We start from the raw sequence: 144,179 nt of genomic DNA, 5'->3' as shown, positions 1-144,179 counted from the left end.
GTGACATTAAGCTGCCCAAACCCCAGAAATTAAGTGTGAGGAGCTGTTGAGGAACATCACAGGATACAGAGAAAGGGCAAAAATTAGGCTCTCCAAATTCCTCTCCAAGGAAATAATTGAAAGACCAAGGGTGGGAGGAAGGAACAAGTCAGAAGGCAAAAGAACGCGGCATAGTTTCCAAGGTATACTCCAAAGGAAATGGTACCTTACAAATAAACGATGCTAGAAAATGAAGGAGAAAGGAAGAGGAAAACTACAGGTTAGTGAGGGTGAGTCAGGAGTAGGCAAGAGGTTATCCGAGAGTCCTACCCAGACAGGCTGTGGACATCAAGGCTGCCACCTGAACTTGCATGGATGGATTAGAAGAGGCCTGAGAAAAACTCAAACTATACATGTGACACAGGAAAGCATTTTTGACAACAAGAAAAAAAATAACCCAATTTTAACATTTCTTGTTATATTCCTTCTTTCTACTTATAAAAAAAATTGTTACAGAATCACACACAACCAGGCAGAAAGTTCAGGGATGATACTAGCTTCTTTCTGGAAAAAGAAAAACTATTGGCAACTGCCGGGAAACTGATTGGATCACCTGCAATGGTCAATCTCATTTTTTGCTAAGGATGAAATATTCAGGCAATGTAATTTCCAAAGCTGGATAAAAAAGAAACCTGGCAAACAAACAAACAGCTACAAAAAACACAGACGGTATCATATCCTGGAAAAGACTCACTAACAGATCTCTTAAACTGATTTGTGTCATCATTCAGCTAGTATTTTAATCATCAGGGACAGCTTCCTCCCAGTGTCCTGGAATTCCATAAAACAAAACCAGTTTTAATTAGAAGAGTTTCCCAGCAATCCTTTGTACATATAGCTGTGACTTCAACTTAAATATAGTCAGAATAAAAGAATACATCTAGCCCAGCAGCAGCACAAATAAAAGACATATTTTGTGAAAAACTTCATTTTCCTCATTTCTGTTGTTACTGATTCTGTTATTTTTTTCATTAGACTCTACCACAACTCATCTCCCTAAGGCAAAACTTGTGTGAATATGATCCTGAGCTTGCAGCATCTGATGCAATCAGAAAAGTGCTTTCCAAAATAACTCCAGCAGACTACAAGAAGCAGCAGCAACCAGAAGGAGGCTGAGAGAAGACCTTATGACTCTCTACAACTTCCTGAGAGAAGGTTGTGTAGCAAGGTGGATGTCGGTCTCTTTTCCCAAGTAACAGGTAATGGGACGAGAGGAAACGGTCACAAATTGTGCCAGGGGAGGTTTAGATTGGAGATTAGGAAAAATTTCTTCGCCAGAAGGGTCATCAAGCACTGGAACAGGCTGCCAAGGGAAGTGGTTGAGTGACCATCCCTGGAGGTATTTAAAAGACATATAGATATGGCACTTAGGGACATGGTTTAGTGGTGGACTTGGTAGTGTTAGGTTTATGTTTGGACTCAATGATCTTAAGAGTCTTTTCCAACCTATGATTCTATGATTCTATGTATTAGCAATAGCCAACTGCTAGGAACCTCACTAAATACCAGTCTCCTTCAAAAGAACTAACCAGGAAACTTCTGAGTCTTGTTTCTCTGTTTTGAACAATCATATCATGAACTTTTTCTAAAGGGGAGGGTTACCAGGCCAGCTCTGCCAGACCAAGTTGATCATTAGGTTTTCAGAGCTCCTGCAGAGGCACCACTACTCCCACTACCTCTGCCAGCCCTCATCTTGCCAGCGCTTCATTCCACTTTGGGCTTCTTTACTCCAATCTTTTCGGTGTGCTTCAGCCAACGAGGTGACTCCGCTGCCACCTCCTATTCCCTGCAGAATGGCAGGATGGTTCTTCCAGTATTTGCAATTCCTGCAATATCAGTATGTATTAAAAAAAAAAACAGGATCCAATTGCTTTCTGTGAAACTTCCTATTTCTCTGGGACTTGAAAGTGTTAACACTTGGTATGAAGCTGTACACCCACTGCTACGTTTTTGGTTCTTCTCAATGCCGAAGTCCTTGTTACTAAGGTAAACAAAATTGAAGAGCTCAGTGGTACAAATATTGATCTTCTATACTATAAATATTTTGATACCAACAAAAATGCTTTCAGATTCCTAAAGCAGCTTAGAATACATAACCAAATCCTTAATTCCTCTCCTTGTTCTTCCTGATCCCGTGCAGTTTTCACTATGCCATTCATGCTGAACTCCATCCTAACACTTAGAGGTCCCTACAAATGCATTAGGTTTCCAGTTACATGACTGGCTGTACTTGCCCTCTTAACCCCAGGGGAAATGGTAGTGGAACACATAATAAAAAAACTGTGTGAGGTTTTTTTCTTTTCCCTTAGGTAAAGCACACTTATTCACAGCACATTTGCTCGCTCCTCTAAGCTTGGCCTCATACTGACTGTGAAATCACCAGTCTGCAAGGAATGCATGTAACAGGTAAACAGGTCCAGCAAGGTCACAAAACCCAAAATGGATTAGAAATAATAACCTCAGGTCAGTGCCTCAGGGGGCTGTTGAAATGAGGAGTGCTTCATCTACTTATATCAACAGAAGATTTGTTGCAGAAGTACTTAAGCTTTTACAAAAAAATACTTCTGTTGAGTCTCTAATCTGCATCTGCATTTCAGTCACCCCATACCAAATAAATGTGTCATTTTAAAATACAACGTATCATATAACTCAATCTCTGCTCTATTTCTCCTCTTGCCAGCATAATAATTGCCAGCATAATACTATTTGCGTGAAGAAGGTTACTCCCAATATGTACCAGTGTAAGAAAGAGGAAAATTCCCCCAAATTATTTAGTTAGAAATGAAAAATAGGGGATCTGGAGCTTTTAAATCTGGGGTTTGCATCTAGTATACAGAAAAAAATGAATGTATGGATGCATTTAATCTAGGCCATTTTTAGAAATCTGATGTGACTCGCGTTCCTATCAGTGTAAGCCAGCAGGTCCTCCTGCAGATGGGGGGAAAGCTGGGAAAGCTATGAATGTGAGCTGAAGTATTATGAAATGGGTACAATTGGTTTTTTCCTCTCCTAGCATTCAAAAGTGTTTGGGGTTTTTTCTGAAGGGATCAATTGTGTAATAAGACTGAATTATGCACATCCCATTTACTGGAAGAAAACATGAGAAGAGTAGTTTACAGGAAGGGAAACATATAAGAAAGGCTAAATTGGATCTCGAATAGCTGTTGTAACTGAGTATTCTTTATTTGGTTTTGACATTTTTTCACTTGTCTCTTAAAAAGTACATTATGCAGGAGGAACTGTGGATGAATTTTTGACAGCATGCCTGGTTTCTGTTTTTTTCTAAAAGGCACCTTGTAACATAGTCTCCAAACGTTATATTCTAATTGCATGATAGCTAAAATATTCCAGGAATCATGTGCAAAATTAGCCTTCTTTCATGTAAAATCTGAAACATTCTCTGGTTGTCAATAGATAACTACTCAACAAAGGGGTTTTTTTCAGCAGAGTTGTTGAGAATAAAACAGTAGGAGGTCTCACTCTGGTCATCCAGTCATGAAGGGCTAACCCAAGTCTGACATGGGCCCACTTCAAGAATTTTTTGTGTGATTTTGTAGCATCCATTTACAGGGCTGTAAGAGCGTGAAGACTATATTGGAGGTGATCAAAATGGGGGAAAAAAATGTCAAATGTTTTACAAAAAAATCTCTTTTGGGAATAAAGACCCAAAGTAATGCAAAGATCGCTCAGTTCTGCTCCACACGGACTGGAATGTAAATGAGAGGTACTGTCACTGGCCAGGGAACAACCAAACACCATGTTAACAGGGATCGGCATCCACAGATCCTACTTCCCACGGGTTGTAACAAAGCAGGTTTTGGCCTTAGGTTCCAACTGCCAACGATTTCTTCCCTGAGAGGGCCTGTGTGTTTCTCCTCAAGGAAGAATGGAGGGGCTATCCATTATGAATGTGCTGGTCAGTGCTGGAAGGGGTAAAATCAAGTGAGATACAGGGAATCATTTGGAGAAAACAATGAACTCAAACTCAAGCTTGTAGCCAGTTGTTTCATATTGTACATTCACAGAATTTTTATTACGGAATATGGCTCATGGAGATGCTGCAGAATAAGTTGTGGCATGAACAGATGAGAGCACCTACACACCATCTCCAGGTGCATGCTTTTACCCCAATCCACCTTGGGGTAAACATGACATAGGTGACAAATCTTTCCTAGAGCAATCATTTTAGTGCTCTTCATTCACTTTGTACTCACAATGAGGCAAAAGTCTGCACACAAACAACTGCTATGAGTTCTCACAAATTCACACCCTAACTTCTCCTGCAGTAATGTAATCCTTTGCCCATGTTCCTGAAAGTAACAAAGATGTATGTGGAATTTTACTAAGAGGATCATGGCAGGTGCCGCTTTAATTTGGAATTATGGTAGTGAGTTCTTCATCAGCATTTTGCTAATCATGTTTGCAAAGTGTTAGCATTTGCAAGGCTTCAAGGCAAGTATTGGCATACCTCCCCTAGGGAATTTCTGCACGGCTGTGTGCTGGGCAGCATGTGTGTGCCACTGTTGTGCCTTTTCCTACACAACTTACCAAAACAGACTAAAGCATTTAAAGTGCAAAGTTAAGGTGGTTTCCACCACACAAACATGGCTATGCAGAGGCTAGGAGCTTGCATAGAAAATATTTTGAAAAATCTGTTGGGTTTTTTTTTCCCTTCCTAAACCTGAAAGCCTATGTTGTTGGTAATTTTCTGAAAGTTTTTTTTCCTTGCAATAGCATGGCCCTTTAAAATGGCTGGTAAGACGTTTCAATGCAGAATGCGTGAAGGACATACATTAACATACATTGATTACTTGTATTTCTAAATGTAAATGTGGTCTGCTCAACATCTGATAGAATTATGCCAGTAGCAGTTAGTAAACATCATTGACATTCAATTCTCTGTTCTGAAGCTTTACAGTACCTCTGATTCTGCAGTTTTTATTGGGATAATATTCATCATGCGAACAGGAAACTACTCCAAAACACAGTAGATTCTGTTTTGCAAACTTGGGGATTTCAGACATAATTTCCCAAGGGGCTAAAATCTTGGACAGATGGGGTCCCCTGGCAGCACTAATAGTCTGCACACATGTGTGCATGTCTCCAGCTCCATCTTCTCCTGAAAGTGGCAGTTCAGATTCAGCTCAGCAGCACTCCCACCCCATCAACCAGTCCTCATCTCCTCTGAGAACAAGTAGCAGGGCACAGTATGTCTGCTGAAAATATCTGAAGTGAACTGCTGGTAGTAGACCTACCACGGGCTGGAAATCCCGCTCTTCGCATGCGTCTATCCAGTGCTCCTACTCTCAGCAGGTTTCATTCCAGCCAGGAAATGGATAGTTTCATGCTACCTGGCTTCTGGACTCCTCTTGTGCTAGCTTCTGTCCTGTGACAAGAACACAGTGCCTGGTTGCTGTGGCTGCCACACAGCTCGTCCTCACTGCCTGAGCCCTTATCACAGTCCCCAGAACAGAGACCCCCTGTCTGAAGTCCAAAGCAGAAAGACTTCATATATATGGTTTAGCTCTAACTTAATTCATGCAATGGTACCTAACTCTGAAAATACCAAAAATCCAGAGAGAAACAGGAGCTACTCCTACCTAACTCTAATTTCTCCCATTTTAAGAACAAATGGGTTACTGGCAGAAGTTTGAACCACGCTAACCAATAGTGACACCTTGCCTCACACTAGCTGGTGCAGTATTCATTTCTAGCCTGTGCTCTTGATGACCCAGAGGCACTAACAGAGTCAATTCATTATCTCTTAATGTTCAACAGCTTCAATCAGAGTGTCCCAGGACTCGTCAGTAGCGATCAAGCAGTTAACAGCCCCGCAGCTAACATGGCAATGTCCAGATTCTCATGCACCATAAATCTGTAAATTTTCCCTTGGTCTCGTAGGACACTGCCCTTTTCATCCCCAGGTAATGCACAAACACCACTCTCTATCAGTCAATAACCCAGTGCTCTTCTGACATTCTTTTGAATCCATATAGTTAATTAAGATATGTATGTATATCCAAAATCTATACCTATTAAGCCTGGATTACAGAGCCCTATCTTTGCTCAGTCTGAATAACCATGTAAAATATGAATAACCAGACAAAGAAAGCTGCTCTAGTTCCTGTGTGTTTATTTGGCTTGAGATCTGCCATCAAAGAAAACAGTGTCATTATTTGAGCACCAGGCTTTAAGTGATAGATTCCAAGTGCATCATTTTTAGAGCCATTAAAGGTTATCAGGCCTATATGGTTGCTAAGATACCATGAATCATGAAAGAAAATAAAAGATAATGGTAGGCAGACACTGTGATGTTTATCAGAGTGTGTTCTCTGCATCTTTCTTAATAGCATCATGATTAGGATCATTTTCAAGAGTTCCTGTCTATTTTCCAGCTAGGTGCAAGAATGCAACTGCATTAAGTTGGCAAACGTTGTTTATAATTCATATTTTGCCAAGAGTAAATGAAGTTGTGGAAGTCAAGATTTGTAATCGCTACAGCAAAATTTATTAATAAGTAAGAGTGTGTATCTGTGTGCAGGTTTCTTTCCTGGCTATTAAATAGCATCTTCAGACTTGGAATGAAATCATCCTTCATTGATTTCAAGTATATTCTGTGATAACACAGACTGTGCTTTCAAAGAGTTTTTAAATTAAATTTGTAGATGAGGTAATTGCTGTTGCAAAATTATGCAACTAAAGTAAAGCTTTATGCTGCAGCTTGCTTTATATTATAATTTAACTGCCTCTTTTCTAAATCATAAAAGTGTGAGATGCCAGATTAGGGCAAAGCATTAGGTTATTACTGAATTACTTCATGTTTTATCTCTGGAGGTAGCCTGTGAGCAGCAAAGGGATGAATCCGTAGCGCAGTGAGCAGTGCTCACGCCATATCCCACAAAGTCCTCTCTGGGTTCACTCTCCCACTACTCTAAAATGGTGGAGATGAGAAAAGGAGTGCAAATTAGACACTCTGTCTGACTCACTGCCCCCACGAATGAGAACACTTATAAGGTTATAATTCCTGCACCAACAGACAGGAATAGTCAAACAAACTTTTATTAGAAAACTTAACAGGTGCCTCTTATCTGCCATGCTGGAAACCTACAAACACGCGGACATCTCCTGTGACCCACAATATTGAGCCACACGTGGCAGCCCTAACAGAAGTCTTGGAGTCAGCCTCACTGGATTACAAGGTACTGAAAAGAAGTTTTCTGGCTAGAAAGCAGTATTTCTCCAAAAGAAATTATTTTCAACTGAATTGATTTTACACCACAGCTGTTAAAAAATCATTTTGAATTATATAGGGTCTCCTTTGTAAAAAAAAAGAAAAAAAGAAAGGATGTGAAAATTTTAGATATTCTCACTTTAGAAAGGGGGAAACTAGGCTGACTTCTTGGCAAAGCAAAAGCACTTTGGTTGGTGTGATATCCATCAGCTAAACGTCATAGCTCATGTGTAGACACGATATTCTCACCTATGGTCAGAAGAGGTCTTACTTTGGAAAGGAGCAGTAGAAGTTATGCATTTGTAACATTATACTATTACAACATTATATCTGCATGGTATTCAAAGAAAGGCATATGACAGCAACAAGACAAAAGCTAGATAGGCAGATTGCCCTTATCCAAGCTCTCAAATAAAGCACCTTCTCATTCTGCACTAGAGAGACGTTTTAATATGATTTGCCAACTACCTTTCCCAAGAAAAAACAAAATACAGTTAAGGTGAGAATAGAGGCTGGAGAGACACAGCAGATGACACCAAGCAGCCCAGGAGATCAGAGTGACATTATGCTAGAACAATTAACCTGCATCTTCTACGAGATTTAAACTGTATCTCCCACAAAACAAGACTAGTGACACCTTCCTGGAACTATCCCCTCTGTGTTAGTACATATTTGCTGTATGAGCTTGCAGTTCTGACTCGAAGCAAGGTTTCCCTGTCCTTGACAAGAACCACAAACATCTGCCTTGAAATCGCACTCTTTCAAGAACACTGGGCATTTAGACATTCATTTAAAAATCAGAAGATCAGTAGAAGAGCCTGAGAGAGACCCACTCACAACAGGAAAAGGGGCAGTAATATTTCTAATTTTCGTGGCACTGGCAAAGATGAATACACATTGACATCAGAGTACTGTAACTTTTTAAAAGTAAATGAGCCTTGAAGATTATCTGTCAGCTAAAATGTACCCAAGGGCTTGCTTTGCAATGTTTCTTTTTTAAAGAACGCTTGTTTTAACATTATTGTTGCAAACAGCCAAAGAAAAATGTAGCGCCATCATAAAAAATATGAGTAGATACCCAGTTGTTAGAGCTGGTTTAGGAACAATCATAGGAGTGATGGACTGTGCGACCCAGGAGAGGTTCCTTCCAACCCTAATGATTCTCAAAATTGATTTTCTTTTGCAACTCACTTTCAGTTAGTGCTTCAGAAAAAAATAAAAAGGGTTAGATCAATGCTAGCTTCAATGACACAGCCATTCCAGCTCCTGCAGCATTTTCTCACCGTGGCAATCTCTTTATTTTCTGACTTGTGTGAAGACCATTCTCTGCTTCTCTGTTCCTCGTTGTACATAAAAATAAGGGGTTGGGTGCCTAGTTTGCCTACTCTGGGGTTGAATGAAACATTAATACCAATTAATTAGCAGAAAAAAACTCTGAGTAAACCTCTCGGGGAGTGAGTGTTTAGTCATTCTGCCCACAGTTCGAGAAGTGATCTTTGCATTCATTATCACACTTGCTAAATAGAGGCTCTTCTAGCCAGAAGCTAGAACAGAATTGCATGTATAAGAAACGTGCCTGTCTCCAGAAAGAGGCATTCTGCAAATTCCATATTGCATGATATCAACCCAGCTCCGTACAAACTGGCATTTCCACTGCCAAAATCTGACTCTTACAGACAAATTTCCAGCACTTCCTCACTTTCAGTCAGCAGTCTAAAAGGAGGACAGCATTATACCCCTGCTTCCTTCCCTTTTCAGTTCACTGACATAATAGTCTGGGCCTAAACAAGAAAAGAAAATGAACCTCAAACTATCCCCTCTATGCCTCTCTAATGAACTGTTATTTCTACCTTGTTTTCTATGGCTTCTCTCTTTGCTTTTGGTATCTCATGATACAGCTGACAAAAGGGAGTCAGAAATCATTGGGCTGCATCTATGCTGTGACATTGTTTCCTGCTGTAAATCAAATCCATGGCCTCAGCTTGCTACTGCTGAAACATTCATAATTCATGGAAATGTTCATAATTCCTATTCACCACACTCTGAAATACCATCTACTGTGTATTGTCCAAATCCCTGCGGCAGGTAGACTCACTGGTCTGACTGCTACCCTGCAAGTCTTCACATCCACACTGCGGTGTGCACCTACCACAAACCACACTCTGTCATCTGCCTCGAACGAGCACCTTACCACCCCAACTTATTGTGTAAGCGTTGTACTCTACAAGCTTTCCTAACCTGCTGCTTCACTTACCTTCTGAAACCATCTATTGCTACATCTGTGGCAACTGCTTTTTTTTTTTAATTCCCTCCACATAGCCTAAGTATAGCTGTCTATATGGACTGCTGTACCATGGCTGGAGAACAGTAAAGAGTAACTGGAGATATCTCAGTGTCCTGAGTCAAGAAGGTCTGCAATGAAATATAGAGACTAGCACTAAGTCATCAGGACTGGCATCTGGGATGACCACAGTGAATACAGAATAGTTTATGGGCATCCCAAGATGTCCCTTTCAAGGCAGCTGCCCATAAATTAATTGCAGAGATATTTCTCAAGGAGCCAAGCTGGCTGGAGGTATAAAGAAAAACAATAATTTAAAAATTCTTAAAAACAATAATTAAAAAATCAGAACATGAATGTTTTTAGTGTGCCACGTAGTGGCCTCCTCCAAATTGCCTCTCAGAGCCACTGAGGTTAAGCACAGAACAGCCTTCTTTTTGTCTCTTTTTTGAAAAGGAATGGCAAGATGGAAAAGAAAAAATAGGAAGGTGTAACACCAAAATGCTCAACAAGGCTGAATGCCCAATATTGAAATGAATAATTTGCAAGATATGTGACTTTGTACCATGCTACGTGTTTCTCCTGAGGTATGAGAGCTTCAGACATACAGGATGCCTGGAAGCAGTGGACATTGAAGAGAACAGGGGGACATGAGCTACCCCAAGCATTCTCATGGCCTGCCATGAATGTCTTTGAGCTGTAGCACGGTCTCATCCGGAGAGCAGGCAGTTTGCTGCTAGAACTGCATGCTATGCAGCAAAGCAGCACATTAAAGGTATAGACAGGACCTCATGTGGAAGCAGGAACCATTACCAAATGAGAGCACAGATGCACCCGTTTTGATGTATTTATCCCTGGGAATGCTGTCCCGCTGCTTCATTTGCCATAGATACTTTGTACCTCATTGCAGACAAGAGGTAAATTTGAAAATCCAAGCAGCTGGAGGCAGACCTCTCCCTGGCGAGCTCTGTGGAAGTCTCCCTCAGGCAGAGTCAGCAGTGGTCAGTCTCCTCTAGTACTTGACATCTATATTGTTTTTGCATTTCTCACTTTAACAGTTCTCCATACCAATGAGAATGCGAAAGCCATACAGACAAAAACTGGCATGTCTGTACAGTAGCAAGGCTGACTATGCTTTTTTAACTGGTTTATATAGCTTTTTATGTTAAACGTTAGTACTAACTTTTGCTTTGGCGTTTAACATGTTAAGACATCTCTTCAGCTCCAGACAGAAAACCTTAGCTATGATCTAACCTCTGGCAGGCGATGGCAGTGCTGACTCCCTTTCTGTGTTGCTCGAACAGCCTGTGAGCAGTTGCAGCCCAGCAGCTCTGGCTCCTTTGTATTACTGCTTTTTTGTGTTGCCCACATTTAAGTGCTGATGCTGAGAATTAGCACAAGTTTTAGACCAGACTTGCCTGGTCTAACTCGCCTCTCTCCGTAGGGTGGCTCATGAATTCCCACAGTCAGTGTATACTATTTTGTATCTGTCTGACACGATTTCATTCACCTTGTGCCAATATAATCCAATCAGTTTATATTGCAGAACTAAGACTTCCAGTATTTTGCTTTTGGCACACCATCTTTCCATTCTGCCATACAGATTTGTCATCACCAAACATTTTAATGGGTCCAAAGTTACCTGCTCATTGTAGGGCATTTACATAATTCATGGCTGCCTTTCTTATCACACATATCTCCTGTATCTTCTTGCTTTTGTTTTTTTTTCTTCTGTTTGTCTTTGTTAATCCCCAGGAAGTTTCTCTCTCTTACTCTCCCTTTGTTCTTCTCTCACTCTCCTATAACTCCTGCCAATTCTTGGATTTCCATCAACTCGTCATGAGGAAATTAATGTAATACAATTTAAAGAGGTAGCCTACCTGTTCTTGATTTATTTTATCCCAGTCATACTGTTTCTATTGCATTTGTTGTTTTCCAGACAGGCAATTGCTAGATGATATATGCGTAGAAGCAGAACATATCCAAAAAGTATTGCTACTTCACAAATTTGTGAGAGTACCAATAACATAATACATAACACAATATTTCGCATGGTCTCGTCAATGCGTTGGTGGCCCTGCATGAGAATTGAGGATTAATACCAGCTGGTCCCAGAGATTGTTGTTTTGAGTCTCCTTAGTTTACAGAAACCCATTGCCTCACTAACTTTGAAGTCATGTATGATGATGTGTAAGTGGCAGGTGACAGCCTGTACGTTGTTAGTATATTTTTTTGTAAACACATTAGGAAATTCATTTAATACTTCAAGGATTCCACTATCCCCTTTGATCCCACTTTTCATTTTATTGTTGTAGTCTAATCTTCTCCTTGACTGATCCCTTCCTTTTTATTCTTCTGAGGAAAGTATATTTATTCCAATACTGGATCTCAAGCAATTTAGCTAACAATATCTATAACATTCCTTCAAATATCAGTTACCTGCTTTAGCAGATTTTCTTCTATTTCTTCAGGTAGTGTGAGAGAGTTTCATTTTCCCTTGAAGAAATGCAAGATGTTTAGGACAAATTTCTGGGTTAAATCTGAAGGTGTGGTAGGTCGGCATGTTCTTCCTAAGCAGCTGGTACCATGTAAATACTTGAGAAACATTGCAGAGAAAGTCCCTTCTTTAGCTGTAGATCAGGTGTAGAGTGAATCTCCAATAGCAGTTTTGCCACTAAAGATATCTGTGACTAAAACTGCTTAAATATTTTGACAACAATAGAAAGTTTGTCAAAAGAGTTAAACATTTAATTTCAACCTTTTAAAAATGAAATTTTCTGGCACTGGCTTTAAAAATAGTATTCCTCCCTTGGGGGGAAAAAAAAAAAAAAACAAAAAAACACTTGCTATAGAATTAAAGGTAAAAAAATAAGAAAAGGGTTATGTCACATAAAAAAAGAAAAGTGGAATATTCATTTTTTGACCAGATGTAGTCCTGAGTAAGAGGAAAAGAGACAAATATTCTGTAAGGAAGTAAGAAAAATAAGTATTTCTTCTGCTTTCCCGTTACTGAGAATCTCTCCTCCAAGAATGTTAACAGATTTTTAGAATAGTGATTCTCATAGTGCCCTGAAAAACAGCTTATATTGTGGGCAAAAGATCTAACATGGAAAGTAGATCTGGTCAAAACTTCGAATTTCAATTCGCCTGAAATACTGACATTGTAGAATTTAACTCATATTCAGGGTAAATTGGCCTTTTTCTTCCTGCAAGGAACATTGACTAGAAATTCTCTTGCTCCAGAAAACAGTATGTTGCCAGAATTCCTCCCAATACCAGAGGCTACTGACTGAAATTTGTGTTGTTTTGTCAGTCTCACAGTTCCTACAAACCACTTTTCCTGTGTACTGGACACAGAAACATGAAGAGAGTCCCAGCTTTTTCAGTTGAGCTGTTCTGGCTTTCACATCCCCAGTTTTTAGAAGTTATGAAACTATCTTGGCCCCGAGACAACTCACGGCTTCTAGATTTCCTGCGATGTGCTCATTTTGAAAAACAGACATTTGCAGTCATTGAACCACAAAATACCAACTGTCTGCAGTGCAAAATCCAAGGGGTTTGCAGCGGACCACAGAAAGCCAGACATCTCTTTTGACTTCTGCTCTGCGTTTTACTTCTGAATCATCCTACCTGTAGCCCGCAGGTTCCCATCCTCCTCACCCCTGTCCAAATAAACCTTTCTTCCTTCAAATACCCTGTTAAAAGATAATCTCAATAACAGTACACTATCTGGTGATCATAATGAAGATTTTAAAATTACTTGCACACCCATCAAATTTTATATTTTCAAAATGCTGTAAAAAACATCAGGTCATGTCCCCAGGAAGTAAAGTCAGGAAAGCGCCATGGAAATCAGTGTAGCTAGTCCACTGTACACAGTCCCCTAAATTAATCCATACAAAACTCCAGTGATGGAGAAGGGAGAGTTTCTTGTGACTTGCCTAGATCCATTCAGTATGCTTGTCCAAATATGAACAGCAAAACAGAACTCCGAAATTCACCATTCTAGTTTTGGGTTCAAAACTCACTCAGTCTCTATAGCAGCTTACCTCCCAAAGGGGACAATTTTGTCCTTGTAAGATTTTTCACTGTTCTTGACACAAGTTGATTGATGTACTGTTTGCATCTCACACTCAAAATCAATGTTACAAGACAGAAGAGCTATATTCTGATGTTTCACATGCACCAGCTCTCAAATTATAGAGGAGGAGGAGCTGCAATTTGACCCTTTCACTTTCAGTATGAGATGGTCATTTTACAAAATTATGTTCCCATTTTCCTGGTTTACAAGATCACTAACCCGTAAGAAATAGTTTTCAAATGACGAGCTACTGAATGCACAGACAAGCCTCCTCATCACATTCACAAAATGTTTTATCCACAGAGGTTTTCATGTTCTGTTCCATTTAGTATTTTTTTACTGCAGTCTTTAAATATTAAAACAAAATACTAAACAGGTCTTTCAAAACAAAATACTAAATAGGTCTTTCCTTATGTGATAGGATATAAGAAACAGTACAATCGCAGTCACTTTCAGTCCACAGCTGGAATATCACACACATCGTCAGTTTAATTATGTTCATTACTCAGGTACAATTTCACTAGCAAAAACTTACCAAGAAAGTCAACGATACTAAACACTTTGCACTGATTTCTCTACATCATAAGAGTACACAAGAGTAGAAACTGATACGTGCATTTTAGTTACTTTTTTTTATACACCTGAGAGTTCCAGTGAAACTGCACAAAGCTTAGTTTCAAATAAGCACCTTTACTAACGATACGCAAACCAGCAGTGCCTCGCTGCCTCCACGCATTGGGGCTCTTTCTAGAGAGGGGGTCTACAAGGTTCACCGATTGCCCAACAGGAAGTTACAAATTTGTGTGCTGCACCTGGGAGCAAGGATGCAAAGCTCGCTCCTACGCCCAAGGAAGTTTTATGGCACGTTTCCCATTAGCTTCGGTGACATTGGATTGGACGCACGCTAATAGCAACATTGTCCACGTTCCAAAAAGCCTTTTCAAATTATGGCATCACAAATTCTGTAGACTCAAAGAAGAGTTTCTGTTCTCGTGCCAAGCCTTTAGGAGTAAAGCATTCCTGAGATAGGCTTTAAAAACAGGAAAGTACACAGGTTGGAGCAGAGCAGAGGTAGAAGCACTGAGAGCATGAATTTTGAAAAATATTTTGATTTCAAGGTTTTCATGTCAGCAGAGGCTAAGAAGTAACATGAAAGTTGGCAACCTGGGGAGAAAATACCACCTCTAAATTCCTATTAAATTGAAAACAGAAGTACAAATCTATCTTTGAACTAATAAATTAATCAGTCATCTTAAGAGCACAGTGTTTTTATCATTTATGCCAAGTGCAATTAACATTAAAGAGGGACGAACCAGTAACACGGCTTAAAAAATAAGACACCATTCTCTTTAACAGAAAGTCCCATAACACACACACACACACATATACAAACAACAAATTAAAAAGCCCTAATCACAGTCTTTCTTTTGGCTTTTACACATTATCATTACTCATTGATTGCCATCATGCATGTTTAATTATGAGGACAATGATCTGACCAAAGCATTTTAACATTTATAATTGTGCAGGCTTTTAACAATGCACTCTGTCAGTCCTTATCACCTGGCCTCAAAAATTATCAAATAACTAAAAGCTACCTTTAGAAAATACTGTCATGCCCGTTGACAGAAACACTCAGCGCCTGTTGAAGTTCTTTCACAACAAGTCTCTCCAGCTCAGTTACACACTCCTCCGAAATGTCTGCTTGCTGTAATAGTGAGAAATGTGGCTTTCATTCCCACTACTTCTTTCTGCTGTCATTTTCATTGGTTGAAATTCAGATTAATATAGCTAGTATTGGACTCTAGCTATAAGATCTTTTTTTGGTTGGTTTGTTTAAAAAGACTCTTAATTGGTTCAGTCAATTATGAATTATGGGCTCAACACAAAACCCCTTGAATTTAAGTGGTCAGACTTTCCTTGCCTTACATAGATTAAGTCTTCTACTAGCAAGGGAATAAAATCAAGCCTTTTCTCATCAACTTCAATTGAAATTTCTACCCAGCTGCATATCACAGTAGCCTTACCTAGAAACTCAGAGCATTTTACAATCTTTGCTGAGGAACAGTAAAAACTGGCTTGACTGATTTTTCTCCTTTTTTCCTTCAGACATTTCAGGAGAGCTCTAGAAGGAGATTAAGTGAAGGAGCAAAAGAAATAATCCATATGCTTGTCACCAGTCACATAACTGGTCCATTATCATTGCAAAACTTGTGAGGTCTCATGCTCACTTCTACTTCACTTCTCTGCTTAAATATAATGTAGAAACTTTATACCTTGCACACGATGAAAACCCATATTTCTGGGAATGTTGTAAGCATGGCAGAGGAGAATCGATTTGATTTTACAGAAAACTTAGGAAAACCAAACAAACGAAACAGAAAACACCAAGCCGTTTGTGCTCCTGCAAACACCTCTGCATGTTGGAGCCATGACTACAAGCAAATTAGTAACGCCGTACACATCAAAGGACTGCTTGGTATAATGAACATAACAAGAGTTCCATCTCACCTTTGCCTATTTTCCTTGTAAAACTTCGACTCTCCGAAACAGAAAGTCGTGGGGAAAGATAAGAGAACATGGAGAATCCTTGGCCTGGGCCTGTATAGTGCTATATGGAGTGGAAGAAGCAATGAAATGTCAAAGTCCAGAAAGCAGAGAGCAGTGCTATGGAAATGGAGGAAGAAGAGCAAAAGGAGACTGTACTCCTCTGCTCCTATGACAGAGGACATGATGGGAAATTGCAAAAACTGCCCAAAATAAGAAGGGAGGATAAGGCTGCAAGGCTGTGTGGTCCTTGCAGACAGTTCAGCCCAATGAATTAAAATGGAGTTTAATTTTTTTTTAGACTTAAGTACTTCGGAGCAAGGATTCATCTTTCTTCTTTATACTTTCCTCAGCACAACGAAGGCAAATGCCTTTGTGGCCCTGTGTGATGTAAAGAACAGTACCTAGGGCAAACAAGGTGGCTGAATACATTGGGGGAAAAAAATATCCTATTGTCAATATATTTTTCCTTCTCAGTGCTTAAAGTTTACTGTCCAGGGTATTTAAGGCTCAAGTTTTGCATTGACTTCTTAAGGACTGATGACAGGCTCGAAGCTAAACACACGTTTAGATGCTTTGGCACAGCAGAGACAATGAGCCCAGCACAGCAGAGGATTAAATCTCAACTATAGTCGCTACAGCCTTCGCATTGCTTTACTGATAATTTTTGCACATATGTCTGTGATCAGTTACAGGTCTCTGACATATGGTGAGTGCACCTGCTAAGTCAGCCAGGGCTATAGCCTTGAACAACAATGGACACTTACAGCAAGATCTGCCAGGGTATAAATAAGGGATTATGATGTCCCTCGTGCTGTAGTGCTTTGCATTCCCCAAACAAACACAGCTCCATGGCACTGTAATAATCTCAGATAAACAGTCTAAAATGTTTTGTAAGCATGCTACAGAATAGATTCATCACTCTCCCACAGTTAACCAAATTTATTATTAATTATCCAAGATTTAAATTGATAAAGTATGTTATCAGGTTTTTGGCACCCATTTGCGTCATTTGGGGTGGAACACTAACAGACCACTTATCCACCCACACTCACATTTTTGTCTATAAAGTTATATATATCGCACAAGAAACTGGCAACTGCATCTGCAAGAGGGAACCGTAAAGTTCAACTAGTCTTTATTACAGAGCTCGGAAATAGTATTCACGCTGTTCCTCTAGCAACAAAATTCCTAACCCATATTCTCTGCAGTTCCCGTTTACGTTCACCCACTATACAATTAATGTCCCATTAAGCTGCTCACCTGCAGAGCCTTTTAGTCCCAGGCTTCTGCAGCACAGTTTTAATCCCTCTGCTACGCACACCTTATTGCAGGACCTACATTGTTGTAGTTCTTGATGCTTTTTCAAGTCCAAACAAATTGCACTCCAGCATGTTTTCAGCATCTTTAAAAAGGTTATTCTTTGCCAGATCCTTTGGGCCCTACCCATACACTAGACTCTCTAGATCACAACTGTAATCGGGCTTTTAAAGCAACTCTTTATATACATCAGATAGAGCTATTCACCATGTTTATTCTTCTGTGTTTCAACAGACTTCTTTTGGCATCGGCCTCTTCTGCCAGATTGGAAATAGTGTGACAGCAGCACTGCAACGGCCCATACGACAACTTTCTCTGTAAGGGAGCTTTTTAGGACAAAGAATCTCATGCTCAAGTCTCAGAGACTTCATGACATTTAATATTCCATCTCTAAATCTCCTCCCCAAAAGCTGGATTATATCCACAACAACAAAACAGAGATTTTTGTAGGAATTTCTGTTCTTCTTATATTTCAATTAGCAGAAAAATCGCAAATAAACTATTTCAGTCGTAAGCATCAGGAAGACAGCTTCTAAGATTTGAATACAATTAAAACCAAACCTCAAATCTCATCTTCAGTTTCAACTTGAATACTATTTTTTTTTGTGTTCTGGGTATCAATATAATTTTGTATTGTGACATACCATATCCTAAGTCACAAGAAAAATAATTTAATATTTTCATTTTATCCAGTTCTCTTGGGTTTTGTAAGGGTATTGAATATGTGGCTAACACCACTGAAGTGATTAGTACAGTATCGTTTTTTCTTTTGTGTTATTTCCATAACGTTCTGTACACTCTTGGGGGTCTTTTTACAAGTTTGTTGGTTTTTTTTTTTTACTCCTCAATTAAATGACTCCCCATGCTTACACCTGAGTACCCAGGATATATAATTCTGGTGACATATTTCAAACTCAGGCTTTTGAAGCTCCCCTGTCCTAGTGCTGATAGCAATTTTTGTCTATGGAATATTGGAAGACTCTACAAGAGCGTATTACCATCAACATCTGCCAGAGACACTGAGCAATATTAGTCAAAGCATCTTTAATAATGCAAGAAAGGTCAACAGACCACAGAATATCAAGTTGAATATCAAAGAATTATGAATCTTTTTCTCTGTGCAGATTGCATAGGTATTCTTTGGGGGTTTTTTCTGATTCATTTTATGACAGTAGGGTTGTTTTATTTTCAGGGTATGCCAGAAAAAAAGAAAAGAAAAAAAAAAAAAATCATTCTCATCAAATGAGAATAAGCATGTATGTATATATGCTACTGCTTATATGTCAGTGCATTAAAAATAGTGTAGGGATCAGGTATGTAACACACTCTTTACCTGAAATGTAGCTGGTTTCTAATAATTCAGTTAGAAATTGCATTGTAATTACAAATGGGAAAGGTGGAAGCCAGGGGTAACAACCACACAAGCAGCCTCCTCTCCAGGCCATTGAACACAAGGAGATAAATTCCATATTTTGTTCTTTTCATGCCACCAGAGTTAATGTTGCTTTACAACTAACAGGTTTTTCCTGGAACAACTCAGGATGTGATCACATAAACAAGGCCTTGACCTTTTATCTACATAATGCTTTTGTGATCAATAGCACAGAAATTAATGTGTTTATCATACCAGAGCATTTTAAAAATTTCATACATACAGTCACTAATTACCTCAAATGCCCATGATACTGCATTTCGAAGTGCTGGCCCAGTGCTTTCAAAATTCTGCACAGGAATAACTTGAATTAGACAGTCTGAAAAATCAAACCCAACTAATTTCTTCTGTTCTCCCCAGGTCATTAATCTTCATGGGACAAATTACCACCGGCAGCTCAGTAGTGTGGCACTGATGGACTGGAGAGACAACAAAGTCACTCTGCCCTAACTGAGTGGAGTATTTGCCTTGCATACTTTGCACCTTCTTTCCTGAAATTTCCCCTCATTTCCTTTGGCTTTTTGGTGTAAATTATTAAAAATTACAATTTTTCATTGGTCTTTTCTTAGAATTATCCATTCTAGCTCACATTGAACCATGCTCTGCTGACAACTATACAATCACTTTGATTGCAATTTGACAAAGAAATTTTGCAAATTTTAAACTGTATTTATTTGTGTTCTTCTGTTCTATAACATTCCATTCTATATAAGAATAGCAGAACTATTCTAATAACATTTACAACCTTAGAAATTGCATAGGATCCTGATATGGTGTTAGAGGCAATATACTAGTATTAAACTAAAAGGCTGTTATCTGAATTCAGAGGGTTTTGTCATGATGATAATGTGAGCTCTCATCACAAATGTAACAGCGATGCAGAAAGATGAGTTCCAACTTGATAAAAATAAAAATTTAAAATCTAATTAGCAACACCATACTAAAAAGTCTATTTAATTTTCCTAGACAAAAATTACACTCTTTGCAGTGTGGTATGCTGTATGCACAAATTACCTTCAGGTCACATTTGCTTTTGTCTGAAAGCTTAGGGGGAAAAATACACATGCCTTCTTTAACCTATAGCAGTATAGCCAAAGGCACTGATGAGGTCACAACAGCACACAATAAACGATCGGTAAAGAAAATGGTACCATATGTTGCTTTTCCCTTGTTGTACTTCGTTCTCTGGAAAACAGTCAACAGTAGCTGCAGCAAAATCGCATCATATTTTTCTGTCATCAAATGGGGTTAAAAAGTCATGTAAATATACACACATGAACTAAACAAGAAACAGCTGGAAAGTTCCCAGAAGGGACCTCTAACAACCTCCAAGTTGGACGGACCATGGTAGATCAAGGGATCATTATTAAGATTAAAGGCTTACACCAAACCTGCTGCGAAATTCAGTCTGCTGAATTTTAAATGTCGATGGCACAAAATGGAAAGTACTGAATGGTGGTATTTATTAATTCTTAAAAAGAAAGGTGACAAAGGAGAGGCTACATTTTCTACATTCCAAGGTGCATGGTGTTATTTGCTGAGATAAAGAATTCTGTAGGTACCTCCTATGAAAATCAAACATTTCAAGCAAACTCTTTCTTGTATTGATTTTCTGGGGAAAAAAATTATGAGCATTGTTAGTGCTTTTGGTTTTTTTCACAGGCTTTAGACCAATTCCATTTTAGAGAAACACACTACAGCGGTGACTGGAGCTAAAACTAAACTCCTAAAAGCAGGCACTTTTTTACCTTGGCAGTTTCACCTATGCTATTCCAATTGCATTTGATGCGATTATGCTGCTGTGCCTAACAAATAACTAAGATGACAGCTGTCTGCGTCTGCAAGTGTTACTCAGTGTCTCACCATCCTCATGGGATACCTTCTCCCTGAATTGTGTTTCTAAACTAAGTTGGAGAAATGTTCTACAAGTCCCCTGCAAAAGAGAGGCTCTGCATCTGTCCCACGGGGATATGTTAACAGTGTGTTTACACTGCAGCCGATTTCCCCGCACAGATTGCCACCCTCTGTAACTCATTCAGCACTTCGAATCGAAGATCTGTTACCAGCCAAAAAGTTCAAATGTTTAAAATCTCAAAAATCTCTCTTGAACATTCTGCAGTTCCCTTCTTTTGAAAGTCAGTCTCTTATTCCCAAAGACGACAGCGTGACAGTAATTAGTTATACTTGAGAGATTTCCACAGGAAGAGTTCCTTCCACAGACAGGCAGTGTGGAATTTATGTATATTTTGAAAAATATTTAGACTTCTGTCATGGCTTTGCCATCTGTATTCATCGGCAATCATACTTCTCAGGCAAAGACCTATGCTGACAATGTAAATTAGGTCACAGTGACATTGGTACTCTGGGAATGCCAGAAAAGCTTCAAAACTGCTGAAGAATAAGTAATCCTGTAACCTGGAAGGAATAGCTAGTCATGTGGGGTTGTATTTTCAAATTATGACTGTATACTTATCACTTGAGCCAGCATGGAGCCACATCACTTGGTCCTGTATCTATCACCTGGATTGGCTTAGTCAGACCTTCGTCCACTGGGAAACTGAAGGACTTGGATTTAAGCATTAAAAAATAGAAATAGTTTACATGGCAAAACTCAACTGTTGAAACACTACAAACAGTTTTGTCTCCAAGAAGATGATTACAGACTGTGACAAGACCTCTTCTGCGACAAGACACTTGCTTTGTGCTTCAGCCAGTTCGCACATTGAGGCCCATTGACAATATTTTGGAAGCCAATCCAAACAGACTTACGTTTCTAAAAGCTTGGGCCAAAAATGTTACATCCTCATCTGGCATACAGTACCATATTTCAATTGGCTTTAAAGCTGCCAGATCAACAGGTCCCTCTGAATGGCCTGATACCTGTGTGCCAAAAACCTGTGAGCTTTAGGAAAATTTGTTATGGGCCTGAAACAGGTACAGCTGAGGGAGGCATCTATTTATAAGTCAGGTCATGGGAGTTCAAGCTTTTAGCAAAGGCAGAAGTTTACTAAAAGACAGTACGAAGAAAGTGGAACCTTAGTCAGCTATGAAGAACAAGATTTTCTTTAGTTCTGCAGCTTTTAAAAATGCATCCATTTCTGCTCTTGTGTTGTGCAAAGTCCAGAGCTTTTCTATCTTGCTTTAATCTCACAACATTTATAAGCATGGCACATGCTTAGGAAACTTGGAAGATGCCTGTTCACCAGGTGGGTTTTTCCCCGCAGAGGTCCCTCCATTCTACCTATCTGTGACACATTCTTGGAAGCTAAACTGTTATAAAGGGACAGCAAAGCATCTTTATGAATTGATTTGTGAGAATTTTTTCAGTGAGTACACAGATGTATTTCTGTACTCTTGATAGACAACCTCATTAAGTTTTCATAAAATGTCTGCATTATTAAAATCCCTGTTGTCTCCTGAGGAATGGAGGCATAGGCATCTCAGGTGATGCTATGGTACCCATTCAATAAAACTTAAAATATAGATGCTATTTTTAAAAAGAACACTTAGCAATGGAGCAGGTCACCTGTTTTTGCAGGATGAAGCCCACTCTTAACCAGCAGGAGAGATAAAACCAACCATTTGCCTATATGTGGAAAGGAGTCTTAGTTACATTAGGAGTTACATTAAGTTAGACTAGTTTCTGGCATGCCTCGCTTACAAAGAAATTTTCAGAAAACAATAATAAAATCCAGTAAGGGTGTTTCAATGCATGTCTTAGGGCTGGCAACTTCTTTTGTAATCATCAAAGTGTAGCATGTGGAAATAAAAAGATAAGAAACAAAATGTACAAAAATATTAATTACCGGTTGTTGGGACTGTGCTCTTCACCCTGGCTCCTTCCTATAAGACATCAATCTGCTATTATCCTTCTGCCAGATAAATAAGCAAGGTAGTTAAAAGTGACCTGCCAAGGAAACTTTTAACTCCTGAGTACATCATCACAGCAGATACAAGATTTTCCCTGATGAATGCAAATTACTCTAGGACTGGTGGGTCTCCGTGGCACACAAAGAGCAATACACTCTCCTCTGCATACAAGAGTGATTTTCACTTTGCATGATAACGAGTCTTTTGTATTTTGGAAGTATCTAACAAAGTAGCTCTGTAGGAGGCCCACTGTGTTAGTCTTCATTAAAGGAGCCAGATCTATAGATTAAGTCAAACAAAATGGTACCGTTTCTGCCTTAGCCTGAAGCTCTCTCTTTGCACTCCTGAGCTTTATGGGAAGCACTGGAATTAAAAGAAAGTTGCCACTATATCAAGTAATGAGATTTAGAAAAAAAGGAACTTAACTTTAAAAGTCAGTGCTCAGGTGGAAATAAGGCAGAGAGTCTAGAAATGGGTTTGCTATTAAGTAACACAGAACAAAATTTGGGAACCTCTGGAAGCCATTTAAGAGATGTGACATTGCAAGTGATACTGAGCTGGAAGTCATTGCAGATGCGGTGGCAGCGGGTACCCGGGTGCACCTCTCCTTGGCAGTCTCTGCTCCCTTAGCAGCTCCCTTGAGTGTTAGGCAGACAATCACTAGTGGCTTCCTCCCTTACCTGCAGAAAAATGCCCCATTCTGTTCAACCAACTTCAACAGACACAAACTTATCAGGCTTATGGCTCACCTCTTAGCTGAAAAGAAACTTCTGTTGAAACTCAGAGCTGGGTGTACCTCACCAACCCTACACTACTTTAAATTAGCTGGTGTGGGTAAGAGACTATGCAAAATACTAAGGAAACATCGGGGATCCCAATTCATATAAGCAGGTCTTTGTTACCCTTCCTTTTTGGAAGCAGCTTTATTGACAGTTTATAGCGATTTAATAAAACTTCAGTTCTATTTAAGGATGTAAGGAAGATCCCCACAACAACAGAGTCCTACTGCAGAGTGCAGGGAAAGGAGGAGGCCTGAGGAAAAAGGAACATACTTCTATAAATGAAGAATTGGAACTGCCTGTAAGAACTGTAAAGCACAGAAGCTTGGCACAGTAAAATCAGAGAATATTTCTGCTTTCAAAATGGGAAGTTATTACAGTCTGCAATCAGAAAGAAGATGAAAGCTGCACCAATGAAGTGAAGTGCCAAACTCACACTTGAGAAACTGTAGAACTAAGTGCCTATTAAAAAGCCAGAAATCAGACAGAGAAACATGCAAGGGACAAGGTTAAGTATCATCAAAGAGAAGGATTGAAAGAAGGTCAATAACTGCTCGGACAGGAAAGGAAGATGAATAGAAAATTGTTCTGGACCACCTCAAACCCCCACTTGGCAGAAAGGTATTGATGGGATTTGAAGTGACCAAGAAAAATGTGAAAGATGTGTTCTCCTTTCTCTCACAAAGTGAAAAAAAAAAAAAAAAAAAGACGGAAAAGACAGAAAGGAAAGAAAAGCCAAAGTCAGGGAAACCTCCTTGCAAGTTCCTGGGATTGTCTTAGGACAAAGGACAGGCTTTAGATTGGACGCTGTGAAACAGTACCTTTTTAAACCATCATTTCAGAAAAGTGCTCTGCATATTTACACAGTGGAAGTTATTGTATAATGACTGGATAAGGAACAGACCCTTCTGTGTATTTTAACCATATAGAATCAGCTTTTACTTTTGACAGAGACACCACTCATTTGAAACCCTTTGAAAAATCCCCAGCAGCTTATCCTGCTTGCCCAGACAAGATCCAGAACAGCAGGTATCCTGAACACTACAATAATCTCATCAAGAAAACCCAAGCAAAGACTACACTTTAAAAACTGCTTATGAAAAGCAAGGGGAAGAAAGCTGCTGTGGTAAGATAGGAAATAAATCTGGAGGATCTCAAAAAAGCCTTGCTTCTGGCACAGGATACTCATGGAGACTTTGGTAAGTCCCTTTATCCCCTCGTGCTTCAAATTCCTCACCCATGTAACTGAGGCAACAAGGTCACTGAGGCTTTGGGTTTTTTGCTTAGGTACAAACAATTTGTAGCTGTGATCATCTGGTAACATGGGTGAGCATGGTGTTTACTGCAATGAGTCTGTGATGCAGCTTCTCAGCACTGCTGTAACACAAATAAATTTTAATCCTTTGTGGTTTCAGCTCATTTTTTCCAGTGGAAGCAAATGCCTTGCCAACAAGTGATGGCAATTTGTTCATGTGGGGGATGTCTACACCTGTATTATATTTTTTTCCGGACATAGGAAATGGATGAGAGAAATATTTGGGAGGGAAGGTAAAACTGCTTCCTGCCTCCAGGAGCCTGAGTGGGACTGGGGGTGTGGGCCCAGGGTGCAGAGCCACCAGTGCAGAAGCCACAATCAGAGCCACCAGCCAGCTATGCGAGACAGAGCATTCCCAGGCCAGGGAGGAGTGGGCCAACCACACAGAGCTCAGCAGATCTTTCAGATCTGCCAGGAGGCGATGGATGGAGAGGACAGAGCTATAAACCCTTCCCTATCCATTCTTTCAGGTCTCATCACTTCTTGCTTCTACACCCCAACATTGATTTGCTCACTGAGAAATGTCTTCATCAAATGCAAGCAGTGACCAGAATAGAGATGTCCAAACGGTGACAACCACCACAAAGGCTCAGCCCTGCTCTGTATCCCCTTGGGAGATCCACATGACTAATTACTAATTACATTACTAAGCGTAAAAAAAAAAAAACAACAGATACATTTCTTGCACATCAGTGTACCAAACCAGGACAGAGCTGGTGGGCAAAGATGGGCTGGTGCAAGAGGCAGCTCATTCAGCCCCTGCCCCATCGCAGACAAAAGGGAGTTACATCCTCTAGCTTTTCCTTACAACATCTCGAATTCTATATATTGAAAGAAGAGGGTTAGACAAGATCAAGGACAGTGGTATTCAGCTGGCATGGTGATAAAAGCTTGAGAGATGAACTAGATGAGCACTTGATTCATGCAAGCATGAATAAAGCAGGAGCCAGCAGGTGACAGCATGGCCCCAACTCTGAGCAAACAGCTCCTTCCAGGGTAACAAGTATTAAAGAGTGTTTTGACAAAGTTTTTGGGAAGGACTGAACCGTAAGATCTGTGACAAAGTCCCATTTTCTCTGGGTTTCCTTTCCTTTCTGACAGGGATGATACTTTTCAGATAAGCTACAGCACATGAGAGACTTTTTTTAAAACTTGTTCTCCATTGCAGGAGTAATTGTGATGAATTCTCAATCAGGATAAATACAACCCATGTGACGAATTTAAGGAGGTGAAATTAGAGGCTGGTAGGAAGACAACAACTGTTGGAAAGCACTGTGAGCAAATGATGGATGAGACCAAGGAAACAAATGGATAGATTGTCAAACACATAAACTGACGGCACAATGGGAAATTGATGGCAGCTGTTTCAGCCAGAGCCCAGACCTACCACGCTGCCTTAAAGCATCATTAACTTTAGGATAAAAGCTATGTGCTACAGAGACTTTATTAGGCAGAATCACAGGTGTTTAAGAACTTGATGAAGTATTTTCTTGACACAAGCATTCTTGTTGCACACGCAGATGCTATGAGGACCTCACATGTACACCAGTGACCCAATGTGTTTGACATACTGGTAAATGGCCTGCCTGGCCAAAAATGAAAATTGTGTCTAGTCAGGCAAAAATAAAGTGAAAAGTGTGAAAAGGCAAATGAAGTGCCCATAACAGAAACAGTGCCTTCTGGGAGGTATAGTAAGGGAGGCAGAAGAAGCAGTACTGTGGCTCATGCTTGTAGCATAACATTAGAGTCGGTGATTCAGTTTGCCACTGACATCTCTATCACGCCTGGTCCTCCCCAGCCATACCTGATGGGCCTCTGTCTGCAGTACAAGGTGTGCAGTGTGCAGGTGTGAAACACTGTGCCACAGGGGTTTACACTCAGGTTGCGCTGATGTATAGGCACTCTAATGTACAAGACAGCAGAAAGGCTGCTTCCTTACACCGTCAGGAATTCTTCCTTTAGCATTCATTCAACTTGATTTTAGTTAAAAATAAACAAGCAGTTGATTAATCTAGAGAAAGCAAAAACAAACTGAGTCAGTGAAGAAGACAAAACTTTCCACAGCAAAGATGTGAGCTGTAAAGCAAAGCTTGAGAAGAAATGGAGTCCTGCTTGCTTTGTCAGTAATTTCTTTGGCTATTTTTTATAATAACCTAGAAGCTTTTAAAGGACATTCAACATAAAGGTCACTTGGAAGTGTTTGCAAAGATTAGGGGAGATCAGGATGCGTTTACTGTGCACTATCTGCCACATGCTCAATTCACTGTCATGGAGGACGAAAACAGCAGAATTAATCCTCACAGAGGAAATTAGGATGATATTGTGCTGGGTCACGTTCCTGGATTATAAGATTTCCACCAGTCAATCCTGAGTTATTGCTCTGCAAATACTCAACAATCTAACTTGATAGATACTCTGAAAAAAAAATTACAATAGAAAATTACTTTCCTTGTGTTTCAGAATAAACATTCCATAAAAAACAAGTCATTTAGCTTGACACCAATGAATGCCCATGCCTTTATTAATGCAGGCTGTATTTCAAAGTAGGTGTCTCTCGTTCTGTTGCTATTAACCCTCCTAACAAGCATGTTTTTTTGCACAGTTAGCATGAATTATTCTTGTCGGGAAAGCACCCAGGTTGGCTTAGATAGATGGTTGCTCACACATCCATCTGTAACTTAAAGGTGAAGCAAGATGGATTAAGTTGCACAAAGATAGAAAAACTTTTCCCTAGACTCCCTGTTATCTCATAGAACAATAAGCCTTATTCAAGTGTTTTTCTACAACTTTCACCCTGAAATACATGGTTTTCCTTAACTACTTTGCACAAATTCTTGAGAGAACACATGCACAAGTGACATAGCTGTAATAATTACACAGCTCAAACAAAGTATAAAAACACACAGAGATTAAAGACAGAATTTGACTTTCTGCTTTCAAGGTGACCTCAGCACCTAATACAGAGGTTTCTAAGTCACCCACACAGTCAACACACACTTAGAGTTTTCTAAGTCACCACATATCTGCACTTGCATGCTTTTCATTGGAATGTAACCCCACTAGGCATTTTCAAATTCCTTCACATAACTCTTTAAAATGATACTTCGGTAAGGTCAGCAGGAAAGAAGCATTTCCAAAAGCACCTCTCTGGAGCATGGGAAACAGGCAAATCCTCTGAGTCCTATTACCATGTCAGATACTGCAGATTAATGGAAACCCTCCCTTTCCTCTGGCAGAAGTGTAGGGAACCTGGCACACTTGATGGGATGCTTCAAACCAAAAGACAGAGATTAAGCTCATGGGAATCACGCATGTGCAAAAGGTGTGCAGCAAAGCAGGGAGATCGTCTCCTCCTCCTGGACAGAAACCAGAACATATCACTCTTATGTAACTTTTTCACATCCTTTCTAGCCCGTTCCTTCATATTGGGTGATTCAGCCCTTCCTGGCATATCAGAATTACAGTGAATAACATTTTTTCATGTCCCAGAGGTCCAGGATACTCAACAACCAGGTCATGCTGGGAGGGAGGATGACCCGCAGAGCCTGAGAGAGGCTGAGAAGAACTAACAGTGTCAGGGCCAACTGTTAACACTTCTTACCCTGGCTATTCTGAAATGCTCAGACATATCTTATTAATAAATAAAACCAACTTAATAGACTGCTTTGCTTATGTACCATGTGAGGTGGCTCCTCAAGCAACGCAAAATCGGGAAAGACCATTTGGCCTGCTACAAACAAAAGGGACAAGTAAACAAGGCAAGGCAAAAAAAATCCTCCCAAGCTGACACACTCCAGGTGCACCACTCACAGTCAGTCTGTAAACCACCCTAGGCTGGAGGCAAGAAATAATGTGAAGAATAAAATGGTCCAGTCTCTAATAAGCTCTGAACAGTCTTTCACAAAACAGTGACTAAATGGCAGAGCTGTCATGGATGTAAGAACTAAAAGGTATGTTTTCTATAGCCAGGCAGTATTCTGGTTTATTTTATGGGGCTCACTTTTTCCTGTAGAAAATACTGCTTGTCTCTATAAATCTTTTTCTCTCCCTTTTCAATAAAGTTCGACAGACAATGTTAAGAGTTGTGGGAGCTGCTGGGCAATTTTCTAGCAAGCGATGAGTAACCACAAGTTTAAAATTGGGGAAAAAAAAGCATTTCTTAATGATTCCCCTAAGAAATGGAAGTGATGCAAAAATACAACACAATTAAAACAACATCAACAGAGAAGAACAAATAATTTAAGAAGTACTTAGCCCAAGTAAGGTTTGTGACTTCTGCAAAGCAAGTGCCTTTGTCATATCCAACTTAGGCCTCTTTTCAAAAATTTTTTATGCTACTAATATAGCTAGGATTGCGGTCTCATTGTGCAAAACACTGTGCAAACAGAAGAGAAAAATGGCATTTGCCCCAGGGATGTTAGGCTGTATTTAGAGAAGACAGATGGCAAATGCAGGAACAGAGGCTCAAAGGCAGACGATGGCTCATGTAGCAGCTATGCAGCTCAGAAGTCAAACCTCTCAAATATTTGCCTGGTGACAAGTGCTTCAGATTTCATTGCTTCTTCAAGTCCTAGTCCTGCCTGCAAAGTGACATGCAAATGCTTGTAGGACTACACTGGGATATGTTTTCCCTTGCATAAATCTATAGAATTTCATCCATTCTGAAAATTTATCTAATTCAACCAAACATTCCTGCTCTAAGTAGAACACACGTGTGTGCCTAAATTCTTTTAAACAGTTAAAACCAGTACCAAACACAAGAAAAAGTCCAGGGAAAACATATCATACTTCAAAATACTTGAATTAGTCACACTTCTTTAACTCTACATGCTCCTGCAATACAAAGCGGTACAGCTATTCATGGTTCAGACTGCAAACCCCTCACTTTTCAAGACACAAAAGAAATCTGATTGCTTTTGATGGGGTTGTTTACATCAGTAGGAGCCCAACAGCATAAGGGGTTCATTCTTTCCCTTTGGTAGGGCTTTGTTGTGTCACTCGTGTTCCTCTTGGTCACTTGTGAAATAACATTGCATGTGTCATGTCTAGGCACAATGCTATCAGTTCCAGTGCAACCAATTCACTGCTGAAACATGGCCAGTTCAGTTCATAGCTCCAACCCAGCGGAGGACACATACACTGGTTTAAGTGGGGCTCCTCAGTGCTTAAATGTCCAGCTTTGAATTTTTGAGGTTTGTGAAAGAGTTAAATGTTCATTTTAGAATCTCAGTGTCCTTCCCGCCAGAGAATTATATTTCAGCATACCATTATGGCAAATTTTACTAATGCTTGCCTATAGGGATATCTGGGTAATGGCACCATCTGACTCTTATCATAATTTGATTCAAATTCATATTGCTTTTACATTTTATTTCTCTTTGCCGTTTGGGCTTGTAACAGCCAACAGCAGGCTGAAATTTTACCTAAATGAGGGCATTTTTGCTCAACGAAAGAACATTACTCTGTGCCATTTGCTTAATAGTTCACATTACTGTGTAGGGAGTGTTGCATCCTTAGGCCAAGTTCCTGGCACCCAGTTTGTTAAAACTTTCAAGGGCAACATAACAGTAGCTTCTGCATGGTAAAAACCTTATTGTCTGGGCAAAATTATGGTTCCTTAGCTAGACTAGAAGTCAAGAAAAATCTCAGCTGTATTTATGCATAGGCAGAAGTAAATGAATAAAGGCAAGCTATTGCTGTTGCCACAAAGTACCCATGTTTCCTAATGAAAACAGCCTTTATTAATACTGTGTTTGTACTGTTAGCATTACAGAAATTTAAGAGTTGGACTTTGCCATCCTTGTGTTGTGTTTTCTGCAAAAGCTTTTAGTTGCCCAAAATAAAAAAAAGAATGTGTTGAATTGCAAGGAACAGAAGAACGCTACTGAACAGAGGAGCTGAGTCTAAAGAGTCTAAAGCTGAGTCTAAAGTCTAAACTGTAGTGGTGACAAGTGAGACAAACTATCGGCTTACTGCAGTGCAATCCAAACCGAAGAGGGGCTGACTGCAGCAGGAGGTGGGCCTGACCCTTCGTGCTTCCTAGATAGAAAGATAGCTGCAGTGAGAATGGAGGCTGCACTGAGGACCAAGGCACAGCCCTGAGTATCTTTGCTGTGACAGGAGGAAAGGCAAGGAAAGCCCAGGTGACAGGCAGATGCTTGTGCTCTCTGTGTAGCAAAATGTTTATTTAAGCATGGTATGCTGAAATGCTGCAGAATTTCCCATGTTTCCAGGACTCCACTGCAGTGCATAGAGCCACCAGTATGTCAACAACTGAGCTGTGGTCAATGGATGTTTATGCTTCCTTTGTGCATGGTAACACGTTTGGAGATTGCTTAGAGTGCTTAAATCACACTGAAGCTGGTAGCACATAGTCTGTGAAAATAACTCAATTTGCTGTGTCCATACAACATTGTAGGGCACCAGAAAACACTCTATATAGTATGAAAGGTATCATGACACAGTACAAATACATTACAGTGTAATTTCAAATTGGAAGGAAAGGAGTACCCTATCTACCTTACCTCAGGCTCCTAAATCCTTCCCCACAGCCCAGGAGTCATATGCCACTGTTTCAAAGGCAAAAATCAGGTCTATTTTCAGGGTAGGGAAAGTGGCTTTGATCAGGCTGGAAAAAAAGGTCTTATTCAGATGAAAAGACACAATATAAAAAGCAACAACCATAAAAAGCAGTATGAGCTGCAGCACCAAGAACAGAAAGGTATTTATCTCAGACAGATCAGATTTTATGTCCCATGTTCCATACCCTACACCTGTTTCCAGAAGTAAAAGAGACACTAAGTCTGCAACAAATAACTATGGAACCATTTGCCCCAGTTCATAGTAGTCTGAAAGCTTAAACTGTTTGCTAATATGGTTCAGTATTGTGAACAAAACAAATTGTGGGCAAAACAGATTCTACTCTGTGAAATTAATTTAATTGCCAATTAGAATTCAAAGTAGGGTAATGAGAAAATAAAACCAAATCTTAAAACAACTTCCTCCCAACCCTCCCTTCTTCCCAGGCTCAACTTCACTCCTGATCTTCTCTACCTCCTTGCCCTGAGCAGCACAGAGGGAAGGGACAGGGAATGGGGGTTGCAGTCAGTTCATCACACCTTGTCTCTGACGTTCCTTCCTCCTCAGGGGAAGGAGGACTCACACTCTTCCCCTGCTTCAGCCTGGGGTCCCTCCCATGGGAGACAGTCCTCCACAAACTTCTCCAACGCGAGTCCTTCCCACAGGCTGCAGTTCTTCACCATCCGCTCCAGCCTGCGTCCCTTCCACAGGGTGCAGTCCTTCAGGAACAGACTGCTCCAGCATGGGACCCCATGGGGTCACAAATCCTGCCAGCAAACCTGCTCCAGCCTGGGCTCCTCTTTCTGCGGGGCCACAGGTTCTGCCAGGAGCCTGCTCCAAGAGTGGGCTTCCCACAGGGTCACAGCCTCCTTTGGGCATCCCCCTGCTCCAGCATGGGGACCTCTTCTGGGCTGTAGGTGGAGATCTGCTCCAGCGTGGAGCTCCACGGGCTGCAGGGGAACCTCTGCCCCGGCGCCTGGAGCACCTCCTGCCCCTGCTTCTCCACCAACCTGGGTATCTGCAGAGTTGTTGCTCTCACATGTTCTTACTCCTTTCTCCCAGCTGCTGCTGGCGTTGCGCAGGTTTGTTTCCTCCTTCTTAAATATGTTATCACAGGGGGGCTACCACCATCGCTGATGGGCTCGGCCTTGGCCAGCAGCAGGTCCATCTTGGAGCCAGCTGGCACTGGCTCTATTGGACATGGGGGAAGCTTCTGGCAGCTTCTCACAGAAGCCACCTTTTTAGCCCCTCCGCTATCAAAACCTTGCCATGCAAACCAACTACAGTAACAGAATGTATCTTAAGTAACAAGTGTTCTACCTCACAAGTAGATTTCAAAATTAGTTATTTATGGCGAAAACTGTATACATCAAATTTATCTCCCTCTTCCATTTGTAAATGTCGCGACTTCCAGTCATTTGGCATTATTTCATTATTGTTTCCTGTGAGTTTTTTGAGCCTACCTATTGTTTGCTACTTCTCATTTGAGAATACTGCAACTGGTAATTCAAACTGCTAGAATAAAGTGTCAAGTGCAAGCGTCCGCCTTTATTAACACATAACTCAACTCATGAAAATGTTAACCACTACTAAGTTTATATTTGCCATCTTGAAATCAGAGTTTGCCGGTAAGCTGCTACACTCACTTGTGTGAATTAGGGCATGTTCTGCAAAGCACTTCATGCACCAAGGAAAATATCACTGGTCCATGCCCAGGAATGAGCAACAGCTTGGAAGTACCTGCACTGCGCTGAGCTCATGCCTGCAAGGGGACGTGTGACATGAATGCCCGCGTGTTCAGACTGCCGTAATTACAGGAGTAGTGGTTGTAGACCATCTTCTCCTTCTGAAGAGGGGTCTGCATTTAACCAGTGAAACACACGGGTTGGGAAGCTACTACACACAGCTGTATGTGTTAATATTGCAAAGTATTTTAGTAAAAAAAGCCAAACCATGAGAAAGGACTAAAAACAAACTGGAGTTTAAAGTAACACAACCAGATGTATACAAAAAAATGAAAACAGGATTCTTTCTAAAGTTCCAACTTCCTTTCTCCCAGTAGTTAATCTTATTTTTCCCCTGAAAAGGCTCAAAGGACATACTTAACAGAATTTTATAAATGTCTTGAATAACATGAGAAAGATGTTAGTTATTGCCAGCCTGTGATTAGGGTTGATATTGATCTAGAAAGCTAGATATTATTATTTTAGACTACTATAAAGTACTTCAGTGGCTTATGTTGAAATTATTTCAGAAACTGTTTTTATTAATACACATCTGTCTGTACTTCTAAGCAGGTGACAGAAGTTTGATCTTCAGCTTTAAAATCCTGAGACCCTTAGTTGCTAGGAAACCAACAAATCTAATTCCTGTGTCTCTTATAACACAAAAAAATAACTATATACTGATTTTCTCAGAGAAACTCATGCTATCTATTTTTCAACTCCCCCTTTTTTCAGTGATTTGAAGCTTTCTTTTGATTCATTTAGGCTAAAGAAAAGGCACATCAATTATAAAGATATTGGTAAATGTTAACAGAAAAAAGTTGGAACATCTGTTATCAGAATTTTTCATTTATCTCATTGCTGGAATAAGAAATGACTGAGCAGCAAGTTATAAGGTCTTGAAATTTGCTTCTAATATGGAATCACAAATTTACCTTTAATATTTCATTACCATGATTGTTGGTCATTCCTGGTTCAGAAGATGTCTTTGTAGACAATCAATCTAGTGTCTTTACGAGAAACATTATTCATAAACATATGTAAAAGGTCTGTGCTTTCATTATAGCATAAGTAGTTAACTATCTATCTATGTATGCCCATCTGACCTTGCAATTACTGGCTTATCTATATGATACATTGCAATGGAGTTATTAATTCTACTTCCTTAGACTTTTATTCTTTGGCTTGGCAGGTCTACCAGGAAGAATAACACATATTCCATTAATAACAATTATCAGTGACACAATAGGAGCCTGAATAACATTTTGTTCAAAATTAGTGTTTTGTCTGTGGACATAAGCAAATATAAATACCTTGAATTCTGGGAAACTCTTTTCTTAATTATATCAAAGAAATGTTGCTATATGAAAGAAACAGTGATAGTGTACACTTTTATAAGAGAAAAATTAAACAATATCTAAATATCAAATCAATATCCTCTCCACTAATTATCTCATATATTCTTAATGTATGTCAATAAAAACCAGATACACTGGTGAGAAAGAAGTTAGGACAGTCAGCTTCTTCCCTTCTTCTAGAGGTCTCAAAACTCCGAAAGTCACCATTTTCTGTTTGCTGTTCTTGGGACAGCACAGCCAACGTGCCAGCAGACACCAGCTGAACAGCCTTGGCAATGGCAGCCGAGCCAAGTGCAAACACCCAGATGCACTGCACGTCCTCACTGCTTCTTCCCCTCTCTCCAGCAGCACCTCAGAGGGAGGAAATGTCCCTCCTTACAAAAAATGGGAAACCTCAACTTGCACAGACTATTTTTCTTCCAGAGTCTGCTAGCAGCCAGCCATGTTAATGCTGCCAGCTGCAGCCACAGCTGATGTGGCAGTGCTGAAGGGAAGGCCTTCAGACCCTGATAGGCCATGTAAGAGCTTCTGCAATTACTTATAGCAGAATTGTTTTCCTCTTTGCCTTTCACAAAATAAATAGGAAATAGCATACAATAAATTGCAGTAAAATGTTTAGATTGCAAATCACATATGCTTAGGAAATGGCAGACTTTTGTGCCGCCATGCAATCTTTATTCTGCCCTTTCAGGATTATGACATATTTCTCAAATTCCATGATCTGAACTACTTTTCCAAATGTTGGGCTTTGAGCAAGATAAGAGCTCAGTGTTAGAAGATAAGTGTTGGAAAAAGTCCAGTATGCATAGAATTAAGATTGCACAAAAAACTATAAATTTAGGTTTTCTCAGTTCTCCAATTCTTGACCTTGCAATTGAGAGTCATATTTTTAATGTATAACTTTAGTGAATATATCTGTATATACACAAATATATCTCAAATACACAGACAAATCCATTTCCTCTATTGAAAATGTTTCTATTGGGGAATAATTTTCAAAATCCTTTGCCCATATAAGTAATCCTAACGGAAGGATCCCACTGCAAAGATGTAACTATGCCCTAAACGCTCACCATGTACTTTTAAACAGAAAACCTCCATCACTAATAAAGCATCAGCTACTCACCAGAATAACATCTTTCCTTCACATCCTTCCGTTGCCCACCATGGTTCTTATATACACCCCCAAGAAAGCTCTACAGAGAGTAGCAGAGCGCTCTCATAAATGGAGATGGATAAGACTAAGGTTGTTTACCTAAAGAAAAAGATGGCTAAGGGAGGACATGATGAAAGAATGCAAAATAGATATGGAACTGAGGGCTTGGAATCTACCTAAGACAAGAACAAAAAACTGAGTGCTTTCTTCTCCCTTCAAAAACAAAAAAAAAAGTCTAATTGTCAGAAAGACCCTCAGCATCACAAGCAGCGCATTGTCCAGCACATGCCTTGTGTCCTGGTTTCAGCTAGGATAGAGTTAATTTTCTTCACAGAAGCTAGTGTGAGGTTGTGGTTTGGATTTGGGATGAGAAAATGTTGATAACATGCTGATGTTTTGAGTTGTTGCTAAGTAGTCAAGGACAGTCCAGCTTCTCGTGCTGGCCTGCTAGCAAGAAGGCTGGCTGTGCACGGGAAGCTGGGAGGGGACACAGCTGGGACAGCTGACCCAGGCTGGCCAAAGAGATACAACGAGATATTCCATACCATATGATGTCATGCTCAATATATAAAGTTAGGACAAAGAAGAAGGAAGGGGTGGAGGGACGTTCGGAGTGATGGTGTCTGTCTTCCCAAGAAACCATTACACGTGACAGAGCCCTGCTTCCCTGGAGATGGCAGAACACCCGCCTGCTCATGGGGAGTGGTGAATGGATTCCTTGTTTTGCTTTGCTTGCGTGGCTTTTGCTTTACCTATTAAATTGTCTTTATCTCAAATCATGAGTTTCCTCACTTTTACTCTTCCGATTCTCTCCCCTGTCCCACTGTGGGGGAGTGAGCGAGCGGCTGCGTGGGGCTTAGTTGCTGGCTGGGGCTAAACCACAACACCCTGCTACAGCTGTCAGGTGCATAGGGAACTGTATCAGTATTGTGATTTTCTATTCCAGCACTTAGTATCTATCTGAGATGATAATAAGATAAACAGTTTCCTCCCCAAAATGCAACAGAATATTACAGCATGTGTTCACCTTCCTTTCCCTTATTCCATCAGCTCTAGGACTCCGTCACTCTCATCTGAATGTGCAGTACAAAGAAAGTCACATTTGAACCGAAAATGGGATGAGCAAAAATGTCTGGAGGACAAAAGGTTCAGCCTGGTCCACTGCAGCTGAAGATAACCTGCCTGAAGTGAGAACATGGCCAGGGCTCAGCAGAAGTGCACCAGATCTCGAATCACTGCTCTCTGTGCTATACCCCTGTAAGAGCGAATCAAGCCTGTGTTAGCATGGCTTTGATTATCTAGGCTTATCATTTGAGCTAGCTTTTCAAAATCACTTGATGCACAGCTGAAGCAAGAAGCTTGCGACAAAACCATAGAAGTAGGGCTGGCCAGTTAAAATCAAAAAGGAGAACTCAGATTATGCAATCAAGCATTGATTTGCAAATTTATTACTATAATTGAAACACAGTGAGGAATAAAACAGAGAATTAAACTTCAGTCACTTTTCTTCAAGCTACCTGCATTCTCTACTCTGATCATTGTATTTTGCTATTTACCAAATAATTTAATTAAAAATAAGTTGAAGAATATGGTTTGGAAGGATACGCATTTCTAAAGTAGCTGGAATGATCTAAATTAAAAATGCAACAAAGCACATGTGGAGGGTGGCAAAAAACAGATGCAGCAAGAAAGAGAGGAAAAGAGAAAGACAAGAAGCCACTGTTCTTATAGTCAGCAGGAATGTAGAGAGCACAGCCTGCAAGAAAATTACTGACAAGTCACTGGAGCAAATGCAGCTTATTAGACTCCACTGTGAATATAAGGCAGGTAAATCATCTGTGGGTAGACTTCAAAAAAGAAATAAAATCTAGGAAGAGAATTGGGCTCATACACGGTTTCTTTGTATTTTCTCATCATTATTAAATCCCATGCTCTAAAGAAAAGGTGTAAAAAATTGCTTATTTAATTGCCATATTAGTGTAGGTTTCCTATCAATATTAAAAAGGAGAGTATGAGGCTCCAAAATCATCAATTTCTACTCTTTACTCTGCCAAATTCACAGGGCAAACAAAAATTGTAACTACAATATCACTGCTCCTATCTTTACTTCCTTAGGTCCTGGCCTTTAAGAATAAGCATCTCTGTGGAGCATGAGTAGCAATTATCCTGACTTCAAACTACCTAAACAGTTTGTCTTACAATAAGCCTAGCTGTAACTATACACTTAATTCAGGGTCTGAACCCAAATTTGAGCTCTGAACATAAAGTAAGACTACTACAGTTGCCTCCACAGCTGTTTTTTCCCCTCTATCCATAGACAACACTTGGAGGCCAAAACATAAATGTACATCAAATGAGGTTTAAGAACCTGTACTTCTATATAAAGATATTGTAACAACACCGTTCAGGGTATCTGTGACATGCCAACACTGTAACTCACACATCAGTTGTCCTGTTTCCAGAAGGCTAAAATTCTTACCAAAAAAAAGTCCAGTCACTGTCCAGGAGGAACTAGTAGTAGCCAGATCTGCAGATCACACTGATGCAACAGAGGATCTCTTGGTCCAAGCTAACTACCCTCACAGCAAATCAATTTGGCAGATTTATTCCAGCTAAGGACCTCTCCCAAATGCAAAAGAAAATTAATACTGTGCTATAAGCTTAAAGAATATACATTGATATCAGTGCTTTTGCACCACATCCTTATTGAGGAGAATGCCTTTGCAGCTCCTCGCCGTCCCTCAGTATTCTCACAGAAATTAATCCATCTTGTTCAGTTGAGATAATAAGTACTTGCAACATCACCTCTTTTGAGAGGGGACAGAGGAAGGGAAGAGAAAAATAAGCAGAAGAGTAAAGTAAGAAGATCTTGAATCTCAGGCTCTGAGTTTAAAAGGTAGCTTAATCTCCTCCTAAAATAATAGCTCCTTTGGCACTGTTTGAGGACACAGAGGACAAGAGAATTAATCTGTAAGCTCTCTTGTATATATGATACATGAACAAAAAGGCTTGTAAGTACCTTACAGAGGAATATTGGAGTTTATCCACTTTGAGTAGAAATAATCCTTTTTTCCTCCCAATATTTTATTTTCTGCCAGTACTTACTTTATTCACAAACCAGTGCGTTAGCTAAATTATGCAATAAAGAAAAGCAGCCTAAGCTCATAGGTTTATTATAACAGAAACCATATATAGTTCACCTCACAAGGAATAACTGTTAGAAGTTCAAGATTAAATACACATTATCTTTTTCATATTGTATAAAGTAGAATATTTTATATTTTATACCTGTAGCTGTAACGAAAGCGGTAGCTCTAACCAATGGCTTTAGAAAACATGTTTCATACCCCTAGCACTGTCAATAATCATGAACAACTAATCTTCACTCAATAAACATTACTTTTATAAGAGCACTTCCTTTTACAATTTCTAGCATAGAAACTGCAAGAAAGGAACACACAAGATTAGATGAGAACAACTTGACCTAATATTGAAAAACAGATTACTGCTCTCCTATATTATAGAGGTTATAAAATCAGTGATTTCTATGTGGAACAGCTCACAAATATTAGTAACGATTTCTTGCAGTAGAAATTGGGAAGACAATAAGACATCCCCTTTAATCTGAAATAATGGAAGAATGTTAGATTCTTTTGTCTCTCAAAATGCAAAGGTGACTTGCAGTCTACTGTGCCTCAGCAATAAATTGAGAAAAAAATAAAAAAGGTAACTTACTACCTGGACACACATATACTTTTTGATTATAATTAATAACGATAGTTTTATTATGTCCCATGTAGCAGCTAATCAATAGGCTTTGATACTTGCGCAGTCAGCAATAGCTCCTGTGTGCTTGCATAATGTCCACTATTAAATCTTGTAGCTGCTCAGGCTAATCATTTACTACCTATGGCCCAAAGTCAGCAGACAAACGTGTATTTACACTCCTACACTCTTAACATTGTTCAGATTCAGGCTGAACACTCCAGAGCACAGGAGAGAAGAGAAGAAGAGGAGAAGAGGAGGGAGAAAAATAAAAGGAAGGGCCAATAGGAGGTGAGATTACTGGAGATCTAGAGGTGAGAATTGCAGTTCTACTACTTGTGGACCATTTTTGTTCTGAGTTAGCTCAGAAGAGCTATTCCATACTTTCTTGGAAGAAACAAACCGTAAAATAATCCTGCTTCTCTCATAATGAACAAGGTCACATGCAGGACTCAGTGATGTGACCCAAAGCCATTAGAAGACAGAAGCAAGATCCTCATGAACCTTGAACACATCTCTGTGTTAGATCTTGAAGACTCATAAGACCTAATTTCTCCCACTCTAGTTTTCTTGACATACTCACCATTCCCCATTCATCTCAGTAATAAGTCACTAAGAGGAATAGGTTGTTATCTGTTAAGTCCAGAAACTAGTGTCAAAAGAGAGGAAGGAAGGAAAGAGAGAAAGGAAGAAAAGAGAGGAAGGAAAGAAAGAGAGGGAGGAAAGAGAGAGAGGGAGGAAAGAGAGAGAGGGAGGAAAGAGAGAGGGGAAGGAAAGAGAGAGAGGGAGGAAAGAGAGAGAGGGAGGAAAGAGAGAGGGGAAGGAAAGAGAGAGAGGGAGGAAAGAGAGAGAGGGAGGAAAGAGAGAGAGGGAGGAAAGAGAGGAAAGGGAGGAAAGGGAGGAAAGGGAGGAAAGGGAGGAAAGGGAGGAAAGGGAGGAAAGGGAGGAAAGGGAGGAAAGGGAGGAAAGGGAGGAAAGGGAGGAAAGGGAGGAAAGGGAGGAAAGGGAGGGAGGAAAGGGAGGGAGGAAAGGGAGGGAGGAAAGGGAGGGAGGAAAGGGAGGGAGGAAAGGGAGGGAGGAAAGGGAGGGAGGAAAGGGAGGGAGGAAAGGGAGGGAGGAAAGGGAGGGAGGAAAGGGAGGGAGGAAGGAAGTAAGTGGGGTTGAGGTTCTTCAGAAGACATTGTGGCTGGACTTCTTGGTTAAATTATCTACAAATGCTTGGCTTCTTTTTCTAGCTTCTTCAAATTTGGGGTACTGCACCTAGGACATTTAGGGTCTACTTCACAAAGGTACTGAGGAACCGTAGGTGACCATGACCTTCATTTGGAAGGGCTAGTTTGGTTTCGAAATCTTCAGAGAACAGACCCTATAAACCATATAGGGCATTCCAAAAATCAAAGCTTTCCAAATAAGTGCCTACACTGAAGCCAGTAGCTTCAGCATCTTTAGTCTTCATGTTCCTTGGCTTTCATCTCCTTTCTCCAGGAGACATGATGATGCTGAACTTATTCTTATCAGAAATGTAGTTAGATACAACAGGATAAAATGCACTGTACAATGTAATATATGTATTTATACGCAGAGTTCCTATTGTTTTGTGGCTTGCTATCTTGTGACTTACAATTTTCTAGTACAATGGAGGCCACAAAAATGACAGTAGCTGTGATATGCTCAAGGTTGGAAAACATAGATGCTTAAGAAATGATGCTCTGGCTGTTCTTGAAAAACGTCTTTTGTCTTTTGCCTTACAGTTTGCATCTTAGGAACAGTGACTTTCATAAAGCTCTTTCAAACTGTTTAAGATCTGTGAAAGAAGGTTTGTTATCCTTCCTGCTTGATGGACCCTTCAGCCCCTGCAAAACACTTTCCTTTAGTTTCTACAGGAGGGTACTAAATTTTCTCACATTTTATTTTGCTTTTTTCACTCATTCACAAGTATCTTCCACTTTAATTTTCTCCCCTATTCTTCCTTAAATATGACAGTAGATATTAATTCTCAACTTCAGATATTGTGTTTTCAATTTCTTTCCTTTTTGATCTCTCTTGCCTACTCAGTCTAATCTTTTCTTCTTAACTCTTCTACCATGTATGCTATTTTATCTACTTTTATATTCTTTCTTGCGAGATGGTCTTCTCTGTACCCACAATTTAATCACTACTCTATGCTTTTGTGACCTTTTTACCTAAAAAAAATCCACCATATTTCTTGCCTTCTCATTTCCTCCACTGCTTGTTTTACCTGACCATCTTACTACCTGACCTCTCCATTTTCCATTTCTATTTTATGGCCTTGCCTCACCCACTCCTTTGCAATTAGCCTTTGACTATTTTTTGCACAGTCCCTGAAAGCACTTAGCTCTAAATCTTGTTTATTCTTCCAGCCTGTTAATTCATAACCCTTTTGCATTATCCAAACTGATTACTCACATGAGAACCTCTTGCAATTCCAGCATGTTTTGCATCTCTGGGTAGATACTTCTACAACATTGGTGTTGCTGAAGGAAACATATTATGTCAGACAACTCCAAGCAACTCATGAAGGCCATGAGTACTTCAGAAGCGCCACCTGAGGAGAAGCCAGCGCAGCAGAAACACCTGCTACACCAGGTCACCTACTACTCCATCAGCTAAGGCAAAAATCAAACCCTTCTTTATCCACCTGGCAAGGCACTTTTCTGACCAGCTATTTGTCCGCAGCCACTGTCCCCCCTTTTTTTTTTTTGTTTTCTTGCTTTTTTTCCCCCCTGCACTAAAGACATCAAGTTTTCCAGGCTGCAAATATCCCAAGCTTCTTTCTTACTTAGCAAGACATCTCTGGTGTTCGGTAGGGTGGGTATGGGCATTAAATCAATTGAGATATATTTTTCTTTAGTTTTACCACTCGATTAAGCAGAAACTATCCTTCGTTTAAGTAATGAATGACACAGCATGCTTTTTACACACCAAGGAGGTTTCCTGTGCTCTAAAGACTTTTTCTCCTCTGCAGAAAATCAGAATCTTTCTGGCTGACAAGAAGGAAAGGGCTGCTGTGAAAGAACTCACACTCCTCCTCTTCCAGCAGCAGGGATGCAGGGTTATCTGTGCCTGCCAATGCTGTGGGAAATTTCACATGCGATGCACCGGAACCGGCACAGACAGACACACAGAACCTTCACATTTCTGATTGAACCCTCCCATGACTCCACCACTGGGGATAGGTGAATACATGCTTTTAGTCTTTGTTTGAATACACAGAGTAATAACATCAGGAATCTTATTTCTCCAAGTTCGTTTCAGAAAGATACGCAAAACCCAGTATGTCCGATTCCTGAAGAATCTCCTTGCCGAATTACACTCAATCTTACACACACACGCTGTTCCAACTGTGAATCACCTATGTTAAGTTGGGAGGAACAAGAAACACACAATCAGTTGCAGGAAAAGCAAATGCTACATTTTAAGTTGCCTTGGTATTGACTTCACCTTTACTGGAATTCAGATTATGTCAGTCTGAGAGTTACTTTTACCTCTTCAGTGTGACTATTGCAATGCAAGATTGGTGCCATTTTCTTTAAAGCAACCAGCTTAACAGCTGCACAGGAGGTGCTGTGCATAACCTATTGCACTGCTAAAAACAGAAAGATAAAGGTAATGTAAAAAGTGGTATCACAGTAAGCAGTATTTAAAAAGAACCAGAGCGCTCAAAAAATGTGATCCACTACAGCATGTGACAAGGTGCCTCCAGGACTGCTTTTGTTTCTGGTAACACACAGGATGCACAAGGGGTCCTGGCTCTCCAGTGGGGGATTCTGGAGTGTGTTCAGTTTTACACAAGCTGGAAGATAAAACGTAGAAACCAGATGTGCTCCTGAGGACATCATACATGTTCTCTCCATCATCTTTGCTAAGTGATGTGTTACATATATATGAGGTCTCAGGCTATAAGTAGGGCCATGACAGGAATGATATACCAGAGCTGTTACAGATGCATGGATAACCTAACATCCACCATCAAGATTACATTTCTGTATTAAAGTAGAAGCATTCAAGGAAAAAAAAAAAGCCAGCTCTTGCTAAATGGTAAGAAAGAAGGTTTCTTTTCTGCCACAGAGCATAAGGAGAAAACATGGAAATCAGGTCCTTTTGTGCTGCCCTTCCTCACTACCTGAAGTCCTGGACCGGTACCAAGAGGAAATATTAAATTTTATTATCTTTTTAATTTTACACTTACTGTTTAATCCATTTGATGGGATTTCACCCAGTGATTCCTATATCTTTGGAGGACGTCAGAGTAGATGATCACAGTGATGCCTTCTGGCCTGCAAATCTAGGAAATCACTGGGCCATTATAGCCTCTCCGAAATATGCAATTAAGAAGTACTTCTAACACCAGCAGCTATCCGAGATTTGAAAAGCCTCACAGGCTTATCTGGCTCAGACAACCAGAGAAGCAGGAAAAAAAAAATTGTCAAAACTTCTACAGTTCACAAAATTTCTGACAATACAGGTACAAGCTTCATATTTGAGATAAGATGATACCCAGACCACCATCTCCTGTATTCCTAGCCTCATAATCTTTAAAAAAAAAAAAAAAAATCACTGAATCATTTGAGTAACTTCTAAGCTTGCTAACTTGCCTAAAAGCTGTTTTTGAAGAGGAATGTTTATGCATGCTAGAAGCAGAAATAGGGTTGGATTAATTGTTGGCTGTGTGAGGTATAAAATTATATTTTTCAGGGCCTGCTGCAGTTGCTATATGGCTGAGAGGCTCAGCTGTTGCCTATCGCATGCCTGGTAGTGTACAGGAGGATGGCTGGAGCACCATTAGTAGTGTGCTATATCCAGCCCTGGATTCAAAGAAGCAGAGGGCTGCGTGTTCTGAGGAAAGAGGATGATGAACAAGAATGGGAATGAGTTCACTCTTCTCAAAGAAGTTAAGAAAAATGCACAGTCCATGTATTTTGGCCCATTACGTGGTTGAAGCAGTTTTTACCAGTTTCAGAAGAGGGGAATGTAGACATGCTGAATTAGAGACACAGGCTGGGTGGCATTTCTCAGTTTAGAGCCATAAGAAAACGTAGCAGACACTTGGATCCAACAAAGTTATCACCACCTTATCACAAACACATAAAGCAGATTCAACTTTGAGCTACTCTCTGACTTCCACTCTTCCCTGTTCCTCCTGAAGAACACCTTATGTTTCACCACTTCAACTATTTTCTAATGAACTGAGGAAACAGCTTTCTAAAAGACCAGTAAGTCTAGTAGCCAAGATGATTATAAAAATTCAGTCATTTAAATTTGCAAAGGAGGAGCTTAAAGGAGGAAACATTATTGAAGAATACTCAGTCACTCGAGCCTGAGCCATCAGTGAGCTTGCCAGCAGAGCAGTTTTCCACCTCAGAAACCCCACGCAGCGATTCAGCAGCCTCCCAGAATTCAGTAATCACGTCAAAACAAGTTCTTTAAAAGCTGGGTAACACTTTAACTGTGGTGCTGCACTTTTCTCCGGTATACGAATACTTCCCTGTTTTAAAAGGGAAACACTGCTGTTGCCCGAAGTGTTTATTTTCCCACTATTTTGTGGTGGTAACTGAGAGCACTCCAGTATCACCCTCGCTCACTGACAGTAACAGCTGCTTCTTGCTGACCCTGCAAAGCACCAGGGTTAGATAATAATGACTCCACTCACTTTGCAGGTGAGATTTTGTTATATGCTATATGCAACTTTTAACACTAGTTAGAAGGTCAAAGAAGAGGCTGCTTAGAGCAGGGAAGTCTGCAGCACAGCTCAGAGCCCTTTAAAGGGGAGAGCGCTATGTCCCAGGCAGCTGGGCAGGGTCAGCCTGGCTCTGAGAGGCGTTACTGGGAGTTGTGCTACTGGATTCAGTGAGAAGGAAAAGACAAAAGCAAAAGGAATAGGAACACAGCTCTCTAAAAGGGAAAGGAGCAGCAGAAGTGCAGGGCAGAAAAAAAAAATGACTGGTAGAGAAGTCTGGAGATGCAAAGTACTTTGGAGGAAGGCTGTCAACACAGGTTTTCAGGGGAAGTAGAATGAAATGGAAGAACTGTGTGGAGAAACAGAATGAACTTTTCAGCGACTACTTTCCATCCCCAATAGAAAAAAATAGAAAAAAAAAAAAAGCTGTCTATACAAAAGCAAATACCAGGTGAGAGGGAGTTATGCTTTAATAAAAATGTACTGGGTAATTTCTGGTTTTGCAAAAGGAAACTGGGACTGAATACATACAGCTCCTTTTCATTAGGATCTTACACTTTAAAGGTGACCAAATAAAAGGCCATCTCACTTATCAGTGCCACCGTTTACCAGCAATGCATTACTATATTCCAGGCACCGGCACCTTCAATTATTCTTGGTGGTGTCCATTGTTTTTAAAATAAAGTTTTTATACATTTTATTTTTACAAACAACAGTTTTACAAAGTTCTTTGTGCTCTAGAGGAGCCTGTACAGTAATTAGCATTACCACACATACCACACATTAAATAGCTCTCTTTATACCTCTCTGTTATAGATGTTCAGTAGGTGTAGGTTTAAGAACACACACTGTTTAAAGATAGGGTAAAAATGCCTTACCAGAGGCAGCACTACTAAAAGGAGGAACCTGCACTATGTTAAGATCAGTAATACATTAAAAGCCATCAAGAAGAAATTACATGCAGCCCACATTGTTTTCAATGTGTTTTTTTATTTTCTCTTTTTTAGCATCTTGATCCACATAAATGATGGACCAACTATAGAGTGAAAATGGTTTCTTGGAAGACATGGGTATAATGCTCATTATATGCTGTTGATTCCCAGTGTGTAAGAATGGTGTTATGCAGGGAATTGCTGCAATGTCAAATTTCACTGCAACCCATTTGTTGTGAATTGATGCAGCCAAATAAAATGAAAAAGTTTTTTACAAGTCCTTTCATAAGAAGAACGAATCAGGAACCACCATTCACTCAATTACACATGCTAGTTTAGGTTTAGTTTTAGACACTGGCACCTGAGCTAACTCACCAACTAGGGGCAGAAATTGTGCTTCCCATCTCCCCACTTAGGAGTAGTTTTTATATACCATTTGATTGATATCTGTAAAATATAAACGAAACCCATCTCTTGAAAAACTTAAATCTAGACACACACCCCCTATAAACAGGGACTACTTGTGTCTCATAGACTACTGCTCTTGCATTTGATATGAACTGAGAAGGAAGAAATATCTTCTCTGGAACTGCATTTTTCCAGACATCTCCTCCATTTGTGGGGGGGGTCACTTAACACTTTTAATGGGGACAGCCTCAACTGAGCAGGCACTCAATACCAGTAAAAAAGCCAAATGAGCAATCTAACTGTAGCAACACAAATCATAACTCAAAAAAGGCACTGCAACACACATTTGTGTTCAAGTGTTTCAATTTCAACCCAAAGCTTACTGTGGGCAATGACTGGATTTCTACCAGATGTCTTCCTGGATGCTTTAGTAATGTCTCTCACTGGATAGGGTCTTAGGAATGTGTTCAAAAGCCTTAATGATTTGGTCTTTTATTCAAATCAAAAAGGGCATTTAGCTTTCTGGTTAGAGAAAACAGCCAAGAGGATATTTGGAAGTACCCACTTACATAGAGAAGGCAAGATTTTCCTGCAAGTCAGCAAGGTTGTGGCCCTTCATTAACACTGTCTGCACTGTATAAAACATCCCTGCTCCCGTAACAGGGAAACACCACTGTGGTACAGCAATGTGCCTGACCCCCACTGTCAGAAACATGTAGATTTGGGATCTCTCTTCATCTGTCACACGTTAATGAACCAACAATATGTTTTGAAAGCACTGAGGCAACCTGTCCTTCTTCAAGAGCACCTTAGATTTTTTTGGCCTAATTCCTTGAGTCCTGGTGCTTAACAGATGAAGGACAGCTCTATATTTATGTTACGCCAAGAAAAAGTATTTTTATGTACACAGCTCTACATTTGAAGAGAGCAGTCAGCTGCTGTCCTGTGAGACCACCCTCAACCTTGCATAACACCACCACCATGCCAAGAACCATCTGTGACACCTAGTACTGTCTTTTCTAAAAAATTGTGAGATTTTTGAAACTTCCAAAATAAACTGGCTTCATGGACATTGTATTCCACCTAGGAACTGACTGAAAACAAGCTGCAGGGAGTTACCCAGGCTCACAGTCTGAGGAGCAGGTCCATGGAAGGTGTCCTTTACAACTGTATGAAGTCAGACACAGGAGTCATAGGGCTACTTTTATTCTTAAGTCAAGTCTCAAGTCCATGTACTTGAGATCAGGACCTGCCTCTTTAGACCCAAATGCTTTGAAAAAGCCACACTGCCAGGCAATTAATCAAGTTACTGCTTTTGAAAATTATTCACTCAACACATTTACTTCCCTCAATCATGGAGGAATATTACTGAGGAAATTGTACATATTATGCATTTCATGTTTTTAAAATAACTTTAGTCTTCATTTTAACAGGCTGGACCCAATTCTTAACTTGCTGTTTGTAGACTTCCTCCTTTAATACACCACTAAAAATGCTTGTATAGCCAGGCCACTTACTTATAATATGACCATTTGTTTACATGGCATGTTTTAATGAATCATTAATATATTTTGTGGTGGGTACTTTAAGTAATCTGTCCTTTACCTTGGTACTTCACAATACACCCCAGCTTAATGGCCCATTAAAACATGCCCTGTTGGGTCTTGTGGCTTAATTGATGCACTTTTGCTGTTTTGATATTATTTTCAGGAAATTTGTTTTTGTTTTCAGCAAGGAAGGACAGCACTGAATTGAAAATGAGCTCAAAAGGCCATCTATTAAATGTAAATGTGGGTGTTTTCCTTATGATTTTTTCTAATCCTCCCGGTGTTCAAGATTATGGCACATTTAGATTTAAATTACCAGATTGGTTGATCACAGCAGGAAATAGAGTAAGCACATTATTTCTATTTTGACAGAACAATAGACGATTTTTATACATTTCATTAAGCAGAACTACTTAAAGGAAAAAAAAAAGTCTCACTGTGTAGCACCATCTTTTACTCATGAACATCCTGTTGAAAATGCAATTAACATTTTCGGAAGGAAGTCCTGCAGTTAGACTCCATTGCCACAGCAGACATCATAAGTATGAAATGAAGCTCAAATATTTCATTTTTTCTGTGATCAACCTTTGCAGTGCCAAAAAATTTATCATAAATTATACTTTGAATTAGGATTTTTTCTCATCTGTTTTTTTTTTAATTCATGCAGAGAAAATGGAAGTACATAAATAAGCTTCATAACAATTCTGAAAGCATTAGCCTATTTGCAAAGAAAGAGGAACCAGTCAGAAAAAATTCTGATGAGTGGACTTTTCCCTACACAGCAATGTTTGATTCTGACTGATTGCAACACATTGTGAGACTGTATTTGTTTTTTTCATAGGAGCAGATAACTGGGATCCTATCAATTTCTGTTAATATTAGCATTATTGCTGATCAGTGTATAAGTATAAATCCCAAATGGATCACTCGCTCCTCAGCACTAGAAGCTGCAAATGTCGCTGCGTTAGGGACTTGCTTTTTCACATATTTTAAATCTGAAAGTCATGCATAACAAGAGCAAACACACTGGCTGGTCACATAAGACATATCTTATTCCACGAATGATAAAAACATCAGAGCAAGTAGCAAGTAATTTGGAGGTGGTCAGCTTTATGCATAGTGTATCCAGACTCAATAAAAGTTCCAGCAGCTCTAATATGGAAGGTTTCTTTCCAAAATTCTGCTTCTGTTGTTTGGCTATACATTAAGGTAATGCTGTTTGTTACCACTCAGATTTAAGAAACAGCAGGAAGTGGGTGTCAGAAAATGTTTACTGCAACAGAGAATTTTTCTCCTAGGGAAAACTGTCTCATAAGGAGGTACAGCAAGCAGACAGTTTGGGTGCCACGGCATTTTAATTTAGTCTAATATGGGGTAAAGTTCCTTAAAAATACATAATAAAATACTATGCAAATTGCTAAGGCAGAGTCAAAGACAGACAACACAGGCAATTGCAGATACCTTAAACGCAGCGACATAAGGGCACAGCCCATGATTTGTGTTTGTTTTCCTCACCATTTTTCTCCTCATTCATTCTCCTTGAGCAAACAAGAAAAATGAAACTATAATCTAATGATGAAGTCACTATCTTACGCTCAGACTTAATTCCCTGTGTGGAGACAGACTGCCTCTGTGATCCTGGACAAGTCATATGGTCCCACTGTACCTTGTTCTCCATGCCATAAAATTGTTTATTCTAGTTTCTTCCTCTCAGATGTCAGATGTTCGAATACTACAGTTATATGGACCATAACTGTAGTACGCAGCGGGAGTTAATGTGACGGGCAGTCTTTGTTCATTACCTGCTTTCACCTTCTAATGCTTTCAAAGGTGGTACCTTCTTCTGGTTGAAATCTACTGTGGAGTCTAAGCATAAACGAGGAGATCATTTACAAAACACAGCCAAATTACGTTTGCAGATGACTGTGTAGAGATGGTACAAACTACTGCCAGTAATACAATACAAAACTAATAAAGGCAACTTGTCCCTAAGTAACACTGTGCAGTTAAGATAATATTGTATGAAGTATGCATTCACTGAAAAAAAAAAAAACCCACTACAAGAGCAATTATTTTGTCAATGACAGCCACCAAACCACACAAGTGTCACAGAATCATGGTCACCTTGGGCTATTTGTGCATTAACAAGGAATGCAGCATAGCAGAGGGCATTGCTAAAGAAAACAGCTAGTTTTGATGGATAATGTTATGCTATGTGCATCTGGGGATGAGAGGGAACCATCTCTAATCTGATCCAGTGGAGGAGGTACATGCAGCAGCTGGGGTACACCTTGCTCCAGCAACACATCTCCCAGTCCAGTTGTATCACAAAATAATGCAGCCTCTTTGCTCTCCAAGACTGTTCTGTGAAGAAAACCAAAGCGTGCAGTAACTGGGGATTATTGGGGTACTCACTTCAGAAGCCAGCTCCTGATCTGAACTACAACTTTAATGTAGATGCATTTTTGTAACATATGAAAATACTTTTGCTGTGGCAAAAGCCAGCCTGGGAACTTCAGTGGGCCTAGTGGCACCTTAGAATTATCCCAACATACTGCAAGGCAATATGAAGAGCTTCCACGTAGTGTAATAATATGTTATAGTTTGAATGCCAGGAGCAGGATTGCAGGTGAGCTCTAAAATGAAAAGTTAAAAAGCCCTGGATTCCAGTAACCCAGCTGGCACATAACAGAGAAATGAATTAACAGCATGGCATCCTCCTGCAACAGCACCGGTCATATCCTTCCAATATCCTCCCGAACAACAAATATGGGTTTTGTGAGGCAACTAAAATGGTAATCAAAAGATAGCTCATGATCACCGGTGACTCCAACCTTAGCTAGCTTAATAGCAGGCTTTATACCACTGCTAGCAAAAAGGAGAGCACAGGATAAAGTGGGCCCAGAGTGCAGCAGCGATCAGTGACCAGAGTTTGGTTTTGTAACACTTGTGGTTCTGGAAGCTCAGAAAGCCTAGGCTCAGTGCCATTCAGGCAGTCCATCAAGCCAGAAAATGCAATGAAATTATAAATTTGTATCAAAACAAAGTCAATTAATGTCCCTTCAGCCTTGCCCTTCCCCTTGTTTCCCCCATGTCACTGCCAGCAGCCACCGCTGGGTTGCTACAGCCAACACCTGCTGCACAGCAGCCCCTTCCCTTGCGCTCACCAATGGCCTCGGGGAGCACTGTACCTGCTACACGCCATCCCGGTACCTGCTTCACGCCATCCCGGTACCTGCTTCGCAAATTGAACCCACAGTCCCTGCTGAATGCCACAGCTGTGATCAGCTACTGCACCAATGTGGGCTTGTATCCGTCTTGTACAACCTAGGAGCGTTACTCCAGCGGAGTCAATAGGTATTTTTCAGTGCAGAAGCTGGCACCGCAGAAGAACAGCACATATTTTACCTAGTGGGTGTAATAGCATGCACTTTCCAGAATTCAGACTGTATTAAAAAACAAAAAAACCCCACACTGTTGAACAGCTTCAGCTAAGGAATTGCACACAGAATACTGAATTGAAGGCACTAGACCTAAAATATTCTGGCTTCCTATACCCTCCTGTTTCTCATTAATATGCTGAAAAACAAAGAAAAGATAACAGTCTAAGTCTATGACACAAATTAAAATTATATATACAAAGCCAAAGAGGAAATAACATACACATTGGGCTCAGCAATTATATTCAACAGGCAGATGAAACATTGATACAGTGAGAAAAATACAATGCCACATGAGCCTTCTCCTCCCCCCAAGGATAAAACAGGACTTTGAATTGCTTCTACAACCAGCATCTATATTTACTAAGGCAGAAACAGACCAACTAACTACCCTTTACAACAGAAAAAGCATGGAGGTATCCACAGCTGCTCCATAGTCATCATTCTTTATATTATGTGAGCCCCAGCAAACCACCCTATACCTGGTGACCTGCCATGAATGACATGGACTGTGGCATGTTTTCCAGCTCAATTTTTCCACTAATGCATCCCAAATGCTTTCTCCTCCTTCTCCTATGAGAGAGGAACTGTCAACTTTAGCTGCCCAGAGCTGATCTGAAAACATAAATTCAATTTATGTTTTTATCCTATCAACTCACAAAAGTATCTCTCTGCTCCAACATACCCTGCCTGAATTAAAATCTCCTCAGAGATATCTAGTCATTAGTTTAAGCTTAACATAGCAAGACTTTTCAAATCTTTTTCCCTTTCTTTCCTCATTCACCATTGACAGTACAGTGCCACTTGCTGCAATCCATAACCTAGGGTAACCTTCAACTCGGATCCTTTTCTCTGTCCCCAAATCCAGCATATGTGTAAATCCTGCATATGCTCTCCACATAACAGATTCAGATATGGCTTTTCTTATTAGATCACACTGGAAAAGCTCTCTCCAGGCTCCCAACACCTTTTGTCTTTATTAAAACAACATCTCTTTTTTCCAGGTTTGATAAATGCAATTCTTGCCCTGCTCACATCCATTTGCAATGCTTCTGAAAAGATTTTTTTCTTACCCTGTCACTTTGACAACATCAGCCATCCTATCTGTCCTCTTTTGGCTCCTACTTCTACGTTACATCAAACAAAAAGCATGTTCATTTTCTGAGCTCTTCCTTGCCTGTCCCTGCCTTGTCATCTCTCATTCTGCACTGTGAAACAGGCTGTTGCTTCGCTTTAACCAGTGACTTCTGCCTTCAGCATCCACTTGCTACAAAAATATAAAAGCAGCTTCATCCTCTCTGCCACTGTGTCCTTCACGCTAGGAAGCAGCTCACTTTGAACATCTCCAAAGTTACTTATTACAGTATTATTTATTACTCTCTCCACAAAGATTTCCTTGCTGATACAGCTAGGGAATGACCAACCATGGACAGTTGTATGCTGAGACCTAGCATGCCATCTACTGTCATCATGCTGCTTCTTTGCATTCCTCTGTCTTTAGTAACCACTCTTGTCTCATCTTACAACAACACGTCTGTTCAATGTTAGTGCAGTGCACTGCTGTCTTTCATAGCCCAAGGCTGGGCTTCTGGGCATTGGGGGGATGCAAAAAATGAGAAAAACTGCTGTCTCTTCTCTGACTTGGCTGTGGTGCTGCTCGCTGAACAGCCTCATTTGGAAGCTGGGCTCCAGCTCGCTGGTTGCACAGATCACGGTGTATACATCTGAGAGTGCCGTGTGTTTACTAGTGCAGTCCAGGTTCCTGTAATTTCCTTGGTGAGTGCTAAAGGCTCAAAGGATTTTCAGATCATCAAGTATTGACAAGTAAAAGCTTTCATATTGGAAATATATGAAACAGCACAGGTCTTTGGCTTTTTTTAAGAAACACATAAGCCACAAGCTTTCATTTCATGTCATGAGAGTTTTGCCTTTAAAGATCAGAAATCTGTGCCAAAAGGCACTTCTTTGCCCTAGCAACCATTTCCAGGGCAACAGACTTTCTTCTAGAGTTGAAGGTCTTTATGTCTTGTGGAATCAATTCTTCAGAGGTCTGAATTTCCCATCCTTTGCAAGTAATAGATGCCAGGTATTTTGTTATATGTACACCATAACATTCAGATGGAATTTTATCATTAGAAAACTAGATGTATCTATAGTAATGCTGATCTTGGTTATCAGTTAGGACTGAATATGGGACATCAAGAACCAAAAAGCAGGTTTTGAATCTTGAAATAAAGACTAATACCCATGCCTGGGGAGTGGTGAAGACATCATTAAGATATATAGTTTATAGTATTCTGGCACCCCAAGAGTAGATGCAAAAAGAAAAGAGGGGGTTGGATAGACTAGACGAGCAGAGAGAAAGGGAAATGCCATTAGAAAAGTGCAAGAAAGATCCATGGATCTTTCCATGGAAAGGAAAATCCTTGGAGTACTTCAATTTTTCTTTCCCAAGGAACACAAAATGAACCAGAATCCTGGTTCATAAATCTATGTTAAAAATGCTTGACCTAATATACTGAGCTTTGATCTACTCACATCAACTTTCATCTTCAACTAATCATTGTGCTCTGGGCTGGGTGGCAGCAGGACAGGTATATCTTTCCTAAACCTATTGGACAGTAACTAATTTTAAAGATTGGTTTGCAGTTTGTAATGACATGGCTCTTGTATATGCTCTGTATAAATCAGTACAGTCTCACATGCTACACTGAACAAATCAATACATCACTTACAAGTAACACTTGCAGACCCTTTATTATCAAGTGCCCTTTGAAACACTTCCTGCCCCTTTCACATAATATTTCCTATCTTCAGTAGTTACTAGAAAGGTATTTTATCATTTAACTGTCTGTCACATTGGAGACATCTCATGTTTAACTGCCTAGTTGCTAAAAGATTCAGCAGACTTCTGTGAACCTTTTTTCTTTGGCCTCGATACCCTCGAAAATTCTGGTAAAATCAGGACAAACACTGGCATATGGAAGTGTGACCCCATAACTCGATCCAGTCTAAGAGTTGCAACAAAATATTATGGGATCTGTCCATTAATTCAAAACAAATAATTCTTCTAGTTTTCAGTGAAAGTGGTTTGTAGCAAACTGTTTACAACCAAGGAACACATGGACAATTATTCATCTTACTCAATTAGTGAATAATTTTGTAAAGCAAAGCATTGGTTTAGGGTGAATTGGTGAATGAAAAAGTGGGTTTGATCAAGTAAGTTATTGATTATGAACTCAGTTTTAATTAGAAAATCACCTCCAGGGGAATTTATATAAGTTAGAATGATTTCTAAATGCAAAAAGATTCACAGATATTCATTGCAATATCTTGTCTTCATAAACATAAAAAAGCCTCTGCTTTGCTTCCTATTTCCCATTTCTGAAGAAATTCTTCTACCCTTCACTTTTGGGTTTTTTTCCTTTTAATCTTTCTCCCAACAGTGTTAATGGAAAGCAACCGGTTCTGCCCCAAAAGAGTTATGTGGAATAAGAAAGAAATTTCCTCCTTTTTTTAAAAAAAAATTTTTTTAGCATTGTAATTGTTATCAGTGTTAACAGGATGTAAACCATCATTCTTTTCAAAAGACCAACAGATGCAAACTCAGGTTAGCTGTATGTAAAAAGTGCCATGCATCTTTTTGGTAAGCACATCAGAATTTTCAGACGTGTCTATCTGAACCCCATGTACCCAAATCTCATCGGAAGACAGTGGGCCGCAACTGCTAATTCACTCAGAATTATCAGAAATAATTTTTCCTAAACTCTCATGTAAGCTCTAAGGATTTGTGCTCGTAGTGTTCAAGAACTCACATTCTAGTCTTTCAGATTAGCCAACATAGCTCCAGTTATAGACCTTTGCTCAAGAAAAAGGGTAAACGTGTTTAGACACCTAAATAGGATAGAAATGAGTGATTTTATTTAAATATCCTGGCCATACTAGAAACTTTTCTTCTTCAGAGAGCCTCTTTATACTACAACAACCAACTCCTACTGATGTCTGCTGGGGAACAAGCAGAGGGAAACTGGGAAATATGCATCAGAGAAAATGTATCTGTTTTGGACATTATCCGTTGTCAGTTTTTCCACACACATTTTCACATTGTGCTTCTGCTCAGCCCAAACTTGGGTTCACAAAGGTCAAGCGTAGCTCAGCATGCCTGGGACATCAGAACCAGAGCTGCCCAGGTCATTCACCTGGGCCTGCCTGGCAAAAGTAATGGAAGGTATTTTTTCTGAAAATATGAGAAGCAGAGATATCAAAACACAATAAGCAATATAATAAATCCATACGCTTCAGATCTGCACAAAATTCTAGTCAAGTACCTAAACTTCCAACCACCAATCTGAAAGGACAATGTGTTTGAAGAGCAACGTTAGTGGATCTTTCCAGTCTGCTCTCTCTGTGCAGCCAGTAAGGAGCATCACATGCATCTGTGCATTCCAAATTACAGAGATCATTACAGAAGGGAAGGGATTTCCATCACACTCAGCAGCAAGGAGCAGATGACAGATTTTGTTACAAACGTTAAACTTTTAGCAGAACCTAGAGCAACAAATCTGAGCTAAGACTTCTTTCAAGAGAAAGCTTGCTGTATTCCCTGTTGTAGGCATGAGACACTGGATTTCCATAGCTAATGTAAGACCTGCTTTGGTCCATACACTAATTGTGTCTTTGGCACAAAGCCATATGAAATTTAAAATATTTATATATTTGATCTATTGTTTCAGAATGAGCAATAGCCATAAGTTCCAAACCAAAACAGATTATCAACCTTAAAATCTAGAATTTTCTAATACATTTTTACTAATATAGTTAGAGGTTTCATCCTTTCTGGACTGCATAAATTAAAATACTTGGATAAACACTCAAAGCTTTGGTAGGAATCGTCTCTTCCCCAACACTTTTGTAAGCTGGCACACCAAACTTCTTTTCTGCAAGGTAATCAGTAACCTTTCATAATAAGAGAGCTTTACAGAACCTATAGATATCTTCTTAAGTTATGTAAGACTGTATGTATTTCTAATGTGGCAGTTGATGAACCAGAGTATGCTGGGATGTGAAAAAAGCATTAATGAGAATGAAGATGTAAGAAATAATGTTAACTAGGCATTTTCATTACAACTGCAGAGGGGTGCACATGTGTAAAATGGGTACATAAAGTTTTATAACATATTGCCTGCTCAGAACCTCTAACATTTATAATACATTTCCATTGCTATTTGCTGTAAATTGCCTATGTCTTTTACATTAAAAATAAATGGTTCCAGCTAGACAGCTAAAAGGTTTGATTGCAAGCAATTGTAGTTGACAGAAACAGAAAAAGTCTATAACTTTGAACTTAAAGCAGAAAAGAAAGATGCAACTTTGCAGAGCTGATCACTAGAGAATGAAGACTGAGCTGTTTTCCATTCCATTAATGCTTTGTCCTGATTTGGGGATTATTCCTCCACATTACTTTTGGAAAGGAAGAGAAGCACCAGCCTTTGTCCTCTTCAGTCACCAAAGCAGTTTTTAATTTGATTCAGTTTGTCAATAGCAACAACTGTAATCCACCATAATCAATGCCCAGCACAAAAGGCTGTTAGGAGTTTTACTGGCTTTTATTTTATTAGTAGGCAGGGGGGCAGGAACCTGACAATACTTCCTGCAGCTCTTGTTACTGTGTGAGCAAGAAGTCTAGGAGCCAGCTTATCCCTGCTTTGCTGATGAACCCGTTTCAAATAGTGTAAAGAGAGAAGATGGACCTAGTGGACACATCAGCTCTTGTTTGGTTAATCTTCTCCACATCACATACAGCCCTCATAGGGTAGACAAGAAGTGGACTAACCAGCTCTGTGGGTCAGACCCTTTATGAACAAGGAAGGAAAGTAAGTGATCCCACCTATGTTGTTGAAAAAAATGTGTATGTAAAAGCTAGAGCATACATTGTTCACTCATGCCCCGCTAGTTAAGCTGAGGAGTACTGGTGCGTGGTGTGCCACCTCTCATTACTTCACCACATCAGTCACTTGAAAGCAGGTGAAAGAGTGGCATGCTGCCAAGGGAAGATAAATAATTGATGCTAACATAAAGGACATATAGCAGCAGCAATCACGACAACAGGGAACAACTAAAGCGAGGGTTCAACAGCAAATATGCTCTTGTAATCCCCTTTTATGTTTTGTTCTTCCTCATGGGTGTGACCCAGTTCATCACAACTCCATGGACTGACAGTGACTTGAGAAATCTGCAGCAGAGCTGCCTGGGAAGACAGCACAAATCTGATGAAATTTTAGGTGATTTTATGTACTACAAAGTAAGAAAAAGTCTTTCAGGCGAGGATGCTGAATAAATCTTGCCAAAATGCACCAAACCCAGGTTTATGGGACAGTTAAACACTGGCTCCCTAGCCCTACCTCCAGACTCCCAGTGCCATGACATGCCATTGCTGGCCTCAATTCAGAAAGGACCTAAAGATCTCATGAGTAGTGGAAATAGATAATACAAAGACGTGCAAGGAGTGTTATACTCTCAGAACAGCTTCCTGGTATCTGCAGACTAGTGAAAATGTCCGACTGCTGGAGACCAGGCAGAAAAAAAACATATTTTCCCTGTAACTCTTGATATTTGGTCACTGCCATAAACAGGACAGAGAAGTAGATCCCCCCGTATGATTCCACCTACCTGTTCTTAAAACACTATTCCTCTTTAAATGTACAGTTAAGCAGTATTCCCAAACCTCTTCCCCCGGCTACCGCGTGGGCTAGAAGCTAGTGAAAGAGTTTATTCACAGCCACATGACCCAAGAGCTCCTGCTCCAAGCAGGAGCTTAGAATCTTTATCCTGCAGCAGCCTTGCTGTTCAGTCATGAAATACTGTATGAAATGTGTGAAGGAAAAAAGAATCATCTTTCCAGGTTATGCAGAAATCATATGGAGCTTGTGGGGGGAAGGTTTCATTATTTGGCTGTTAGCTGGTTAAATGCTTACCATGTGACCCCAGTTCTGCAAGCATCACCCTGGTGAAGTCTCCATGGAAATTGAAGTCATCTCATGTCACATCATGCCTTTTACCTTGGTGCTGGCACACTTCCTTATTGAATAAAGGTAAGTGTTTCATGACTGTTACCATCTTCACTGTTTGACTGACAATTAAAAGAGGGGTCTGTAATTGACTTACATTGGATTACACTCTGCTGTGCAAAGACAAACAAAGCCTCAATAACTAACAGGTGAAAGAAATTAGTTTATTCAGCTGTCTGCAAGTTTCAAGAACAAAAGTCCTTCACACTGCATGCAGGAGAATGGTGGAACTACATTGCATGTCTGCAGCAATTCAGTGCTCAGTGTCTGGAAAACTTCTAAGATGCATATACAAGATAAAATGGGAGCTACATAAATTTAGAGCCTAGGAGATGAAAGCAATTTATTGTCAAATAATCTATTTTTGCCCAGAAGAAGTTTTAGGTGGGGCAGTGAGGGGAGCCTTTTGTTCATATACCCTACAACAGCTCAGCCTAAGCTGAGCATTATGCAAGAAGCACAATCAAGGGTGTCCCATGGGCTCCCAGGTATTCCCTGTGCTCAGCTGCAAGGACAGGCTCCTCTACTTTGTCCCCTCCTAATTGCCATAGCTCTTGGTCCTAATTTCAGTGACCTGAACCACATGCTGAACCCCCTCGCTCCCTGCTGAGTGGCACAGAGCAGCACTGGTGTCCATTGGACCATGCTGTTAATCTGAGGTGCAACCCTGCATCCTGACGCTTTACAGGTAAATACATTCTTTTACTTAACAAGAAACTGCCTTTCATATACCTTTACCCACTGTAGGCACTGTCTATCTCTAGCAGGTGCCCTGTCATAAATATATATTAATTTGGCAGCAGCAATTCTATTTCTAATGGTGTCTGAATTATTCTCCATGCAACATTCAAAACAGGAAACTGCAACTGGGTAAGCAAATACTAATACCACAGCAAAATCTCTTAGCTCATCAGCTGCATGTGCACATGCTGTTCGACACTGGGTTTGAATGTCAGGTGTGTGGTGACAGCAGATGCATACGCAGTCCTGAAATAATGTTAAAAATACACAAGTTCTTGCAGTGAGGCAGAAAAAGCATGTGCACATATGTACAATGGCCACTTTTGTGAATTTTATTCCTAGATGAGTAATGCAAACAATGCAATCATAAAATAGTCTTTTGGTACCTCTTTTAGTATTCATAGTGCGCTCGTGCGGTCTAAAAACAATTTAGACTGAACAAAAACTAGTGCTGCCTTTACTGATTCTGATATTGAATTCTTTTTCTCTCTGCTATCCTCTCCATGAATACACAGTGAGTCAATCTGGTATGTCTTGACGGTTGAATAAGCTCTTTGATTTTTGAATTATTTTGAGATTAACTGAATTTGAAATGTGTGCTGCATGCAATGTCTTGCTGGCACAAAAAGATGAGCTTTGTTATTGACAGAGAAAAGTTGCAAAGCCACATTTTTCATTATTACTCTGTATTGTGGAACTTGTGTTCCTGTCAGACTGCTGCCTGCCATGACAGCAGGGGCCACCAGGTTGAAAAGTTCAATTTCCAGTATTCTCTCCTGACCTACCTCAACTACAGAGAGTAACAAAGCGGTCTTTTCCAGAATGATAAAAAAAAAATCTCTTCTATAAATAATAAAAGATAGTGGGCATCACATTAAGCTGCTTGAAAGCTGTATAATGCCAAGAATGCATCACACCACCTGAAAAACATGGTTTTATTAGTATAATCTGTTATAGCATCACAAAAAGTTACTAGAGCTTCTACAGTTCTCCCTGCTCTGAGGTGCTGTTAATCAAGAGCTCTGAAGAGCTGGCTGGCCACCTGAAAATGTCCAAGATTGTATAATGACTTTAGAGCATGGACAGAAGCACATATTCCTAACATTACTGTCCATGTAAATTACTATAACTACTATAATTGCCATTGAAAAACTACATGTCAGGACTAAGAAGGAGAGTTGCCAAGCTGAATGCAGGAAAAAACAGAAGGAAGAGTCTCAGATATTCCACCAAAACCCGGACACAGAGTCCAAGAGGCTTTGCCCTGCAGAAGGGAGGGAGGAGAGGGCAGTGCTGGAGCAGCTAGTTCTCTGCAACATCCCCTAACCACGTTAGAAACACCTCTTTCCTGCCTTGACATGACCGCGATTTGCCTCTACTTTTTGTCCAAGAGTAGCCCCTAAAGAAGTCTCCTGCAAACTCTGGATGCTCGATATTTGACCTCTTTCCACAGTCACTGCTAATGAACCTTGGATCCGTAACTGCCACTTTTGATCCTGCCACAAGACCAAGTCAAAGGAAACTACTTTACTCTGTGTCCCAGCAAAATCCAGGTATAGAATCCAGAGGACCCCAAAATAGATCTGAAAGGCACAAGCAAGTTTGTTATTATTCAGCCTGAGCTTCATGAGCTCTGAGGCCTGATGAAAAGGAGAGTATGACTCAGAGACTATGGGATGTGATATGAGAGCGTGAAGAAAAGCTACATAAAGCTTGAGTGTTGCATTTCTTGAGAAGTGTAAGTTACAGGAAATTTTCAGTGAGCCCACAAATGTAGGAATTCGAGGAAAAACAGATTTTTCTTCTCTGTTCATTATTGCCTACCAGTCCTTTTGTCCAGCCAGAAGTGTTTTGTGCATAGAAAATGCATTTGTAGTTCTCCTGCTTCTGTAGAACTTCACACTGTCTCTCAGCTTTTGTTCTCTTCATCACCCGTGAGACTCCTCTCACCTTTCCTCTTCTCTCCTGCCTACTCTCTTTCAGTTCCCCACTTCTCTCCCCCTGCTTCATCCTTCCCTTCCTCCTTTTAGCTCAAATTCCTGGTACTCAGGTTGAAAGTGTCCATATAGATTAATTTTCCTTTACTATTTAGACCTGATCAGCACATATGCTAGGTGTTTTTTAAAGACAGGAAAAGAGCTCTGTCCCACAGAAGATGGGCCTGTCTGTTTCCAGAAAATCTATGGTGGTACAGTAAAAGCAGCGTTGCTAATATCACATTTCACTAGTTCCTCTGATGACTGGTGTAATTGAAATAAATTATGAATCCCACATGTGCCACACTAACAGAAAGCAATAAAACACAGTATTTATGAATAAAGATAGCAATTATGTTATTAAATCAGACAGTGATGTTATTCTACCAGAGGACTCTTCATCTCACATTATAATCAATACTGATTATGAGTGTAAAGGAAAGGCTCTTGCCATTATTATAACAAGGTCCCATATATTTTAAAAGGTAATGAAAGATTTTCTGTAGAAAGTAGAATCCAGCAGTTATAACTGAGATTTTGAAATGATCTATTTGGCTTTTGAGGCAGAAAGTCTTGGACATTAAGCCAGATTTTGACATCATGGACACCAGTGTCAAGCTGATGTAATTGTATTGACATCAGTATTGTTATCCAAGACTGATACCAGCACGACTGGGAGCAAAATCTCAGACTTTTAAAAGTTTGTTTTTTTTTTTTAAAGCTGAAATAACTTAATAAGACACTTAAGATATTTCTGTAGCTCTGTTTCAGTAGGTGGTAATTTTCTAGAGGTATAACATACAAGCTTGATTAAAAGATAATGAACCAAAATGTATGACTATTTCTGAAACAGCTATTTTAGTCATTAAAGGCAAAAATTATCCCCAAGAAACTCTTTGTGCCTCAGCTCCATGTCTATATTTGGGGACAGGTTTGACCAAGGTTTTCAGAAATGGTAAGCAATTCTGACACCTTCAGCTTTGTGCCTGTTTCCTTAAGATTTATCTTGGTTTTCCAACAGATGTACCCCTTTTAAAGGTGTTTTACACAGACTACTTAAAGCCACAATAGTGCTAGGTAAGAGGTAAATATATTTATTAAAATCGAGTAAGCTATATAAATGACTTCCACCTTGACACAGAATATTAAATCTGTATTTAACACTGTTGTTCTTGTTTTAAAGAAAAAAAAATCATTCTAAGATGAAAATAATTATTTTCAAAATTATTTTCTCCTCATTTTTCTGTGGAGGAGGGTGGAAAATGCATTCATTGACCAAAGCAAGCACTTCCCCACATGGTTCCAGTACACCCCTCAGTGAGGAAATAATACCATCATCATAATACACAATCAGTAAGGAAATATCTATTTCAACTTTGAAATACTCCAGAACCATAAATGAGCAAGTAGTTAATAGAAACTACATTGAGTCCTGTGGCATGGAAGCAGGGAATGACCCTGTCCACACTTGCTTGGGCTGATGCTCTGAACATTTCTCAAGGAAGGGATGAGATATATGGAACAGCAGGTTCCCAAGCCAAACAGCACAATTCAGGGCTTTCTGCTGATTTGAGGACTGAGAAGGGTTAGGAACGAGGGAAAGAGAAGGGGAGTGTGTTAGATGGAAATGCATTGAACTCCAAGAGGGTTTTAACTTAATCAGAATATGAGCTAATCATGAGCACCGCATTGCAGCCATTTAAAAACATTTCACAGATAGCATGATATAAACTGGGAAAGAAGCAGCTGCCACTATATGGGCAGTCATAGCAGAAAAAGAGCGCTCAAGGAAATGTATCAAAGTAGCGACATTACATCCTCAGCCAGAAACCAAGGATACTGACTCTTGATAAACTCTTACTCCACTACTTTGTGTGCAAATGCTCACTCCACTCCCCTCACGCTCTCCTCCTTTTTTCAGTTTACAACCACCATTATAAGAACAAATCTATGCTTAGCATTTTTGCCTTGTTTTTATTCTTCTCTTTAAAATCAAGGGCACTTTCAGATAACGAGATTCATGAATGTCCCCTACTATAAATTCAGCAGTAGTATTTTGACCCCATGCAGGGATCTATGATGCAGCTGGACACAGTCTTAATAGAAGCAGAGCTATGAAAAATTTTCCCAGCAACTTTGAAAATCCTGGAAAAGTCCCCTGACCTCCTGTTCCGTTGCTTGCAAGTAACAAGCTCAGCCAAAGTTCTCTGACATCTTTTGGACTTTGCAATTCTTTCAAATAACCTTTTACTAAGTTCTGTGTGAACCTACCCAGATTTACGGCTTTAGGATTAAATCACTCAAATCTCAATGGGCTCTGTGTAAAAATGAGGTGAAACCACAATGGCTTTGAGTTCTGCTTGCAATTTCAGGCTTGCTTTGAACAAAATGCACAAAGAAAAATGCACTTTAAGCCCAAGCAAGCAGTCTTTTGAAATTCTGCTCTCCTGGAGGTACAGTAGACAAGCCACCTCTGCACATTACTGGAAGCTTTCTTCTGTGATACAGGGTCGCAAGGAGGTAAAACACATTCTTGCCCTTCTGACTAATAATTTCCATGTCCCAGTTTTAAATATGTGTCCATTTCCTTTGATCAGTTCTCTCAGCCAAGCTCAAAGTTTTACCTTTCAGAAAATTTCACTTTCTGCAGCCTGATGCCAAAAATAACTTATTGTGAAGCCTTGAAAGTAGCATTCATTTCCTCCACTCTCGAGATCTGTCTCCTCCTCCTTTTTTAACAGCCTACAATATATCATATATCTAAGGAACACACTGGTCATGTCATTCATATTCTACATGCCTCCTTCCCTGCTCTTCAACACCTCTGTGTTGTAACACGCGCTACCCTATTCTAATATCTTCAGATTAGGTTTCCCATTAAATACTCCAGCATACAAAAATTCAGTACTTCTCTCAGCAGATGCCTACAAGCAGGGTTTATGCTACAGGTTCCGACACTTCTTTTCTTTTACAGACACAGACAAAATAGAAATGTTTCTGCTGGTTCTTTTCCACTTCCACTAAAACTCTAAATTTAGCATGTATCGATCTAACCTGTCATTGGTGACTTATTGACCATGATACTTTAGCCTAATCATATCCTTTTTTCCTCCCTCTCTCTCAAAAAACTGAACACAGACCAAAGTAAAGGGGAAAGGTGGAATTCTTTCTCATACACATGAGAAAAGTAATGAACTTTGTTATTATTCTAAGATTTTCATATGCTGAGGTATTCTCCACATCAGTTCACAGTCCAGAATACACGGAGCCAGATGTAAAAATAACAACAAGAAATTTTTAATGTATGTAGCTCATGATTGCAAATGATATGATAAACTTAGTCAAGTACTCCAGTAAGCTATTTAAGACATCTTTGTTTTTTACACACAGAGAAAATAACAGGTGCCAATGTGCAAGAGAATCTTTAAAAGCCTGTGTTGATGTACATGAAAGAATTAGGCATTTGAGGTTTCATTTCAGAAACAAGTATGATAACAAGATCACATTCATGTACCAAATCTGGATTCTCCAAACTAACTAAAACTAAATAAATCCCTTTCTTAAAATACCACTACTTTTCATGGGCTAGTATTGGAAGAATCCTTTCTTTGACTTCTACGTAAAAGGTGTTCAGTTTGCAAGTCTGTTTTGTTGTGCTTGTTTTACTTTTGCTTTAGCTATCAACTGTAAGTGCAACCTGGGAGATGAAAATGAAGTGGTATTTCTACCCTATTTCATAAAAATCACTACCAACTAGTATTGAGTAATCAATAATAAAGAATTAGTACTTAACTCATGGTTTCATTTCTACATGAGGCAGAACAGAATACACCTCCCTCTCCCACAGCTATTTTGAGTTTGCAGTGTTAAGACTACCCAAGCGCAAAGTAATTTATTAACAAAGTCTACAGATATGTCTTGAAGAGAAATATAGAAGACCTGATCTAATCCCCTTAAATCAGTTACACGATTTCCACTGATGTTGATAGCTTAAGATGGGGATCATAGAGCAAACATGTTTTAAAAAAGTCACACTTTAGACATAAAAAATTAAACTGCACAAAACAGACTCTATGCAAAATTAAACTCTATCCAATAACTTTTTAGACTTTATAGATTGTTTAGAAGCAAATTAACTAAGAAGATTCAATAATTCAACATCACATTAGGCCAAAAGCGAGATTCTGCATTTGCTCATAAATAGAAGTGCGAAGAATACGATCATGTGTCTGCCAAGAATATTTCCTTGTTCCAACATAGCCATGATTTCTCTAGTTACTCTAATTGTTTCATTTTGGCAAAGATAAGTTTTCCAAATTAACTTTCACTGACCCTCACTCCCTCCACCAGCTCCATAATTCTCATCATTGCCTTCCGAATGAATAATGTTTGTTTATTTCAGCTTCTTTCCAGCAAACACTTTCCATCAAACATCTGTCCCAAAAAATGTACTAGCTGGAGGGTATAAGCAATGTGTTCACCCTGTTTGCAATTTCTCACTGCCAGTCTTTTCAACAGCAAGACTGTCTTGCAGCCATGCAGGCTGTGTACTCTGGGTGCTTTCCACAAACACAATTGCATTTTCCAACCCCTCTTTGATGTTCAAGGCACAGCCTGATCTTTTTTCATCCCTCCCAGGCCAAAGCTAAGCCTTGTCAGGCTGGAGGTGTGCACTTACCAGTCTGAAGTTTGCTCAGCTATCAGTCAACTCCCGTCCAACCAACCATATTTATTTCATGGAACAGACACACTGTTACAGGCTACACGAGCACTAACACTTTTGATGTGGAAGGCTTAGAGCAGTAAAATAGTAAGAAGTCAGAGCACAACAGTGTAAGAGATGTTATTAATTACTATCAAATGCTAAAAATATAGTGTGTCCACTTAATACTGCATCTGCAGTTCTGGCAGTGAAATACATTCTTCTATTAGTACAGTCTCCTCTTCTGATTCTTCAGTGCCAGATAAGAAAAGAGGTGTTTACATGCAGAGACAAGCACTTGATATCAATTTCCAGGACACGTTATAGACCATACTAGCATTGGTCACAAGACCTTATCAGGATCCAAGAGCGTTTTGCTTACCGAGACTCTTATTTAACATAGTACCAGTGCTTCATCTGGGGACAAAAAAGAAACTTTGGCTCCACTTCTCCTGCAGTGGAGCTCTAATGTGTCAGGGAAGACAAGAGGCTGCTATAGTACCTGGTGAGTCTGATAATATACCTGATCCTGGGGCCACTGCATGGCAAATGCAGATTTCATGTACTTTTGGCATCTGAAAGTTGAAAGTTTATGAACTTAAGCAGGCCAAGAAAGTCTGTATCATTTCTCTTTGGGAGCTTGTGGCTCTCAGTGAAATCTGTCCTAGGACAGTCCAAAATATAAAGCTTAGTCAGGTAGACATATTTTAGTCAGCCAAGCGTAACAAAAATATGTAGGAAGACCACCAGGCATTAATGAAGATAAGTACTCCAACATGTTTCTTACAGAATCACAGCTGTAACTGAATGAAAAAAAAAAAAGTGCTATGCAAAAAGCAGGGGGGAAAGTCAGGGAAAGGATGCAAGAAGGTCTCTCTACAATCCCACCACAGGTGTACAATAGCAGCGGCTAATAGGAACTGTCAAGGTAAAGAATCTGTAACTGGACAGCATCAAAGCTGAGAAGGAAGGAAAATAGTGAATAACAGCAGGCACAGGTAAATAGTGGTACAAAAGTGCCACCTACACTTATAACCAAGGACAGCACTTAATGTTAACGAATGCATTAACATTCTCAGGCAATAAGCTCATACACTCGTAGCATTAGAGCATTTTAACTTGTCTTGAGTAGCCTGTTAAAGGAGGAGGACAGGTAGTGCTTCATAAATTAAATCAAATACACCTACACCTCTTGAATTTTTTATCACCTTAAAAAAAATATAGATATGCCCTGCAAACCCATCAATTTGTCAACTTTAGATTTTGAAATGCATATAAAATTTACACCCACTGAGCATATTTTTATACCCACATAAAAATTTATTCTGGCAGTGTTTTGCCAATATGTCATCTATAAAGACTTGTTTAGACTTTTTTATATATATATATTCTAAGGGGGGCTAAGGTTGTTTTTCTGTTGAAGAGTTTTTCATCTTAGTCATATGAGGCATGCTTTCAGCATCACTCTGCTCATATTTGAGATATAACGCCTTCCGGGTGAAGAGAAACAGTGACCATATGATCACTAAATTGAATTTCAATTCTGACTACAAACTCAGTAAAGACTATAATTATGCCCTGCATGGTCCTCTCTGGGAAGGCAAAATTCATGGTCTACATGCCTTAAAATGGACATGGCCTCTCTGTCTGCTCCATTTTGCAATATAGGCACCCAGAGACCGGGTAATGATTAAGAACTAGATGAGTCCAGACCCCATGCTGTGCCTTCACTGCAGAAGTCATCACTAGGGAAAGATGCAATCTGCCTCGTGGCTGCTCAGCGCTACAGCTACATCTTACCCCATCACACCACCTTTCTGCAAATCTCTCTGAAGATTCTCCAATGCTGTGAGAAACCAGAAAAGTACCAGGCACATTGGTCGAATGCTGCGTCTGCACCCAGAGAAATTTCACAAAAGCTACTCACACCTTTGCAGGCATCCCTGTACATTTCTGGTCCAGAGCCACAATGCAGCCTTATATCTCTCAGTGTGCATAAAGCAAAGTATCATCTCCACAAAACAAAAATCCACAAACATATACCACAATGTAATAGCCAGTGGGTAAAAGAGAAGGAGGCAGCGGCACCCAATGTCAATTGGGGGTGGGGGCGGAGTGTGTGGAATGTCTGAAAACAGTAAAATATGGACTTCCCACTTGAATGTAGAATACAGAAAAATCACTTGTAAGGGTATTCTAATTATTACTGTAGTAGAAAACAATAACACACATATGCCCATTTTCTTCTTAAGCTAAATACCTGTCACATCCTGCTTGGTTCTTTTTATTCCCTCGCAGGTTCTGTTTGATTAGTGGGAGATAACTTATGAAAAGCAATTTCAAAGGCTGTACAGTACCATGCTCATTTCTCCAAATGTTGCTTTTAATGGGTTCTGCACACTCTATGGTGTCCTGGGTTTTGTATTAAATAACCATAGAAAGTCACTGTGATACAGCTTCAATGATCAACTGACACAGATCTGATTATATGATCCAGGAAAAAAAGCTTTTATGCTTCCTCTGGGCCACAGCTGTGTGGTCTGCTTTCCTTTGCTGCTGTGTACTTTGTACTCCTGTCTGCTTACCACCACCAAGATAGCAATTTCAGAGAATCTACATGGTAGGTCACTTGGCAATGCTACAAGCCAGTGGAAACATGGTACAATGTTTCATGGTACAATTTGCCTTAAGCTGGACAGGTGCATATGAATTTAAGGTTAGAGTTAGAACTGCGTCTATGTGTCTCCATTGCCTATACACATGGAGAGTCATTTATCAGCTCCCACAGAGGCCGCCTAATTCCCATTGCACTCCAGGAACTTATTAGCATCCTTAAGCACTCAGACCCCTGTTTTATTTCCTTCCCTTATACTTACGCTGACACTTGGCACATCAGAAAGGAAAACCTGTCTTTGTCCACAGAATAAGTACATGAGCTGATATATGGAAAAAGTCACAAAGAGCGAGAATATAAAATATTTTTCTCTTCATTTCATTGTGACTGGTCATGTTGTCATACTCAACTTTGGCACAAGTAAAAGCAGGATTTTTCATTTTTGGTTTTCATATTTTGACGTGTATGGTGACTACTGCATGGCATCATCTCACACTTCCCTGTTACCAGGTTCATGCACAGAAATACCAGAGAGCTCAGCTCCCCAGGCCCTGCAGACCCCCGGACACTTGCTCAGTTCTCTTTCCTGCTGACAAGAGCCGAGGCACTGACCCAGGCAACACACCCCATGGCAGGCACTGTGCTGTTGGCTTTCATCCTGCATTTATGCATAGCACAGAGACAGCATAAATGAGCAAAGGTAGGACTGGAAACAATGCCTTTCTTTAAAGGGGGAGACCATGCCCTGGTCAGACAAGACATTGGTAGCTCAGCAGAGTTTGAGCCAAGCCTGAGCCCAGCCAGATCTGCGAACAGTCTACCGCAAGGCAGTCCCTTCAAACTCTGGATTTGTGAGGAGACTGAACATTATCTCATTAATCTATTAGTATTTGAAATTGGCACAGGCATCTTAAGAGGATGTGCCCTCATTAATTTAAGCACAGAGATAACTTGCTGCCCTCCCCGTTCCTGTAGATTTTCTACATTAAACAGTGCCCTTCCCTTCCGTGTCTCATCCCTAAATGTCTTCAGATATGATTTTTACAACTGCAGTATGATTTCACTTGGGCAGTTCTTGTGCTCCTTCATATGTGGGTACTGCAGAAGGATATTTATGTACTAGGTAATTAAATATCCAATCACAATCAGATTTGTATGCATAAAGTGACAAAAGAGTTTGAAGCCTAATTCTAACTAGCCTCTAGGAAATTACTATAAATCCAAACTGTAATTCTTGAAAAGTGAACTTCAAGCCTAAAATTAGACAGATTTAATAGCCAGCTGCAAGAAGATTTAATTCTGCCCCCCATTCCTGCTCTTGCCCAGCTGTTAGCCAGGTATCTCTGCTGCCTCCACTGTGCACTCTGATCCTGCAGAGGCTGGGTGTGTATAGGAAGCTGAACTAACAGGAGACAACTCCCTTTTTTTTTTCCTCTACTCCAAGATTCATTTTTTCCCACAATTTAGTTCAAGGTATCAGACAAGCACTAGTGCTAGAGCAAGGAAGTAGCAGGCATAGAAGGCAGGGGACGAGCAAGAAAAGCGATCATTATAGTTATTTAGCTGCATTGCCAAACTGAATGACTAAAAATCAAAGGCAAAACTACTTTAAATTAGAACAAAATCAGGCCAAACATAGACCTTTCAAGCATAGATTTAGTGTACTAATAGAAACCTGAGAGACATGAATGTTTGTGGCTCATTTCCACCAACATTGCTTCGACTGCATGTTTATATGGTCTCTTACCAGGATGAAGTTCACTCACTTTCCTTGCTATAACTTTTGAGGCTGTTACAGAGGCTCCAGTGTATAAATAATAATTAACTTCTGCAAGCAGAGGCTTACAAATGGCATTGTTTGATTTGCAATATATTTCACTCAATTTTTCTTCCGCATAGAGAATTCTTAAGGAGAATGCTGACAAACAAGCAGCATAAGGTCTGTGTATTATTAAAATTTAAAACACATGCTGCATATACAGAATGTCAAAAGAATATGTTAATCAAGTACAAGTAAGAGTAAGCCATCTTTATTAGCTCTTAGCTGTGATGGTACAAAGCTGAGGGAGTTGCAGAGTTACCCTGGTTCCTTGTAACCACAGACGATTTATCCAAACACACTAAAGAAAGTATAGACATTTACTCTTCACACTCATGCACTTCTCACATTCTAGTGGATTCATGCTGAAAATTCAGAAAGCAACATAAACCTTTGAATTTTGTATTACTGTATGATGTTGCCAGAACTAGGACATTCAAACAGTAGCCCCAGGCTATGAAAGAGCAAGGAGGAAATGAACTTGCTGACCATGAGCTACAACTCCACACAGAGCTTACCAAAAGATGTAGAGAGCAGCCTTCAAAGCACCCAGGCTTTGCACACTCACTTCCCTCAGAAACCAAACCATACATAGTATGCAGTTTTTTGCAGACAGCAAAACCTCGTTGCAGGTACATCACCTGGCTTTCACTTTGTCAAAATGGTTCTTTCAATCCCTCTCAGAGAATAAACCAAAAATGAGAAGACAAAAACATCAAAAGTTAGAGGATCGTCCCACTTACATAACTGAATGGGCCCACCGTTTATGACAGTTCCTATCTTATCCCTCTGTTGCTTTGCCAGAAAACAACAGGAATTAAAATACATATTGATTTCTAAGGACTGGATTCTTACTTGCAATAATTTAGGATAGCTCCTCTCACCTATAGCACTTAAGACTGTGGATTTTTGTTTCCAACTTGAATTCAGCTTCTCTCACCCAAGAAAGAAACAAGTTCTAGGTTTACATTTCCTTTGCCATATTTCTAATACTCAGGTCATCACTTACCTGTGGTTAAAAGCAGCTGATCACTAAAGAACACTTTTGCTTTATAAAATGAAAACACAAGAGAGATTTTCTTAGCTGCAAAATGCTTTCCTCTTAAAAAAAAAAACAAACAGTTGATTATAAATGCCATTCATAGCTACCTGTGGTTTCAGTTTGCATTCATTCATTTGTTTTTTTGGGGGGGTTATTTATTTGTTCACTTTTTCCAGTAAACCCAAAATGACAAAGAAATTTCAGATTAAAAGAGGTTTAGACCCAAAAGAGAATTTGTTGATGTCATTACATGGGCAGCAGCAGACCTATATGTCACAAACGTGATTCCTATTGATAACAGTTTATAGCAGGAAGTCACAGATGTGATGGCATGTGCAGCGCTTCAGCCACAGACACATGTCCAAGGCAATTCCCTTTACTGCGCATTCATTCTGGGAGTAAATGAAAAGGGATGGAATAGCATTTTTGTATGAATACTATGGGGAAATCTTGCTCTGCTGAAGTTGGACATGTTCTGTGCTATCTAACAACAGAATCTGTTTAAAAGTATAAATTCACTGTAAAATAAGTATGTTTTGGAGTTTTTTAGTTTGGGTTTGTTTTGGGTTTTTTCCTCCAAAGAAGGATGAATAATGAGCAGAAATGTAGCACAAAGGTAGGTCACTGTCCTTTTGCTTTCATTCACATTATCTTTACAATTTGCTTCTTAAAGTGGTACTTACTCCTTTTAACCAAGTTTTCTTAATGCAAGTGCTAGTTTTTAGAGACTTTGTGGAATTTCTGTTAAAATACTTTTTTTCCTATTAGAATGATTTTCTGTGCAGAAACTGTTTTTGCTGATATTACTCCTTCCAGTAGTTCCCTTAAGTGGACTCCATTGAGTTACTACTTATACCCATGAGCTGTAGCATAGGTTGGGAAAAGGCGCACAAAGAGGCATGGAGAATACGGAAAAGATGTGATCAGCCAATTTTACTGCATAAATCCTTTTCAGACCTCAAACATCTTCTTCTTTTAATGTAAACCATGCACAAAGGGAAGCATAAAAACTTCAGTGATTCAGGCCTTAAATGTTACTACTACAGGGAATTTCAACAATTTACTGGTAATGTACAAAGCAGGAGAGCTAATGTAAAACATAGAGCTCAGGGCAGGAACTCTTATAAGGGGATCTGCTGATTAACTGAATTTATGAGTCCAGCTACTTTTTAAAGGTGAAGGAGCTGGTGCTTCAAGGATTACCACTGCATTTCTTTAAATGGTATCACTTTCCCTAGGACTGTAATTGCTTCTTCTGTTTGAATAACTGCCAGCAAATTCTTTTTACCAATAAACTCTATTGTCAATGTCAGATTGATATTACTTTTGATAACAGCTTTAAAAAATAAACATGATTCATTCATCAACAAGTTTCAATCAATACCTCCAAAATTTATATTCAGAAGATCTCTTCACTTTGCTTTTAAACAAATAATTTCATCATAACTTACTTCTCAGTAAAACTGCAATAAGTTTTCACGTTATATTTCAGGAGCAATGGCTATTCAGTTCTAAATAACAGCTTCTTTGCTAGACAAGTCAATGGAAATTGATTTGTTTCAGCCTCCTGTGCTCGCACACACAAAGCCTGCATACAACAACCCTATTGACTTCTGCAAACGGTATTCAACCTTGCATCCTCAAGGACTCATAGCAAAATTTTTAAATCATTCCCCTCCTGCATTGTACCCTTTATGAACCAAGACTGCATTTAAATGTCACTCTCCAGCGATGATACTATAAAGAGGAAATTCATCACTGAACTGAAAATCTACTTTATATTGAAACATACAGCCCAGGATTGGATATAAGAAGGAAGAAAATTAAGTTGTATTGAACTGCAAAATGAAAAGCATTGACTTCACATACCGTAAAAGGAAACGGGCTCCAGCACCCTGTCTATACTAGAGAGTTTTGGCGCACAAGCCACCCTAAGGGCTAGCCAGGCTGCCTGCCATAAAGCTCCCATCTGCACACAGTGTTCTGCATGGCAGACAGGCCTTTTCCAATCCTGTGTGTACTGAATATTTTTTTTCTTCTATAAACAAGAACATTTAAAAACAATTAAAATAAAGATTAGGGATATTAGCATGGTAGAAGCATTAAATGCAGTATCAAAGAGACAAGAGACCATATGGTCCATCAAAATCTGCATTTATAAGCCCTGGAAATACAAATCAACTGTTTTCCCATCCTTTTAATCCTTCCTTTCCTATTTAAATCTGATTATCAACTTTACCCCTACATATCCAAATGAAACACATTATTGTTGTCATGTTTTACATTTCAAGCACTGCTGTAAACAAAAACAATTGTGAAAAGTCCATCTCTGAATGCCTTCAAGGCTGATGCTTGACCTCAGGCTTTTGAATTAGCTACCATCTTACATAATTTATTGGTCCCAACTCGTTCTACCCCTTTTTGATTTTTTGATATAACATTTAAGAGAGCACCTTTGGCATCTGACAGACTCCATGACAGCAGCTTTGTTCACACACATCATTGCAATATTTTCACTTACATTTCACACAATGCCAAGTGTCTAGTGACTGTTACCCTGTAGTATTAAGTTTCAGAGTTATTTATACCATAAAAACCTCAGAAGTGGACACTTGAATATGTTTTATGTTGGCTAACCCTCATCCAAAAGGGATGAACAGGTGACTTTTGTTGTTGTTGTTGTTCCTATTATACCAGTGTAAATGCTGCATTATTCACTAGTTCACCAAGATAAGTAAGTGGCCTAACAGAAATATGAAGCATGGCAGATATCTCTCCTGTTCTGTTCCTTAGGCTTCTTTGCTGGGTTTTCTTTTAAGAACGAGAAAGGAATTAACATGCATGTGCAGTACATAGCACAACATGGCATTGGTCAGGTCCTGGTGAGACTGTATCACATGACGGTAGGAAACAAAAATGAACAGCTGGCCATAAAACTCAGGTTTAGTTGAAAACAAGATGTGGAAAGTGTTTAAATGCAATCTCATTAGCACATGGTTTATCTACATTCTTTATAACGAAAGAGATATGTAAACTTCCGTACATAAACATGTATAATCCTGCAAGGGAGAGGATACCTTCTGGGTCCCCTCAGCTGGAGTTTGGGCCTTCCGAAACCCTTATGATCAGATATGTGAATCATAAATCTTTTGACTGTACAGATAGATGTTTTCACAGATGCAGCATGGACTGATACGAAACTGCTGTACCAGACAACAGCTTTCATAGATTATTCAGCAGTGCTCCAAGGATAGATGAAGAACCTATGAATGCCAGCAGAGATCATTTTGATAGAAGACTAAACTTTCCTCCTTTCTTCCTTCCCTCCATTTGTTTTATTTAAATATTAACATATGAACTGCCTGAACCTGAGCAAAGCTAACGAAACAGAGACAGACTTGAACTGAGCACTGGTCTTGTAAGAATCATTTTAAGGCCTTAAATCTCAGCATGCATGAGAATAGTCTTTGGATAAGAAGTGAAGCCACAGATACAAAACCCTTTGGAATACAGCCGTATATGTCACAGTGATTCCTCTTGATATTATCACTGAAAGTTATTTTGAGATAGCCTTGATTTCTTTTCCTAATTTCCAACCAGTCCTGTTTCATTTATTTCACAGCAGAGCCTGTTCTTAACTAAAATCATGATAATGAAGTCCAGTCCAGAGAGAAAATAGCATCTTTCAATTTCTTCTTTCTGATAGATAGGATACGATTTTAATAAACCAAATTAATAACATTTTCAGTAAATGTGAATGCTCATGTAATTTAAAAAATTCTGTTTAAAAAAAAAAGTTTTTCCACTCCAGCTGGTGCTTATTTTCATCTCAGGACCTTTTTACTTTCCATGGTGATACCACATACAGCAGGTACTGACCCCAGGTCAAATGGTTGTAAAGTGATTTGAACGTTGCTTGCAGGTTTGGTTATTTCATCTGACCACTGAATGTTACTTGAAGTGCTTCTCCTCTTACAAACACACTTTCTATATCATCACGTCAGATATATTAACATTTTGTCTCTCTCTACCCGTATTTACTGCTGTGTTCCAAACCTCATTTCTTCCTCCAGGTTACAGAATAATAAATATCCATTTGTTTCTCATAAATAGCCTTACAACTATTCAAAATTGCTCTTTCCATTTCTTGATCTAACCTTGCCTCTCTCTTTGTCATTTACTTCTTGATTCCTTCATTAAAACAAGAAGTGTCCCCCTTTGACTGACATCACCTGGAGCAATATGGTCATCTACTGGAAACAAGTTAGAAAACAAAAGACGTGACCATAAACTACCAATGCAACAAAAATCTTTCCCATATCAGAAATGCTATTTCCAGCTCTGAGATAAGCAGGTGAGTGAAAAGATTTGAAGAGACCTGTCTACAGATTTGGGTGGCTATGTTTAACAAGGAAAGATGAGGATTTAACCACAAAGGCTAATTATAAAAGCAAAATTAAAGAATTTGGCTTCCTTCCCTGATTAAGGACATAAAACTTCTCCATCAGTATATCATTGGGACAGACATCAGAACAGAAGCAAAATCCCACACACTAAAGATGAAAACTGAGAAGCAAAAGCATTAACTTTAAAAGTTACAGAAAGGTTCTGAATTAACAGAGAAATCCATATTTCAGTATGGATTTAAATGCAGTAAGGATGTAAATGCTTTTCTACTCCTTTTAAAATTGAGTCTCACCAGCTTAAGGAAAAAAATATATGCTACACACTTGCAATAGCAGGGGATTAGACATGGACATGGTGATCAAGAAGATCCTTAACAGCCCAGTGTTTACATGAAGGAAAGATGTTCAGTGTAAACCTGGGTGTTACATAGCCAGACAAGATTATCCTATTTGGTGCAGAGTATTTTCAAGAAAAAACAGACCAGGAAAGATAAAAGCCACACATTTGTAAGCATTAAAGCCTTCTGCTCAGGGGGAAATAAATGCTGACTACTTCTGGAAGAAAACAAGAGGGAGGAGAGAGGGAGGGAGAATGTCCCCATTAACTTCCAGGGGACAAGTCTCAACCCAGGAATGACAGCAAGAGGCAGCGAAAGAGAAGTAGCAAAAGATGGGCATTGTGCAAGCACACATGCTGGTCTCTAGCCCACAAGATGATACCACTGTCATCAGGAAGCCTGTAAATAGAATTGTTCATCACAATTTTCTTCCTCTATCTTTCTGTGTGTTTGGGTTGGGTTTGGGGGTTTTTTCATTAAAGTTTTGGAGGAATAAAATCTTGTCTACAATAGCTGCAAAAGAAGGCACATTCAGACCTGAATCTTGTATCTTCAACCCATCTCCTTGTGGACCAACCCAAAACTGCTTCACAGAATTGCTTGCCATTGCCTGTCATCTTTGAGAGACTTCAGTACTTGGAAGCTGCAGCAGAGGCTTTCCCTAAAGTCTCAACATTTAGTATTTCATGAAAGTATTGACTTTAATTTATAAATTAAGTTTTCAGTCTTGAGTTGGTTTGATTGACGCAACTGTAACTAAAAGGATCTGAATGTAGAAAATAAGTCTGAAAAAAATTAACTTTAAAGAAAATAGGAAAAGGTATGTTTGATTATGCAGAGCAGACTCGGTCTGAAGTCTTGGAGTGGGCAACGCTGTGCTAGACTAGAGCACAGAGTGTAAGCGCACATCGCTGGTGGGATGCAACAAGAAACCAATCACATTCCCATGTACGAAACCAGGCAGAGCAGGTGAATAGAAATTGAGTAATTAACAGCATGAATATTAACACCATCAGCAATGAAATCTAAAACTGCAACTGACAGTAACCAGTGGGAAAATTATTAATACTCGGGTGCACTTAAGCTTAATTTTCTTTCTCTTTGTCCACAGTGAAAGATAGCCATCAATTCTTCAAATAAATCTTAACCACAATGTCGCGTACTGAGCTGTGTGTGAACCTTAGCAACAGGGAGGTAGCTCCTCTGTGGCAGCAACTGCTCTGTGCCATCATGCTGCTAATTATTAAAACTTTGTGTTAGAATTCACAGCACAGTACAGTTTATCAGTCCTAAGTAAGCAGCAAAAGAGACACATCTTGGTCCTAGGAAATTATGACTAATTTGTGGAAATGTTATCTCTCATTCTCTGGGGTATTTTGGCACTGTGACATGAAAGAGTGCCTTGCTATTTCACCCTGGTAATGGCTGCCTCTTCAGAGAGTGATAACTGGATGCTAATGTTCAAATACTCATGAAGAGTACAGTATTTATTTTGCCTGGTCAGAACCCAAACACTGCCATTCATGCTTTGTATAGCTAGCAAAGGTAAAATGCAACCCACTCCTCTAAAAGCATTAACCCTGCATGCCCAATGAATGCATATAACATCCCACCATCCTTCATTATTTCACATCTTAGATTTCTGGTGCAGCTAAACGAAATACCAACTGCCCAGCTAATGCTGGGCTAGTAATGAAGGGGTTAATAACCCAACCACTAAGAAAAAGAAACAAAATACTTTGTTTTCTCCACTCTTTCACTGTTTTGTAATTTAACATTTACCATGAATTAATTACTGGAAGTCTCCATTAAGACTCTTAACATTTAGACTAAAAGTTCAGCATAAACTCAGGGTCACTGTTTACATGCTCCCTGAGCAAGCAGTCTTACTGCTTGGAAGTAACCATGAATGTTAAAAGGTACAAGGCAAGTATAATCAGGAAATGAAATACAAAACTCTAAAAATATCCCCATGATCTATGCATGTAGCCATGGTGTCTGACAAATTCAATTAAATCTGTCATACATCATTCCTATAATGTTATTGATAGAGACATAGCAGTATTGAATTTTAATTATTCAGCTAGTATTGATCCCACAATAATCTGGTGAAAATCATCTCAGGTTGTCAGTACCCCTAGGAGACAACAGCTATTATCTAATTATAAATCACATTCTGTCATTTGATAAAAGGTTAGGGCTTTCTTTTTACACATTTTTGCAGTCAGATTCTCATGTATAAGTCAGAGTGACATGATTGTCTGCAAATGCTAATTATGTTCGTCCCATTGAGCATCTATTCCATTACCATGACCGACTCATAAAAGTGAGCTCGTAGCGCATGTAGCAACTTCCCAAAGATGCAGCAACAGTTAAGGGTTTCAGATTTTGATTCCATATTGACTTTGAGCAAGCAATTGTAACGCTCGCAGGCTTGCATTTCCCCCAAGGAGAAGAGGGGGACAATATTTGCAGTGCCCAGTCTTGTTAAACACTTTGAGATTCTCAGAGGAAAGCTACTGAACAGCAGCAAACTTTCCTTTTCAGGTCTTATGCAGAAACAAAGAGGCTGGCTAATAATCTTGCAGAGTGCTCTCCTCTTCCAAAAATCTTAGTTTCCCTCTGTAGCCCGCTGCTGTCATCAGGGAATTGGGTGGCTGACAGTATATCTATCTGTTTCCTTTTTTTCCCCTCAGACCCTGATTTATCAATCTGCTCAGGACAATGGGAGGACACATCGCCTTGCAGTGACAGTGGTGCCAGAGGGAGGGATGGCACCACAGGGCCAGGGGCACACAAACACCCCACACCTATGCACAGCACGCAACTCCTGCTTGCCCATGCCGCATCCCCTGCCTTCACCCAGCTCATTTTGCCATCTTCTCTCTTTTGTGGGTGGTAAATGGCCCTGTTTTCAAGTGACTTGTAAGGAGAGACACAAGACACCTTCTTGCCATTGCTTCACTGCCCATTTTTATGCCTCACAATGCCAGGAAGCTTATTCTTAGAGGTAAGCAGTGTTCCTGCAAGCTCACCCCGTGGCCCGGAGGGGAGGCACTAACAGATGAGAATAGCTATGATATACTGCTGACATAACAAAAACACCCAAAAGTTTGAGGTAATCTGGCATTATTAAGCAGCCCTGAAATAACAGCTCAAGGAGGTCTTCAGCAGTCTCTTACAGTCCCTCCTTCTTCATCCTTTATTATTTGGAAGAGACATCCCACACGCAAAGAGACCTTTTATTCAATCTGGTAACTTGGGCCCAGAGGAGGGAGCACGCGTTCCCAAATCGTGGAGACAGACCTAACCACCAGCTTTTTCCTTTTATGACAATTGGCTCTTGGCTCAGGCACCCTCCGCTGACCAACAGCTGCAGCACTATCACGCAGGCAGAGAAGTGCCAACCTATTTACTGCTTCAGAGATCATAACCAGCTTCTTGAGCTGCGCTGAGAGACCCAAGGGCAACCGGTGCTGCTCCCCAAGTAAGGTAGTCAGAGGGAATCTTTACACACAATCCAATGGCATATGACAGACGGTATCCCTGCAGGGTACATTTATGTATAAGGAAAGAGTGTGGTAAAAGTGCTTGATCATTGCTCCCTAAAATACAATGACTTAAACAACTGCAGTGATGGTCTGTAATAAACGCACCATTCCCTGCCATTCTGGGACTCCTTTTTTTCCCTGTGCATGCCTTGAACTTTACGATACAGAAATAAGGATAAAATAAATGATCAGTGACAAATGGCCTAAACTGAGAATATGAAATCTGAAAGGGGAGGTTAAATATTTAGAAAGCTGTAAATGTCCTCCTTTAGATTTAAATTTTATCTGATTTGAAAATATCACTATTGAGTCAAGGACAATTTAGAGACTAAAGTAATTTTTCAGCTGAAACAAGGGACATTGAAAAATCAGGTTCAAATGAGAAACATACACATGAAAGCTATCGCCTGGCACTCATTGCAGTCTGCAAGCCTTGAGTGGGCCCTGGGACTCACTTTATTTTGTCAGCGGACATCTTTACACTTGTGCTGGAGACCTCCAAAATTGTGACATTTTCTGCAGCTAATGGATTTCAGACACTCCACAGGGAGACTGACTACAATCCTCTATTTCCTAATACTGCCCTGAACTGAAGGATTTTTCAGAAAAAAGGAGATAAATTATTGGCAACAACCTTAGATTGGCACCTAACCTACACAGTTTTGTGGGAGTGAGAGACTGCCAGGATCCCCTTGTATATGCTACTACCAGAGACTTCCAGTCCTACCATAGGTTTTAAGTTTTTGGGGGACTGAGTTCTAGTTTGAAGGGAGAATTGGCATGGAATAACCTAAAGACTTCCTTTCATTTAATTTCACAGAAAGACAAAACATGAGGTAGCATTAAAAGCTCCTCTAGCCAACATTTGCAAACCCATTCCTAGCAAGTTTAGGTGAAGTCAGCACTGTGTTCACTCCCAATTGCTTATTCACTCTTTGTTTTCATTCTTTTAATTACCCCAAAAATCTCCCACACAATGCAGTACGACAAGCCACTACAAATAAGAGTAGAAAATCCACAGTGTGATTCATTTAAGCTACCACATAATTCTTAGTCACTTTTCATACCTGAGACAAATCCATCTCAGTCATATAAAAAAGCAAGCTGTGTGTCCTAAGCCACTGCTGCCCTGAGCCACCTTGGTTGTTTGTAAATACTTCATTTTATGACTCCTTTCTACCTTTATAGGTCCTTTCCTTTTTCAGTCCTTGCTTTATACCATGTCACTCTCTGTGACCAGTTCTTTTCCATAATTAACTTCATGTGTTCATAACCACCAGGTTTTTTCCTTACTCTGAACATAACTTCTCATTTTGCTTTCTCTTTAGAGTATTCTTTGTTGTGCCAAAAACTTCATGAACAAATATATATATGGGGAAACAGAGTCTCAGCAAGGTGTAGAGTTGTGTGTTGTTATTGTATTAGCATGAGTAACGCAAAGCCAAAATGAACCCCCAGAAGGCACCTAAAGGAAAACAATGCCAAGAAATGTCAGGCTCATCATACACCATTTCTTCCTATTCTGCCTGTAGAAATGTTTGTCTTTCCCATCACAGCCCAATTCTACCTGCTCAAACACACCTATAACTCTAGATTAGACTTGCATACACATCACCACAGATTCACAGGTCGTGGGTGGTGATGCAGAAAAGCAGAAAAGCACTGTTTCCTTCTCTGCATGGTGACCCAGATGATACCTCAGGTCTGGCCTATAAGAGGAAAAGCTGTACTTTCTCACAGTCTGCAACCCAAAACTGAGAATTATGCCTAGCAACAAGGGAAAAACTGTGTGACAAAAAAAAGAAGAATACCTACCTCCCAATTTTGAGGCAAATGCAAAGTTGTAAAGAAACCCATATTTTAAACAATCCAAGGGTTTTTGAAAACTTGAGGACCTGTGCAGTTTGAAGAGGCTACATGCTGAAAGGCTTGAATTATCCCAGACAAAGGACTACATTTCACAGGCAATACAAAAACCTACAGAGTAATGGCAGCTCACAGGTGTACAGAAAATTCACATCTAACTAACAGTAAAAATAAAGCAGAAATTAAAGCATAACTGTGAAGCGCTTATCTTTGAGAACTTCCTCAAGGAGGCCATCCATCAAATCCTGTACGATGCATGAACATGGCATCAGACCCATGCAACATGTAACATTTTCTCATCATTGAGACCCTTGGCATTGTTTCACGTGTCTAATTTTGTGTGATATTTTCCTGAAATTTAAGCTGCTATTCAGTCATATGTATTTTAAACCTTTGATTATAACAGCATATTTCAATATTCCGTAAAGTGCAGTATCAATGATTTAGAGAGTAACAGCATAAATGAGACAGATTTCCAAACAGTATACAATAAAGTTTGGTAAATAACAAATGAGATACTATCGGTGTGTTTGGGTCCTACTGTATAATGTTAGCTTTTGTACTTGCCCTAAAAATGCCGCTGCTACATCTTTATATCCACCTGTTTTCCTAGAACATGTGATATAACCACTTCAAAACAATGACGGTCTCAGCAGATGTAATTGAGTAAAACACTAGGTGTGACAAGCAAAATGATCCATACTGGCCTTAAGCTGCAGGACCCCAAAACTTTCCATAAAAAACTTTATCTCTTTGTTTACATTTTTCTTTTGAAGACTTCAGTATTTTTTATCAAAAAGCTAAACTGAATAATTTTCATTTGTTTCAACAAAACAATCTTAACGTTATGGAGATAAAAAGGAAATAACCAGAAAGCTACTTCCTACTGAAATAAAACTTTGCTAGAAAAGGTGTAGTAATGTTTGCAAACAGTAGCAGCACATTTTTAAATGAACATCGAACACATATCTAAATTCTAGTCCAACCTCATCTTTGCTGGTAGAGTATATAAGTTTTTTTCATCTGATATCTGTACAACCAAGTGATCTGATTTAGTGTGGTACATATTGAACAAGTAATCAGATCCACAAAAAAACAGAGCCCCTCAAGCAAACTAAGTGGCTTTCTGATGTCTTTGCTGACAGTGTTTCCTAAGAATTACCTAAAGTGATGAAGACTCACAATGAGAGGTAGAAAGACAAAAGATGCAGTTGGACAGTAATAGCTGCTCCTCCTCCGTTTCTGCTGGACATAGAGAGAACATTAACTAGCTAGAGCTGTGAACCCATCATATTTCAAACACTGAATAAAAAAAATACTTGTTTTCTGAGAAACACAACAGGCCCATGAATTTATTCCTCTGTACAGGATGTTGGCCAGCCCTCCCACAACACCACAGCCACACAGTCAAAGCTGCAGGAGGAAGATCCAACAAGATCAGGAATATATGCAAGGTACAAAATGGACAATCAGGGCATAAGCACCAGGCCCTTGGTGTAGCTGCCTGGATAATCCACTGCTTTGAATAAAAGTAAAAACACTACTGGATAACAAATTTGTCCTCATTCACTGTAGGGCTGTGGGGAGGTGGAGAACATTTACTATTTGTACCACTGATGACCCAGCCTTATCATCCATATACTTCTCAGCTTGCCTTAGGAGGAAAAAGGCTGTTCTCATGTTTAAATCGTGTCTATTACTAAAAGTGAAAGATGCCTAAATAGCATGCAGGTGCGGAGACATACTTGGGTGAACGCATTATTGGCTTCAGTGCCATAGAGTCTCAGAGAAAGACCCCACCAAGCCAGAAAAAGCTGATTTCAGAAAGAGAAACATTTTTAAGAATGTCACATGATTACAGGACAGGTTTTGAGGCATCTTTTACCCAGGATCTGGCCTTAAGCAAGGACTTCACGAATTTTCACAGAGCAAACCAGAATCCTATCTGTGTGGTAAGCAAACTTTCATGGCAAAATTCACCAAGCATAAAATTGGTTTCTGCTCCGTTTTTCTGGAGGCAAAGTAGACTAATCCATATTGGAATCCAGGTTCCTCCTACACCCTCCTGCAGGTTTCTCAGGGCTTACACAATGAGACCAGCTTACCTCTCTGAACTATGCTGTAATATCCGTTCTACATCTGGAGCTGAATTCAGCAGTTCCAAGCCAAAGTCCATAAAAAGGGACACCAAAATTAAAAATACTCCGCACATGAAATACAAGGGTTGCTGCCTGAATCACAGCAAACCAGCATTTTCCAGTTTCTTGTACTGGCATTATTGGGTCAGCTCAAGGAAAACCACATCCTCCAACTCTATTCATAGTCTGCTGGCTGAAACCTCTGTGAGAGTTCATACTTCCCTTATATCTTAGCCCACACCATCTGCCACAAGATTCATATTGACCTGTAACAGACCAGGCAAAAATGGAAATATAACAAAGGAGCTAGACAAGATGTTCACTTTAAATTATTATGGGCAACCGGTTGTGAGCTTTGACTGATCTTCAGAGCCTCATCTGAGATCTCCTGACACAAATTATTATATGAACTATGGGGCTGCTTTTCATTCCCCTGATAACCGTAACTGCTGCTGGGAGATTCTCCAGGACTATTCTGCGTACCACCAGGTGCCCCAGTCCTGCTACGCCTGAGCATCCTTCTCCAATGCCTCAGCTAGATTTTCATAACTTCTTGAGTCTTTTTTACTGCTAAAACCTCGTGGGACCACACACATTCAGTGGATTGAGATGATCATATTTACTGTCTTGTGCTCTAAGATCCTTCCACCATAGAGCAGAATAAAAAACACACAAAAATCAACAGCCTCAATCAGCCCAGGATGGACAAGGACAGCACAACCTTGATCGTACTCAAGAGATATCTTATGGCACAGGACAGGAAATGGAAAGGACTCCATTTCAGGCATCATGAGAAGCTGCATGAATTGGTTGAGGTGTTTGCTATAAAATTACTTATTTCTGTCTCTGTAAGTATTTATCTATAAATAACATCAATGTCGTTTGTGGGTTTTTTCCCCTCCTGATGGCTTATGCTGCTATCACACTCACTTGACCCATTCATCTACACCAATGACCTGTGCAGGAACTTCTGCAGTAACCCTATCTTCTCTATCTTTTCCTCATAGATCCACACCAAACTGCAACATGGTGAAATAGCTCTGTCACTCAACTTACAGATACAAACAGAGATCCAGTTACTCTGAATCCTCCAGGATTACTTTGCTCAATCTGTTTCACTCCAAGGGTGAAGAATGAATGTTTTACATTCACTTTCTTTTTTCTTTTCTTTCCTCCCTTTTCTATGACAGAGGAAATAAAGCCACATCCATTCCAATTATTACTACTATCTAAAACCTTTCCATTAACAAGGCATATGGACAGCTAAACATGCACAAACTAATCAGCTTTTAGTGCCTGATAAAGTGTCACACTTGTCGTGTTCCCTGATCAGCCAAGCTTATTAGTTTGCTGCATATGACGGTCACAAATTTGCATCTATTATCCACTGTCTGGAGATTTAAAAGCTTCCTGTTCTGCAGAGATTATCCATCAATGGAAGCAATTCTTAAGGGAGAGAAAAGAATAGTTAGTTCTGTGCTAGCTTTGCCAGGCAGGCCTTGTTGGATTTATCATCTTAATCTGCTACATTGACTGAAACCATTGCAGCTGGTTTTATCCCACTATCTCAGAACTGATTTGCAACGTATTAGTAATAATTGTACTAAACGCTCTTCTGAATCCTTAAGAACGTAAGTCAAATGGGACTTCTTTTCTTTGGTTTAACAATAGTTCTTTACGTGCTCATAAAATGAAGTAGGTACCAGAGCAGATGTGAAGTACCTTTGGGTGGTACAGTGTTTGGCAATTTAAGAAACTGCTTCATCCTGCCCTGCCATTGCCATATCATCTGAGGCCCAGTTGTGGAGGAAGGAAGCAGAGGTAGCAGGACACGGCAGGCTCTCTCAGATCACAGGAAGCCAAGTGGCTCTACCTTGCTTATTTACCTTTTGAAGGGAGCAACTAGGGCTTTTATTATTCCTAATTTTACACCTTAGAGGAATGGAATAAAAAGATGAAAAATCCTCTTTAAAGAGTTGCCTGGGGCTTCTTGTTCTCCATCGCCTCCCCTTGTCGTGAGGAAGCCTGCATCATCTCTGCTGTTCCACTGCAGTCAGTTGCTCCCATTGCCCACAGTTTTGATGAAGCAATCTGTCCTCTTTCTTCAAATGAGGTTAACATGGTTTGGGTGGTTTTTGGTTGGTTGGTTTTTTTGTTTGTTTTTTTTTGGGGGGGGGGGGGCGGGAGGGGGTTAATTAAAAGTCCTTCGTCATGTCCTAATCTGCAAAGTGCTCTTGTGGGGTTTTTCCTCCTCCCCTAGCCCCCTCCACATGCCTCATATGTTTTGGGATGTTTGTTAAAGATTCACTTTTTCTCTAGAATACTGCATCCAACATGGTCTCCTCTTCAGCAATCCACAAGTGACTCTAAAATGTATAGCCCTCTTCATCCCAAATGTACCATTTATCATACTTAATTTAATTTTCAAGAGATTCTGGGTACAACTCTACTCACAAGCCCAGGCCTGTGTGGTGCCACACTCCACTGCATAACAAGTAACCAACTCTTCATCTCAAGCATGTACTTTTACATGCTAATGCATAGATGTGCAGTCAATCTCCATAAATATATTACAGATAATCTTCATCTATTTACATATTCCAAGCGGGGGAAAGAACAACTGGAAATCAGAGCCAAATAGTTTATCTTGCAAGCGTCAGGGCTAACCCACGTGGGGTTCTATATTGTTGATTCAGTCTGGCTCTATTTTATTTTCTTGATAGTGCCAGTTTCCTTTCCTTCTCATTATTACCTTCAGCCAGAAGAAGAAAAAAAAAAAAGGCTGATACTTATTCCAGCCATGAATCAGCAAACAGAAGATAGTACATGAGCATTCAGGCTAGCATCTTCCCTAAAGAGATTAATTGTGGCAAGCTTGCTTGGCCTTCCGCCACTTTATACTCTTGCATAACAACCTCTGCATGGCATTTCTGTTTGCCATCCTGCCCCTCCAAATAAGCATAGATAGTTAGTGTAATTGCGCTCTCTAACAAGTCAAAAAGGGAGAATTAGATGCCCTTTACTTTCTGCTCAGGTCAGCTAATCCTCAGGGTGGTCAGGCAAGTTGCAGAGAGAATGTCGTCTAGAAATCACATCAGGCAGACAGAGGGGCGAATCCATTATCAGCACTTGTACAAGCTGCCTCCACATCCAGAGTGAGGCAGGAGTAGGGGGAGAGGGACAACAGGAGCAACAAGGCTGGTGGGTGTACGAGCAACCCTTCCATAGGTCCATAGCAATGGAAAGGAAAGCTGGACAATTAAATTAATTCTCTCATTGATCTGCTCAGAAAGAAAGAATGGGACTACAGATTGAAAGAGTCAAAAAATGAGATGGTAACTGGCAATGCAATTCTCAATTGTATTTGCAAAGAATATAAAATGACTGGCCCCTTTCTCCAATTCCTTTCCATATTTCCAAGCAGATACACCTAATCAGTCTCATATTTGAGTAAAATAACATACAGATTGCAAAGTTCAGCATGCTTTAGGTGATGTCTTTCAATAAATATGTTATAATACCTAGTGGCATTTATTGAGTCCCATTGGTGCTGCTGATGAAACACACCTGCCTGGGCTAACGCTGCACCTCCCTTACTTATTCCAGTCTTCCCAAATACTGGTCTGATCATCACTGAACAAAATCAAAAGCTGTAGCAATCACAGAGCACCTCTGTATGGTGGCCAGTGAGCAACAGGATTTCTGGCAAAAGCATGAATTCTCCATAAGGGATTTTTTGATAATCAGGAACAAAAAGTAAAACAGCAGGAACATCTAGTTAATTCTCAGTGATCATATGCTTCAAGGTTGTGTGACAAATGAAAGAATATGGAGAAAGCAGTAACAACTTTGTTGTGAGAAGCAGTACTTTCAGGCTTTGTAAGATACCCCTTTGCCAAATGTCTGTCATTCATAAAGGCAGAGCCAGGTGGAGGAAGAGAAATGTTAACTCCATTACACAGGTATAGCTGAGTGGTCCAGCAAATTGTGCAATAAAAGATCATTATTGCTTATAATCTTATTCAGACAACTTGCCTGTGCAGCTCAAGCACTCCCATCCTTGACCACAAGGGACTTAGGGTCACGATAAAATTACAGTAATTTTTCTAGTAAAGCTCTTCTACTTCTAAAACACACAAACAAATCAGGATGAACCAGAGCTGCCAGATATTACCATTTTATATGAAAACTATAAAAGATACCATGTGAAGAAAGTATTCTGTATTTGTGGACCCCAAAAGAGAAAGATGGGAAAACATAATTCTCTCCAACTTAGTGACTGGGAAGCTGAAGCAAAAAGGACTGCTCTGTGACTGTCGCACAGATCCAAACAGCAGCCAGTGGCCTGGTGTCTCACCCCTCTGCTCCAGCAGTTTATTCTTCACATTCTATTCTGCCCCTTGAGACTAGGCAAATAAATATTTACAAGGGAAGAACAGAAGAAGTATTTGGAAGATGAGAACATTAAGGAAAGAAAAAAAAGAAACAGACAAAATCTTTTACAAATTAGAAACAAACTACCCCTACTGTTAAATAGTCTGTAATCAAGGATGGTGTGCCATTCTCTCAGGTCTTTTTCACCCAAACTACTTAATCTCAGGGGGGATTTAGCTTTACAGGTTTAATTTGGTCTATGAAGGTAACAAACGATAAGCCATTCATTGACACTATTTCCCTTTATGGCTATGCTCATGAGACTTGAGCCAAGTTCTGCCCTGGAGAAGAGGCACTCCAATCTCAATTGACAACAAAAATACAGCGAGATATAAGTCCCAGTTTAACTGTGACTATTTAAATCACTGCAAAATAAACTGTTTTCCCAGAAGCTTCATGAAGTAAAATGGAAGTCAAAACTAGTTTTTATTCAAGTAAACAAACTGGAAGAATAGACAATCTCGTTAATGAAAAACACTGAAAATAGCTGAAAGAATAATTCCAAGAGTTGCAAACACGACACACTGTAGAATATGGAGTGGCAGCTGATTAGCAGTCCCATCTTTATCTTCTAATGGTGTGTAATTAGTGGTTTCTTAAAAAAGATGCACAGGGCGTTTCTTCAAACTAAACACAGGGCTGTTTGCTAAAGGCATGGGGCTTCATTCTTATCTCAAACATGTTGCAATGCCAGGATGTGCCCTTCCTTAAGGCTATGTTCTCAAATAACTACTGTACCACACTTCAACACCACTAGGCTCATTCTCTGAAAAATCTTTTCGAATGTCACAGAAAGGAGTCTTTTTTAGCATTTCAGTCATTAACTTTTAGTAAAAAGGAATATGTATAGTATTCCAAGAGTATATTTGCCAAGGAAGCTGGATGATTTATTTGAATATTTGCACAGCTTTTGCAGCAAATCTCCTTCACTGTTTCTTCTGCATTTTCAGATCAGAGAAAAAACCCAAGTGTTTCAGTAGCATACAAATGGATTATGTGGGTACCAGCCCCAAGGGAGTGGGGAGTAAGAAAAAGCCTAAAAATACATACACACGGGAAGAACAGAAATCAACCTTTTAAACCGAGTAAGGGAAAAATTTCATGCAATCATGGACCTTATTGCAACAGAATTAGAACAAAACAACACAATATAAGATGTCATAGAGCTAAACATCAACAAAAAAGTAATAACAGGATATACCTCTCTGGTGAAGAGCTTAACACAGTGTGCTAAAAGTTGAGAGAATTACAACTTAGGTTCATATCCCAAAAAGTGATCTTACTGCCTACATTACGAATTATCTCAATTAATCAATAAGAATTTCTTTTTCCACACCAACGTGACCTTTTACATTGATGTTGGAAATGTCACTGTGCATCCTAATGCCTACAAGAAATAGAAGGTGCACATGCATATCTGTGGCTGCCTATTTCCCCCCACAGCATATTTCTTTGTGCAAGAAAGGCATTAAGAATCCACACTGAGGGTCTCCAGAATGATGGAACTACTGCTATCTGAATTCAAAGACAGACACTTCCAATGGCATGGAGCTTTCATTTTGGGAAAAGTCACATGGATGGAACGGATTTCAGCATGGAAAATCCCACAGAGAATTAAATTGGGAATTAACCTGGGTCTAAAGGAACCTGGGAATGAAACTTGTTCAAGCCCTTTTTTTTTTTCCAGACCCATACCTCACAAGGCATACCCCCTCACTTCATCCAAATATTTGTGAGAAGGAAGAGCATGAGGGCTGAAAAGCTTGTAAGCATCCTGCCCAGCCCTATTTGCAATTGCTTTTTTTATTTCGAAGTGCCACACCTCCCATTTCCAACTAATTCCAGGAAGTGCCACAGGAAAGGAACCAGAGGGAAACTGCTTTGCTCCCCCTTGCTCACAGAGAGAAGCAATCAGCCCTCCTGGGCAAGCTTTGCTGGGGAAGAGCTGAGATTACCCCTGTGGGCCGTCCCCCTCCTCCAAAACCTTTCCTGCAAAGCACAGGCATGCAGCTCTGCTAGTGACACTGTTCTTGCCGCCTCAGTGCGGGAACGACAGAGGCAAGCAGAGGTTCACAGGGACAGAAAACTGTTTTCTCTTGGGTTCCTACACAAACCTTGATCCCAAACGTTTCATGCAGATAAACAAGAAAGTCAACAATTGTTTTCTTAGGTAGACATCAGAAAAGAAGTGGAAATACCAAAGTTAAGGGAAAACAGAGGTGAAAGACTGCAGAACCAAATGGCTTGGAGTAATCTTTTACACATTCCCATTGCAATCTGTATTACCAACTTTTCTGTTGAGATATACTATAACTTTGCATATTGTAGGTATTTGAGGAAGCAAAACATGCCAAAGCACATAACATTCTATCTAGCAGAAGATAATTCTACTGGCAGAAATAGGCATTGTTTAACGTCTTAAACACTATGTGCAGCAGCTGATTAAATGTCTAACTAAACTTTCACTTCAGGCAGTTGGAAAATTCTCTAAAAATAGTCCATCAAAGTGATGAAGTGAAGGACAGACAGGTGCAGTAAGGAGTATCCACATGTGTAAACAGCAGTCTCTCACCTGATGGGAAGAGGCATTGCAGGTTTTTCTTTATACGGCCTCCTATTACAGAAGCTGGGCATACTGCAGAGACCTGCTCCCACAGCAGGAAGTGCTGCTGGGCAAAACACGCACACCTGAAGTCCTGCTGGGTCACCAATTTTTCAACCCCCTCCTTAGAAAAGGGCCTTCTCACACTTTTCCTCCACAGAGCATAAGCAAAGTTAAAAGAGGCTGCTCTTAGTGACATGGTCCAGTGAGGGACAGCCAATGATCCTGGGCACACAGTGCCTAGTACTGATGATTTTTTGGCTTTACCTGGGAATGTAATGCAAACTAGGGCCTGTAGGTACTGCAAGAATGAAGTCTTCTTGTGTGCCATATTTTGGAAGACACTACTACAGATAAGAATTCTTTTCTTATTTCTTATTATTCTTATTTCTTTCTTCTATTCTTTTTATTTCTTCTATTCTTTTTAAAGGTGGGATAAAAAAAAGAATGAAGTCCCTCTTAAAATAGTTCCCATGCACACCCCTACCTCTGGAGTTCTAGCAAGAATTCTGGAGACAGAATTCATGAGAAGCAAAGCACCACAATGTAGAAGTAGAAAACAAATGGATCTACTGTTTAACTCACCTCATTGGTGACCCAGGAAGCTCATTACGATTCTAAAGACTTTGCTTTTGACTCCAGGCAGGTCCCTTACAAGTACAGCCACAAACGAATTTGTAGCTAAAATTCAGGTACTGCAACCTCATGCCTTGAGGTCATGGTGTGGGACTCTGAATCCTGCCCTTTTTTCCACATTGCCTGTGCAATATCCAGGGAGCAAGACCAGGCCAGCATGAATTTTGCAACAGAAAGTTTTCATTCAGCGCGTACTTGGCATGTGCCAAGAGTGCATGAGAAGCCACAGATAGGAGAACACCTACCTTAGAGACTCTTATTTCACTGAGAAGTTGGAATCGTACCACCTCAGCTCTGTGAAGGCAGAGACACTCTGGACCAAAGCAGAACTCTTAGGGCTGGAAAACAAAATTAAAACACAGACATGAGTCAACTATCAGATTTTAACCATCTTCAGCGTTAGTGACAGCTAAGCAGACTTTCAGGATCATCATTTTGTATGGGGCACACAAATCCTCACTAAGCACCTATTCTCAGCTTGGGGTCCAGCCTCAGTTCTTTGCCTGTTAAAGAGGGGAACAGAATTTAGTGGGAGGCTGTGGGGATAGTGCTAAGATATTGAAGGACTATCTGTCATAAGTACCTGTGAAATCCTGGAATCCAGCAAATTGAATAGTACTGTAGAAAAGAGTTGTGTTGGCTTAGAGTATCCTGCTGGTTCAAATTATTTCTGTTTCACAATGTTTAAATCTCTCTGTGCAGCAGTGTATAAATTTTAAGACTACTTATTTTTAATGACTGTTTGCTTCAAGATGTAATATGACTACTATTACTCCAATTACCCATTATTACTATAATAGTATTCAGAAACTACAGTATTCAGCAAACTACTCGGAAAACAAAAATTCTTTTGTCAGTGGGCAGTGGCTTTCATTATTTCACCCTTCACACCATCACTTACTGTTGCTGCCTCGTTCTTCACAGATATCTTCTGCAGAATGGAAAAACAAACAGTGAGTTCATCAGGATTAAAATTCCTTTCTCTGAGTTCCTGCCACGGGGATCACTCTGTTACTACCCAGATTAGCTGGCCCTATCTGGCCTTCCAGGCTGTGCTCGTGGCATTATTCTGCCTATGCTGTAGCTCAGTCAATGAGAGAGAAGGTAAAGCAGGCTCCAAGGCACTGATTGAAGAGACACATCCTGCCCATGTAGCAAAAGCTACTGGTGGAAAAGATCTCAATGAGAAGCTCGTGTGCTGTTTGCAGCAGTCACAGGTGCTCTCAGTCAGCAGCAGGCAACAAGGCAGCACAAGATGCTCTGTTAGGACTGGGCGACTTGAAGCCTGCTTTTATCATAGAATTAGATACTACAGCCACTGCGGGCCAGCTGTTTTTTATAAAGAAAAAAGAGGCAGCACAGCCCCCCTCTAGGAATACACTTAGCATGACAAGCTCATTTATTCCCAGCAGTTGTTTACCACTCTGTACCTTTCCTGCAGCATGAGACAAAAGACAGGATTTGAATGTGAAATGGCTTAAACATTACAGTGGAAAATGGGGAGATGGGGTCCGGATTCTCTCCCCAGATCTGCTGCAAGACTTGTAGAGGCCTTTGGCAGCTTGTTTCTCTCCTGCACCTCAGCAGTCCCCTACAGAAGCTAGATGCTGGTACGCAGTGTGATAGCCTACTAATGACAGGGTTAATGTTAAATCTCAGCTGTGTGAGACCTCAGAATGGGAAGGGCTAACTGACCATCATTGTGCAATTTTATTCATTTTCAGCAGGGAATTTTCCAGTCTCCCTCCTCCCTTGTAGGATCAACCTACTGGAACCAGTCCTCAGCACTGCTGGCATGATGAGCTAAAGCCAGCAAAGCCGTGACCACAGACTTAGTGCCAGGGTTATGGGTTATGACATGCAATGAATCAGACTAAAACCTCAATGATCACAATAACCCCAGTCCCTCACCTCCACTGGCCAGATCCTGCCTCTTAACTCACACTCACTGCAAGGCCCTCCCACCTACTACTGACACACACCGATCCTGAGGAAAGGAACTCTGGCAAAGAGAAGGAAAAAAAAAAGCAACCCACACCTCCAAAAGCAGGCAGCTTGGCTAGGTCAATCATTGCCTCCAAGACAGTCACTGGGGTGTGCTCCTGCGAGGGGTGGCCAGGGCAGTCTCTGTCCCTAGGCTCAGGAGACAGATAAATTACACACTTGAAATGGAACGAGCAGAAACCCAGAAAAAAAATTGCATTTATAATCAACAACTGGAGCATATCTGATGCAGGCTGGTTGAAATCTTCCCCTCTTTGCTGGTGCTCTGAGGTTTCAAGATGTGTATATCAAGTAACAAAAATCAATTAAAAATCCCTATATACATCTCCTTGTTGAATTTTTTATTATCATTCATTTAAACCCAACAAACTACATGGCCCTGGTTTTTCAACACCACATGTCCATGAGGCCCTCCTATCTCCTTGCCTTTGGCTGGAAAGGCAGCTCCATGCCTCAGTCTGTCTGGACCAGGACTGGCACAGCAGTCCTGAGGCAGGAGGCGTTTGACACCGCCGTCTCTACAGAGCCCTCAAGTCCCTACTTGTTAACATCAGGCATGACTGCATTTCTGTATTTCTTTTATACAATGAATTAATGTAAATCTGCAATTTAATTTCTAAATCAAGTTTGCTTTCTAGTGTCAGACCACCACCAGCAGCACCACTAGGCACGGACTGGCTGTGCTGGGAGAGGGAGCACACATCTCCGACCCAACAGAGCAAATCACATTCAAAAAGTACTCCCTGCCACTGCAGCCCCAGAGTTGTATGGGAACCACCATTATAGACTATATTTACTATTATTTTTAGTAATTTGGGTCGATTGTGAAAGAAAAAACATTCAGTTTGGGCTTACAAGAAGAGAAACTGCTCAGGAAGGCAAGAGCAGCCGCTGCTACAGCAGCTCAGCTGCGGCTGATGCCCAGGTGGGAGCCTGCAGAGGGAGGCATGGTTCCCCTGGAGGCAGAGCTTCCAGCCTGAGACATGGCCCGATATTTTTTGTTCTTATGGCTGCAGAGCCCCTTGAGCCCATTTTCACCTCAAGAAATCTTCCTCTTCTCTGGCATGCCTTTTGAACAGTACCTAAAAATCTCAGGGAGGAGAAAAGGGTAACATTTTCTGGAAGCACAGAAAATATATTTGTATATATTGCAGATGTGCATACATATATGTGTGTTGTATGTATAGATTTGTCATATATATTCGACCTATTGTGAAACTGGTTCCCCTAAGAGTAACGCTGAGAGGCACAGAGGTTTCACCAGTCACCTTGCAAGAAATCACATGCTTTCGAAATTGAGGAGCTGGATTTATAGAGTTGTTTTATTTTCACTAAGTTTTTCCTGTGTTTCATAAAGCAGAACATGGTGTAATTTATTGCTTGTCTAGCATCTTTCATACCAAAAACATTACAAAAATGTTTCACTGCCAATTACAGTTAACCAGCCTCACTCAGAGGCAGCAGAGCTTATGCTGGACTCGCACAAGCTCAGAAGTTCATGGGCATATGAGAGATCTCAAAGCTCAATTACTGTTCATGGACAGAATTCCCATCATCTTCCTTGTCACCATATCCTTCCCAGGAAGAGGGATCTGAAAGCTGAAGAGCTCAACAAAGACAGCTTGAAAGGAAAGCTGTGAGCCAAACTGGCTCAGGAAAAACATGTAACGGGGCATTCCCAGGCAGGGCACAGAGACAAAAAAAGCAGAAAGCTCCCCTCCTCCCTCGGTGTCCTCAAAATGGCAAGTATGGACCAGAACAATGAGCACAGTTAGAGTCATAGGACAATAGAAATTGGCTAGGGCAACACAGCAGGGAGATTTTTAAATGAGCAGGATCATTTATATTTGACTTCGAAAAGAAAGGATATGACTATCCTCAGCCTGGTGTGGAGATATTTTTATTCCTCGACTTTTACATGAACTTATCAAGGTAGTATTTGGACAGTAAGAATACATTGCAGAGATACATCAGTATGTCTGTAGTGTGTCTGTCAGGGACTTGCAGCTTCTCTATTCCAAACCTCAGGCTATAATGTCCTGGGTGACATGTTTCTGTGTTGAAGCACTGAACATCCATCAGATTTATGCAATTTGCAATGCTCGTGTGCTGTCTTCAAAATCCATGAAGTACAGATGGCACTGAGATCTTTTTCCCCTAAAGAAAGGGTTATTTTTCTGTGGTTGGAGCCACAGACAATACATAATGTTTTGAAGTCTAAGCTTTAATTAGAGAGAGATAAAGAAAGGTATCTTATTTTGTTAAAAGGGAAGGTTGTATTGAATGCGTGACAATGAAACTGCTTCCAGGACAACCACCAGAGATGTTCCTGCAAGGAGCTCTGGAGAAGGAAGATAAAGAGCTTACTCTTCACAAACACTGGCTTTTTGCAATCTTTGCACTTTTGTGACTCATCTCCTACTGATTTCAATAGGAAGTAGAAAACCTTAAATGCAAGTAATACTTCTCATCTGGTTTTATCAAGGGCAACATCCAAATGCTAAACCCAAAGTTAGTCAATCCTTTAATATTAACAATACCAAGGAAAGGAGGAGATGTTAGTGTGGAAACTTATGGGTCTATTGTCACATGAATAAAATATTATAACCCATGAAAGGTAACGGGCCTTTGGAGCACAGCTGGTTTAGTTCTCGCAAGTGCTGATGCTAAGAGTTAAAGCAGATACTTCCTTGTTTAATAGAGTCCCCTGCAAAAATATGCCAATCAAAACACTGTGCCTTGCATTTGAGAGATGCCCTTGTCTAGCATAGTCAGATAACAGTGTACACAGCACAATTCAGTCTTCTTCCCTGGCACATGGCAAACAGCTAGCAAACCCTGAAACAAGGGCAAATAATTCCAGCAAGAAGCATGATTAGTTTTACTCCAGATCACCTGTATGCAAATAAAGACAAAGAGAGTGCAAGTGTGTATCTCCATCTCTGGGGAAAAAAAAAAACATAAAATCTGGCAAGTCCATCCCTAGTGTGCTGATACACAAGGATGAAACGACCCACACTGCAAGAAAATGTAAACAAGCAAAAAAAGATGACAAAATCTTATATTTAATACTACAGCCTAAGTTTTCTTGACTATAAAGTTTCAAAGGCTGGTGTCTAAAAGAACAAATAATGATACTATCAGTGCAACCTAAAAACCTGTATCAAAAAATAATGCAATGAGAGTTTGGCTAAGGACGAGCTTGGAAATGAAACCTCTTGGGGATCGGCTTTTTCACATGAAAATTTTAAAGATGCACAAAAAACATGGGTTTAGGTTGTGTGCTTAGAATTGTGTGGAATCAAGTAAGAGTAAAAAATACTTCCTGGGCATCTATTCATTACTTGAAAGAATGAGCACTGACAATCCAGATGCTTAAAAATAAGATTAACCCAAACCTGGGCAGAATTTCTTTTCTTTCCCCTATCCCAAGGTGTTTGCTGGTTCTCCATCTTTGTCCCAGGATTCAGCCCGCTATAACTGAAGGTACCATGGATTTTACAAAGATGTTCTTTTTCTTAAGTAAAATATAAAAAAGTACTTAACATAAGCATCCAAGTTTTCAGACTTAGGCACTCAACTTCAGAGCAAACAGTTTTGGATGTGATGGTTCAGACTGGCATTTGCTGTTTTATAATGCAAATGGAAGTTTCTAACAGCTGCTGTGACAAGCTCTGGGCAGAGCTGGGCGTCCCAGGGTGCTACTGGGATCCAACGGTAAACCAGTGTTGCTATTCCCAAAGACCTTGCTTCTTATAGTGCCAGACCTTCCCATCCCTGTGTGCTTAGCAGTTTCTGTTCACTGCAGGAGCCCCAGAGGTTAGTAGTCCTTGAACCCAGAATGATGGGCTGGAGCAGAGGGTATTTCCAGCAAAGCTAAACTGGTGCATAGACTGAATCCTGATGACAAAACCAGCATGTATCACTCTGTGCTGCGGAGGAAGAACGTCATTCTCTCAGTCTCAGCATCCTCAGGATTGTTTAATTCTTACATTTTAATTTCACTATTATTCACGTTATTCCACCTAATCTTGTAATTATTTACCACAAAAAAAAACCCAAAGCACAACGATCAAGCCCCTCAAATACAAACAGCATATTTCAGCAGTTAGTGCATCACATGTAGCCTTGCTTTGATTTCCCTGACTTAAGGATCACCCAATTTGCTGCAATGCTGCACAAAATAAATCACTAACCTCTTAAAACAACAAAAGAAGGACATTTAATGAGTCAAACACAATATTGTATTACTCAAGCAAAGATTAAAGGAACTAAATTGTTCCTTTAAAAAAAATTTTGAAAGCTTTACAGAGCCCAAGAAAGTAAAAAAAGCCAAACATGAAGGGAATAAATACAATTATTCCAACCATAGAAACACAAATGTTATAGGTAAAAAAACATAGCAGGGCTTTTTGAGAGAACACCACTGAATGAAAGCAAGAGAAGCAAAAACTGGATGAAAGGAAGAAAGGATGAGACAGATGAAAGAAAAGATGAGAGCCGGGTGAGAAAACAGGAGGGTCATTTCCTTTATCTAGACTTGCTAACTTCACTGTTCAGAAACAAAGGCAGTGACTGTTCTTCACAAAATTGTCTCCAAGAACTCCGTAGGCCATTTGGTGATATTTTTTAAAAAATAGTTTGAAGAAAAAAAAATATATTCTTTAATGTCACTCAGCAGTAGTTCTGCAGCTGGGGATTTCTGTTCATATAATAGTTTGATCTTGTTTTTTTTTTGCTCTAGTTATTTCATTACAACCATAGGATTTATTACATGGTAATTCCCTGAGCTCTTATAAATCTATTTGGTGGGGGGGTGTTTTGTCTTATGATTCCAGTCTGGCAACAAATTTTCCATATAAAATTTAATCTATTGTATCTCACTTTTGTATAATCAGATCATTAAAATGCATTGCTAATATGTAAATCTGAGCTAACCTCATTACCATAATTATGCTCCATAATTATTGAATAAACAAGCATTTTAGAGTTTCTGAAGTCTGCTGAGAATGCTTTCCCAGTTTGGGAGTGGCTTTAATTATGTGCTCCCTAATCATTATTATAAACCTTCGTGGCAATTCTACCATGTGACTGTTCTAAAAGCTGCTCCTCATCTGACTGGCAAGGACCAAAGGTTCATGTGCTGAGAGCACATCAGACAGCCTCCTTCAGTCACAGCCTGACTGCCATGCTCCACATGAATTAGTTTTAGTGTTTAATTTATAGACAGGGCTTTGCTCACAAGCCTCCATGTATTTTAAGGAATTATAATCAATGAGTCAAATTCTGTCTTTCCCCCTGGAAGGAGAATTAGTGAGTGAACATCTCTGTGTGTGAGATAAGTTTATTGAATGTAAAGTATTCTCAGAAAACTCACTCACCATAGTGAGTGTGCTGCACAGATGCCTGATGCAATAGCTTTTAAATGTGCTGCCTACTGAGGTTTTTTTGGGGGGGGGGTCCCTTTTTGGGGGGGGCAGGGAAGAGAGGATTTTTTGGGTTGGTTTTTTATTTTTGTGGGGTTTTTTTTATATATATCCCTAAATGACGCATAGGGAAAACATCAGAACCCCAGCCAATACAAGTATCTCCACTGAAGCTAATAAACTTTTGACAATGTATGGAAGATTCAGCCCATTACCTTCTGAAAGCATCATGAGCAGAACCCTGCTGACTTCTTCAATCCAGTTTCATCTTTAATAAGAAGCACATCATTCTCAGACTATCATGGTCGGAACACACTGTCACATCTTGACCTAAACAGAAAATGGAATCTTACTGTCTTCGCAGGCCCCAGGAAAAGCTATCCACAATCTCTGATAGATATGACCTTTGAACAAATGACTCATAAATGATCAATAAGGACTTGGCAACATTTCAGTGTCCTTGACCCAGAGCGATATAAACAAAAATACCCATGATATTGACCTTTTCTCCTTTTACATGAGTTTTTGTGTAGGAGACTTAATTAAAGTTTGTCAAAGTGTAAGAAGGTCAATAAGATTGATCCTACAAATTTTCAGAGTGAAAATGAAAAAAAAAGTGTTTGATCTATATATTAGAAAAATCAAACATAAACAGTGTAGCAGGCATATAATGAACCTGCTAGCATAGAAGAAACAACTGATTAACACCACCACTATGGTCCTCCAACAGGAAACAAGAAATACAAAATACATACATTGGCAAGGGTCTTCCAACTCAAAAAAAATCCCCAAACAAACAAAAAAAAAATCCAAACATACCAAGAATCAGATTACTTTAGTACTTTTTATAAAGTCCCCATGCTCATCTGATTTTCTTATAACAAACAGGAGAGAGAGACTAAAAATGCCCTATCTCTCAGAGGGTAGTTCTTTTTCTCCAGTTCTTTGTAATAATGTCCCTCGACAGCCTGTCCTCTACATATTCAGTCTCTCAGGTCTCCGTCCCTGGAAAGTGAACTAGAAAGGAAGCTCAAATTAGATTCAGGCAGTGATGAACATTACCATTTTGGTGAGCTGAAGCTTGTCAAGCTCTCTTATCCTTTAGGTGAACTTCACATTACCTGACCATGGGACAAAGATTTGATGTGAAATTACACTTCACTGTGCATTTATAGGACAGACAGACTGTTTTATCTTAGATGGAGGAAGAAGGATCAGACCTTTATAGGGAAGAAAAAAGGATTATTCGCATTTACTGACAATAGCATCACCTTGTAGGCAAAAACCAACACTTCTCTTTCCTATGTATGGATTTTATGCCCTTCTGCACAACCTTTGAGAGTATTAGAAAGAAAAGTAACAGGAGTAAACATCAGTGAAATAAATCGTTTGCTCTTAAGGAGTTCAAGGTATAGAATAAAAAGAAATTCAAGTGATACAAGAAATTTATATTCAGAGAAATACGTTAACCTGGAAATTAACTACAAGGAGCTGGTTTGGATACACAAAATAACTCCCAAGCTAAATTTAAATTTAAAAAAGGCAAAATAGCATAGTAGTTTCAGGTCTTTCTTGCAAGACTATTCTTCCTCCTTCTGTATTTTTCTGTAACCTGAATCTTAGACCTCCACCTGCCTCCACCTGAGCCAAACTCACATCTCCTGCCACCGCACCAAGCCTGTGACCCCATGAACAGCACAGACATATTCCATGGTGATACACATCTTAAAAAGAAAGAAAAAGCACCACGATGCAAGAGACTCAAGCCTGCCAGGGCACAGCAGAAAGCAAAGGCATCTCAGAATGCTGCAGGACTCTTTTGCTCGCTCACTACCACTGCTCACCCAGAGATACGCAGTGGTTCATGGTGTGGTGCTGCACTCAGCTGAGAGCAGAGGAGGGCAAGAAAGAAGAGCAGAGGGAGAGCAGGGCTTGCCCTCCTTTGGGAGTGGAGGCTTAGGTCCCTGCAGACCTGCCATCTTGTCTTGGGAGGCTTTGCTGAAACTGGAGCACAGAAATTATTCCAGTTAAAAAAAAAAATAAAAACCACAACAATGTTATTTAGAAGATGTTCATTTTCACTCAAGTCATTACAGTCCCCAGTTCCATTCTCTTCACATAAGAAAGGAACCAGCAAACAGCAGCACAGATAGCAAATGGTGACCAGCAGAGGAAGGGAACCTCCTACACTATCTTTGCCACAGAACAGATCTTATGTGGACCCTCAGAAAAAGGATTATAAACAACACCTCATTGCCTCAATGCATCATTTTAGCCACTAGATCAATGTATTTTAGGGTGCAATTTCACAGGAAACTCAGATTAAGCCTGCAAGGCTGCTGGAAAGGGCCATCCTACTCTCATGGCTGTGTCCCAGCCTGCATCGCAAGATCATTAGCCTGACTTTGAAATTTTTAATTTATTTTTTGTCTCAACTGTTTGTTTATTGTTATATGTTTACATTTCAACTGGGTGGGTGAGCTGATTGGGCTGTGCAGCCTATAAGCTCTAGTCCCAGGGCCAGGGAGGCAGCAGGAATCAGCAGCTGCAGCAGAAGGCATGGCAGGACTGCTTCAAAGACTGGGCTCAAGTGGTCTGGCTGCTCCTGACCTGGCTGGGTGCCACCTGAGCCAGCCAGCTAGAAGTGGGCCCAGCGGAAGAGTTTCCCCATGTTGGGGCACCAACTTGTTTGCTCCTGTGCTCACAGAGCTTGTAGGATCTTACTTATCTCTGAAATACTATCCCGCTGTCGCAAGAAGTTCATAGAGCCTATATGTGTCACAGCTTTTGTCACAGATAAGAAGCAGGCATGCAGGCAAACATTATCATCCCATATGCTTCATTTTCTTAAGGGAAAACCAGTGTTGATTCATCAGTAAAAACAGCTGTTTTCTTGAATTGCAAATCTTGTTATCACTAGGTGCAGATACATGCAGCCACTGAAGCAAGATGGGGCATTCTTTCACCTTTTTTAGCCAATTTGTACTGCCAGAAGAGCAAAAGAACAGGACTCTGCCTGGACAAGGGCGCTGTACATGGTGTAAAGCTGCCATAGCACCTCCCGTCACGTCTGTCTCTCCTACTTCAGTTGTGACCAACAGGACAGAGGGAGAAAGGAAAGAGGCTGCATGATACACCATGGCACCAACTCACAGACTTTCTAACATCCCTGCTTTGACCTCAATAAGCAGATTTCACAAACTCAGCACATACCATGAATCACATGGATGAGAGTCATGAGCTAGCCTTGTCTTTTCTCTGCCTTCAATTCTGGATGAAATGTGCTCCTTATATTGGATGTTTACTGCCTGACCCTGGGATGACACACACAGAGGGACCTTCCCACTGGCCTGGAGATTATCACAAGATGATGTTCAGAGCCTCAAATTCAGTTTCAAATTCTCTGTTTCACTGGCAATTTCTTTCAACTGACTGCAGATTTCCTTTTTTCTTGGGGGGGGGGGGGCGGGCAGGAGAGGACATAAAAATTAAAAGATTGAAATGCCCCTTCTGTCCCAGATTTCCCCACGTTCTTCCTCTGTGCACCTCCTAAGTAGTTTCTCAGTGCAGAAGAGCTGTTATTGCACTCTGCACTTGCTTGCAACACTTGACTTCAAAGGAAGAACTGCAAACCCCTCTTCCTGAAGCAGCACTAAAACAGTTAATTACACTAAGATAGCTAATAGCCTTTCATCATCAAGGACTGTTTCTTCTGCACACACAGGGACTGAATCCATTTATTTTTTACGTATATCCCTTTATTTATCTCACTCCTACCAGCTGTATGATATTTTATTCTCTGTCACTGTTCTTAACTCATGAGTTCATTTAAAGTGTGATAGCAATGGAAATACATTAACAGTTTCAGAGAATAAAACCTTTCCGAAAATGGAATCCAGCACTTTACTTTTACAAATACAGAATTTACACATTTGCACTTAGCTTAATTAATTAAATCCATACAGGAATTACCCGAACCATACAGTATGGCACAATATATATGCTGATGCCTAATTATCATCAATTCAGGCAGAACAAAGAAGCCAGAAAACTGCTTCAATATAAAAGGTTTGTTGGGATTGGCCAAGGAGTGAGTGGAGCAGTCCTAAGCTGACAATAGCTGCTTTTAGGAGTTTGGGATGTGGTTTCTCAAGCTGAGTCAGCTGTAGCCAGAAGGAATGGACCCCATCTTCTTTCTATCTATCCCTACATGCACATCCCATCTCCCCCGCTATGTCACTGGTGTCCCATTTAGTCCACCAATTCAGCTGAAGACTGAACAAGTTTAGGTAAGGTTAGTTTAGTAGCACTGGAAATGGCTGGTGGTAGAAGGAGGGCTGGAGCCATTTTGGGAAGAGTCTGAGCAGTTCGCATAACTGTACCCTTGGAAAACCTTCAGATTGATTTAAGCCACAAGTTTCTGAGTCATCAGAAAAAACGTCTGTAAGGCATCTCTCCAGAGCCATGCTACGTCATGTGCTGTTGCTGGGTAAGAGCGCGAGGCCCTGAAGAGCCATAGACACTTATCAGTGCACTGACCCCAGGAAGCCCTTTCTGTGGAGATGTTGAGCGCTGCAGAGTTTCCACAAGCTCTCGGAGCATTCAGCTCCGTGTTGGTTTTTGCCGTGCCAATTACGTGGCCACCACTAACCCACATCAGCCATGCTTTTGCACTATGCAAGAGCAACAGGCACTTCTCTCTTTGGAAGTGAGTTTGCAAAAGAATTATCTTCTTTTAGCCACTAATCCTGCTTGCTAGTGTAGCAGGGACAGTGACAGAGTGCTTCGCCCTCAACAGCGGCTGTCTCATGGTGCCTTCTGCAGCCCCCGCATGGCCCTGGCACAGCCCTGGGCAGAGCCCTGGGCAGAGCCCAGCAGCACAGCTCAGCCACGGGACCCTGGCACCAACAGAGGATCAGCAGGTCTGAGCTTCAGGAGATTAAAAAGCTTGAGTGAAATAGATTGAAGGGGTGTTCTGTGTAATTAAGAGCAGTTAGAAGAGAATTAACCAGGAAAAAGCCATCAGATTCTTCGGTAAAACAGCCACTTGCTAGAACTGCTTCCAGATCTTTGTGCGAAACGTCAGCTGTTCTTTGTAAATGGCCTTTCAGAGAAAGGCAGCTCTGAGGAAACAGCTGTAGAGATGGCACATAGCTCGTGGGCAGCAATAAAGACCGGAGGGACAATCTGATAGAAAACTCTGCCAAATTGGAAATACGTCAGGCCTCTCCCCAGAGGCAGTGGCCTGGCTGCAAGGAAGCCTCTGGTACATGCAAATAAGCAAAGGAAAATGAGAAGGGGAAAAAGTTAGGAAAAGACATACACACCCACAATCCATTGTAACAATCATTATTATTGATTTTGCTGCTGTCTTTAAGGGAGGCATCTATTACAGGAACCAATACTTAATGAAATTAGAAAGAAACACATATGCTTTCCCATAAACATGCTGTAGACAATTGCTCGTCACTGTTCATTTGTTACAACTCTCTAGATTCAACCACAGTCTGGAAATACCATTTCAATATCGACATTGCTCTTAAGCAAACATGTAGTAAAAAAAAAATTCTACTTATTCCATTCCCGGTCAAATCAGATCAGTTTTCACCAGCTGCATTGAGTAGAAATGCAGTGCTTCCTCCAAGAAACATGACTTGCACAGCTACTAATACACTCTAGTCAATACCCCAGTGAAGAAATAGGAACCAAGCACATACAAAAGGTTATTTCAGTCTTCACGTTCACCTGTCATGCCCTTGCTCATAGACTGTTAATTTGATTATGCACTTAAAAGTCAAATGCCTCTCAGTTTTAAAATTATAGTGCTACTAATCAGCCTCCTTTAGCTAGAAATTTCTCCATATATTTAAATGAAAGAGATGCAAATCACAGAATTGATTATCCAAGACATAAAAGCTTTTTTCTGAAAAACAAATTTTAGATGGTTTTCTTCATGTCTCAAAAGTGGCTGTAAAAAATATTTTGCAAACTTGCATTTTTTCCCTTGTTGTTTTTGGATTAACATGGGCAGAAGTTGTTCTTTTCCAGGTAATGTCAGTAGAGCTTGTTACTGGCCTCCTACACCTGGAAATCACCATGACTGTAACTGAGAAAGAAGCTAATGTGTACAACTTGGATTCTTTCACAAAGGCTTTTAGCTACATCTCACTCAAAGTACCTGCACATTTTGGACGAAACAAAATTTTCAGCTTCAGTTATTACACAGTTAAACAACATGGCTGCCCTCAAAAACACCAGAGAGCTTTTTTAGATCAGCTCTGTATACCAGGTAGAAGACCAAAATGCGAAAGTATTCTATTTGATTTACTCAAGATCAGGCTCCTGGGGCTTTTCAGGTTGAAGAGGTGATTTCTGAAGTTCTGTTTGTATATAAGAAAAAATTGCTGCACTTTAGTGTAATTCTGGCTTCTCCAAAAAACAATGTCACTAATTCAGCGCTGGTACTAACATGAAAGTCAGGCTATAGCACAGACCCATCAAGCACTACAGTATACACCAGTTTAAATACCATTATGGAAAACCTCTGAGGAATCTCATAAAACATAATAGGCTTTTTAAAACCAATGCTGTAGAGCAAGAATATTTTTCTATTAACTAGTACTATACAGTTCAAAAATTTCAAAGCTATCTTACATTCTATCAGCTTTCAGAATCACTTCCATGAAACCCTTTTTAGACCCAGAGTCAGCCAAAAATGTACTCAAGTACTGGAGTTTAAACATAGGACTTCTACCATCCCAGTTCCATAATACCATCCCAGTTCCACAGAGCACTTCCAGCACGTGCTAATTTTAAGTGCTCGCTTGTGTCAATGCCAGTAAGAGTTGTGAGGTCTTTGGCAATGGGTCCTTCTTTTCTTTCAAAGCGCTTGGACTATATTTATACTAACACAGCAGTACAGTCATACTGCTCCCTCTCAAAGGAAAACGAAAATCCTCATAGGTGTTAGGTGGAAGACACTGTGAAACTTACAGAGACTGCTTTAGGTCCCAGTGCAGCCCCTGGCTAGAGCTGCCAGAGAGGGTGGATCTGTGCCGACCGGACGAGGAACAGCTGGCTGCTCTCTCCTGTTGCCCAGCGCTGCCTCTCTGCGCCTGGCACTGCTGCGCTAGCCGTTTCCCTTACCAAGTTACTCACACCGCAGCTGCATCTTTCTGTGTCTGCCTTTCTGCATGTAGAATAGATTGCCACAGCAATAAAAATTATTCTGAGTTTAGCAGCAAATAGTATAGCTCCTAATATTTGGAAGCATTAATATTTGGGATTTTACTTCATCCCATTTACTACAGTCTCTGCCTTGAGTAGCATCATAGTGCAAAGCCTTTTGTTTAAGCTGCCCCAAAAATTCGCAAGCAATCCATGTTCCAGGTTTGCCTTCTTTATAGCATAGTGGTTTATCACAACTAAGATTGCAAAACTGGGCTCCTCCGCATATGCCATTTTATAATTTAGGAACAGGAAAGTAGGAAACGGAGCTATGCACATCCATACTCCAGCTCTGCGCTCAAGGAGAACAAGCTCGAAACGAGTTTGCCAGTAGACCCAATGCAAAATTCTAGCAATGTGTGCACTTCCACAAGTTTTAAATCGTGGCAGTCATGATGAAATCTGTGACAGTGAACACGCAGTGCTCTGTCACACTGTTGTTAGCTGTCTTCTCTCAGGAGCTCAACTTATTTGTGTGCTTCTGTGAAGAACTCCAGCATGTCCTCCTGCGTGGCAGGACACCGAGTGAAGAAAGCTGTTAGCAAATCAGTCCTAAAGTGATTTATTTCCAAGTGGCAGATACCAAGCAGGCAGCATATATTTCTCATTTGGACAAGGCCTTAATAAAGATAAATTCAGAGTATAAGTCTCCCTAAGAAATAGCTTCAGCTGCAGACACATGCCAAAGCTCACTTTGCTGTTTAATTAGACACATATGCTTCAGCTGGGTTTTAATATGGATGATGTTTGTTTTCAGTTATGAATATTAAAACTAGTTCTCTAAAACTAGAGGTTGTCCAAGACAAATAGTGTGAAATCTTTTTGAGATGTTTTTTCCAAAACAAATAATCAATAGACATTACAAATCAAAATATACTCCCTGAGACAATAATTAGCATATATTTATTACCTGAATAATGATATTTTAAAAAGTCTTGTTAAAATACATGAGCAATACTGAATCCTGTGGAAGACTCAGAGTAAATGATCAATTTAGGAGAATAAAAGCATTGCTTTAAAAGAATTTCTTCTCTTCTTTAGAATCTGAGCACCATAAAATGGGGCAGGGGGGAGAAGGAAACAGAACACAGTTTCTTTTTGTTCAAAATACACACTGAGCTTCTTTTTCTCTATGCCTAGATGGCCATTCTATCATAAAAATCATCTATTATTTACTGTAATTTAAAAGATGTTCTGTGCTGTACAGCATAATTTCCCAGTTTCTTTGAGACTAACCTAGAGCCAACCCCATCTTCTTGCACAGATGATCTTTCTTTCAAGTCAGTGGGAGCTGTGGGAGCACATGGGTTGCAGAAATGAGGCTGAGCTACTCAAGAGGATTTAGATACACATGTTCCATCAAAATGAATGAAAGGTAAACCTCCTGCATGCCTTGAAAATCTCAATTACTGTTCTGAACTTAATTCATTGATAAAAGCTCCCTTTGCTCATCTGCTCAATAGTATTTTACCTCTTCCTTTATGCAGAGCTGCCATAGGATAAAGGTGCTCTGTGGTTATGTCTATTAGCTTTGTAAAATACAACCACAACAAACCTGAGGCTAATGTCAAATTCCAACTGTGAATAACTCCATACTACCAACTGACCATCCACCACTCCTGCCCCGCATATGTAACGTGGACCAGGCTCCCTGCTTGAGTACTCTGCCATCAGCCAGGAATAACCTTTCAAGGGAACCATGTGGAGTAAACCCAGTTCAAGCGCAAAGAGAAACATTTCAACAAAACTGTATGGGAATGTCTGATCTGTGATTTCTCACCGGCTCCTGAACTCACTGTTCCACTGCAGGCAAAAATCTGCCTTAATACCTATCCTTTCAACAGTAAGGTTAGAAAAGCCTCTCGAGACACATAATCTGCACAAGCAACAATACCAGCCCACTGGAAAGGAGCACAGAAATAACCTGCACCCCTCTCCCATTCACCCACAATTCCTACAAGTATCAACATGGTTGCCCAAACAAAAAGCAGAGCCACACTGCACCAGATACTTGCTCTCTGGAGAGATACCATCCCTTGCTGTGGATGATAGATCCACGTTCTACATAAACTGGAAGCCACACTGACATCAGATAAGACTTATTAGAAATAGAGAGGTTGAAAATATATTTTAAAACAGCTTCTAATGAAAAAGAAGCTTCTTGCTGGGGTCTTCTGTTCTAGTGCGCTTACTCCAACCCCTTTTCAGCTGAGAAATCCAACAAGAAATCCACACAAGTGTTCTTTGCACCAAGAGCCCCAAGTGCTTTTTAACATGATGTATTTCAGACAGGTTATGCAGATAAACAGTCTTTCTCCTAGGTGACTGCCTGGGGACTCCCACAAGCCCCCAAAAAATCCGTGTTTTCCTAAGCCTTTTAGTGCATCTCAAAGTAGGACAAGTGATAATGGCTCTTATCAATCTTGTGTTGTGGCACATCTCTTTTCTTAACAAAGGACACAGAAGACACCAAGAAAACCTCAGGGGGAAGTAAGTGGCTCTGTGTAAGGCTAAAATGCAAAGCTTAATACTCTCATGGGAAAGGGGAGACAAAGGAAAACACAAAGGATAAGCTTCCCTGCAAGGTAACAGAATCTAACAATTCTCCATATTTCATGCTACCACAGATCACACACAGATGCATAAAAACACTTACACTGAAATGAATGTGAGGATCAACCCAGTCCATCCAGTTATCTGTATGTCGCTCATTAGTTTCACCAAAGCTTCACAGCAGAAAGGCTACTGGAGTGTAAAGACAGGGTGGACCTCCACCTGATCCTCCGTGCGAGGAATACAGTTGAAAGGCTCTAACTTGATGGGTAATTTGCAATTTTGAATGATCAGATGTCATCTGACAGCTTTTTAGCTTTTCTTGGTTCATCTGTGTTAGACAAGTGTGGTAACGCAGGTTAGCTAACTTAAGATAAACATCTCAAGGTAGAACACTAGTGAAGAGGAATTTTTACAAAATGTTTCTTATTTTTCTCCTTTTTTTTAAGTAAACACATGTTAACAGGTCAGCACTGAAACTCTGTGGCCTTTATCTCAATTTAGTATTTTTAGAAATTACCTTGCCCTCACTAGGCAACAGTTGTGGAATGTCAAGGGTGAGACAGATCAAGAACTGTAATGCTTTATACAGACGAAGACTTTTTAAAGTCAGCTTTTGCTAAGTATTACAAAACAGTTCCCCTATTACTAAGGCTGTATCTTAAAAATGGTAATCACCACCTGGCATACTCCATCAACACTTAGAAAACCGACAAAATGAGGCTGCACTTTACATTTAGGCAGCACATCAGTAGGAAAGGAATGCATCCATGTGCTAATGTAGGCAGACACATGGAAAGAGAAAGACATGATGTAGTTTAGAGGGCATTATATAATAATTGTTGGCAAGTGTTGGCTTTTTAACAGCAATGGCTTTAGAAATTGGGCAGCAACCCATCAGCCTGCAAGTGCTGAGCGGAGAATAAATTGCTTATCTGTCCCTGCTGGTCATTCTCAGGAGAGATGCTGTATCGTGTCATTCAACTTGCTGATCTCTTCAGACAAGTTTCACCAATGACAGAATTCTAGTGCCAAAAGTATTGGTTTACTAATAAGGAAACATAGCTCCTCTGAATTGATATTTCTATATGCTAAGCACATAGGGATACCCTTGGGTAGTCACAAGTAGCAACCATTTTCTAATTAATTAATCCACACATCTCCTCTTTTGGCTACATCTGTATACATCAGTACTGACATCAAATTGTCTGTTAACTGCATCAGAAGTATTTCCTTTCCCTGAATTTCCCAGGGGCTGTATCAATACCTGCTTCCCTAAATAAAAGAGGCAGGTGGATGTAAAGCGAGTATCAACTGACTCTCCTGCTCAGCATATCTCCAGTGCAGCCAACAGTTCAAAATGGTTATTAAAAGGTCAGAGATCCTTCCAACTGACAAGGCACCAAGTCCAGGTGACACTCATCCAAAAGTGCTAATGGAAATGGAGACAGAAATTGGAAAACCTGTAGGAGACATTTTGACAAGCTCCACTGAGTAAAGGATCCCTGAAGGCAGACAAAGGACTAATATAAACCAGTATTTTAAAAAGACCTAAAAACAAACAGGGAAACATACAGATACAAACATTTACAGACTAGTATTCAGGAGTATATTGAGAATTATTTTCATGGTTCAGGACTCTAAAAAGCCAGACTTCTTCAATTTGATACTGCAAGCAGGTGATAATGGTTTCAAGAAAATGCAAGTCTCCTTTCTTTTGCCACTTCCATACTCCATACGACTATGTTTTTGCTTTCTTAGTGAAAGAAAAACCCTGTTAGAGGGATCACATTTAACGAAAAGGGGCTGAAAGGGAATTCTGACAGCATCGGATGTCAAGAGTTGATGCCATTCCTTATATATTATTGTATTCAGGAAACTCTACAAGTAGTCAGCCGGAGAAAATTCCCTGACTTAAAATCAATACTAAACTAAAGTCCTTTATCTTGCCAGTAATTGCTGTTTGCATGCAAAGCTCCTGCATATGCCTTCACTGGGAGAAAAACTAATAAGAGTTTCCTTATATTGGCAGAAAAACAAAGAACTCAGATGTCTGCTCTTAGCACTTTTGCACAGGGGTGGATTGGGAGGAGGTGGTAATGGACACATATCTTCCATCTGAACCTGGAGAGCTGTGAAAGTCATGCAAAACAGCACTTTCAGTTTCTTCAGTAAACTGCAAATCTCGAGATAAACAACTGCCTGCATAAATTGTGTCAACCCACTGACATGCAATTCCTTATGTATGTGCCCAATATATGTAGTTCCTGAAAGGGGATGCCCTGTTACCTTAGCAGGGCACACTGAGGTGTCAGAACTAGAGGTCAGAATGGAAATGATCACAAATACCTATTTAAAGACAATTTCTTCTGACAAAAACTGATCCAATGGAAACAAAGAGGTGAAAATTTTACTGCTTCTCTGACCTGCCTAGACTACATGAATTTGGAAAAACTGGTCAAGAAGTACAGTTATTTGCTCAACCCTATACCACTAAGGTCATATGGGTTTGAGGGTAGGAGTCTTTTCAGAAAACTGGAAAAATATCCAAGTTTCCAGTTCTTGCTTCTTAGATGCCTCAACTTTTTCCCATTAACATATGAGTCCCTATGCACTGAATCCTGTAGCACACCTGTGGGTGTTCGTGTAGGCACAGCATCCCCTGTGAAGGACTGAATCCCATGCTGCTAAAAACACTAAGTTTCCAGGAGCATCCTGGTGATTAACTGGAAACATCAGCTGCAGAGCTGCTATACAGCTCTATGGCCTCTCTTCTCCTTTGGGATTCCCCATTAGAGAGCTGGTCAATGGGGCACAAACCTGTTGAACTAGGAGAGTGGAGACCCAGCAGAGGGGAATGGCCACACACCTCACAGGTGGTGCAGCGAGACACAGGCAAGAGTTGTTCTACAGTCCTACACAGAGTTCTTTGAATCTCTCTTTCCTTTAGTCACTTTGAAATGGAAAAACAAGGAAAAAAAAGTTGCATACAGAATGTCAAGAGATGTTTGTTCTGTGTCTGTTCTAATAAAGTGACCAAATTTTCAAGGAGCGGAATTGCAGCATTTTCCAGGCAGATTCACAATTTACAACTTGCTAACAGACAGAAGGTGAGGTGTGTCATACTGAAAGGATCCTGGTTTAGAAAGGCCATGCTCATCATGGTCAACACATGCAAAAAACACTGACTCTTTATCCACCTCATATCTACTTGTTCTTTTTGCAGAAATACTATTCCTGCTTGGAAGTATTCAGGCCACCTGACACTGATTCCTCCCCCAACCCCACCATGCTCTTCCTTTGAAATCAACTGATTTTATTTTAAAGGACAGACAGTAAAAATAAAAGGCACTGAATTCTACAGATCACATGTATTCCAAAACTTAATAGGATGTGTGCACTGTGTTGAAATTGTAATCTATCCTTTATAACATTTTCACCTGAGCTGTGCGGTTTGTTGGCTTTGCAGTTGGCCAGATAGTGGGGCGTATTTGATCACCTCTGTTTGAAAGATCGAATTCTACCTTTTGTTCCCCTGGGGTTGCAGGGCCATTTTAAGCTGTGTTTTCTAGCCAGCCTTTCCACAGATTCTGCAGAAGCATGTAATTTCCACCAACACCTTTAATGCTAGTGTTGTTTAATCCCTTCCTGAAAAGCAATGAAAGGGAATTTAGAAGCACGTGAAAGTATCTGGATGAATAAAGAAGGAGAATATCCCAATGTCAAAGCCTGAATTAGTTAGTGTGCCTGCATGCAAGTTGTTTTATTATAGTCCTGACTATTAAAAAAAATGGGCCAGTGCACCACACTGGTGGAATCAGAGCTTGAGAACCTCATGAGCTCTCTCAGTGAATCAAAATCACACAATCCCCTGTGCTAAATAACTTTGTGCTGATGTGCTTTGAAAATGCAGAGACAGTCTCTGCTCCTTGCTCAGCCTGTTTATCACCTAAAGCGGGCTGGTATAAAAAACACCTTTTGCCTTTGAATCAAATTACAAAGGCAGTGAAGCAATGTCAAAGAATAATCCAGGGTGTCATGGGAAAGCAATTAGGTCTGTGGTCACCCACGCTCACTTACTGACCGCTGGCATTCAGGTTTGAGGCATATCTTGTTTGTGTGGGTTTTTCCCCTCTATTTGGTAGAGCACAATCTCATGCTATAATGTTATGCTCTAATGCTCAAGTAGGCGACCTGTCTCTGTTTGTGTGTGGCCCTTCAGCCACCAGACACACTCAGGAACTTGAGCAGTCCTGCAAGGGAAGTTGGGGTTTGAATCCAGTCCATCTAAATATCCACTATCACATCTTACCCTTTCCCCAGCAGTATGACGCTGGGACTCTACGGGGTTTGGAAAGCTCTCTTCTTGATCTGATTTAGTATGAGCATAAGTTAGAAATAGTTCCTTAGATGTCAGTAGGAATTCCTTAACAAACAACCTGAGTGCAAAACAAGTATGGAACTCTTCCAGGAAAAAGTCTTCTCTCTGCTGGAGCAAGGTGGCATTTCACACTCACTCAGAACTGCCTGGTGCATCAGGCTGTATAGAATCAGTCCCCTAAAGGGCAAAACGAAGTAGAGGTCAATACAAGTTGTTCATTTTGCATTCAAATTTCTGCACTTAGAAGCTCAAAAAAACAAGAGGTTCTTGCAATTAAATGCTACAGCAATAGTTGAAGACATTGAACCTTTCCCATGAAGACCCATCAAGTTTGATTTAGTTATCTTTTACGAGTCCCACTGAAACCAGTAAGAACTGTATCAACAGATGATGCCCAAAGCATTCTGTATGAACTGGTGCCCTGTTCACACAGACATACCCGCTCTCCCTCACCAACAGTCTAAACTCTGAAGCATGTGAAAAGTATAGATCAAGGCTATGGCACATATGCAGATGAAGTTAAGTGAAGGGTTAAATGAGCTTTGCTATTTACATTTCCCATGTTGTACTGCATTTTTATTAAATTCATATTAAGGAATGTGAGGCAACAAAGCTGAATAGGGGAAGAAGAAGAATCAGAGCTTGTCTACGCAGCAGTTGTCACCAGACTAGGTGTTTCTTGGAGGAATGAGGAACCTGCTCTGGACTGTGGTCTGATGGGGTGTGCTCTGCCACCCCAGAGCTCTGCCCTACCCTTGCCCCATTAACTCTGGATCTCTTCATCCAAATTGGTCCTTTGCGCACAAGTGTCAGTCTCAGTTCTGCCTCAGTACCAGTTTTAGCCATTCCTTATCTTTCCAGCTCACACCCTGCCTCCTCTCAGCCCTCCCTGTCCTGCTGTAGCAGGGTAGACTGTGCTGGGCAGCAATGCCTGCTCCAGGACAGCTGGGCAAGAGCCATAGCCATTTCTTCGCCAGGTGCTTCCATGGCAGGAGAGAGGCCACAGGGTGGGTGGGCAGACAGGCAGAGAAGGGGACATGGAACATGGAACCTCCCGGCTGGTGTGCTGAGTGCTAAACCTTCTTGACAGGTTCACATCCCCAAGTGGATATTTTTTTTTTTTTTAATTACTCTTGAATTTCCCATGGCTTGAGTGGTAAGGCATTAATGGCAGTTGTTTAATTAATTAATACTCCAAGGAAGCAGAAGTCCTGCCATGCTCTGAACTTCATTTAGATGTGTTGACCCCACTCCAGTCAGGCAGCAGAACTGAGCAAGAGCCCAGTGGACTTCACACAGGCTGTTTCAAACTGCGATACCCAGCTGAGCTCGGGAAAGCAGCAGTCATGTAGGGCTACTGGCAGCTGCTTAGTGCGCATTTCCTTACTTGTGCCAGTCAGATCAATATTCACAACCATACTTTTGACAATGCTAATTTAAACCTGTGTTATGGATTTCAGGGACCTGTAAGACCTCTGTAAAGAAGAGAAACCCCCGTGGCCTCCCCAGAAATAATCTTTATCAAAGTTATGTAAGGGCAGGCACATAAACCAACAAACCTATCCAGTAACTACTTCTGCGTCGTGCCTGTATTGAGAAAACTCTGAGGAAAGCAAGTAGCAACAACACTGAATAACAAATATCAACAGTAGCTCTACAGCAGCTGCTCGTTAGCTGTCAGGAAGCTAGAGAGCGGCAGATGAGTGGTGCCCCACAACAAAATATGGGGTAATGCTGTCCAAAGGGAGCATTGCTCCATCCTGTTACTGTAGCATGGTTTTGAACTTTTCTTTACTGCAGTGACACAATACCACTATGAAGTGGTGCTTCACTTAATTAAGTCAAAACTGAGACTACCATGCATATTAATAAGCACCCTAATGAGCATTAATTTTTGATGTTCCTCGTTAACAAGCATTATAAACTATGACAAATTTCTGTTTGACTGAATGCCAAAATTTGGATGAGCGGTGGTTTAAAGTTGTAAATCTGAATGCTTCCCCAGGGGATTAGAATGCCATGCATAAATACTCTGAAAGCTTGCAACGTCAAAGAAGAAATCTAAATGTCACAACAGGCTATCTTCCACTGCCCTTCCACATGTGTCAGTGGAACAGCACCTGCATCTTTCAAACAGAGGCAATTTAGATTCAAGGAGTAGAAAAGGAATTACCCAACTCTCAAATGGTAAAATTGAATTACCCTTCTCCCATTGAAAGCAACAGACTTGCTATAATACTGAGAGCTGTGCAGGAGCAGAGGCACGCTCAACCCTTTGAGTTATATTTGTGCAAACACTTGGACTCCTAGTGCAAGTCTAGTAAACACGCAGGTTTGTACCTGTGCTGGTTTTGGCTGAGGTTGAGTTAATTTTCTTCACAGCAGCTAGTAGTATGGGGAAATGTCTCAGATTTGTGCTGAAAACAGCATTGATAATACAGGGATGTTTTTGTTATGGCTGAGCAGTGCTTACACAGAGTCAAGGCCTTTTCTGCTCCTCACTCCACCCCACCAGCGAGGAGGCTGGGGGGGCACAAGAAGCTGGGAGGGGGCACAGCCGGGACAGCTGACCCCAACTGACCAAAGGGATATGTCAGACTGTATGATGTCATGCTCAGCATATGAAGCTGGGAGAAGAAGAAGGAAGTGGAGGGGCGGGGGTGTTTGGAGTGATGGCGTTTGTATTCCCAAGTAACTGTTACATACAATGGAGCCCTGCTTTCCTGGGGATGGCTGAACACCTGCCTGCTGATGAGGAATGATGAATGAATTCCTTGTTTTGTTTCGCTTGCATGTGCAGCTTTTGCTTTACCTGTTAAACTGTTTTCATCTCAGCCCATTAGTTATCTTTTACTCTTCCAATCCTCTCCCCCATTCCATTGGATAGGAGTGAGCAAGTAGCTGTGTGGAGCTTATTTGCCAGCTGGGATTAAACCACGACAGTACCTGTTGCCATGACATTGGCATGAACAAATTAAACATCTTTAAAAGTTTAACATCTCTAAAAAAAGGCTGGCTCATGCAACACAGTGACGAGAAGATCTAGAGGATAACAAACCCATATGTATATTCCATGCAGATATTCCTGTGCTAATTGTTACAAGGGGCTTCCTCAGGCTTCAGCTGCCTGACTTGAGCGGTAAGCCATGTGGCTCCATCACTGGACAGCTCCTCTAAAACACACTCCTGATGCATCTAAGCCATTGTTGCATTCTGTTCATTTACAGATAATCAGAGTAGTTGGTGGTTTCTTTTTTTTAATGTGTACCTTGCTTTTCTGTTCTATCACAATCAAGCACCACTTTGAAGATGATCAACGCAACATACCAAGCGAGGCTCATCTGCACTGCTCACGCCTCACCAGTTCAGATGGAACGAACTGGTGGTGTCAGATCTGCAGTCGTAAACAATTATAAAGAAGATGGCAAGTGAGGAGAAGGAAAGCTGCAAAGTCGAGGGACCCTGCCCTGCTGGGGTTTCACCAAGAGCCTCCAACAGTTTTCTGTTACACTCCACCTTACCCATCTAACTATCCTCTGAGCATGAGATTCCCATCCAGAAGGGAATCAAAAAGAGCATCAGACTGGTAGTCATGTCATAATTCATGTAACAAAAATTGAGGTTTCATAAAAAGTGACTTTTCAAAGTTGTTTCTTTTTCAGAGTATTTAAAATTAGGCTCTTTTTGTGAGGTTTTCCTTTTTTGCCCCTCAATATTTTCCTCTAAGCATCACTAAGATCAGTAGTAACATTTTGCTTTGTTAAAATCTGATGCCCAGTAAGGAAATACATGTATTTTAATAAATATGAAATTACATATTTCTGCAAAAGAGGTAAGAAATTCAACAGTGTTGATATACTCCCTCTCCCCCCCAAAAAAACACATCACTTTCAAAAAACTGCTTTCCATGAAAAACCAGTGGATCAGTCCATCATAGACTGACCTCGCAGCAGTTAAAGCACTGAGGATGGGATTCATTTTGTCCTAAAGACGATATCTGAAAAGGGTCAGACAAACTGTACCTCAGAAGGGCCTGTCCCTCTCCACAGAACCCAGAGAGACTGGGAGGCTCCTTCTGTGTGTTAAAACAGGTAAAGATGGGTAGAATGAATCCCACCAGTACCACAGACCTTATTTTTTTACCCCCGTTCTCCAAAAAGGAGGTGCAGCCAGATTTTAAGCAACATCTCACACACACTTGCATATCTGTGGACCTGAACACACAAAGCAGGTAAATAGCCAAACCAATGACAATTACAGGGCACAGTGCTTGAAAATGGAAGGCTCTAGGGAAATGCCTGTGAGGTACCACCTGGGTACATCACACTGAGCTTGTGTAACAACCACTACACTTGAATAATCAAGTAAATCAAGGTGTACCTACCTACCTACCTGCGCTGGGTGCCCGCGCCAGCACCGGCAGCGGGGCTGCAGGGCCCCTCTGAGGAGAGCTGAGGCGCTGCCCCGTGCCGGACACAGCCGGTTCCGGCCGGTTCCAGCCGCCCCACCGTAGGGTGCAGCTGAGCCCCTCAGCGAGGCTGGCAGCGCCTCGAAGAAAGCGTCTTTGAGGAAGGGCAAAACGCTGGTGGGCAACGAGGGGACAAGTGCGAGGAACAGCCCCGCGACACCCAGGGCCGGGCAGGAGGAGCGAGGAGGCGCCCCAGGCCCCGAGCAGGGACTCCCCTGCGGCCATGGAGGGACCCCGGGGGAGCTGGTTTTCCTGCCAGGAACTGCAGCCATGGAGGACCCTGGCTGGAGCAGTGTGTGAGGAGGAAGGAGCAGCAGAGAGGAGCTGTTACAGATGGACCACAACCTCCCATCCCCACCCTATGCACCACTCGGGGCCAGGAGTAAAGGAGTGAAGAAGTCAAGCCTGGGAAGAAGCATGGGGTGGGAGGAAGCTGCTCTAGTTTTCATCTGCATTTCTCACCATCCAAATCTATTTTTAATTAGCAATAAACTAATTTGCCCCAAGTCAAGTCTGTTTTGCCCATGACAGTAACTGATAAGCAATCTCCTTGTCTTTATCATCTTATTTCCTTCTCCTGTCCTGTCGAGGAGGGGGAGTGAGGAAGTGGCTGGGTGGGCGTTTGCCAGCCGGGAAAGGTCAACCCACTACCCCATAACACACACCCTGCAAAACTCTGTGTTGCCTGCTCTTCTGTGTTAGAATTGCTGTTATCTAACACACCACAAAAGCCTTTCCCTGTCTGATTACTTAATTTAAGTGATATTCCTCCGGCTGTTCTTACTTGAATAGATTCACTCCCTTTATTGCTCTCACCCCTGTTAGTAAATTAGAAGATGGGTTTTAAAAAAAACCCACTACTATTCTCTTTATATATCAGGCAGTACTGAATTGCCAGATGATTTTCTCTGTGATTGCTGACACTTTAGACACCAGAAATATTTCTGATGCTCACACTAAACCAACCTGGGTACTTTATACCTGCTGAGCATCTTGCAGTCCTGTCCCTCCAGCTAGGGAGGTGAAAACAATGTTGGCCTTTTCAAGTGATCCATCACAAATTTTCATTTCTATTTTCACTTTACTTCCTATTGGTGTGCCTTTGATTTCAACTTTGATGTCGTTTCCAAAAATCAAAATAAGAAATCCAGCTTTTTACTGACATCTTTCAACATTGTTTTCAAATTATGACAGTTTCAACATCCCAACAGAACAATTCAGAAAGATCTTCCATTAATATTTACACTGTAAGATCTCAGCGCAAAAAAATGGATTAACTTACAGCCATTGTTTAGGTCGGGAAGGTAATTCATAATTGGAAAATAATAACATCTTATTCTTCTGTCAAAGGGAATGATAACAGACAGCAGGATTTTCTAAATATCTTCCATTAGAGCATTAGGGGGAGGGTTAGTTATTTGTTTTTCTTTGGAGCTGTGGAAAAATTGAGGATGACTAGATCAAATGGCAAACCAACAAATGCTGAGATAAAAGAAACCAGTTGTCCCAGGTGAATAATGACACTTTTTCAGTCACTTACTCCACCCTGATATCCGTCATAAAAATGCTCACACAGTTGTTATTAACTTAAGCCTCTTTGATAGCATTAAGGAAAACTCCTTTCAATAATCTCCCTTATGCATTTCTGAAAAAGATGGAAAAAGAGATTAGGAATTACAAAAATCATGTAGTTTTCCAACTGACCTGGAAAAATACTTTTTAAGAAATAAGATAAAGGGTTTTTTGCCCCAATTTTTGTGTCTTTTACCCACTGATTAGATAGAATCATGGAGAGCTCTTGGAAAAGCCACTGTGTGCTGCCCAAAAGGGTCTCTCATCTTCAGATGGATAAAATCGGACTTGGTGTACCCAGCAACAGATGGCTATTTTGTCTGATCAAGGCATGATTCACTAAGTATAAAAGGTATGGGAAAGAGAGAGAGTTTGTGGAAGGGAGAATGAGGGTTTCCTGCCAAAAATAATCTCTCTTCAAGATCCTAGGAAATTTCCAAAACCACTATGAAATCATCAAAATACCACTTGTGCATATTGCTTGAAAGTGCCATTAAACATCTCAAAAGAAACAAAGGGGTAAAGTGTTTAGCTCGATTAATGGACTTGTGCCATTTGGGACAACTCACATGACCTTCACCTCTGTCAACATGTAGGAGGCCAACTCTGAACATGCTGAAATTCATTAGCTCACACAAGTCAGCAATCAGGGGCAGATTGGAAAAACATTTCCAAAAAACAGACCTGTACTTTGCACAGGCTCACACCCAGAGACATGAAAGCAGATCGGCTGCTAGGCCAGGTCTCAACTTCCCACTCCCGCCCTCCATGAAAGCGAACTAGCGAGGGCACCAGGACAGACCATATCCCCTGTCACTCCACATTTCAAAATAAATTGCTGTCCATCACAGCACGCCAGAGCAGGGGACATCCATCCTGCAGAGATGAGGGTGAGGCCTTTCCCCAGGGGAACAGCTCTGCAGTATGATGCTGGGAAAAGTGATGCAGGAGCTGCAGAGCAACACAGGGAAATGAAAGGAGTCACCCACTGCCTCAAGAGAGGAAGGCAGCCTGTTCCCCTCCGCGAGCGGCTTTCTGCAGGGGTTAGCAGCAAGAGCACATCTGCAAAATCATCGTAAGCCTGAAGCACAAAGTGCCCTGCTGTCCTTTTCCTCAAAAGGAGCAGGCAAAAGGAGCGGTCCTCTTCCTCTCTCGTCTTCCCAAAGAGTGCGCAGGTTCAACGTAGCCCAATGACAGTGAGCAATAAGGTTATATATAAACTGTGTTGGCACTGTACGGATCAAACTGGCTTTTGTTAGCCAGAAATGAAGGGTTCAGCAGTGTATTCCTCAGTCCAAGCACACTCTCATTGAAACCTGCCACCAGGCTGCCAGTGCAAGGAGAATGGGATCAGTATCAAAAGCCGCTGTCATTCTCACCTCACCCCACTTAAATACATGTTTGCGGGTGACAGCAGAGGTTTGCACTCACTGTAATCACCAAGAGGACACAATGAACTTTAATGAGTATTGCCACAGCCCAAGTCAATAAAGAAATGATTCCGGTATTTAACATAGCTCTCATAGTGATTACTAAAAGTAGAGACCGACATTTTATACTTTCTTATTCACTAACACAAGATACAGTGAAATTTAGCGTGGCATTGGCTGCGTTTTGTGAGTTAAAGGGATAAATTCCATTAATTTTCTGCCGATAAAATGTTATTTGAACTCATTTCATTGTCTATTTTTCCCTTGCCAAGACCTCCAATTCCTTTTTTCCCTCGCTACTCCCTATCTGCCCTACAGGCTATGTAAAATCAAAGCTAGGCAGTAGAACACTTCCTTTATTGAAAAGTTTCCTTTATTGCTTGTTGATAAACTGTCAGTCTGCAGGGACTGCTCCATACAGCCTGTTCCACCCAAGCAGCCCCACAAGTTGCTGTGACTTTGCAAAACAGGATTGCAAGAAATGCCCCCAAACTTGCAACCATCCCACAGTTTCCAAACAGTAAGATTACCTCAGTCTAAAGAAAGACCACCAGACTTTCTAGTCCCAGTAATATACTTTTACACGAACAGACTTATGTGAAACTTTCTTCTAAGCTAAAAAAGAACATTTTAAAGATTAGAATATTTTGCTTTCACATTTGTGACCAAACAGTTGGGCTAGTACATGAGACCACCGGGATCCAACCCAAACATGATTTATCTGGTTTCACTTGCCAAGCTGAATAACAAGCTGAAAATTGAAGCAACCAATTATGTTTTGAAAATAGTTGCCTCTTGAAAATAGTTCCCTCATCCCATGATGTATAGGAGAATTAAGAAAGAGCAGCACCCTTCCATCTTGGCAATGCAGATAAAGCCACCTCTTTTCTTACAGAAATCTCAAAAAAAGAAGAATATAAATTCTGTCTTCCCCTTAGGGAGCAGACTCTTTGCTAGTAGGGGGGAATGCAGTTTGTACCTCTGTCAACTTGATGCTGTATGGAAAATATTAGTTAAGAGTGAGAAACTAACGTAAGGAAAAGAGGACAGGACAGTTAAGGTGAAGACAAAGACCTAGAACAATTTTGCAAGAATAGCCTTGAGTGTTTTTCCTTACTTTATTCATGAATCAAGCTACCAGCAAGAGTGTGCTAATGAAAAATCACTAGCTGATGATATCAGGTTAGGAGACCTGATCAATACACAAGGGAGGAATCAAGTATCACAGAAGAAGAACTACAAGATCCAAGCTCAACATCAAGCATTTAAGAACTACAAGGATTTTGCTGTAAAGTGGAAACTAGAGAGGATTGAGGAAGAGAAGGACTTGGGCCTGTGGCTACAGCAATGGCAAATACAGTGCTAGTATGCATCAGCCAGCCAGCTCCAGCAGGGACCCAAATGTACTAATGTAATTCTCCAAGCAAGGCAAAAAATTCAAGGCTGAGAATGGCAATGGTTATTGTCTTTACATTTGCCACTAAAGAAAATCTCTTGAAACTAAATGTTCTTTTTTCCCCAAAAATGAAAGGATATATATTGACAAAAAACTGATTAAAGAGAAAAACTGGTGAGGAAGGGAAGTATCAAAGAAAAAGATTCTGGAACAGTCTTCAAATAATGGAAACAGCAGAAAAGGAAGTAGTCTGAGTTTAATATATTTCTGAATGGGAATATTTCATATGACATGAAGGGAATTACCATTTCCTGCACCAGTAGGCTGCTGGGCAATGCTCTGGGAAGCCCTCCGCAGCCCAGCGCTCCTCCGCGCCAGTGGCAGGAGTCACCTTGAGCTGGATGATGCTGCAGGATTAAGGCTTAAGGGAATTCATCATATTTAATATTAAAGACTTGACTTTGACACAATTTCAATTGACTACAACAAATCAAAGCAAACTCTGCAATAAATGTCTTCATAATGCCTTGTGCTGTAGCTGTACTTTGAAAGTCCAAAATCAATAAAAACAAAATGGTGACATATGTTTGTATTATTTGGAAAGCTAAATGCATGCAAGGGATCTGTCACTGCAGGATTAATAGAGTACAAGATGTTCTGTTTGTTGGGCATCTGATTGTCTGTCTCATAATATGAATTTTGAAATAGCTAGGGATTTCTGCTGGCACATTTGCAGGTTTATGCTGAATTTCACATTAACAATAAATCATCCTGTATGTATAGTTCTCTTTTTCAATTTACTGCAACATAACTTCATCAATCCACATAGGGAATAGGGCCATATGCATAATGAGTAGAAATCTGATAATAAAATATTAAGTAGGACAACGAAACAAAAACATTTCAAATATTAATACCAAGGCTCTAAAATACATCTCATTGCCATTCAGCCTATATTTGGCGTACACATACCTCTTACATGTGGGTGGAGTGACAGCAGGAGTAGCTTATGCGAATGACTGCAAAATAATCTACCTGAAATTAAGAAATCTATTTAACAATGATGTAAATGAAAATAAGATGTGTTCCCTTGTGAGTTGAAAGACATTATTTTTACTCTAATTGGTAAAATTACCTTTGACCAAGTAACTATTCACTACATTAGGACCTTTTCCAAATCCCGAGTGCTTCACAGAATGAACTTGAAAGTCTTTGTCAAGACTGCTGCTTGGTCATCTCCATGGCTGTCCTAATGAGGCAGAGAAGAATTCCTGGCACAGCAAGGTCCCCGTGGTGCTGGACGGCTGCACAGCCAGTGCTAAGCCTGTGCTTAAGCATTCCCTTGACTTCAAGCACTCCTTTTCAGCAGACATTGAACTGCATGCTTAAATCTAAGCATACGCTGACACATGCTTGACAGCAATTGGAACTCTGCATATACCTGTGTACTTACCTGAAATCAGGGCACATACTTTTGCTCTCGCCTTTTTGGTGTCTTCTGCAGGTTCAGATACTGAGGCCCCTGGATTTAACCCAGTCTTGTATTCATTTTTAAATACATCTATATTCAAACTCGTAGGCAAGACTTTTTTCAAGATCAAATGCTTTTGGTATTCCACAAAATACAGCTCTCCCATCCCTTGTGTCATGCAAATAGGCTCACGAATTGAGTAATTCTCTTCAGCTAACCAGGATCATATTTACTTAAGTGATGCGAACAGGCAAAGGAAAATATACCGCTTGCTCAATGTGTGCAAAATTTATGGTATGTAGCTAACATAATGTGTTTAACAATTTTATCCAAGTTTCAATCTAGGACAAAACAAATATGTTCGCATAATCCCAAGCCATATTATAGCAGTTGCATGCAGTAAGTGATTTAAAGTTTTAATTCATCATTAAATACACTGTACACATACCGGTTTTTCTCTTTAAATAATAATATGCAAAACTTCCAGAGTCATTAACAATTTAATAAGCTGTTTAAACAAGAGAACTCTTTGAAATGCTTGATCTGTGCCTGTGCCTTCTAAGCATCATGCAATAATTTATCATTTTCACAAATTGCTTGTCAGTTGGACCAAAAAAACCTGTTCTGCAATTACCTCCATTCTGAAAAGTCTCTGTATAAACTTTATATCAATGGATACAGGAAGTGCATGGAATCAGATCAAATATATTTTCCATTGAGAAAATGTTAATTGGCCTTACCTATGGCATTACGAATTGCAGAGAACCCAAGCAAAAACTAGTCTACTGCCAGATCATAAGGTTGCAGTACCTACATTTTATTTGCAATAACATAAACAGTCAACAGCAATAATGACCAAGTAGAACATACCAGACTTGACAGCATAAAGTCAACTGCAGGACACTGCTCATGCTACTTTATGTTTTCAAAAGGTCATCATATATCTTCACCTGCAATTGGGGAGTTATTTACCTAGACATCCACGAGTTTCACCTTCCAACTTAGGCTCAATTTTTGCCAAAGGAGGGTGAATTAGTAATGAGGTTGAATTTCAGCATTGCAGACCCATTTTAGTTCTCCCCTGCTTGAGCTGGAGTTGGGTTAGCATGGCACAGAAGTTTGTGTGGGAAAAGGACACGTGGGCAGAACTGGTAACACAACACATTTCCCTCCAGCACAGCAAGGTGAAACAGCACATGGGCAGCTCAGAGCTCCACTTTCCTTGCCTGGGTCTTATGCAAGGAACAGAGGCAAGCAAGATTCTCTCTAACCCCTGCCCAAATTCAGTCATGATTTGTCCCATAATATTAAATGTGTGATGAATGCAGCTGATGGCAGTCCATCAAATGAACTATCATATGTACACGAGGGAGGATCTACCAATGACCTACAACAAAAGCTTCTGGGTATCAACTTTCTCCTTGCTGTCTTCCCACAGTAACCTACAGCCACGTACCACAGTCTGTGGCCTGTACTCAGCAAAAACTCCTACTGAGAATAACAGCAGTCTGAGAGAATGTGAATATCATGACTAAAGCCATATGCAGGGCTCTAATTTGACACTTGGTTCTAGCTGGTATTGGCACATAGCCACTATGTAAAACCAAACCATGGAGAAGTCCAGCTGCAGTTTTGAGATTCTGAGCTTGGGAGAAGAGTCACAATGTGGAAATTTGGTCAACACCATAACTACCTCCACCTGCCTTTAATACCAGAGTATAACCATGCAAGAAATTTGCCCTGTAGCTCTCCTCCACTTTTACAGGTAACCCTTTTATAGCTTTCTGTTATGTCTACGCAGTATTTAGTCAATAGAGAGAAAGTCTTACTACATTTGAGAGTATAATACAGTCTCTAAGTGCTTCTTACAAAGCCAGCTGACAAATAGCCATTACCGTTTTACATCAAGACGTGCATTCTGGGTTTACTGCCTTTTTAATTATTTAATTAATATTGTTAAGGAGAAACAGAACTAATCTAAAATTTGACCCCATGGATTCCAATATCCAACTCCCACTGTGAGGTGAAATATCCTATGGAAATTTCTGAAAAGAGTGCAGTGACTAACCTCATCCAAATTCATGGATGTTCATACACTGCACTCGCAACTTAATAATTCAGTTCAAGTTCTATTTTCTGCAATAGTTTCTAAAACTATTTGTTTTATAACCACAAAGTTAAGCCATTTTTAACTGCAGGGGCAATAACATCACTTGTCAGGACTTGCTGGTCTCTAAATACCCACACTGGCACCTGTCATGGTTAAACCCCAGCCGGCAACTAAGCCCCACGCAGCCACTCGCTCACTCCCCACCAGTGGGACGAGGGAGAGAATCAGAGTGTAAAAGTGAGAAAACTAGTTGGCGACAAGAGGACTTCCACCGATGGAAGAAGCAACCTTGCAGTGTGCAGGTTTCTGGAGCCATGCATCAACATACGCGCAAGAAATGCTACTGGGGCCACAGAAACGTTTTAATCCTATTCACTTTAAGTTTTTGGTCATGGAAAAAATGAGAGCAGGTGTCCAACACTGAGTTCAAACAATGCTAATGTTTCTAATTACATGGTCCTACAGTATAATTCAATACATGGAATCATATAAACACATTCTCTCTAACATACATCCTGCAGGTCTCAAAAGCATATTCTGGACTCAGTGGTAAATTACCATAAAGTCAGTGGGTGAACCGCACAGAGACCAGGTGAAGAATCTAAAGCAGATGAAAATGAAGTGGAACAATCTGCCTGTCATTAGGGAGTCCAGCATTTACTTGCAAGGATCAACTTGATTCAAAGCACTGATGAAAAAAAGGTTGCCTTAACAAAGACGAAGACTTACCAGGTTGTAAGAAATTAGATTTTCTGTGTTTCAGATGCTTTGGAAAGATATCTGAAGACAATGTGGTGCTTAGAGATGTTTGTTCTTAGTTTCCACATATATTTTTGTTCTAATTTCTTTGTAGTTGATTCAAAATGTCTCTGGGCATTATGAACTAGTTTTTCACTACACAGTGTGCCACAATCTCTCATTAATATCAATGAGATATATGTAAGCTTCGAAAACCACTCAGCATTTGGCAGTATTAGGACAGCTTGACAAAATGAGCATTGAAATAGCCTTTCAAAAAAGACCTGTAGCACTTAGCACTGCAGTTGAATGTTACCCGTTGTTTGCATGCCTTGTTGAATCTTAACCACAAACTTCATTAAATATGATTCCCTGCAGAGGGGAGTGAGTATGAATCTTACCTCCATACATTATAATTTTGAGGCCAGCTGAGGTTGTAGGTTTCCTGAAAAAACAAGGGAGATAAGTCCAGCTGGGCTGGGAAGGTAAATCAAAATCAAGAGAGACTGAAATAGGATAGAAAAACAAATGGAAGTGTGAAAGCAAAGTGTGGAGGTATGGATCCAGGCCCTTATATAAGAGTTATATCATACAAAGGAAATAAAACCTCATCTTGACCTACATTGCACACAATGCCATCCATTGCGGTGGTGTTGCCAGACAAGAGTTAAGACAGATTTAGCCCTGTGCAAGTTATCTTCCAAATGTGAGTACATAAATCGTGATGTTCTGTCCCCATCTGAACACTCAAGTGGCACTGAAGTGGATATTTGTGCCTCAGTCTCACTTTTCCAGCATTATGCAGAAATGGGAATCCTCAGGCACCCACATTTACAAACTAAGCAAACATTATTCTATAAGAAATTACTACATACTTGGAAATTATTTTAAAGCAATCTGAAAAAAAGCCTACAGGGGCTCTACAGATTTATTGCAAAACAAAAACAACATTAAACCACAAAACAATGAGAAAAAATAACATCGTTTCCCATATGCTCCATGTGCGAAACAGATATACAGCCCTTTAGGTAGCAATAGGAATAAAGAAAAGTCATCTGGGTCAAATGGCATATTTCTTTTTATTATTAGCATTATTTAAACTAGACTTAAGGTGTACACAGTGCCCTAAAAACAAATAAAAAACTGACAGATCCCTTCCCTGAAAAACATAAAATCTGAAGTAGGAAAGTCAATGGATAATAACTTCTAAGTTTTTTGCAGTGAGGAAAAATGTCACAACAAAAAACATGTTTCAAAGTTTTTGGCCATGAAGTGAAAGGCTAATTTAATTTTTTTTTCATTGTTTTACAGAGCAAACAGCAGCCTAGGTTCAGATGGGTTCCTCCACTAACACAGCTGAAGCTACAAGCAAGAATATCTTTAATTCTACCAAGCAAACATAAAACAAAAAGAAGTCCCATAAAACAAAAAGAAGTCCCATAAAACAAAAGAAACCTCAGATCTTATTTGTTGGGTTCCAACAGTGCACTGTATTTCAGAGGACCTCATCTGGAGTGAGACAGCATTTGAAAGGTAAGGCAAGTCTCAGATGATCTCCTATCGTTAAAATAACAGAGAGTATTTTATTAACCACATGCCAGCTATTGCTACAAAAAGTGTCAAATCCTGCCTGGGTTTTCATCAGGGTTTTGGCTGGCTCATACCTGTGAACAAGACCTGCCTCCCCTGTCCTTGGCCCTGGCCCAACGACCGAGCCGCTGGGCTCGTGCTTTCGGAGGGTTTCTAAACAAACTTTGAGGCTGCTCGTCATCGCAAGCCCAGTGGGACCAAACCCAAGGGGGGTTCCCCCCATGCCTGGTGCACCCCCTAACGAGCCCTTGCACTCGAGGAGATGACAGCAGGGCACAGAGCCTCTTCAACGCAGGGGGGCCAGGGGACAGCAGTAGGTTTGGGGGGCTGGAGACCTCTGCGAGTGTCATGTGTTGAAACTGGAAAAGTATGTGCAAGGGCCCTGAACTGCTTAAATATCAAGTAAGACTTCACTGGGTGAGCCTGACAAAATAAAGCCAGTCTTCACGCCTGTCTGTGTTGCAAACAGATTCTGTTGCAAGCAGATGAGTCGTAAAATCTTTAAAAAAACCAAATAAATTAAAAAAAATATATTAAAAAAACCAAAATCTCCATCTGTCAGGGGAAATAACTGATAACCTTCCAGATATACACGAACTAATTTCTGATGCCCCAAGGCATCGCAAGATGCAAAGGAAATCCCAAAAGGACAGGACTGTTACAGTTTTACTGTAAAAACAAGGGACATGGACTGCTAGGGAGAAAGTTTGGTGGAGTTACAAACATGGCATACCTTCTAGATCTGTGTGACATATATATATGTCTCATATATATTATTTTATATATGTGTGTATATATATACACACACATTATATATAAATACAGTATAAAGGTCCACACACATGCATAAATACATAAACCCAAAAATGACACACTAAAACATTCCTCTTCTATTAGGCATCCATTTTTTTCCAATATTTTTCTGACTGAGATCCCTGACAGTACCTTCTAGGTGAAATAAGATATTCTAATCATCAAATTTAGAAGGCCAAACAAACTAGAAAATAAACTTAACAACATACAGCAATGGCAGTTAACGGTTTTTCTTTGATGACAAAGAGAATAGATACAGATATAGTGGCAGCATTTAATTGAGCACCATAGTTCATAGAAACATCCACAAAACAGCTGAATGCAACTGCCCAATATTATGTTCCCATGTCAAATTAAAAACTCTTTTTTTTCCCCCAAAGGTTGGTTATGGAGTAGTCTTAGTGTGATTCCAATAACTCACTTCTCTCTTTCACTGGTTTTGCTAGAGCTGAATGAAACTACACCACAGAAGGAATTTGCCTCAGGTTATTTTATGCAGCCTTTTTGAATGCTAAGGACAAAAATACAAGCAGACCTATAAAGAATTGGCAATAAAGCTCACTACCAGAGTTAAGGAAATGTGGAAGTTTTCACCTAATGAGCAGTATATGTCCAATTGCTAAAAATTGGATCATCAGCCCAAAATGTGCATGTACACTTGGCAGCTAAATGGGCAAGACTAACATCTCTGTTGGGATCCCTCCTGTTCCAATCCTCGTGACTCTGAAGTGCTCAGATTGAAGTCTACATTCCTCAGCGATTTTTATACATAGAAAGTCACTTTACTAAAAGACTCCTTCCATCAGTGGCAGCCACCATATCAGTTTTCACTTGGGTCCACAGGTACAGGAGCTGAAGTGAGTTTTGATTTTTCACCTCAAGCTGGGCAGCCCCAGATGTAACTCAGACTCCTTGGCAGATGCTGTAACTCAGCATGGTTCCCTTAATGTCCCGCTCCACAGATTTACGCCAGCAGAGGAGCTCGTCCCGTGTACCTATTTTTCCTACCACCTTAGTATTAAAACACAATGCCCAAAGAAATAATTTACAATTTACAGAAATGTGATACATAAAAAAATAATGAAAACATTAAATCTTTCCAAATAAATGTGACGTATACAACTAAAATCAGCATTTAGTGTAGGGGGAAAAAAAAACACCTCAGACTAAGCTTATTGATATGGAGAAGACCAGAAGACCAGCTTTCAGGTCTTCTAACTGATTTTTATGATATCATCATACTTTTGTCCGCCTCATTATGATCCTCTCCCCAGCAGCCTGCATTAACTAGCGTACAAGACTGGAAGCATTACGTCCAGCCATGCTGATGAGTGCTGATTTTACTTCTCTCAGTAATTTCTTTAATGTCGTGTGCATACAGTATCCAGTATCTCAGCTCAGACTTACACACCACCTCTGCTATTTCCTACCTGCAAGGGTATTTCTCTGAATTGGATTTCTGAATATAATGCAAGAACATTTTGCTTACAAAAAAGCTTGTTTATTAGCAACATAAAACTGTCAGTTGTTTATGCCTCACTTGTAAATACCAGGCCACATTAACATAAACTTGCCAAATGGAGGGCAGTGGGGTGAGTGGGCTATTTTCCTTGACATCCTTCAAAAGTAGACCACAAGAATAAATAAAAATCAGACATGGTGGGAAGAGTTAATTTTCATTCTTGTAATTCAGCCCCGGCTCCAAAGAGGAGACACAGGGCCTGGAGGACAGGAGCATGCAGAGCCCTGGCCCGAGTCCCCTTATTTACTGCCTTGAGTCCCAGCCGTGTTTGCCAGCTTGACTTTACAGGAGGATGTGTTGGCTCATCTTGTGAAAATATATTGTCAGGCTATATATTTTAAATGCTGTCTACCCTCCTTCTAAGATTCAAGACCTAATCAATCCTTTATGTTATAACCAGGTGTAAGTCATAAAGGGGTTGTTATTACAAAATTTTATAGAGCGAGGCGCTTGGATACTCATGCAGGAGAGAAGTATATAAACAGCCCACTATGCCCCCATGTTGTCAGGTAGTAGTGTCATGATTTCTACCTACTGGTCAATTTTAAATATTTTCAGTTACGTTCAACCCACAGGTTTCATAGTCTAGAATTATATCTGCTGCTGGTTTATAAAAACAAAATTGTCCAGCCACAGAAAAATCCAAATAAGACTCACCAGGATATTTCAGCTTGGAGGCCAAAGCTCACTGTTGGCATGCCATAGCACTGAAGTTGACTTTTCACTCCTATTTTGGAGAAATTAGGGTAGAAATTAGAGTAGGATGACAAAGAAACCTTTACAGACAGTGTAATGTGTAAAACGTCAGATTATAAAGACAGCAATCTACTCATAAAAATAAAATCTGAAGCAACAACAAGATACAGCAGTTCAAAATATGTGTACCCCTCCTTTTTAAGTTACCAAAATGTCAAGGCGACAACAAATGAATGCTATCTAAATTTGTATAAGCACTTGTGCATTCATACTTACTCCAGGCCAAGACCAATTCTTTCAGTTTAGCTTAAATCACTGGAGTATAATTTAAAATGAGAAGGCCCATATAGATTTACCTAAACTCATTGCACTACCAAGAAAAGTTAAACAAATGCAATGTTACTACAAACAGTCAATCTCTTATTTTCTTCAAAAAGTATAACTTAGTTTGATTTAATTTAATCCATGATTTGTCTTCTCATTCACTCCCTGCACTGCAGAATCCCACCTAAGCATGCGTCAGCTTTGGGTAGAAATTGGGTGCCCTACTTATATTTCTTGTAACACTTGGCTTTCTGAAAGTCCTTCCCTGTCGAAATGCGTGACCTCTGCCTAACAGGGAGAAGATGCAAGCCGGCGGTGGCCGGCGGGGAGTAATGATGCTTGCACGGTGTGGCACTGCTCATCTAACTTGTCTTGCACACCCACTGAACCACACATCCCAACAACCTCACTTGCTAAACAGCAATTTCTGAATTCTCTGGGTTTAAAACAGGATTAATAGTAAGTAGAATTTATATGCACATTTTTGGGTCTGCAGTTAGTGTTCGAGCTGCCCGCTCACAAATTTCCTGCAGTAGCCCGTGCTCCTCACCAAATTCTAGCAAGTCACTACATTAAGTCCCGTGCAGCAAGCCCAACACTTGGTGGTGTCTCACTCTGCTAGTTTTGTCCTGGGTGATTCTGCCTCCTATGTAATCTGTGAAAGTAGTTGTAACTCAAAGGATCCAGTTCCCACCCACAGAAATTGAAAAAAATTTAGGGCAAGACAAGATACCAGGTATCCACAGTGCTATTACTATTATCTTGATAAAATAGCAGGGACACACATTCTGCCCGTCACAATTAAGGAGATAAATGCCTGTTTCTTTGAGGCTTGTTTGAAAGTCAATTATGCAGATTATTTCTAGAATACAGACAGATGGTCTTTTCCCCCATATGAGACAATCAAGTTGAACTTTGATATGTGCATAAAAATACTGTAATTTGTCAAGCTCCAATGGGGCCATTTTATCACAGATAACCAAAAGGCTATATGGATTTTTGTATTTGCCTCTTTTCGATTAACACAGCCTATGTTCCCTTTTTATTCAGAATTTTTTTGTTAATGGAAGCTTTGCTATGTTTCATCTTGAAGCCAAATATTGATCTTCCTGTCTAGTCTTCAGGTTTTGATTAACGCAGAAAGTTGCCAAGTGAGCAGCATTTTGTTTGTTTTCTGTTAATTCTTTTTTTAATATTCACTTGCTGCAGTAAATCTTGCTTTTATTGTCCAACCACTGAAAAGAAAAAATGGATTGGTTTGAGCACCTAAATAATTTACAATGCAGAGCTTTTTGGAAAGACTGATGCAATGTTGACCTTCATTTTCCCCCATTCTCCTGTTGACAATACAACATTTTTGATTGACTTCAAAGGAAAAAAAGGAAGATGATTGATTTTTGACATGTTAATGATGGTTTAATACAACCAAAGCCTTAGAAAATGAGTGTTTAGTAAGACATGGGTTTTAACAAAAGAAAAATAAGCTATTGTAAGTATGAGAATTATTATAAATATTTTTCTTGTCACTTTCATTCTCTATCAGGCCAAATTTCATGCTCCTATTTAAAAACTGAGTTGTATTTATTTTTTATTCACAAATGTTCTGACCACCTGAATTCCTCTTCATCAATTCCATAATAGGTTTGCTAAGCAATAAGAATAAATGGAAAAGCTCTGACAAATATAGGAAGGGAACTTCACAGAGTGGAACGTATTATGTAAAATTGGACCAAGCGCCGATTTGTTTAAATCAATAAATATCAGTAAAGGCAAAGAACTTACTAGGTCAACAGAAGACCTCAGCATGTGCGTAAATGCTAACAATTCCACTGCCTGTGTTCATAAATTTGGCTGCGAATTGTGCATAAGCTATTTGAACGTGAGCCCCTTGTACCTACTGTTTGCCAGAATATTACACCATGCCCCTGCAGGCAAAACGCTGGGAGAGTGAATGCAAGAACAACATTCAACTCATACTTGAAAAAGTACACTGTAGTGCCTTAGTATTTTCAGGAGAGAAAGCACAGAACATGAAAGGATGAGCATACACTAACAGAGAAAGAATATACTACACTAACAGAGAAAGAATATACAAGATGACAAATTAAAGTTTTCAAACCTATTTTTAAAAGCACATTGTAGGCAGGAGAAGATGCTAGCGACAAGCGTTTTCAGTAAACCAAATTCATTATCATCAAGTAAAGGAATCAAAAAATTGTTGAACCTTGCACATCCTTAAAGCTGCTTGTTGTGCTATTTTCGATTGTGTTTAAGTTTACAAGGACAAATCAGACCTCTGAAACTAACAATTTCATTTTTAAGGATGTCCTTGAAAGAATGCAGCCATATACAAATAAGTTACAGGATACAAAAGAAAGCCACGTACGTAACAAAAAACTCGGGGTGAATGTCAGCAATTGAAAAACATACGTGCAACAGCTGCAAAATAAATTACTGTAGTCAAAGCCGCTCCTCAGACTCAAGAGCTCATATGGCAGTCTTTTAAAGGTCAACACTGAAGTCAGTCACATTGGAAAAGAAGTCCAAGAATATGAAATCCAGCGTTCAAATGATTTCTTTGCTCAGGGGTCCTTATTAGAAAGGTAATCTCTTTTCTATCGCTGTTTAATAACTATCATTACTTTGTGAAGTGCTTTAAAATACCTGGAGTACAAAAGATGATATTTAAAACCAATTCATTCTGTTCCATCCCAAACAATACATAAAAAACCTGGAAAGAAGAGGATAAAGATGTTAATTTTCCTGACAATTTTGTAACACTCCTTGAGAGAGAGCAAACAGCCATAAATCAAAAATTACATTATAACCACAGGCCATTTTATCACGTGAAAAGTACCAAGCGATGATAATTTCTCCACTGACTTTAATTAAGCTTCTTGGAGGCTCTCTCACACACTCTCCTTCCCGCTTTCTTTGTTATTAAAAAGAAGTGAAGTTACCCCCCAGGTGAATTTTGCCAAATGCTCGTAGCTCCAGCATCAGAACCATGCCTTGCATACTGGAAGGTTTACATGAAGAGTCAAGGTTTTGATGAATGTCACACTTGAAAGCCAATTAAGTGGGCTGAAAGGAAGACACAATTTCCCATTGTCTAATTGCCTTGCAGCACCTTCAAGGTAATAAATTTGTCACATTGCATTATTAATGAGGAACGAATATTTGACTTGCAGCCTTGAATAGAGAGTAGTTCATTATCAGTTGGCATTGTTCCTTCCCAATAAAGAGGGGCACGATGGGAGTTAAGGAAAAGGTGTCGGAGAAAGCTTTTCCTCGCATCCCTGTCGCACACACTGAACGCGCCTTTTGGTTTAACACCCTGTAAAAATTCCAGTAAGGGGGAAAACTGACGGTGCATCTGATTCCTAATGCTCTTCGGCCTTTGCAGCCTGACAAATGAACTTCCACCTGGATTCCCCAAAACACACTTTTTTACTGTATCACTTCAAACACAAAGGTTGTAAATTTTTTTTAAATTGGCTACATAAAAGTACAAGGAGCACTATAAACCAGAGACCAGTTTTAGGTTTATGTGGCTCTTAAAGGCTTTCTGCCTTATCTCCTCTGCAAAGCGTTGTTCATACACGTGGGGGGAGACAGGTGGATCAGTATATTTATTCTTACTCCACAATTGCTGAAGCAAAGGTAACGCACTTGAAGAGCATTCATTTCAGCACGGGAGACCTTTAGAACCGTGAAGGACTCTCTGCTACGCATCCCACGCACGATGAAAGAAGTCAAAACAAAATGAAATCTAGGTCCTTGGTTTGTTGTTAGATCTGCATCTGAAATGGGAATTATGAAATAGAGTTTGTGTGCCCCTATCTTGGCCTTCTCGACAGCCCAGACGCTGGCTGTGTAATGCCTGGGACCTCCTGTGAGCTGGGGACGGGCACACCAAGACAGCCCTACAGGTAAGGAAACGGAAGCATATTTCAGGTTGCATCGCTACCAGTCAGCAAGGCACGTGGCGTTACAATGCTCTCGGCGTAGTTACACCGGAGAAGCATCTGTGCAAGTAGCTTGGAAGCACTGTGGCTCACACTGCACGGGGTGGGTAACACAGCAGTGGCATTCTCCTGCATTGACTAAATGGAGAAAGAAAAAATGCAAAAAGGAAACAGGCAAAACCACGGTTCACCAAAAATGGCCCTAAAAAGAAAATTAGAACAGCGTAAAGTGATGCTTATCCATGGAAATAATTACGAGTCCTGTTTTTCTTTTTTCTGCTCATAAGATTGAGTATTTTAGAGAATAGCCAGAACAACCTAACACACCCGCAGCTGATACTGGTTCTCCATGAAGAGTTTGGATCCTGTTTACTCCCTGGATACTACTGTTTGATAAAGCATGCTACAGGTTAGTGCACCCCACATTTACTGCCTTGTCTTTTTGAAAGATATCATTAGCTGGGAGGAGAATTCCTTGCATTCAGAAGGTATTTGGGGGAAAGAGGAGAGAGGAAAAAGGCAGTCAGTCTGTATTCCTGTTGTAAGGAGCTAGAAAAAAACACAAGGCCTGCTAACGCATGGAGACTGAGCACTCCCATATATTCAGCCATCACTTGAACAGATATTTTCTGAACTAGTTTTAATTTCTGTTGAAAGAACCTAAAATCAGCAATTTGAACCACGATGCTCCAGTTCATGAATGCAGGACAGTTTGTTCATGACTCCAAGATAACAAGCCCTTTCCTTTTTGATCTCAGGATCAAGAAAATCAGCTGCTTTGGTGCCTGACCACTGCAGAACTCAAATGGTCTATGAAAAATATCTTTAAAACACCCTCATCCTCACTTTATACTAGGATTCTCCTGGTGTTATTTAAAAGCAAGATTAATACACACTTAGCAGCTGCTTCCATAAAACAGTAATCACAGCCAATGATTATAAACTCTCAGAGAGTGCAGAGGGTCAATAGGCTGCTTCTCACCTAAATTATAACCGCTCGCTCCTACAGAAATCCTAATAACAGTTCGGAGCTCATATGACTCCAGTCTGAGTCACAGCTACCATGGCTTGGGGAATGAAAGCAGAGAGGAGGGAGGACAGACCGCTCAGCGAGACCCCGGGGGCTCGGGAACGCCGGGCAGCCGTCATCTGCTGAAAGGGGCTGCCTGACAGCCAGTACCCAGCTTCGCTGCTATAATATCACAGCATCATTTTGCCACATTCGTGGTACTCCAGCACATCCATCACGGTGCACAGAAGAGCAATGAAAAAAACAAATTCTGGTTACAGAGTTTGCAATGAAGCAGCTTTGGACATTAATACTTCTCTTTGTGGGGAGCTTGGCTGCAGTCATGTGTAAAGACCACATCTTGTTCTCCTTGGGCAGAAGTTAAAGTGCCGTTAAGACTCTTTTGAGATGCAACATTTGCCAGAAAGGCTTCCTGATCTAAAGAGGCACTTGAAGGGCCTATTCCAAATACTAACGTGAGCCCTTAGCAAGAAATCTCTCAGACACCAGCATTTCTGGCACTTCATCAGAACTCTGTAGAGATGAGAATGCCTTGGGGCTTCAGCAGCTTTAATTTTGCCATGAATTTGACTTGGTGCCTTTCATGTATGTACCAATAAGACCTATAGTAGAAACCTTAGAAGTTAATGAAGAAGAGAGGGAGATTTAGAGATTTGGATTTATAATTACTATAGTAACATGTGCTCTTTCTTGCACTACACCATGAGGTCTTCTATTAGGCGTGTTGCAGTAAACCAAATAAATCACAGGTCACAAAATACAGCAATAAATCTTGCCCATATTAAATTGCAAAGTAATTAAAACTGGTATGGTATTTACATTTCAAATTCATTAATAACATCAGAAAAAGTTCTGATTACAAGTGCATCCAAAGCAGCCTCTGTGGTGTTTCGTCAACCACTCCTAACATGAAGCTCTGCCTTTTCCAGCAGGGCCAGACAAAGGTATTTAGATACATAAATGTGCAGCACACTCTTCCTAAGGCTCTATGAAAGTTCTTCGCTTGTGTAGATCCGTAATTCCACTGATGTCTGTTAGTGAAATGATCATACACTTAAAATCCACTCTACAAAACCCCACCAAAACGGGCACCTTCATCTAATTAAGTTTTTGTAGAGCACCGAACAGTACTACTTAAACTGCTTATTGACACTTGATTTTTCATCTCTCAGTCCCACCTCTATTCAGGGTCAATCCAACTAACAACAAATGGGAAAACAGGCTGTAGCCCTTAGTGCTACCGTACATGTATTGGTCAAGGGCCTGAGCGCTGCCAGACCTCGTACTTTCACTGTACCTTGCAAACAGAAAATCTCAATTCCCCCAAAATCTTCCAGACCAGAATCTTTCATTAGTGCTGAAACAACAAGCAAGAAAATGAATTCGCTCCTATCAAACCTGACAAGACAATAGTGAAATACTCATTATTATCCCTGACTTATAGGGCAAGTCAAGTCTTTAGTCCTCCTTGTCTTAATATACTCTTACCAGAGATAGTAAACAGTTTTCATCCTATTTCAGAGTGAAGCATCTAGGACCACTGATACACTGAAAGTAAACTGAAGCTTTCATTACACATGTGGTAGATTTTATTATTCCACTGCCTTTCATGTTGGTGACCTGGCAGTAGTTATGTATCCTCCTCAGAAACTGGGATGCAGCAATTAACTGTCCTATGTTAGACAATGACATTGCTCAATCCTGTGCTTGCACTCAGTGCAGTGACTCCCACTGCATCACCAAACCACTTTTAAAAAGCAACCGACACCTCCCAGCAACCTATGAAAAATGTCCTATTTTGAAACAATTTTGCCTCTGCGTGATGTATGCTCCGTTTTGCTTTCCCCTCGCTCTTCATTACGAACAGCATTTGCATGAAAAATAGCATCTTCCTGCTTCAAAAAGTTCATCCGCTCCTGCTGCTGCTGTTTTTTTTGCCTCTGCACTTGAACTCATAATCCTCTCTTTGTGTAGCTACAGCGGGATGCTGTGAAAGTGGCTGTGGTATCAGCAAAGAGAAGAAAACGTAGCTGCTGATGAGTTCTCAGGAGGAAGGCTGGGTGCCAGCCTTGCCCCTGGTCATCGACACAGAAACCAAATGGGCAGCTGCCAACACCTAAAATTTTGCCACCCTCAGTAGCAGTTGTCTGACGGTCAGCGCTCATGGCTGTAAGTCAGGCTGGAATTTCGGCAGGCATGCAGCGCATCTGTCTCCACCGTGTCACACGCAACCCGGAGTAAGATAACCTCTGTCCCGTCTCCCCGGTGCTTCGCTCACAGCGACGGCACCGATCGCTGGTCTCCGGAGGTGCCGCTGCCGGGTCAGACACAAGCAGGCACCATCATGGGTGTGAGAGACAACCGACGCAACACCTTTTCTCCAGCTTTCCTGCTCTGTTCAAGTCCATTTGGGAGACTGGTGCAGAGGGCATTTTTCTAACCCATTGCTTTTCATTCTGCAGACATGGCCGATTCTGGCCTCTCGCCCCTTCCCCCTCTGTGCCATGGGCCACCTGGTACCTGTGCAAACACCTTTCTCCCACGCTGCCCCTCGCCCTCCGAAGCCACCACCTGTAAAACCATCCCAGAGCCTCGTTCGCTCATCCCAGCCCCTTTTTGAATTCCTCAGTGATAACAAAGAGCGAGCCTCACAAGCAGCAAGCCCCTACCACTGCCTCATACCGCCCTGTGATTCCCCTGTGCTCTGAGGACCGTACCCATCAGTTGTTTCCTGCCCTGGACGGTGTCTTCTTTTGGGCGCTTACCATCTTCCTGTGCACTGGGATTTTGGTGCATGAATAATGCTCCCGCTTGCTCTGGCGCCAGAAACAGTGCACATAAATAATAAGCAGGGGTGGAATATGAAAAGCGCAGGCATATGTTCGTTTCACTCATCTCCCACTGGTTTTGCTGGCCTTTAATCCCCAAGCATCAAGCCAAACAATGAAATTATGTTTATGGTGAAATAAGATCTATGGGACTCCGTCCAGTCATTTTCCCTTGTGTAAAACTAATACACAAAGATGTTTCTAGTGTCGAGCTGAAGCATTCAACTTCCCAGGGAGAATGTTATTTCTGCAAGAACACGACCAGGGAAATTTACCCCAGCATAGAGGGAGCAAGAACCACCTATGTGTGGGGGAAAAATTAGCCCAGAGCAACGTAAGTGGTGCGCAGACCTTGTGCTGGCCCTCAGCAGGCGCTGAATCTCCCCCCGCACGCCCATTCCCACGCAAAGACACGAAGCGTGTTGCTATCAAAGCGCCTGCGCCAGAGCATCACTGCAGCCGTCAAACTGCTATCCTCTGCGTTCCTTTTCCAGGATGCAATTACTCAGATTGCATTATGGCTCCAGAACAAAGTGGGGGAAAAGTCAACAGGAGCTACCGCATGCTGTAAATCCTCAAAAGACGCCCTTCCCAGTCACGCTGTGCCTTTTCCTTTCTTAGGAGGAGCTAGCTGCCGACTACCATGTTTTCTGTCCCTCCCACCTTCTTACCAGGATTACTATAATTGTTTGATTATTCCTTTCTATGCAGTGGACAAAAACATCAATCATTTTAACCAAATGTTTCAGGAAGCTAAGTCTAGCTTTCAAAAGGTGGCTATTTCCATGAAATATGTTATTATTCATAATAGCTTTAAATGGAATCTGTTTTCCCTGAATGCCTGAACACAAGTTGAGAGCTCTTTCATCTTCTGGTGTTCACCCATTTTATTTTTTATACACCTGGTGGGCTGCATTCATCCAAGCAGCTCTGTAAAATATGAGGGATCCATATACAATGAACTTGATTTACTGAGCAAGCGTAGTCTCCTCAAATCCAGTAATATATGAACAGCAAAGGTGGAGGGGAGAGGAAAGCAGCAGCTGAAAGTCAGCCACCAGAAAAAGGTAAAACACTGCAAATGGAGAGAGAAGAAATGGGGGAAAGCCATAGGTCCAGACGTCTCTCCGTGAAGTAATTACGCCTGTAAATTAATAAAGCAATAAAGCAATCATGTGCCTAAGAGATGAACTGTGTCCTTGACTCTTAAGGTGAAGTGTAATCCCTGCAGCTACGAAGTTGCCGGTGATACAGCGCTGGTGGATGCAAGTGCGTCCTGCACCACGGGGCTCCAGTGAGGCCAGGCCATTTCACTTTGCCCCGCACCACCGTTTTGTGGTGGGAAAGACAGAGGCTGTGGCCAGGACAGGCGCCCGAGCAGTCTGGACGCGAGTGCAAAGGTAAGCGCAAGACACGCGAGAGAGCGCGCCAGCAGGCAGAGAACCGGCGCGCTCGTCACAGCCTGGCGAGCACCGTCACCTCCTGGGAACTTATAAAACTCCACTTGCTTTAACAAAACCCGCTTGGGTGGTGGGAGATGAGACTCCAGCTCTGCCAATGCCTTCCCACTAAAGTTTTCCTCTCACTGGTTATTAATGTAATAAACACAAAGGCAGAAAAGATACTTTAAGGAAAATCAATGTTTTTAAGATAAAACATCAATGTAATTCAAACAGCCTGAGTCAACTGCCTATAGTAAATTAAGTTTAAAATTTTAACAAACTGTCATGTAAAACTGGTGGTGTCTGACAAATTGAATTACAATAGTAATACATCACTCACAAAAGTATTATTGATAGTGACAGGAAGATATTGAATTTAAATTATTCATTTTTATTGATTAAACAGTATGTCTTCACCAAGAATGGGGCAAAACATCTGACAAACATTTGAGATTCATATTTTAGCTCCTGGAATAAATAGCTGTCAATCTACCCATGCTGGGCTTTTGCATATTCCCCCACAGTGGACCAAGTCAGCATTAAAACTTCACACGTGAGGAACTATTCACCCACGCGGCAAACTCCAAGCGGCAAAACACGCTTTCTTTTTCCAGAGGCCATTTTAAAAAGCTGCTTCTGTGAGGACGCACAGGCTGGTGTCTACCTGCGAGCAGGTAGTCCCCCACGTGCAGTTCGACGTCATCCGACACGGGCGGGACACCTCGGCTCAGCGTCGGCAACAAGATGCCGTCCCCTCCCGCCGACTCCCTCGGTCCCGTACCAGTAAGGAGATTTCCACTGAAAACAGGACCGATCAAGTCATTCGAAAAAAACAGCCTGAAGTTCATTCCCTGCCAAGTGAGATCCCAAACAAGATGAAAGGAGTAATTGCTTTCTGAGCTGGAAGACTGATCCAAGCCACGCCGAGAATACTGACCCTAAGCAGCTCTAACACATGGAAACCGAGAAGAAAAATAATCAGGGAACAGAAAGTCAGGCCGGCTTCAATAACCAACATGCACTTCTTCCCCTCAGACTATTACCTGTGAAAAGTCCTGGGGATTGTTATTTTATTTAAACTCCCTAGTTTCCTTGGCCAACTTCTGTCTTTTGAGGTTTTCACTACGATGGCACTGAATGTCATACACATAATGGGGAAAGAAACCTATGCCAGCAAAGAGGGTGGAAGCAACAGAATAAATTTTAAAACTTCACCCATCCCAAAACCAATCAACAGTCTCTCATGGGAAGGATGCCTCTTGCATGCAAACGTGTGCCTTTTATATTTTTTTAGAGACTTTCAGCCATGGTAGCTTTCACATGCCCACAGAATCCCAGGCTTTCTGTACTATAAGAGAGGGAATGTCAGGCTGAGAGCTAGGATACGTTTGTGCTGTTAACATTTTTGCTTATCTGCAGAGTCTTAAGGGCTGGAGGAAAATAAATCAACATACATACACACCTGGGTGATCATGCATGATGCAGCACTGCAGAGCTGGTGGATACGGAGTCTTCAGCTTCCTGTAGCAACCCGCTCTCCCATCAGAGCATGGGGAATGAAGCCGTGTTTTCACATGTACGTACTGGGTAACCTACTCACGGGCTGCGCACATCATTAACATGTACATGCATAAATGTCAAATAAACCTTTCATCATCATAACGCGCGTTCAGTGGATTTGTAGGAGAATTTTAAGTTCTATTGCCTTTGTCTATGTAATAACACAATGCTACAATGACACACTTTGAGTTGCATAACCTTACTTGGCTATAGGTGACTAGTTTTTTCCTTAAAACACTAGATTTGAGTCCTCATAGCTTGAGCACACATTGTTACCAACAATACTATCATAAGATTAGCCAGCCTTTAAAAAGAAATTCTATTATTATTCCAGACTGGCAGCATTTGGTGCAAGTGACAATGAAGAGTCTGCACTTTCACACGTTTTAGGATCTCAAGCCAGGCGCAGTATTAGCTTTTTGATAAGCCGACACAACAGACTGCTCTCTGCGTGCTGCATGTGGTGGAGCCCAAGGCACAAGCGATTCATTAGCTGGTCCCAGGACACGCAGACCAACGTGGTCAAAACAAGTCTGGGAGGTCAGTTTTGCCATTAGCCAGAGGTTCTTCCTGTGTTTAATGTTAATGCCTAATTTTGTCTTCCGAAGGAAGGTATTGACTCCTGTTCTGAATTGTCAAGAAGGAATGGAAATGTAGTGCAACAGCCACGTGTCAATGAAATGTTTCACTGGAGCATTAACACCGGAGCAGCACACTTTATTCTTTTTCTTGGTCTGCAGAACAAGATAGAAGTAAATACAATTATATTAAAGCAAAGCTCTACAAAGTTAACAGTCAAACTCTTTTCGATACTAGGCTGATGTATGGCCAGGGAGGGGTGTCAGAAAAAAACACTTTTCACCTGCCTCCAGTTGACATTTTTATTTCTTTTAAATGAAGAAAAAGTGTCTTTTGGTACAAGGAAGTTCAGACTACTACCCAGATTATTTCTGTCTACTTGAAATAAAAAGGAATCTGTTTTATATACTTGACCTTTGATAAACTACTATACCATAAATCCTTTTCATTTCCCTCTCCCTGCTGAATGTGTATTTGAGCCAGTGTAAATACAGCACCTTTCAGCAGCTCTGAGAAACTTCAACAAGAGACCATGGGAAATTAGTTTGTTCCTAGCATTACTATGCCCTTGTTTAAAAGCCCTCTGTGATCCATCAGAAAAATATATCAAATAAAGAACCTCAGTGTTTAAATGATTCATAGCCACTCTACCAAAAAGCAATGAATCCAAGATGTTTCAATACCTCTTAACACCCAGTTTCAATGTCCTCTCTTAAAAGTCCCAGTTTTAACACATTTCAGCTATTCAACAGAAAGATTCTGAACCATGAAACCAAGTGGAAGTTCACAGTCCTAATCTACCAATATTTCACAACTCATCCCCTTCATAGCAAATACACAGTGGAAACCTATAGGAAAGGCTTTGGATCAATCCTCAAAGGTCTACAACACTGGAGTAAAAACTGGGACAGGATTTCTGGATGTCTATTTAAATCCAGAGGCTAGACTCTGGATTTTGTGGGGAACACTGAATGAAGTCGGGGTCCCTCTGACTTCCAGCCACTGCAGACTCCCATTAGCGAGACTCTCCTGTTAGCAAGAACTCACCACTTATACCGCAGAGTTAGACCATCACATTGGTCATGGCAGAAAAATTAGCTCAGGAAACCTAAAGGAGGACAGATAAGATGTTTTTCTGCTAACAGGTGAGTAAGAGAGTCTGCAACTGCCAAGAGGGCTGAGCAAGAAAGACAAGATCTGGGAGGAAAGCAAAAAAGTTTCATCCCATTCTTCCAGCTGAGAGAAAATCTCCTCTATTTCCACGGTGAAGAATTTGGAGGCATTTTTGAATGTCTGATTTTCAGCAAACAAATATGAAAAAGAACCTAATCATGTTGATAACCCCCTTTTTACCTTCTACCTAGCCAAGAACTGCCTTGTGCCAAGCCTCCCACACTCCTATAAGAGAAAAAAGTCAGAGCGCCCTTACCTCTGCAAGATTGTTTTGCTACCTGCTTGTTACTATTTCCTGAATTTTCATTGAAAAACAATGCATTCCAGGGAAGCGACTATAGGAAAATTTTTAGCAATTTTAGACCATTTTCCTAATTATTCAACAAACTCTCCTCCTCTTGTTTAGCTTTACTGTTCTGCACATCTGTCCTATCATTCAGCAAT

This window comes from Phaethon aethereus (assembly GCF_964289735.1).
Source record: "Phaethon aethereus genome assembly, chromosome: 10".
In the NCBI taxonomy this organism is placed as follows: domain Eukaryota; kingdom Metazoa; phylum Chordata; class Aves; order Phaethontiformes; family Phaethontidae; genus Phaethon; species Phaethon aethereus.
Note: the sequence above shows the minus strand (reverse complement) of the source record.